Source organism: Ovis canadensis, chromosome 2 (genome assembly GCF_042477335.2).
Source record: "Ovis canadensis isolate MfBH-ARS-UI-01 breed Bighorn chromosome 2, ARS-UI_OviCan_v2, whole genome shotgun sequence".
In the NCBI taxonomy this organism is placed as follows: domain Eukaryota; kingdom Metazoa; phylum Chordata; class Mammalia; order Artiodactyla; family Bovidae; genus Ovis; species Ovis canadensis.
The window spans coordinates 45,915,483-46,059,661 of NC_091246.1; the positions used below are offsets into that span (position 1 = coordinate 45,915,483).

The 144,179-nt window shown below is 47.5% G+C and overlaps 1 protein-coding gene across 1 annotated transcript; it reads left to right on the forward strand.

Moving 5' to 3' along the window:
- The first annotated feature begins 51,820 nt into the window (after positions 1-51,820).
- On the forward strand, positions 51,821-120,263 carry LZTS1 (leucine zipper tumor suppressor 1). Its single transcript, XM_069574051.1, has 4 exons — positions 51,821-52,052; positions 110,511-110,988; positions 112,352-113,140; positions 116,519-120,263. The coding sequence occupies exons 2-4, from the start codon at positions 110,644-110,646 to the stop codon at positions 117,170-117,172; spliced, it is 1,788 nt and encodes a 595-aa protein (XP_069430152.1). The 5' UTR covers positions 51,821-52,052; positions 110,511-110,643; the 3' UTR covers positions 117,173-120,263.
- Positions 120,264-144,179: the final 23,916 nt, after the last annotated feature.

A 144,179-nucleotide genomic window follows, 5' to 3' on the forward strand; every position in this document is an offset into this window, starting at 1 on the left:
GGCCTTAGAAAGCCTCACTATGAACAAAGCTAGTGGATGTGATGGAATTCCAGTTGAGCTGTTTCAAATCCTGAAAGATGATGCTGTGAAAGTGCTGCACTCAATATGCCATCAACTTTGAAAAACTCAGCAGTGGCCACAGGACTGGAAAAGGTCAGTTTTCATTCCAATTCCAAAGAAAGGAAATGCAAAAGAATGCTCAAACTACCGCACAATTGCACTCATCTCACATGCTAGTAAAGTAATACTCAAAATTCTCCAAGCCAGGCTTCAGCAATATGTTGAACCATGAACTTCCTGATGTTCAAGCTGGTTTTAGAAAAGGCAGAGAAAGCAGAGATCAAATTGCCAACATCCATTGGATCATGGAAAAAGCAAGAGAGTTCCAGAAAAACATCTATTTCTGCTTTATTGACTATGCCAAAGCCTTGGACTGTGTGGGTCACAATAAACTGTGGAAAATTCTGAAAGAGATGGGAATGCCAGACCACCTAAACTGCCTCTTGAGGAATCTGTATGCAGGTCAGGAAGCAGCAGTTAGAACTGGACATGGAACAACAGACTGGTTCCAAATAGGAAAAGGAGTACGTCAAAGCTATATATTGTCACCCTGCTTATTTAACTTATATGCAGAGCACATCAAAAGAAACGCTGGACTGGAAGAAACACAAGCTGGAATCAAGATTGCCGGGAGAAATATCAATAACCTCAGATATGCAGATGATACCACCCTTATGGCAAAAAGTGAAGAGGAGCTAAAAAGCCTCTTGAGGAAAATGAAAGAGGAGAGTGGAAAAGTTGGCTTAAAGCTCAACATTCAGAAAATGAAGATCATGGCATCTGGTCCCATCACTTCATGGGAAATAGACGGGGAAACAGTAGAAACAGTGTCAGACTTTATTTTTGGGGGCTCCAAAATCACTGCAGATGGTGACTGCGGCCATGAAATTAAAAGACGCTTACTCCTTGAAATTAAACTCTGTTATATTGGGTGTTATATCTAGTCTAACTCTTTCAAATTTACAGACTGAGAGAGAGGGAGATTCAGAGAAGAACTGAAAGAGAGAGATCATTCACCGAAGGTTGAAGGGTTGTCTGTCTATTGTATCCTGGGGACCTAATTCAAACCTCCAGACTCCTCTTCACAAACTTCCAAGCCCAGCCCTAAACATTCAAATGCAAATATCCCCCAAGAAATCTCAATCCAAGTTGTTAGCACCTTAATACTAGGGATGTGAATTGGTCTTTAATTGCACTCTGGTTGGTCAGGGGTATAACAGGGGGTAGGGGAGGGACAAAATTTGTCTGTGATTTTGGCAGCCCCCTCCTCCTACTATAGTTTGCCTCAGGAAAGAAAAAAAAAAAGCCATCTGCTTCTTCTGCCATCATGGAACAAAGTTGAGGCTCAAATCCTAGGGCCTGACAGCCCAGTGAGAGTGCTGCTCCTACACGGCCTGCATTTGGGGTCTGACCGCCTCGGAGAAGGGCTTCTCTGGTGGCTCAGAGGTAACGAATCCACCTGCAGTGCAGGAGACAGAATAGACACAGGTGTGATCCCTGGGTTGAGAAGATCCCCTGGAGGAGGAACTGGCAAACCACTGCAGTATTCTTGCCTGTAGAATCCCATGGACAGAGGAGCCTGGCGGGCTACAGTCCACAACATCAAAAAGAGTTGAACATGACTGAGCAACTGAGCACACACTCGTTTGGGAGAAGGACACTCAGAACAACCCCTGATCCCAAACTAGACTCTAACATGGGCCTGGGTGACCACTTGGGCAGGAGAAAGAAGAGGGGACCACTTGGAAAACTGTAGCAGCCTCCCAGGCAAGACAAGGCACGGGCTGACCATTCAGTCCTTGGTTCATTTGTTCATCCATCAGCCTTGGGTACGAGCGTCTACTCTGAGCTGGAGATGAGTGAGTCCCAGATCTCAGGCAGGGGCACTCAGGTTGTCACTTATCACTGGCAGCCTCATGGGCTCCTGATGGTGGTGCATGTGTGCGTGTCAGGTCGCTTCAGTCGTGTCCAACTCTTTGTAACCCCATGGGCTGTAGCCAACCAGGCTGCCCTGTCCTTGGGATTTTCCAGACAAGAGTACTGAAGTGGGTTGCCACGTCCTCCTCCAGGGGATATTCCCCTCCCAATGATCGAACCCACTTCTCTGGTGGCTCCTGCTTTGCAGGTGGATTCATTATCACTCAGCCACCAGGAAAGCTCCCCTGATGGTAGGGAGGATGTTTAATCCAGGCCTTGAACCCCTACAACCAGCACTATCAACCAGACGACTGAGATGCAGCCAGAAAGCCCACTGAAAATTGTGCAGCTCCTTCCTTCAAGGAAACAAGGGCTAAATAATGGACTTCCTCCCCTTCCTCGCTTCTTAGAGAGAAAATAAACACCGTAGGTTGTTCTTCTTCTTAATTAAACTCTCTAAGTTTAGAGCTGCTTCTTTGAGCTCCTAATCTAGGGAACAGAGAACTAGCGAAAATATAAGAGAAGTATTCTGTCAAAGAGAGAATGCCATCTTTTTGTTATTCAACTCACACTTTCAAGGCTTTAGTATGGTTTTAAAATAGTCTTCCATTTGATCCTTATAAATTCTATAAAGGCTGAAGATTACAGCATATGTTTGTTTACTATCCAAGGCCAATATGAGGGTGAGGGAGGGGCAGAATTGGGATTTGAAGCCAGTCCTGGTTGAGCCTCTGGGCTCAGACTTTTCCCAGGGTGTGACTGCACAAGTCTGTTATCTATCACCCAGCCGCCACCCTCACCCCTCATCCAGGCCCTGGGTCCTTAGCCCCTCTCTCTTTGGGTGCATCTTCTCTCTCTCTTTTTATAATCTTATTTATTTATGGATGTGTTCAATCTTCACCGCTCCTTGGGCTTTTCTCTAGTTGCAGAGAGTGGGGTCTACTCTCTACTTGCTGTGCACGGCTTCTGCTGTTGCTGAGCATAGATTTTAGGGCTCGAAATCTGCAGTAGTTGCAGTATGTGAGCTCAATAGCTGCTGCTTCTGGGCTCTGGAGCACAGGCTTAATAGCTGTGACTCATGGGCTTAGTTGTTCCACAGCATGTGGGATCTTCCCAGACCAGGGATCAAACCCGTGTCTCCTGCTTTGGCAGGTGGATTCTTTACCACTGAGCCCCCAGGGAAGCCCCAGATGCATCTTCTCTTATCTCCATGAAGACACCTGCAACAGTGGTCCCCATCCATCCTTTATGTTTGTTTTTTCCCAGCCATCCTTTAGAGTTACCAAATCTTCCATTATCCCCACCAAATAGGCTCTCTCTTACTTAAGAACATTCATCAAACCAAAAGCCACCATGAGTTCCATGACGCTTTTAAATGAATCTATATTTTAATAATCACAACAGTAGTTATGCACATTGGAAAAACAGTTTTACAGGGAAACATTATTTATTCACACTGACTAAAATATTCCCTGTGCCTCTGAATTAGAAAATCCCTTGAAATAATTTACCTTGAAGTCCTCAGGGGTTTGGACTAGCTAAGGACCCTGATCTCCATCCCATAATCTCTCCTAACCTGCTGAACCAGCAGAGCAATCGGCATGTGTAAGGTATATTTTGCTTTTCATTTTTTCTTGTTTACTACAAGCTAGAATTGCACCCCCAGCATAGTCAGCACTGCCCCTTCTCCTGGTCCTCACATCCGAAGTTATTCTCACCATCTCTTCTTTACTTAGTAATAAATGATACAACACTAAAAAACAACATTTTTCCGGTATCTGACAGTCTACACAGCATATATATCTATACTGACTCATTTTGTCCTCAGATCTACCCAGTGAATATTATTACTGTCATTTTTTTTCTCAAAAAACTGAGACTCAGAGAGATTTAAGCAACTTGCTCAGGTTTCCTTAGCTCTGTGTGTATATGTGTGCTCAATCATGTCCAACTCTTTTCAACCCCTTATTTCCATACTGTAGCCTGCCAGGCTCCTCTGTCCATGGGATTCTCCAGAGAAAAATACTGGAGTTGGTTGCCATTTCCTCCTCCAGAGGGAAATGGACTGAGTCCGGGTCTCTTGCATCTCCTTCATTGACTGGCAAACTCTTTACCACCACACACCAGGTGGGAAAGAAAGACGCAAAACCCTCGATGTGCCTCATCATCTCCCTAGAGCGCACCCCCACCCGTGTCCATCACCTCCCTTACAGCCATGGCAATGGGCAATTACTGGCCAGCTCGGAGCGGGTGCCCAGGCTTGGTGGCACAGACTCTCTCCAGCCCTCCAGTTTCTAAGGCCCCATGCCAGCATGAAAGGACAACCTTCTTGGTGGTAGGGACAGTTCTGTCCCAAGAGCCTTCAGGAGACACAGGATCAGCCTCTGTGCAGAAAAAATAACGGCTTTAGGCAGCAAAACATCACAGCAGCAACCTTGGAGGAAAGTGACTGTCAAGGGCTTTCTAACCAACTAAGCCCAAAGTTCAACTCCCAGCACTTCCAGGGCTTTAATCTCAGCCCTAAACTAAGGCTCACAACTTATTTGCAGCTTCTGTGGTGGCTCAGACAGTAGAAAATCTGCCTGCAATACAGGACACCTTGGTTCCTTCACTAGGTTGGGAAAATCCCCTGGAGAAGTATCCCCACTCCAGCATTATTGCCTGGAGAATTCCATAGACAGAGGAGCCTGGTGGGCCACGGTCCATGGGTCTCAAACAGTTGAACATGACTGAGCAACTAATAAGCCCGAGAAATTTCTCTTGGACCATTTGCTTTGGAGGACTTGCTCCCCTGAAGCCTTGAGCCAGAACACAGAGTCTGGAAAAAAAAAAAAAAAGTGCTTCCTCATTCTCCCTGAGCACTGTCTTCCCCGCCAAAGCATCCCCTCCAAATGACCCTCCCACCTGCAACGGAAATCTCACTGGGCAGTGTCCAAGCACCTAGCATGGGCCAGCCAGCTTGTAAGGGCTCTTTACCGCCACCTCACCCCACTAAGATCTCAACGACAGAGCTAGCTGCTACACTCTGGTGTTAATTCTGAGTGCCCTCTAAGCCCCCAGGTTAATTGCCAAACAAACAGCTGCCTAACAATGAGGTGTTTCCCCTTCGCTCCTCAATAGGATGGAGATTGGGATAGAGTTTGCACCTTGAGGCCCAAAGCCTTTGGCCCATCTGGTCCTGCTCCCTCCTCCTTCTACACTAAACAGTTTCAGGCAGGAGCTAGCCAGCTGGCCAGAGGCCTCTGGAGACCCCTCCCCCTAGACTCACCAGAGTGAGAACCAGCCCCCATTCAAGGGCTGACAGCAGCCATCTGTGCCTGAGTGCTGGGAATTGAGCAGGCAGTGCCCCAGTCCCAGGGGCCTCCAAGCTGTGAGGAAATTCTGCCAGGCCCCCAGATCCCCTCCTCCCCAAATCCCCTGACATTGAATATAACCAGCAATTCTCTGCCTTCCCCCACCTGCCTGAACCAGAGAGCCAGGGTCAAGCCAATCTGATTTCCTGCACCTCACCCCGGGGAAATGCAACTGCACTTGGATAAGAAAGGCGTCTTTGGCTCCTGATTCTACAGCTCCTGGGGGATTCAGACAGTTCAGGCTGCTGATGCTAAGTCACTTCAGTCCTGTCTGACTCTGTGCAACCTCATGGACTGTAGCCTACCAGGCTTCTCTGTCCGTGGGCTTCTCCAGGCAAGAATACTGGAGTGGGTTGCTGTGCCCTCCTCCACAGTATCTTCGGGACCAAGGGATGGGACCCGCTTCTCTTGTACATTGACAGGCGCGTTGTTTACCACTAACACCACCCGGGAAGCCCTCAGGCTGCTGATAAGAGAGCTAGCAAAAAGGACAAGGAACAGAAACCAAGAGGAAGCCTCCAGTCCCCAACTTGAATGAAAGTGTTACCAGCCTATAGTGAGAGCATAAAGCAAAGAGGAATCCTGCAATTTCATTCACACAGCTTCACCAGCCTTAAAATGCTAGAGCAAAAAATAATAATATTAATAAGTCACATGCTCCATTAGTTCACACCTTTTATTTTAAAGGTGAGAAAACTGAACCTCATCAATGAAGGTGACATAGTCACAGCTCACGGCAGATCCAGGACAAGCAACCATCCTGATTCCCAGGCCTGTGCTTTCCGTCCTCATTTTTTCTTTTTTTAAAATTTAAATATTTATTTATTTGGCTGCACTGGGTCTTAATTGCAGCATGCAGGATCTTTAGTTGCGGGATGAGAGACATGTGGGATCTAGTTCCCTGATCAGGAATTGAACCTGGGTCCCCTACTTTGGGAGTGCAGAGTCTTGGCCACTGGACCACTAGGGAAGTTCCCCTCCCTCATTTTCTGCTGACATTCACTGCCAGACTTGTTCACCGTGAGTTGATTACCCCTGTAGTTCCCGGACCCAGGTTCTGGGAGCAAGAAACATTCTGCTGCAAAGAGGAGAAGGGCAGCTAAGAGGATAAGGGAAGTGTGGGAGGTGGTCTAGAGATGGCTGTTTGTGGACTCACCATTTGGGGGAGAGAGCAACCATAAAGGTCTGCTCACCTTTCTTTGCAGCAAGTCAGAGGCCTTGGATATTTAAGGCAGTGAGGTGCTGTAGGAAGAACACGCCAGCAGAGTCCTGGGTTCAAACCTCAGTTCTGCCATTCACCAGCTCTGCAGGCTGGATGTATTCCTTTGTCTCCTGATGCCCTCTGTAAAATACACATATACAGAAAAATCAACTTCAGCGTCACTGTGAAAGAGTATTACAGATGTCTACCTTAAAAGACTGTCCCGACAGCTTATACATTCTTCATACTATGTTTATAATCTGAGGATGTTAAGAGTTCTCTGTGAGAAATCCAGACTTCTGGTCTACCCCAAACTAAGAGGAAGGCCTGGAGAGGAATGTAAATGATGTGTATGCCTATAGTTTGGCACCATCCTTGGAAGGTAAAATTGCTTTCCTGGTTCTCTTCATGAATAAATATATGTTCATTCTTGACTTAGTGCCTGCTCTACCCCTGAAATGATCTCTCTTCTATCTGCTCAAATGTCTCCATCCTCATCCCTGATGTTTCCATGTCTGCCATGAAGACCTTCTCCCAGATGACTCTAATCCTCATAGATATTCATCTCTAAATCTCTCTGTGATTCAATAGCTAATTTTCTTTCATCTTATCCTTTAATAAGACTGTAAGTTCTTAGAGGGTAGAAATCTTATCTGTTTGTCTTCATTTTTTATAATTTTATTTATTTATGTCCATGCTAGGTTTTTGGGCTTTTCTCTAGTTGCAGTGAGCAGTGACTACTCTTCATTGCAGCATGTGGGCTTTTCATTGCTGTGGCTCTCTTGTTGTGGAGCACAGGCTCTAGAGTACGTGGGCTCAATATTTGTGGTTGCCAGGCTCTAGAGCACAGGCTCAGTAGTTGCAGCATATGGGCTTAGTTGCTTCATGGTGTGTGAGATCTTCCCAGACCAGGGATTGAACCCATGTCTCCTGCATTGGCAGGTGATTCTTTACCACTTGGCCACCAGGGATGCCCTTGGTTTGTTTTTAAATCTTCTCTATGGTGGCCTAGTCCAATGCCAAGTATAAATATTAACTGAAGGGTCTCATTTTGCACAAGACCACTATCCTGAGCTCTCCCTCACCCTGATTCTCCTCTTAAAGGCAAAATAAACCTGTAGCTCCAAGGAGAACTTATCCATTTGCTTGAAGATCTGAGGCTTTCCATGTTCTTTCATTTATCTTTTTGTTCATTAAGGAGAGGTGAGTACCTGTATCTGTGAGCATAGTTCCTGCTGGGGGAGCTCTGGCCAGAGATGAGCACAACCCTGGTGCCCCCAGACCTTGAGATGGAACCAACAAGTGCTGCGGAGTCATTTATATCAGTAAAAGAAGGCTCAGTGCTAATAAATTGATGCTTTCAAATTGTGGTGCTGGAGAAGACTCCTGAGAGTCCTTTGGACAGCAAGAATATCAAACCAGTCAATCCTAAAGGAAATTAACCTTGAATAGTTGTTGGAAGGACTGATACTGAAGCTCCAATACTTTGGCCACCTGATGGGAAGAGTCGATTCATTGGAAAAGACCCTTCTGATGCTTGAAGACAGAGGATAAGACAGTTGGATGGTATCACTGACTCAATGGACATGAGTTTGAGCAAACTGGAGATAGTGAAGGACAGGCAAGCCTGACATATTGCAGTTCATGGAGTCGCAAAGAGTCAGACATGATTAGGCGACTGAACAACAGCGAACAACAATAAGTACTGGATTCTTCCCATGAGTCAGTGATTCTGAGTTTTGCCTGTATTTACCAACATGAACTGTCTTTTGAAACAGGGGCTGTCATTATGCCCACTTTGTAGATAATACAACTGAGGCATAGAGGTAAGTCATTCCCCAAGGTCTCACGCTAGTAAGCTATAGAGTCAGATAGAAGCCAGGCCATCTGAGTGTTTAAGCGTTCCACTCTCTGCACTGCATCTCAGGTCAGAGTCACAGGGTACATGAGGGTGGAAGGACTGAGGGAAGGGCATGACGTCACTGAGAGACTGCAGAGCCCAGGTGAGGGGGAGTGGTTGAAGAGCGCCAGGCACTTCAATCAGAGCCACCCCTCCCACTCCTGGCATCCCTCTCCTTATAAGGACATCCCAAGCCCTTCCTGCGAGCTCTCAGAGTCAGCTGATATCGAACTTCTGAGAGGCAGTCCGGTTTTCCTGCCTTCCTGAGATTAGCCAAGCTTCCAAAACAGAAATCCCTAACAGCTCCAACCCCAATTCCCTGAACTTTACATTTCTGGGCAATTCCACTCTGCTCTGTTACTGTTAAATTCCCAAAGGCATCTCCCCCCTAACCTTCAAATCACCTGGTGACAACCACACAGTCTGTCTCTTCTGTCCTGTAAGTAAGTGATGGAAAAGCAAAGGGGGAAGTCTAGTGAGGATAGGAGAGATCTTCAGAAGGTGCTAGGAAAGGGTGGACCCTCTTAGCATTAATTGTTGAGGAGACTGGGGTTTCAGGCAAAGAACCACCACCCCTTGGGCAGTAGAGAACGAAGGCCCTGGTGGATCCCCTTAAAGAGAGGGAGGAGGGACTTCCCTGGTGGTCCAGTGGTTAGGAAAGAAAGTCAAAGTGTTAGTTGCATAGTCGTGTCCAACTCTTTGCAACCCCTTGGACTGGCCTGCCCACCAGGCTCCTCTGTCCATGGAATTTTCCAGGCAAGAATACTAGAGTGGGGTGCCATTTCCTTCTCCAGGGGATCTTTCCTACCAAGGGATTGAACCTGGGTATCCTGCATTGCAGGCAGATTCTTTACCATCTGAGCCACCAGGGAAGCCTCCGGGGAAGTGGTTAGGAATCTGCCTTCCAATGCAAGGGATGCGAGTTTGATCCCTGGTTGGGGAACTAAGATTTCACATGCCCTGGAGCAGCTAAACCCATGCAACCTTAACTACTGAGAGCCTGTGCTCTGGAGCCTGCATGCCACAGCTAGATGGTCTACAGGCTGCCATGAAAAATCCCACATGACAGAATGAAGATCCTGAGTGCTGCAACTACGACTCAGTGCAGTCAAATAAAAACAAATATGTTAAAAAACAGAGAGGGAGGTGGAGAGAAACTCAGAGGTCTGTCAAAAGTGCAGCTGTGGTTGTGCCCTGATGCAGAGCAAAGTCACGGCCATCGGTTACGGCTGAGCAAACAGTGAAGCATGAAGTGGACCAGATACGGGACCCCAGCCAGGTAGAGACTGCTGACACTGTCTAAACAGATTCCCAAAGCATAACTCCTGAGGAAACCTTCACCAGTTGTTGGTTCTGTAGTCACCTGCAGAAAATCAGCTCCCATCTCCTGTTGTCAAAGACGAGGAGAGGCCCAGAGATAGCATAAGCTCAAGTCAGCTTCCTGCCTGATGGTTTGAGACTTGCTGATGGTGTAAAAGAGCAAAAGAAATGAGACGTTCTGAGGAAGAGGTCACACAATGATGGGAAAATGCAGATAGGGTCGCCCTGGTGCATCCCATGGGCTATTTTCCTCAAGTGTGCTTTCCCACGGTCCATTAGGATCAACCCCTCCGCCCACCAAGCACCACCCTACTACTTCTCTGCCTTTCTCCCATCATTCAGCCCTGGCTCATTTTGCTTCAGCCACACCAGCCTCCTACCTGTTCCTTGAACCCACAAGCATGCTCCTGCCTCAGGGCCTTTGCATTTGTTGTTTCCACTGTCTAGAATAGACAAGTTATCCAAATAATCCAGATACAAGTCACCACCACATATACAAGTCACCTTCTTCTCACAGTGGCACTCTAGTATACCCGTAGAATGGCTTTAATTTCTTCAGACACGCGTGGCTTCCTTATATAAGTGTGTATGTGAGAGAGAAATCTATCTGATCCTGATAGAACACAAGCTCCAGGAAAACAGACTCATTTTGTTTGTGGCTGTATCCCTGTGCTTGGAACAGTATCTGACCCATAGTAGGCATGCAAAATACTTATAGAATTGAAGTGAATTCTCCTCCTTAGTCTCTGAATAACTTTCTTCTGAACTGGATCTAGCGATTTCCTTTTTTGTTGTGGATCTTTTTTATTTGTTTGTTTGCTTTCTGAACCCATAAATAAAATGTGCTCCATGAAAAGATACTCAACTTTGCTAATTATTAGAGAAATGCAAATCAGAACCACAATGAAGTATCACCTCACACTGCTCAGAATGACCACCATCAAAAAATCTATAAATAATAAATGCTGGAGAGAGTGTGGAGAAAAGGAATCAGTTAGTCAGTTCAGTTTAGTCGCTCAGTTGTGTTCAACTCTTTGCAACCCTATGGACCACAGCACGCCAAGCTTCCCTGTCCATCACCAACTCCCAGAGCTTACTCAAACTCTTGTCTATCGAGTTGGTGATGCCATCCAACCATCTCATCCTCTGCCGTCCCATTCTCCTCTTGCCTTCACTCTTTCCCAGCAGCAGGGTCTTTTCCAATGAGTCAGTTCTTCGCATCAGGTGGCCAATGTAAAGGGAATACTCCAGCACTATTGGTGGGAATGTCAACTGCTGCAGCCACTATGTAAAACAATATGAAGTTTCCTTAAAAAACTAAAAATTGAATTACCATATAATCCAGCAATCCAGTATGTCAGCATATACCTAGGAAAGCTGAAAACTCAAATTTGAAAAGAAACCTGTACCCCAGTGTTCCCAGCAGCACTATTTGGAATAACTAAGACATGGAAGCAACATAAGTGTCCATCAATAGACGAATGGATAAACAAGGTGTGATATATACCTGTGTGTATGTATATATATGTACGTACACATACACAATTTTTTAAGCCTTAAAAAATAATGAAATATTGCCATTTTTAGCAACATGGATGGACCGAGAGATTATCATGCTGTGTGAAGTCAGACAGAGAAAGACAAATATTATATCACTTATCAAATATCAAATATCACTTTTATGTGGAATCTTAAAAATAATACAAATGAACTTATTTACAAAACAGAAACAGATCCACAGATATAGAAAATAAACACGGTTAACAAAGGAGAAAGGGAGAGGGGATAAATTAGGAGTATGAGCACACATCAAGACATATAAAATAAACTACAAGGATTTACTGTAAAACATGGGGAACAATATTCAATATTTTGAAATAACCTATAATGGAAAATAATCTGAAATACATATGTATATGTATAACTGAATCACTTTGCTGTACACTGGAAACTAACATAATATTGTAAGTCAACTATACTTCAATTTAAAAAGAAAGAGGGGAGGGAAGGAGGAAGGGAGGAAAAGAAGAAAGAAAAAAAGAGAAAGAAGGAGAATAAAGGAAGGAAGGAAGGAAGGAATATATGTAAACTGTGTTTTTCCCCCAAATCATCGCGCGATCAAGGCACTTGAAAGCGCAGTACCGCATTCAATTGCGTCCGACTCTTTGCGGCCCCATGGACTGTAGCAAACCAGGCTCCTCTGTCCATGGGATTTCCCAAGCAAGAATACCGGAGACTTCACCTCTATCCCTGCCACCTTGCATTGTGGGTGGGCACCTCTGCCCCACAATTATGCAAACTGCATAATTTTCTGACTCATTCTTGCCTCTGGGGGTCACCCACCCCAGTTTGTGCTTCATTCCTCACCAAACACAATCTCCATTCTGCTGATCTAAGTGAAGTGAAGTTGCTCAGTCGTGTCCAACTCTTTGCAACCCCGTGAACTGTAACCTACCAGGCTCCTCCGTCCACAGAATTCTCCAGGCAAGAATACTGGAGTGGGTTGCCGTTTCCTTCTCCAGGAGATCTTCCTGAGCCAAGGATCGAACCCAGGTCTCCTGCATTGCAGGCAGATGCTTTATCCTCTGAGCCACCAAGGGAGCGTGTTCTGCTCCCTTGGTGATCTGAATCCTACTCAAACTTTCACATACTCTACTCTGACCTTTCCTCCATGCCTTTATCCATTCATTGATTTCTCCACTCTGAGTCTTTATGTCTTTTTTACATTGTTCAGCACCAAAAGTTTAAAATGTGCTAGTTTCGTCTCCCTAATGGGCTTCCTGGGTGGCTCAGCAGTGAAGAATCCACCTGTGAAGCAGGAGACACGGATTCAATCCCTGAGTAGGGAAGAGACCCTGGAGGAGGGCATGGCAACCTGCTCCAGTGTTCTTGCCTGGAGAGTCCCATGGACAGAGGAGCCTGGTGGGCGACAGTCCGTAGGGTAACAAAGAGTCAGACACGACTGACTGAGCATGCACACATCTCTCTAATTATTAGCTCTTTGGGGACAGACCACATGTCTCCCCCCTCTTCTGCACCCTCCTGGGATGAGCACCATGCAAGGAGACAGTGTCTCTGTGTTGAGTGATTTGCCAAAAAAAAAAAATTTTTTTTTAATATTGCAGGGCTTTGTGGTTCAGCAGTTCTCTTTCTTGCTGATGTGACTCCTGCTGCCCGCATGTGGGTATCATTTAGATCATTGAGTGAGATAGTGAAAAGCATGAGGAAGGGAAAGTCTATGGCTGAGCTCCTGTGCCCATTTGGTCCCTTGTTTAATACGCATTCACTAAGGGGCCAGCACTACATCTGCTGGTCTGAAGACAAGTTCTAGAATCACAGAACACTGAGCTGGAAAGAACCTTGGAGAGAACTTGACCCAAACCCAGGTGATCTAAGGTCCTCCATGCCTTACAGCCAAAACAAAGCAAAACATAAAACAGAAACAATACTGTAACAAATTCAATAAAGACTTTTAAAATGGTCCACATCAAAAAAAGAAAAAAAAATCCTTTGAAAAAGGACAATAAGGAGACAGTCTGTCTAAGTAATATGTATCTCCCAGGTCTGCACTCGCTTTTTGAGACAGACTGCATTCTGCCTATGGAATGTGTATCTCTCTCAATAAACCAGCTTTCACTTTACTATGGCTTGCTCTTGAATTTTTTCCTGCTCCAAGCCAAGGACCTTTCACTTGGTGGCTTGTCCCAGGAATTTGCCCAAGACCTAGAACATCAACATCTTCTGTATGGATGTGAGAGTTGGACTCTAAAGAAAGCTGAGCGCCGAAGAACTGATGCTTTTGAACTGTGGTGTTGGAGAAGACTCTTGAGAATACCTTGGAATGCAAGATCAAACCAGTCAGTCCTAAAGAAAATCAGTGCTGAATATTCTTTGGAAGGACTGATGCTGAAGCTGAAACTCCAATACTTTGGCCACCTGATGCAAAGAACTGACTCATTGGAAAAGACCCTGATACTGGGAAAGATTGAAGATAGGAGGAGAATGGGATGACAGAGGATGAGATGGTTGGATGGCATCACCGACTCAAGGGACATGAGTTTGAACAAGTTCCTGGAGCTGGTGATGGACAGGGAAGACTGGCATGCTACAGTCTATGAAGTGAAGTGAAGTCGCTCAGTCGTGTCTGACTCTTTGCGACCCCATGGACTGTAGTCTGCCAGGCTCCTCTGTCCATGGGATTTTCCAGGCAAGAAAACTGGAATGGGTTTCCATTTCCTTCTCCAGGGGATCTTCCCAACCCAGGGATCGAACCCAGGTCTCCTGCATTGTAGGCAGATGCAGTTACCGTCTGAGCCACCAGGGAAGTCGCAAAAGAAGCTACAGTCTGTGGGGTTGCAAAACGTCAGACACGACTGAGCGACTGAACTGACTGACTGATTTTGCTGCAACCTCTTTGAGAAGGATAGTAATAAATCTAGTTCTTACCTATCAAAAAATGGGTAGAAACTTCCCTAGTGGTTCAGTGGCTAAGACTCTGAGCTCCCAAAGCAAGGGTTCAATCCCAGGTCAGAGAACTAGATCCCACAGGCTGCGACTAACCCTATGGACTGTAGTCCACCAGGCTCATGTCTATGGGATTTTTCCAGGCAAGACACTGGAGTGGGTTGCCATCCCCTCCTCCAGGGGATCTTCCCGACCACGGGATTGAACTCAGGTTCTCTCTCGTCTTCTGTACCGGCAGGCAATTTCTTTACCACTAGGGCCACCTGGGAAGACCCAAAGACCCTGCACACTGCAACTAAAAGACCCTGAGTGCGGCAGCTAAGACCTGGCACAGCCTAATAAATAAATACTAAAAACAAGACAGAAAAAGACAGAGACTGAGAGAGCTGGAGACCCAGACCTGGACAAAAGCCCAACATCCGGATCAGATGAGAAAACCTCGACCACTCGCTGGGCCCAGAACTTCTCAGCTTTCACTGTGGCCGCTGTGACCAGGTGAAGCAGTCCTGTCTGTGAAACCACTGCTGCCAGGAGGATCCTCCTCTGTCCTCTATTTCTTTGGATCAGACTCTGACCAGTGCACCAGGAGAGACTTGGTCACCAGTCTCCACCCCGGCTGCAGAGGAGGACAGGAAACAAGTATACTTTTACTGTCATTAGTGAGATGTGGGCTTCCATTCTGACCAAGAGTCTTTGGGTGGGGGATTTCCCAACCAAGGAAGAAATTCAATGGCAACATCCATCACCGCCCCCTGCCCCCCACCCCCCTCTCTGTTTCACAGCAGAGGCAACTGTGATGCAGATGGACGGAGTGCATGCCCAGATCACATCATCACTTACTAGTAGCTGAGAATTCCATGTCTCATATTCTTCCTGCTCACCTATGTGTGAAAGAAGCAAGTAGTAAAACAGAAGCAGAGTAGAGCCAGTCTCCAGGAGCTAATGGTCAATGATCCGTGCCCCTGGCAGCTTTATTAGGTAATAACTGTCTCTTACATTTGATCACCGCTCTGTCTGTCAACACTTACTCCTCACAATAGGCTAAGCTCAGACATCTTCTCTGCTATGGAACCTCTCCTGAATCACAGAGCTCTCTCTCAGTTCCCTGATTTAACCCTCTGAAACCTCACTGTGTTGCAGTATTAACGTATACGTCTGCCTCCTCAGGTTGGAAGCAACTTGAGGTGCAGTCGTGTTTTTAGTATTTATTTTTTGTTTATTTATTTGGCCACACTCAGTCTTAGCTGTGGCATAACAATCTCCCATCTTTGTTGCGACAAGCAGGTTCTTTTAGTTGCAGCATGTGAACTCTTAGTTGTGGCTTGTGGGATCTGGACCCCCGGCAGCAGGGGCTCAGAGTCTTAGCCTGCAATGCATGGGACCCCAGCTCAATTCCTCTGTCGGGAAGATCCCCTGGAGAAGGGCTAGGCTACCCATTCCAGTATTCTTGGGCTTCCCTGGTGGCTCAGCTGGTAAAGAATCCACCTGAAACGCAGGAGACCTGGGTTCTATTCCTGGGTTGGGAAGATCCCCTGGAGAAGGGACATGCTACCCACTCCAGTATTCTGGCCTGGAGAATTCCATGGACTGTATAGTCCATGGGGTTGCAAAGAGTCAGACACAACTTAGCAATTTTCACTTTTCAAGATAGTCACATTTATACAGTCACACTAATACAGGGCTTCCCCCGGTAGCTCAGTGGTAAAGAATCCACCTGCCAATGCAGAAGAAACAAGAGATGCGAGTTCGATCTCTGGATTGGGAAGATCCCCGGAATAGGAAACGGCACCCCACTCCAGTATTCTTGCCTGGAAAATTCTGTGGACAGGGAAGCCTGGCAGGCTACAGTCCATGGGGTCACAAACAGCTGGACACAACAGAGCGACTGAGCACTTTTCTGGCCAATACTACACTTATCATTCATCTCTTATTTCCAATAGGGCATAAAATCACCTTCTTCAAGCATCTTGTCAAGGATCCCAGTGACACAGCATAAAGCATAAACCCCAGATGCTGGCACTTGAAGCAGCCTCACAAAGTCTTGGCCTGGTCTCTTCCTGGTGGGTGGTAGAAAACCAGAGCTGGCAGAGTTGACAAAGCAGGTGCATGAGGCCAGGAGCCATAGGCCAAAGCTGGGCCATCCCTGGGGAGACAGAAAGTGCAGGCTGGTGCCTCATGGCAGGCGTTAGCTCTTGGCATCGAGGCCCCTTGGAAACAACAGGGAAAGACCTGCAGAGATGCTGAGTCAGCAAGACAGATGTCCCGGGAATGCAGTCAGGCCTCCCTGGAGCACAAACTGGCCTTCCCGTCACCTTGGAATGAAAATATTCTAATATGTGTTTGAAAACTTGAGTCCCTCGTAGCACTCCTTACTCTTCAAGTTCACCCAGCTCCCAGGCAGACTCACACGTGGCATTTCCATTGACACCTCCAGCCTTCCTCGGGGCTGCTGCTGAGCTTGAAGTCTTCCTGGGACTTCCCTGGTGGTCCAGTGGCTAAGACTCTGAGCTACCGATGCAGGGAGCCCTGGTTCTATTCCTGGTCGGGGAACTAGATCCCACATGCTGCGCCTAAGAGTTCACATGGGTCAACACAGATCAAAGATCCTGCCTGCCACAACTAAGATCTGGTGCTAGGCCAAATCAATAAAAACATGTATTAAAATACACCTGATTAAAAAATAATAATAAAATAAATTAAAATACACCTGCTTAATCCCCAGAAGTCAGGTCATAGTTTTTTTTTAAAAAAAGGACTGCTTCTTTATACCCACATTTCTGAATTCTTACATGCTTTAAAACCCAGCTCAGGGGGTCTCTCCTCCAGTGGTCATAGCTAACATTTTTTTGCTGACAATTCAGGTTCAGGTACTTGCTTTTACCATTGGCTTGACACATTTTTCCTGCTATAGTCCATACTAGATTATTTTCTGAGTGTAGGACATATCTCCTAGGCTAGATTATAAATCTCCAATTTCCCACTGTGTCCTTTTCCTTCACACCATTTTGCACAATGCTGAGTATATAACAAATGTTATAAACAAAACAACTCATTGAAAGATATCACATTCTGTATTCTACATTATGTATTTGTCTCCATTTAAAATGACCATTTGATTTTTAGTAAACTCTTTAAAAGTTAATCTCTTTATCAAAGTAATACATACTAACAGACTTACATATCACATGAAAAATAGTACAAACACCAGAAGTTGGCTTAACCAGACATTCTTGAACTATTGCCTCTTGTCTGTAGTTACAAAGTTGGAGAAGCTAAAACACTGAATTTGCCAGCATCCCCTGATGCTGAGTGCCACCCTGGTAGCTCAGACAGTAAAGAAACTGCCTGCAATTAGAATCTGCCTACAATGCAGGAGACCTGGGTTTAATCCCTGGGTTGGGAAGATCTCCTAGAGAAGGGAACGGCTACCCACTCCAGCATTCTGGCCTAAAGAATTCCATGCACAGAGGAGCCTAGCGGGCTACAGTCCATGGGGTGGCAAAGAGTCAGACACAACTGAGCAACTTTCACTTTAAAGTGGAGCTGAGGAGGAGCAAAGGACACACGTTTCAATTCTGGCCAATATATCTGAAGTGATGATCTGTTGTGTAGCCACATTCCTCTTTTTCTTTCTTTCTGCCTGGAATGCAGGCATGACCACTGGAGCTTCAGCAGCCATTTTGTGGTTCAGATGGCAAATGTGAAGAAAAAGTCACAAGAATCTCAAAGATTGTCCTCTCCAGCTGTCAAGAACCTGGACTGGCAGCCATCCATTTCAGCCTTCTAATAAAAGAAAGGAGAATCTACTTAAGTAGGCCACTAAGGTCAGGTATCTATAATTTATAGGAATCCAAGAATATTCCTAACTGATGTACATACACGTACATTGTCCAAGACAGAGAAAAGCACAAAGGTGAAAAATCATCTGTTACCCAACTACTATGATGTTTTGTTGCACATGACAATTTTTTTCTGAATAAACTACATTCTTCAATTAAAGGTGAGATGTTTTATGGTTTTCCATGGTTATTTAATAATATGTTCTATGATCATTTTAAAACCTAGCCATCAAGAAGTATTCCATGGCATAATTTTGGATAATGCCTATCATAATTTATTTTATTAACCTTTTCCACTTGGTTTCCCCTATTTTCCACATCAGTTTCTTACTTTTTAGACTTTTTCTGGGGATGTGCTAGGTCTTCGTTTGAGACACATGGGCTTTTCTTGTGGCGGAGCACAGGCTCTGGAGCCCATGAGCTCAGTAGTTGCTGCACCAGGGCTTAGTTTTACGCTGAGGTATGTGAGATCTTATTTCCCCAACCAGGGATGGAAGGCAGATTCTTAACCACTGGCCTACCAGGAAGTCTCAGGGTTTTTTCTAATACCTTACTTTTTACAAACATTATCGTAGAAATATTCTTTTGGATAGTTTATTTGCACAACTTCATAATGATTTCATTTTTTTTTCTTGGAAAAGCATATTCTTAAGGTTTGGGATACACTATGCTAATTTTTATCTACAAATTTTATTCTTTTTTCTAATAGCACAAATGATAAAACTTCCAACAAAACATTTCTGAAAGTTCAAGAATAAAAAGGGAAAATAAATGCCTAAAATAACACTGAACTAAGTAACCAAGCTTTACAAGTATGTCAATTAAAAATGTTTGTGTGGGAATTCAAAAATTTATCCCACTATCAGCACCAACACCATGGGCTTCATCTTTTCCTCTATTTTAAGAGCAAGACATGGACAAAATCCAAACAATTTTCATTCCAAAAATAAAAAGTAGTCAAAAAGAAGATGAAATGCACTCCCGAGGGAGTTTTACATGGCAGAATAGAGGGATCAAGTATTTGAAGCACATATTTCTGTAGAACTTGGATAGATCAAGAAAGATGGTTGAAGAGAGCAATACTGTAAAGACAGGAAAGCCTGGAGAGTAAGATTATTTTCTAGGGTAGGCGGGTTAGAGGCTTCCCAGAGTTTCTAAATGCTAGCGAATAGGTGAGGTTAGAGGACGTTGCATAGCAGGAGACTCGACACACTGGGCTTCCCTGGTGGCTCAGCGGTAAAGAATCTACCTGTAGTCAGGAGATGCAGGTTCTTTCCCTGGGTCAGGAAGAGCCCCCTGGAGAAGGAAACGGCAGCCCACTCCAGTATTCTTGCCGGGAGAATCCCATGGACAGAGGGGCCTGCAGGCTACAGTTCATGGGGTCACAAAGAGTCAGACACAACTTAGTGACTAAACAAAACAGACTGTACTTACACTCCTTTGAACAACTGTGGGAGATTCCAGTAAGAAGTTGGTGTCCTCCTTGTTACTCTTTAAATGTAACATAGCTCCATGACTAGACTAAGTTAAGATTCCTGCAAGGGCTACCCAAAATAGAGCTAACACTTTCCCACTGTTGTCCCCTCTTTCTCCTCTCAATCTGCTTCTTCATGAGGGCAGATATTGTCTTGCCCATACATCAAACAAAGAAATATGCCCGTTTTGTCAGTGTCTGTAGTGATGTATTCTCTTTTGTTCCTGGTATTAATTGATATCTTCTTTTCATTTGAGATAAGTTTAAATAGAGATTAATACATTTTATTTGTCTTTTTAAAGAATAAGCTTTGTTCTGTACTTAAAAAAAAAATCTGCCTTATTTTTGCTGATTACGTATTTCACTTGTTTCTGTTCTTTGTTTTCCCTTCTAGGTACTTAGTTTGATTTGCTCATTTTTTCCCCCTATATTTTTTTAAGTAGAAGTCAGCTTATTTGACTAAGTTGCTATTGTTGTATCACTTCAGGTTCACTAATCTTTTCTTTTGCAATCTCTATTTTGTTGTTCAGTTGCCAAGTCATGTCTGACTCTTGGTGACGCCATGGACTGCAACGTGCCAGGCTTCCCTGCCCTGAGAATTTAAACTTCTGTCAATTCCATTGAGTGGATTTTTACATTCATGTTTTTGTTTTTTATTCCTAGAAATTCCTTTTGTTTCTTTTCTGATAGATTTCTTTCTTTCACTTATGTACTTCTTTGAATTCCTGAGCATATGTTAGTTGTTTGAAAAGTCCTTGTCAGCTAACCCCAATTTTTCCATCATTCCTGGGTCTTTCTATTGGTTGATTCTTCTCCTGATTATGGGTTATATATTTCTGCATCTTCACATATCTAGTAATCTCTAACTGGATGCTAGAAATCATGTTTTATATTTTATGTGTTGGATTTTTTAAAGGTATTGGGAGTATGGGTTATATATTTCTGCATCTTCACATATCTAGTAATCTCTAACTGGATGCTAGAAATCATGTTTTATATTTTATGTGTTGGATTTTTTAAAGGTATTGGGAGTATTGGACTTTATTCTGACTGACAGTTAAGTTCACTGCGGGTTAGTTTGATTCTTTCAAAGCTTGTTTTTAAACTTTATTAGAGCAGGTTTAGAGAAACCCTTACATTATCATTAGTTTAGCCTCACTGTTAAGGCAGGACATCGCTGGAGTTTCCACAGGAAGCCCTGAGTGCTCAGTGAGGACTCTCCTCTCCACAAGGTCAAACTCTAGCACCTCCAGACTGTTACGGTCAGCGATTTTCTGAATTATCCTTTGACAAGCCTGTCTTTGTTTCAACCTATGCATGTGTAGTCTAACACTAAGATATAGCTTTAAGGGGACTAGTATACAGACTTCCGGGTCTATTTTGCCAAGCAGCTTTCTCATTTCTGGCACATAGTTCCAGAAATTCTGACTTACTTAGCTTTCCCAAATTGTGTTCTCTGTTTGCTCCACTCAGAAAGACTACTGTGTTCTGTTTGGGATTATTTCCCTGTGATGATATCCAGAAAGTGCCTTTAGTCGGGAAGCTAGAACAATCTTAAAACTCACTTTTTTTTTTCCTTTCTCTTGGACTGCAGTCCTGTACTACCTATTGTGCAATGTAAAAATACTATGGTCTCAGATTTTTTTTTCTAGTTTTCTAATTGCCTATAGCCACCAAACCTTCCTTGGTTTGAGCAACAGAGAGCTCCAGAACAGTATCCAAACATCCAGTGTGGCTCTGCCAACAGGCTACATGTGGGAGACCTCCAAGAAGATGAAGTACAGGAGGAGCATTCAGAGCTATTTTCATTGTTACCCTGTTTCACCTGGAGAGCTTCTCTTGGCTATAACTTCAGAATTCTTTGTACATTGGTTTTCATAGCTCTGGGAAACGCTGGATTGCAATTGCCTAAGAGCAAATAAAAGAAATGAATTGAGGCCTCACTAGTGAGTTCACCCCTAGAGAAGGAAATAGCAACCCACTCCAGTATTCTTGCCTGCAGAATCCCATGGACTGAGGAGACTGACAGGCTCCGGGGCACAGGGTCGAAAAGAATCGGACACAACTGAAACAACTGAGCACACAGCACCCTGTGAGTTCAAACTTTTTATTTTATAGATATAAAAAAGTATATATGCATATTTAAATACGTATTTAAAGTTATAATACATGAGCTCCAAATTGGTATTTTTTTCTTGTTTAACACAAGTCCTTTTGACTGTCAGCTTACTTCAGGTTAATGCAAGAAGGCTGTTGGAGGCAAGTCCCTTCTCTGAGAATCTCATAGATTGGAGGCCATATGACTGATCTTCATTTCTGAAGCATCAAAGAGAATCAACACTGTGCATGGTCCCTTTGGTCTAGTTAGACCAGGCAAAGTCTCAAGAGTCTATCTTAGAGCTGTGGCCTTAGCTCTCCCCCATCATCTTGCTCCTGGACTATTGTCAAGGGTCACCTCCACTCCAATGCAACCTCCTCATGCTTTTTGGTAATATTTCCTATAAAGTAAGTCCCCATATATGAATCTTCAAGTTGTGAACTTTCAGAATGCAAGCATGTGTTCCATCAATGTCAGGTGTGAGTGAAATTGCAGCTTGCCCTCCATCTCCTATTGCTGACAATCCTTCACACTACCATCTCCCATCTCCTCTCCCTCCTCCAGTCAGTAACTCTTCCCTGTTCACCTGAGACCAGCCCCTACATGCCAGCTGTTGTACTGTACTACTGTACTTTTCAAGGTACTGTAGTGTAAAATTAAAAATGTTTTCTCTATCTTTTGTGTTTGTTTCACATGTATTATTTGTGTGGAAAGTATTCTAAGCCTATTACAGTAGAGTACTTCACAGCTGATTATGTTAGTTGGGCTAGTTAGTTTAGGCTAACTTTGTTGAACTTAACTTGGACTTACAAATTAATGTACTCTCAGAAAGAAATTTGCTTGTATGTAGCTAAGAGTCAGACACGACTGAGCGAGTTCACTTTTTTCACTTTCCTGCATTGGAGAAGGAAATGGCAACCCACTCCAGTGTTCTTGCCTGGAGAATCCCAGGGACAGGGGAGCCTGGTGAGCTGCCGTCTATGGAGTCGCACAGAGTCGGACACGACTGAAGCAACTTAGCAGCAGCAGCAGCAGCAGGGAATGTACTGTAATTCGACTTTAATTACAGCATGCTGTCGTTGAAAAACCTTTATAATTCCTCATTGCTACAAAGTTCTCCGTGATTTGGCTACAATCTTCTCTTTTGATGTTTTGCACCATGATTTTCCTTTCCTGTGTTCTATCCAAGACATTTATTTCTGGCTCTTGGGTACAAACCATAATTTCACAGTTTTCTTCTTTCTTTCCCAGCTCATACTTTCTTTCCTGTCTCTGGAATACTTTTCTTATCCAAAATATTTAAATGTAAAAGCATTACCTGGGCTTTCCTAGTGGCTCAGATGGTAAAGAATCTGCTTGGAATGGGGGAGACCCGGGTCTGATCCCTGTGTTGGGAAGATCCCCTGGAGAAGGGAATGGCAACCCACTCCAATATTCTTGCCTGGAGAATCCCAGGCAAGCCTGGTGGAGGGCTACAGTCTGTGGGGTCACAAAAAATCAGACAAAACTGAGCAACCAACACTTTCACTTTCAGAAGTATTACCTATCTTTAAAAGCCCAATTTTAACAAAATCACATTCATGAAAACTTCAATATTCTTCAAAAAATCCTCCTCTCCTCTCTCAAGTACTCAATCTAAACCTCATTTATCATATACATCACTGTCTACCTTATATAAACACCTTGAGTGTAGAGTCCATATATCATTCCTTTTGGTGATTCTTAAGCTTCTAATGGACTGAACTGCATAGAAGGATGCTCAGCGAATGTTTATTGAAAGGATGAATGACTGTTTGGATGCTTTCATACATCCCTTGTTATTCTTTCCAGTTAATTTAATATATTAGTTTTAACTACTTGGAATTGCTAGAGATTCAAAAATACTCACATATCAGCAATTTAATATGATTCGGTCCGATATACTTTCTCTTCTATTTATTTGTGAACTGCTCTTTAGCAAAATGTGTTACACTAGTAAAAATCATAGGATATCTAAATCAGGGGCAAAGGATTTCATTAATTAAATTAAAATGTCAGAAATAATTGTCTGTGAGAACAGAACTGAGTATAAAACAGACATATATTTGTTAAAGAGCTTATACTTGCGAGTGAGCAGATGTCCACTCAAATCAAACTAGCTTAAGAACAAAAGGTAAGTATTGATAGGATATTGGAGAATCTCATTGTCTGAACGCTGTGGCACTGGTAAGGGTAGGAGCCAGGGCAAATATGAAAACCTCAGCAGCAGAAGTCCTTCTAGACTCCTGGTCTGTCTTGGTTTAAATTCTAAATTCCCCAATAGACTGAATCTGAATACCCTGGCTTGGACAAGGGGTCTGCCAATGCATTAGTTAAGTGAAAATTTTGCTTGGAGGCTTCTCTGCTAGTTCAGTAGGTAAAGAATCCGCCTGCAATGCAGGAGACCCCGATTCGATTCCTGGGTCGGCAAGATCCGTTGGCAAAGGGATAGGCTACACACTCCAGTATTCTTAAGCTTCCCTTGAGGTTCAGCTGCTAAAGAATCCACCTGCAATGCAAGAGACCTGGGTTCATCTTCGCTGGGTTGGGAAGATCTCCTGGAGAAGGGAAAGGCTGCCCACTCCAGCATTCTGGCCTGGAGAATTCCATGGACTGTATAGTCTATGGGGACTCAAAAGAGTCAGACATGACTGAGCGACTTTCACTCACTTTGCTTGGAGGTGGGCCTTATAGCCCAGAAGGTGCAGAAAGTCAGCAGGCATAGATACATGATTTTTAAAATAAAAAGCACATCAATTCAAAGAAACGTGTGTGTACCATTCTTGGGGAGATGTTTATTCTGCTTTGGCATCAGAAGAAAAATAATGAGGCACTTCAAGCTAGTTCACCCCTATGGTGTCTTCATACCTTTAACATCTTCTCAGTTATTAAATCTCCATATGCAGTCAAAAACTTTCTTTTTTCTCCTCCAACCTAGTTCATGGTTTCTAAAGTTGATCTGTAAGTGGCTAGTCTACTGTTTGCAATGTCTGAGGAGGTGAGAGATTAAGGAAGCAGAAGCACTGGCACAAATTGATAGTGGACCCAGGAGAGCTCATCTCAGCTCTGTTTATAATCCCATTTAATTCATGTTTGTTCAGCATCCACTCTACAACACACTCTGCTTGTGTGCTCAGTCGCTCAGACTCTTTGCAACACTATGGACTGTAGTTTGCCAGGCTCCTCTGAGCCTGGGATTCTCCATGTAATTCTGCAAGCAAGAATACTGGAGTGGGTTGCCATGCCCTCCTCCAAGGGATCTTCCCAGCCCAGGGATCAAACCCACATTTCTTACATCTCCTGCATTGGCAGGTGGATTCTTTACCACTCACTTATGCCACCTGGGAAGACTGCAACATACTCTAGCACTTAACAACATGACGATCATAACATTCAGCACTGCTAGATATTGTGAAATTATGAAGGAATCGAAGGAATAGTCCTTACTGTTAAGAAAGTTATGATCTGATTGGGAAACCAAAATCAACATACAGATAATATTAACCATACCAGGTTAGTGACTAACTACAAACATATCTCTCATCAGATGCAAGTGTTCACGTATATGTTACTTCACTGTAAAATGTTACATAGACATGGGCCGAGAGAATCGTTTATTGCATGGGATTATTTGTTATAGAAACTTGGCAGTAGCCAGATCAACAGAACCCTGCATTTCTGAGCCATTTGCCACAATTTGTGTTTTTCAAAGCTGACCTTGGCAGGAGATTTAAACTCTTCTCTTTTATGTTCCCCTTAAACCCAGTTAGCTGAGCCTAAGGTTTGAAGGAGAGGCCAGCAAGCATTCCAAGTCTCTGCTCACAGTCTTTGAAGGGGAAATGAGGCTCAGACTTCAGGAGCAACCAGCTTGATGAGTTGAAAAGAGTCACAAACTGGGAACCAGAAAATGTTGGTCCTGGTCTTACTACTGACACTAATTTATTGCAATTCCCTGTTGGCACTAGTGGTAAAAAAAAAAAAAAAAAAAAACCAACTTGCCCGCAAGTGCAGGAGACATAAGAGACGTGGGTTCAATCCCTGGGTTAGGAAGATGCCCTGGAGAAGGAAATCACAACCCACTCCAGTATTCTTGTCTGGAAAATCCCATGGACAGAGGAGCCTGGTGGGCTATGGTCCACAGTGTCACCAAGAGTTGGACATGATGGAAGCAACTTAGCTTCATCACATCACAACTTATTGTAGTGTTTTGAGCAAGTCACTTAAATGCTTCTAACTCTAGCTGACAGGCATCTGTAAACCAAAAAGGGTAAGAAAAGATTTCAATTCAAGAAAAGCTTTCAGTTCAACAACATTTATTACAAGTCCCCAAGGAAATGGTCCTAAAATGCCTCCATTAAACGCCTATGGACAAAACTGAAAGCCTAACTTTGAATCATGAACCCCTAGCCAATGAGGAACAATTAATGGTGAAGCATCTGTTCCCCCTTCCCAAGTCCTGGCCACATACCTGACTAGACAGAGCACATAACTCCCTCTCTAATGCAGTGAAACTCTTTGAAAAGGAGAAAGTCATTGGAGGGACTTGATCATAGGCTCTGGGCATCCCAGATGGCGCTAGTGGTAAAGAACTTGCCAGCCATCACAGGAGATGAAAGAGACACAAGTTCGATCCCTGGGTCAGGAAGACCCCCTGGAGAAATACCCACTCCAGTATTCTTGCATGGAGAATCCCATGGACAGAGGAGCCTGGCAGGCTACAGTCCATAGAGTTGCAAAGAGTCATACACAGCTGAATCAATTTAGCACAAAACACAATCATGCCTCTGACTGAATTATTGTCCAAAACTGCCCCTTGCTAAGGCATTATGAAGATTTCATGGGATGCTGTGTACAAAAGCTCACTGGCCAACTGGTCTGGCCTAAAAAGCATTTCTCCTAGAAGTTTATTGTTGAAAGCTGTGGGGTTTGATAGAGTGTTACCCAGGGACGAATCCCCCTGTTCTGAAACCCTCCTCCTCTTCTGCCTGTTTATGCTCTCAGTTCTGGTGACTCAGTAGATGAAAAAGAAGGGTCAGCTCTGACTCACAGCAGCACTGTGAATATCCTGACCCCAGTGGGCTGCAGGGCCTGAGATGTTTATTTCATTTCCCTTTCATTCCATACTCAGCTGGGCTCTCAGAGGAGGAAAGGGAAGGAAAGTAGCCCACGCTGACTAATCAGTCCAGAAATATTTACTGAGCACAGCCCAAGGACTGTGTAGTAGGAGGAAACAAGAAGGAATATCTCAAGTCCAGGGCTTCAGAGCTGCTCGGGGACTTTGCAATGACCCCATTATCCCTGGGAAAGAACACCTTTGGCCAAATTGGAGGGTGTGGGGCTGGAGAGAGGCTTGGGATGGGAAGTTGCTAGAAAGTGCCTAGGACCAAAGGGTCTCAGTGCATGAATGCATTTTCTGAAAATATTTATTTATTTGATTGTGCCGGGTCTTAGTTGCCACACTCAGGATCTCCAATCTTCATTGCAGCACGCAAGAGCTTTAGTTGCGGCATGCAAAGTCTTAGCTGTGGAGTGGGATCTAGTTCCCTGACCAAGGATTGAACTCAGGCCCCCTCCATTGGGAGCATAGTCTTAGCCCTGGACCACCAGAGAAGCCCCTGCACATGCAAACATGTCCCAAGAACAGCTGGCTTTTCTCCAACTTAGATGAGTGTCCTGAGGCAGGGCAGTGGAAATATGGGGTGACAGCTGTGAGACCTTTCTGCTCTCTTCCAGCTCCCATCCCAGGAATAACCTAGAAATGCCAAACATGGGAAAGCATTGTTTTGTATGTGGGGGTTGGGCCAGCTGCCTCTCCTTCTCAAAGCACTGCAGGGGCGAGGGGGTGCTAATTCATAAAGAAAGGGAAGGAAGGGATTTCACTGGTGGTCCAGTGGTTAAGATTCCAGACTCCCAATGCAGGAGGCCTGGGTTTGATCCGTGGTCAGGGACCGAGATCCCACATGCCACAACTAAGAGTTCGCATGCTGCAACTGAAGATCCTGTATGCCTCAGCCAAATAAATAAGCAGTAAAAGAAAAAGAAAGGGAAGGAAGATCCTCCAAGCCCAGTCCCCTGGAAACAACACAAAGAGGCTTGTGGGGCTGAGCACCCTAGGGTGCCTCCACACCCACTATCTGGAGTGAGTTTCCAGCCCAAGTCCAAGGCAGAAATAATAACAGCTGGTACCAATTTGGACCACCTCCCAGGGGCCAGACACTATGCTAAATGCCTTAGTTACATTATCTCATTTAATCATCACACCATCATCACTCAGTGCCCCCTACCCCAGGAAGCTATAACTATCACTGCTTAATAATAATGAAAATAAAGGCTCAGAGGGGTTAAGTAACTTTACTGAGTTTACACAGATAACAGGAGGAGGGCAGGTGTTGATTAAGGTTTTTCTGACTTCAAGTTCTATGTCACTCCATACCTGATCCCATTCGGAAAAAAAGAAGCCGGAAACTCTAGGAAGAGGGTAGAGACGGGAAGAGGATGACGGTGGAAGTAGGCAGAAGGAGAAGGAACTGATGCTCTGGGTTCAACATGGTAAGAGCCTCGGGCTTGGTTTTCTGGAGGTGGCATTAGGGTCAGTGCTCAGTACAGGTGATAGGGGAATGTCTGGGGACGAGTCTTAGGGCAGAAGTTCTCCAGGAATGGAGGGCCAACAGCAGACCCTGTGAGAGCTCGTGCTTCGGGCTGCATGGAGGGTCCCTCACTTGTCTAGACAGAATTGAGGCACTGATCATGCACCCCTGTACCGTGAATGATAGTGACCAGCAGGGTCAGGGCTAGGCCCAATTCGACTGCAATGGACTGTGCAACAGCCATGGGCACGCACAGGAGGGGGCTGGCCTTCCAGTGCTTGTTCCTGGTATTTCTGGACCCAGCCTCCCTCAAACTCCTTAATGAAACTCCTAAAAGCAGGTTTCCCTTGTGGTCTAGTAGTTAGGACTTTGCCTTCCAATTCCGGAGGATGCAGTTTCGATCCCTGGCCTAGGAGCTAAGATCCCAAATGCCTTGGGGCCAAAAATCCAGAACAGAAACAACAGAAGCAATACTATAATAAATTCAGTAAAGACTTTAAAAATGATCCACATCAAAAAAATCTTTATTAAAAAATCTGCAAAAGAAAGATGAGGCTGTGAGGGAGGACTACTACTTCGATATGCAGTCTTCAGAACTGTCATTAAGAAATGAAACCTTTTGGGGGACTTCTCTGGCAGTCCAGTAGTTAAGACTCCCTGCTTCAAGTGCAGGGAGCATGGGTTTGATCCCTGGCTGGGAAACTAAAATCCCACATGCTGAATGGTAAGGCAGAACATTGCAGGTGTATTACCTGCAATGCAGGAGACGCAGAAGACTGGAGCTCAGTCCCTGGGTTTGGAAGATCCCCTGGAGGAGGAAATGACAACCCACTCCAGTATTCTTCCCTGGAAAATCCCATGGACAAAGGAGCCAGGCAGGCTTCAGTCCATGGGGTCACAAAGGGTCAGACATGACTGAAGTGACGGAGCAAGGCCAAGAAAAAAAAAAGAAAAAAGAAATGGAATCTTTTCACTGTTTTCAACGCTATCAAGCCTTGTCAGGTGGGAGTGCAACCGAAGGCAAAATCAAGGACACCCACTCCTTCGTTCATACTCACTGTACAAAGAAGCATGAGCCTCGGCTTTCATGAAGCACACAAGTTTGCACTTTAACAGCTTTATTGAGATTCATGCCCAGGTGGCTCAACGGGTAAACAATCAGCCTGCAGTGTAGAAGACATACGAGATCATAGTTCCCTAACCAGGGATTGAACTCTTCTGCAGTGAAGCATGGAGTCTTAACCACTGGACTGCCGGGGAAGTCCCTGGACTGGTTTTCTTAATTGGAGACATTAAAGACAAAAATATTCACATTGGTTGTTAAAGAATGGTAAGGCAGACTTTGTTTGGAGGAACTATCACAATAGGGTATAGGAATTACTGTAGTAAGGGAGAGACTGGGCTCAACTCTGAATACAAGAGGGAAAAGTGGTAATTTATAGCCAAAGAGCAGGACTAGGGGTAGAGGGTTGGGGTGTCAGTGAATGGGAAATTACGAAGATGAAACATGGGGAGGAAGGGGAGATTTTCATTAAATCATCCTAAGAGGATTCTTGCTGAAGGCTGGCTAGGGTGATCATATATTAAGGATAGGGGATTCCGGCTAAACTGACTCAGCAAATTCATGCTAAAATTGGGCTCTTGAGAACATGGCCAAGGACCAGGACTAGTTGAGAAAGAGCTCAGAGGAGACTGATTAAAGTCTGGTCAAGAAGTGAATCTTTGAGGATTTCCCTGGTGGTCCAATGGTTAAGAATATGTCTTGTGATGCAGGGAACACTGGTTTGATCCCTGATTAGGATGTCCCACATGCCTTGTAGCATCTAAGCCTGCATGTAGTAACTGCTGAACCCTGTTGGTGATGACACAACAAAGGTTCCACGGGCCACAACTAAGACCCGAGGCAGCCAAATAAGAAACCAATTAAAAAAAAAAAAAAACAGGAGACAACCTTTGTCAGTGGTGTGGGGATACATGGAGCTTCCACTGTGATAACCTATATGCTTTATTAAGCAAACAAGCTTTTTAAAAGCGAGATCATTGTGGCTTGGCATTGGATTAATAAAACTCCTGAGGCTCTGAAGGAATTCCACCATCCAGGGAGAGTCCAGGGTGCAGCCGCTGAAAGAATTCCTCATTTACACAACCATCCTCTGGCTGAGTCTAGGCAGAGCAAGAGCTAGAAGAGGATGAGTCTAATTTCTGTGAACTGTAACTTATAAAAGCAAGATAATTTGATTATGGAGATCAGTTTCTTTGAACTTTGACTTGGCGAGGAAATTTAGTTTTTGAACTTTAAATTCTCCCTGGGAATTCGATAAAGAGGGGTATTTATATTCAAATCTGGGGCAGTCCTAAATTGTTGACATTTTATTATTGAATTGTCTTTACAAAACTTATAATTGGAAGGTCTTAGTGGGTCATTTAATTTTATTAAAGAACCTCTGATATGCTTTGTTAGAAAATACAGTCAGACATAATTTAGGATGGGAAAGGGAGTTGTCTGTCAACCAGAGGTACAGAGGAGTCTTGTGCTTATACAACAAGGGGATTGTTCTGATCCATTTCAGAGCTTTCAAGGATAAATTTTAAACTGCCCAGAAGTCCCAGCAAGGTTCTCAAAAAAGCCATAGCTGGTCCCTGGGAAGTAGAGACTGAAGTGAGGAAGCACCACTGACCTAATTTAGTGCTGATTCCCAGCCTTGATGGGGAGGACCATATTCTTGGTTGACTCTTGGCTTAATGGTTAAGCTCCACGGTTAAATATCTAGGGTTACTGGAGAGAAATACTTGTCCCCATTCTTTTTATTGCAATATAGGGCTGTTCATTTTATTTTTATTGGAATAGATGAATTCCTTATGGCCAAATTCAAACTTAAATTGAAGAACGTAGGGAAAACCACTAGACCATTCAGGTATGACCTAAATCAAATCCCTTATGATTATACAGTGGAAGTAACAAATAGATTCAAAGGATTGGATCTGATAGACAGAGTGCCTGAAGAACTATGGATAGAGGTTCATGACATTGTATAGGAGACAGGGATCAAGACCATCCCCAAGGGAAAAAAAAATATGAAAAGGCAAAATGGTTATCTGAGGAGGCCTTACAAATAGCTGAGACAAGATGAGAAGCTAAAGGCAAAGGGAAAAAGGAAAGATATGCCTATTTGAATGCAGAGTTCCAAAGAATAGCAAGGAGAGATAAGAAAGCCTTCCTCAGTGATCAGTGCAAAGAAATAGAGGAAAACAATAGAATAGGAAAGACTAAGAACTCTTCAAGAAAATTAGAGATACCCAGGGAACATTTCATGCAAAGATGGGCTCAATAAAGGACAGAAATGGTAGGGACCTAATAGAAGCAGAAGATATTAAGAAGAGGTAGTAAGAATACACAGAAGAACTATACAAAAAAGATCTTCATGACCCAGATAATCATGATGGTGTGATCACTCACCTAGACCCAGACATCCTAGAGTGCAAAGTCAAGAGGGCCTTAGGAAGAATCACTATGAACAAAGCTAGTGGAGGTGATGGAATTCCAGTTGAGTTATTTCAAATCCCAAAAGATGATGTTGTGAAAGTGCTGCACTCAATATGCCAACAAATTTGGAAAACTCAGCAGTGGTCACAGGACTGGAAAAGGTCAGTTTTCATTCCAATCCCAAAGAAAGGCAATGCCAAAGAATGTTCAAACTACCACACAGTTGCACTCATCTCACACACTACTAGTAAAGTAATGCTCAAAATTCTCCAAGCCAGGCCTCAGCAATACGTGAACCGTGAACTTCCAGATGTTCAAGCTGGTTTTAGAAAAGGCAGAGGAACCAGAGATCAAATTGCTAACATCCGCTGGATCATGGAAAAAGCAAGAGAGTTCCAGAAAAACATCTCTTTCTGCTTTATTGACTATGCCAAAGCCTTTGACTGTGTGGTTCATGATAAACTGTGGAAAATTCTGAAAGAGATGGGAATACCAGACCACCTGACCTGCCTCTTGAGAAACCTATATGCAGGTCAGGAAGCAACAGTTAGAACTGGACATGGAACAACAGACTGGTTCCAAATAGGGAAAGGAGACTGTACATTGTCACCGTGCTTATTTAACTTCTATGCAGAGTACATCATGAGAAACATGGGGTTGGATGAAGCACAAGCCGGAATCAAGACTGCTGGAAGAAATATCGATAACCTCAGATATGCAGATGACACCACCATTATGGCAAAAAGTGAAGAAGAACTAAAGAGCCTCTGATGAAAGTGAAAGAGGAGAGGGAAAAAGTTGGCTTAAAGCTCAACATTCAGAAAACGAAGATCATGGCATCTGGTTCCATCACTTCATGGCAAGTAGATGTGTAACAGTGGAAACAGTGACAGACTTTATTTTTTTTGGCTCCAAAATCACTGCAGATGGCTACTGCAGCCATGAAATTAAAAGACGCTTGCTCCTTGGAAGAAAAGCTACGACCAACCTAGACAGCATATTAAAAAGCAGAGACATTACTTTGCCAACAAAGGTCCATCTAGTCAAAGCTATGGTTTTTCCAGTAGTCATGTATGGATATGAGAGTTGGACTATAAAGAAAGCTGAGCACTGAAGAACTGATGCTTTTGAACTGTGGTGTTGGAGAAGACTCTTGAGAGTCCCTTGGACTGCAAGGAGATCCAATCAGTCTGTCCTAAAGGAAATCAGTCCTGAAGCTGAAACTCCAATGCTTTGGCCACCTGATGCAAAGAACTGACTCACTGGAAAAGATCCTGAAGCTGGGAAAGATTGAAGGCGAGAGGAGAATGTGACAACAGAGAATGGTAGGATGGCATAACTGACTTGATGGACATGAGTTTGATTCCAACTCTGGGAGCTAGAGATGGACAGGAAGGCCTGGCGTGTTAAAAAGGTCCACACTATGTTTTTCCTTAGCTTAGCAGGGCATGACAACCCCAGCTGAGCAACCTGATGTAGGCTACAGTCCATGGGATCACAAAGAGTCAGACATGATACAGCAACTGCACTGAACTGAACTGATAGTTGCCTCAGTGGTTAAGAATTCACCTGCCAATGCAGGAGACACAGATTTGATCCCTGGGTGGGGCAGATCTCTTAGAGACGGAAATGGCAAACCACTCCAGGATTCTCACCTGGAGAATTCCATGGACAGAAGAGTCTGGCGGGCTACAGTCAATGCGGTCGCAAAAAGACACAGCGACTCAACATAAACAAACAACAAATTGTTTATTTACAATGTTTTGTTAGTTTCTGCTATATAGCAAAGTGAATAGGTTGTTATATATATATATACAAATCTACTCTTTTTTAGATTATTTTCCCATATGGGTTATTACAGAGTATTGAATAGAGTTTCCTGTGCTATTCAGAAAGTCCTTATTAGTTCTCTATTGTATATATAGTAGTGCAGGGGTTAATAGTCAGTCACCTTGCTCTGGCTAAGCCATGAGAAAATCACCATGGGAAAAGAATAAAAACAAAATATAGCAATACAGCATAACCCAAATAAAAGTACATCAGGTTGCTCAGTTGGGGTTGTCATGCCCTGCTAAGCTAAGGAAAAACATAGTGTGGACCTTTTAACACCAGGTAAGTGCAAATGGTGGCTCAGACGGTGAAGCATCTGTCTACAATGCGAGAGACCTGAGTTCGATCCCTGGGTCGGGAAGATCCCCTGGAGAAGGCAATGGCAACCCACTCCAGTACGCTTGCCTGGAAAATCCCATGGACGGAGGAGCCTGGTAGGCTGCTGTCCATGGGGTCGCTACGAGTCGGACACAACTGAGTGACTTCACTTTCAAGCGCAAGTGTAGAACACTGCTTGTGCACACACTAAGATGTTTTCCCAAAGCATATACTGGTCTATGATCTCCAGCTAGGTGACAGCCCTTGTACAAGAAAATAAGAAAGATAGTTTAAAGTAATCAAGAAAATGGGAGATGTGACCAGGGACACAGGAGGCTGACTTCATCATAACACAACAGATACTTTCTGCTTGCCAAAACACTAAATAAAAGTGATGGGACTCTGAGGAACAAGGCTCTTGACCCAAGAGGTCTTGAGTCCCCTGGTCCCACCTTTAAAACTTTAATTCTGTCTCTAGTTTCTTTTTCCCAAACTGTGTGTCGACCACTTTCGATCCCTACCTGCTGTGCTGGCCACAGCCTAGTATGCATATGTAATCCCAGTCTCAACAATTGATCCTTCCCTATTTGTCCCCATTCTTGATATTTCCTTAAACGTGAAATATTCTATCTCTACACAGGAAGGTTTCTTGGTATATTAAGAGGTTCTTTGCCCACTGACTCAATCACCATTTTCCAATCTATTCTTTGTTAGGCATAGAGGTAGTACATCGATTCCTCAACCACAGTCACTTTCTTTTTGTCCTATTGAAAACTGGTTGTAAGTGTGAAGTAAAAAAGAATGATGCTATTCAAATCCCCAAAAGAACACCATCTTCAAATTGCATAGCAGTTTACAAGGCTTATTTCGTATTTGTATTCACACACATATATATGTGTACTATACAATATGAATTTTATAAATATTATCAATAAAATATATTTTATATTTTTCATATAGTTCCATACATTATGCAAAATAATTTCATAAAATATGAAAGTAAATATTGGCATACATGAAATATACCTAAGAAATACAAATGATGTACTCAGCTGCTAAGTCGTGCTCAATTCTTTGGGACCCCCATGGAGTGCAGTTCTCTAGGCTGTCCGTGAGATTTCCCATGCAAGAATACTGGGGTAGGTTGCCATTTCCTTCTCCAACATATGATATATAAATATAATATGTAACATATTTTTAAAATATATATACACTATAATACATACACACACGCACACATACAGCTTCATTATTCACCATTATAAATGTTTATAATGTCCATCTATTTTGATTCTTACCTTGGTTAGTATTATTTGCAAAAGTAAAAATGACTCCAGTTCTTAGACTGAAAGCAGTGGTTCTCATACTTGAGTGTGAATCAAAACCACTTGTTAAACACAAGTTAGTGGCCTCCACCCCCAGAGTTTGTGATCCAATAGATGAGGGTGGTGCCTAATAATCTGCATCTTGAATGAGGTCCCACACTTAGAAAATGACAGGACAAAAGATGAGCATATTGATCCCACAGATACATCTATCCTTGGATAACACTTTGATTTCATACTTAAAGGATCTCTCTTGCCCTATCAATCTTTAACATATACTGTAAAGTCTTATAACCAACCTCAGCATTTAAGAAGGCCAGACTCCGGTCTACTTCACCTTCATTCAGCTGAAGGAGGAATCATATCCCATGTTTGAGGTAGGCAACAGCCAATGAATACTTGGTCAGGTACCATTTTGAATGGCAGCTTCAAGTTCTACAGACAGTGTTGGCCACAGATGCATTCATCCCTTCAGAAAATCAGCCTCTGAGTCTCATTTCCCTATTGTCCTTCAAAGGCTGGATATAATGACAAGAAGAGAAATGGAATGGCTGCCAATTCCACCGCAAGTTTGGATAATATCTTTGTTGATGCCTAAGACATTCCTGTTATAACAGGCATCATTTAGAAGAAGAAAACAAATCTCTTGTTCAAGTGACAAATGGCTGGGATCATGTCTGGCTGTCAGCGCACACATGAGGAGGCAAAGTGAATGTGTTCATTAAAAAAAATATATTTTATTTGTGTTTTTTTATTTGGCTGCGCCAGATCTTAGTTGCCACACACAGGATCTTTGCTTATCGCTGCAGCACGTGAACTCTTAGTTGCAGCATGCGGGATCTAGTTCCCTGACCAAAGATTGAACCCGGGCCCCTTGCAATGGGAACTCAGAATCTTAGCCACTAGACCACCAGGGAAGTCCCTAACCCAGGCCCGTGTGGGCACTTGATTCTGGAGAGACAGGGCTGATCTATCTTCTGGATGTTCAAAGGCAGCCAGTGCAGCTGACATTGTAGAAGTAGAAAGGCACAGAGAAAAGGCAACAAGAAACAAACAAGAATCAAAAGAAACCACGGGCAGAAATAGGAAAAGAATAGGAAGCAGAGAAGGAAGAAGAGGTGGAGGAGTGAGGATGCATAAGTGGCCGGCAGGCCCCAGGGTTGTCCACCTTATTCAGCTGCTGTGGCCTCTCCCTCTCCTCCTCTGAGAACCCTGACCGAGGTCTGCAGAAGCTTTTCTTGTCTTTACAGTAAGCTCCCATAAGTTGACGTAACCTGAGCAGGTTTCTAGTTTTTTTCAAAGATATCTTTGTTAACAGAAACAGAGACAAGAAGAAATTGTTACAGACTAGAATCTTGGGCCCAAACCAAAAATATGTGGGAAAACTGTAAACGGTTTAATTTCCATTTAAAAATTAATCAGGTCTGGGGACTTCCCTGGTGGTCCAGTTGCTAAGACTCTGTGCTCCCAATGCAAGTGGCCAGGGTTTGATCCTTAGTCAAGGACCTGATCCCACATGCTGCAACTGGTAAATAAAATAAAAAATAAAAATATATCAGTTCTGATAAGTGGTTAATATCTATCATATACAAACAGCTCATAGAATTCAACAATCAAAAAAAGACCCAATTTAAAAATGGGCAGAAAAACTGAACGGACGTTTTTTCAAAGGGAGAATGCAGATAGCCAATAAGTACATGAAAAGATGCTCAACATCGCTGATCATCAGGAAGATGCAAATCAAAGCCACAGTAAGGTATCATTTCACACCTGTCAGAATGGCTATCATCAAAAAGAACACAAGTAAGAAGTGTTGGCAAGGATGTGGAGAAAAGGAAACACTTGTACACTGTTGGTGGAAATGTAAATTGGTACAACCACTATGGAAAACAGTAAGGAGGTTTCTCAAAAAACTGAAACTCGAACTACCATAAAACCCAGCAATTTCATCCCTAGGTATATATCTGAAAAAATAAAATAAAATACAGAAACAGCAATATGCACCATAACGTTCACAGCAGCATTACTTACAATTACCAAAATACGGAAGCAACCTAAGTGTCCATCAAAGATGAATGGATAAAGAAGATGTGATACATATACAAAATGGATTATTACTCAGTGATAAAAAAGGAGCAATACTGGGTCATTTGTAGAGACATGAATGGACCTAGAGTCTGTCATACACAGTAAAGTAACTCAGAAAGAGTAACACATATATGTGTAAATCTAGAAAAATGGTACCTATAAACCTATTTGCAGGGAGGAATAGAGTCACAGACATATAGAACAGATACGTGGTCATGGAGAGGGGGGTAGACTGGAAAGTTGGGATTGATGATGTGCACTGCCATGTGTAAGAGAGCCTACTGTATAGCAGGGAGCTCAGCTCAGGGCTCTGTGATGACCTAGAGGGGTGGGATGAGAAGGGGGTGGGAGGGAGATCCAAGAGGGAGGGAGTGTGTGTGTGCATACAGCAGACTCACTTCGTTGTATAGCAGAAACTAGCACAACACTGTAGAGCAATTATACTCCAATAAAAAATATTTGAATTAATGTGACCTCTTCAGGGCCTCACACTCTATGGTGACCCTAATTAGACAGGTGTGGCACACAGATATAAGGAAGATTAGTGGGCATAGATTAGGCAGCGTCCTCAACATAGTTCCTGGATTCCCTGTACCTCCTACAGCATCGCATTTACTCTTTTACTTACTCAATGACCGTATTCCCTTACCAAGGCTGTAAGTTTCATGAAGACAAGGACGTGTCTGTTTTGTTCACTGCCCTGTTCCTAGCACAGTGAAAAGCATGACTGGTTCTCTTGAAATATTTGTTGAATAAATAAGAAAATCATATTACATGAGTAAAATGGTGGTGAAAAAAAATGGGAATGTTAAATTTGGAAATGAGTAGTTCAAAATGGACCAGATTCTGATTTTTAAAAATCTGCAAGATTTTCAAGTGGAAGAGGGAATTTGTTTACTTGGGTTGCTCAATGAGCAGAATTCGCATGGCAGGAACTAGAGTATTGGACTGGTAGTCAGAACCCTGAGTTCTGAACACTGGGATTGAAAAAATAAGTAAAAGGATAGAGAACGGTAGAAGCTAAATTTCTCATAGTTGGAGTAGGAGGTTACAGGTAAGGGGAAAAGAATAAATGAACCATGTAGTTCTGAACTAGAGTCTGTGACATCAATGGAAATTCTTATTTAGCTTAACTTAGGAACTGGTGAGTAATAGTAGAAATAATATAGACTTGTATGGAGACAAAGTTGAATATATTAATACATACCTTTACTCTCTAGCTCAGACAGTAAAGAATCTGCCTGCAATGCTGGAGACCTGGATTTGATCCCTGAGTGGAGAAGATCACCTAGAGAAGGCAATGGTTACCCACCCCTGTTTTCTTGCCTGGAGAATTCCATGGACAGAGGAGCCCGGTGGGCTACAGTCCATGGCGTGACAAAGAGCTGGACACAACTGAATGACTTAATTTTTTTTTTCTTTTTTACTTTCTAGCACTGACAGGGCCTAAAGGCAATGATATTCCAATTTCAAAACAATGAGCAGATTAGAGCAAATGCTGGTTTACCACTCTCCAATAAAAGGATTCAGGGATCCTTGTTGAAATGACTGACTTGACATAAAAAAAAAAAAACAATGAAATAATGCCATGTGAAGCAACATGGATGGATGCAGAGATTATCATACTAAGTGAAGTAAGTCAGAAAGAGAAAGACAAATATTATATGATATCACTTCTATGTGGGATCTAAAATACAACACAAATGAACATACTATGAAACAGAAACAGACTCCCAAACGCAAGAGGACAGACTTATGGTTGCCAAGAAGGGTGGAGGTGGGAGAGGGATGAATTGAGAGTTGAGATTAGCAAATGCAAACTCATATGTATAAGATGGATAAACAACAAAGTTTTACTATATAGCACAGGAAACTATATTTGATATCCTGTGACAAACCATAACGGAAAAGAATATGAATGGAAGAGAATATGAAAAGAATATGTATATATATATATATATATATATATATATATTATATATATATATATAATATATATGTATATATGTACAAGTGAATTACTATGCTGTATAGCAGAAGGAGTGACGCTGAAGTTGAAACTCCAGTATTTTGGTCACCTGATGCGAACAACTGACTCATTGGGGAAAGTCCCTGCTGCTGGGAAAAGTCCCTGATTGAGGGCAGAAGGAGAAAGGGGCATCAAGAGGATGAGATGGTTGGATAGCATCCCCAATACAATATACATGAACTTGGGCAAACTTTGGGAGATGGTGAAGGAAAAGGGAAGCCTGGCGTGCTGCAGTCCATAGGGTCGAAAAGAGTCGGACACAACTGGGTGACTGAGCAACAACCGCAGCAGCAGAAATTAACATGAGACTGTAAGTCAGCTCTACTTCAGTATGTTTTTAAAAATAATACTTATCCTTCCTACGTTACAAGGTTGGCAAAGATCAAACAAAAGAATGTTTGAAGTTCAAAAGTATGAAGTGCTCTACAAATAGATTAAGTCTCTGCTCTGTTGAGAAAAAGGAAATCTTAAAGTCCCACATCTGATGCCTGGGCCAAGATTCTGTCAATCTAAAACAAGGGTGTTTTTCCTCAAATCCCCCTAGACATCTCAGAGATAGTTTGCACTTCTCTCTGTCTCCCTGCCTGGTGATAACAGGGCTGTTAATTTGTTTTTTTAGTTGTGGTGATTTCACTTGCTACATAAATGTCAAGTTCCACTTGGGTAGAAGTTAATACATAGTGTCTTCCCTTCCCTCATGAGCACAATCCTGTTACATTATCCCTCTATGCGCACATTGATTTTTTTTTTTTTTTGCTTTTCAGTTTTAAGTGCTAAAAATAACATATTCTACCCCACCGCTTTACTGCGTTCAAGGCAATGAGAATGGTGCCTGCCATGGTGGGAGTTTAACAAATCATCGTGAAGTTGACTGTTCTTCAAGACAGCAACAGCACCGCCAAATGGGTGTTTATCAAGGGCAGCCTGACAATCCCAAATAACCATACATTTGCAGCCTTTCATTCACAATTCCCTGTAACCTTCATGCAAGCTAAATGGGAACACAAAATAGGTTTTATTATCCCTATTAAATTGAGAGGGAAAACTAAGTTACAAAACAATTAAATGCTTTTGTAAAGTGCCTTGGGCTTCCCTGGTGGCTCAGTGGTAAAGAATCCACCTGTAATGCAGGAGACCTGGGTTTGGTCCCTAGGCCGAGAAGATCCCCTGGAGAAGGAAATGGCAACCCATTCCAGTCTTTTTGCCTGGAGAATACCATGGACAGAGGAGCCTGGTGGGCTACAGCCCATGGAGTTGCAAAAGAGTTGAACCTGACTTAGAGACCAAACAACAACAATACAGTACATTGATCCTAGCAAGGCTGGACCTAAACCTACAAATCTGGCTTCCTATTGGCCCAGTACTCTTACATCTTCAGACACACTTCGATGACTCTGCCTTTCCCATTGGTTGACTGTACTCCCGATCCACTCTTGGGATCATGGCATGCAGACTTTTCAATCCTGACCAGTCTTGGTAGCAAAGGCTCTGACCTTTTTCATGGCACCTTCTCAGACAACCCAAGAGAGGCCCAAGCAAAGAAAGTGTCTCAGAACAAGAGGAAGTAACCAGGAGAGCAGGCTTGTCTCTGTTGTGAAATTTCAGTGTTGGTTCTTACAGCTGAGCGGAATACTGGGCAACAAGCACCAGCAAGGTTAAAGTCTGCCTGAGACTGGAGGAAACTCTGAGTTAAAAAGATACGCCCTTCAAGTGTAGACAGTGACTTTCAATTCAAAAGCACTTTCGCACTGTCACCTGATTTGGTCTTGGTAATAACTCAGTGAGATATTTGTCAGATGGGGGTGAGGGGTGGGGCTGGCTGGGAGGAGGGGGAATCTCTCCACTTTACAGCTAATCAGCTGAGGTTAAATGGTATTCATGGTCATGCAGCTAGATAGAGCTACTCGTGAACTCTGGCCTTTGGAAAACAACACTAGAAGATGCTGTTTTGTTCATAAATAAATCTCAAGGATTGACTCACATTTACAGGGATTTATTTGGAAAGGCTTTTTTGGTCTCCCAGGAATAATACCAATGAGGTAAACACTGTCCATTATTCTCTCTCTCTGCAAAAGGCTGACTCTGCACTTTTTTATTTTTAACTTTTTGTTTTATATTGGAGGATAGCTGATTAACAATATTGTGACTGGGCAGGAGCAAAGGGACTTAGTCATACGTATACATGTATCTGGGGCTTCCCTGGTGGCTCAGACAGTAAAGAATGTACTTGCAATATAGATCTGGGTTCGATCCCTGGGTTGGGAAGATCCCCTGAAGAAGGGAATGGCTACTCACTCCAGTATTCTTGCCTGGAGAATTCCGTGGACAGAGGAGCCTGGTGGACTGTAGTCCATGGGGTCTTAAAGAGTCAGACATGACTGAGTGACTGAGCACAGCACAGCATATGTGTATCTATTCTGCCCCAAACTCCCTTCCCATCCAGGCTGCCACTGATCCTGCATTATAAATGGTAGGTTCACTCACACTTTTCCTTTCGAGGCCAGGGAGGCCCCCTTTCCCTACACCTGACTTTTCCATGAGAATCTCGAAGAGACAAGCTGGGAATGTTTGTTCTTAGCTTTTAAACCATTGAGAGACTTCCCCATGTCAGAGGGAGCAGGACTTTCCCAGAAATCCCTCTTGTATAAGAACCCCCATTTTTTTGTCCCTCCCTCTGCACCTCACCTTCTCCAGCACCCCTTCATCACCAGCGCGGCAGCCTGCCAGTCCACACCTCCCGCCTTCTTAGCAAGCAGCTGCTCCCTCCACACAGATCAGGTCCTGGGGCAGACCAATAAAATGCAGGTCTCGGGGGAGGGGAAGCTGGAGACGCTCTTCTGAGAGGCTGTGAGAGCCAGCAGGGTGGCCCCATTGAACCCCTTTCCCCTCCCACTGCGGGGCGGTGGAGGGGTGGGGTGGTGGTGAGGGGGTGGCGGGGAATCTCAGCACTGCTAGTTGAAACAGGATTCCCCCCTCCCTTCTCAGCAGCCAGGCTTTAAATAGGATTAATGAGAGAGAACATTTTAAACACTGCTCTGCGAGGTTCCAGAATTTCCTCCCAAGCTGCCATTTTGGACTTATTCCCCGGCTGCCCTCCTAACTTCCAGCTACTTCTTTCCCACTGGGCATTACAGCTCTCTGCTCAGAACCTCGCTACACAGGGCTCAAGGACAGATGAGTGTCGTCCACCCACTGCTTGTGCCAGGAAGTGCCCTCTGCTGCATTCACTGAGACTGATTATCTTCTGTGATAAAATTCAGACCTTAGGGCAGGGGGTGGGCACGAAGTGGAGCAGAAAGGGAGCAGCCCTAAGCTGTGGAGGACGAGTCATATTCACTCTGGTGTGAAGGGCTCTTTCATATCATGGGGGACTTCCCTAGTGGTCCAGTGGTTGAGAATCCACCTTGCAATGCAGGGGATATGGGTTTCATCCCTGGTCGGGGAGCTAAAATCCCACATGAAGCAGAACTGAGCCTGCAGGCTCTGGAGCCCAGATTTGGCAACTAGAAAGGCCATGTGCCACAAGGAAAGATCCTACATGACATGGGGAAGATCTTGTGTGCTTGCTGTGTGCTCAGTCACTTCTGTCCTGTCCTAGTCTTTGTGACCCACATGGACTGTAGCCCGCCAGTCTCCTCTGTCCATGGGATTCTCCAGGCAAGAATACTGGAGTGTGTTGCTATGCCCTCCTCCAGAGGATCTTCCTGACCCAGGGACCAAACCCTCCTCTCTTACATTTTCTACATTGGCAGGTGGGTTCTTTACCACTAGTGCCAAGCCGGGAAGCCCCTTGTGTGCTTCAACTAAGACCAAACAAATAAATTAAAAAAAAAAAAAACAATCACAGTACCCACAGAAATGTAGCTGTTTGTTTTGGCCGCACCTTGAGGTGTATGGAACTTCCCTGACCAAGAATCGAACCCGTCCCACCCCAAAGCAGATATTAATCATTGGCCCACCAGGGAAGTTCTATAGATATTATTTTAATCACCTGTAATTTTTTCTTGCATTCCTCTCTGTGAGATTATAGTGTTAAAATCATTCAAAAGTGCCAGAAGCAGAGGATATGGGAGCAAGAAATTTGGCTGAGATCACATAGGGACTGAGGACAGAATCGGATTCAAACTCAAGGCTTCAGCTGCAATCGATAGACTCAAAATGCTGTTCTCAGAACTTCCCTGATGGTGCAATGGATAAGAATCCACCGGCCAATGCAGGGGACACAGGTTCAATCCCTGAACCAGGAAGATCCCAAATGCCTCAGAGCAGCTAAGCCTGTGCACCAGAGCTACTGAAGCCCACTTACCCTGGAGCCTCTGCTCTGCAACAAGAGAAGCCACTGCAGTGAGAAGCCCATGCCCACCATGAGGAGTAGCCCTGGGTCCCCACAATTAGAGAAAGCCAGCGTGCAGCAACAAAGATCCAGCACAGCCAAAAACAATAAATAAATAATGAAAATTTAAAAATGTTGTTCGCTTTTCCACTTCACCATGCTGAATGGGTTTTGGGCCAAATCATGAGAATGTTTTTAATTGGAAGAAACAGGGCAGAAAAGGCCCTGGGTTTCTGATGGGGGGAGGAGAGGTCGCACAGAGAAGAAGAGCAGATGAAGGGTTTTCCTATAGGTTGGATGCTGGGCTCAGCTTGTCACAAGTGTTGATGCATTAAACACTCAAGGCGACTCTGCAAGGCAGGTGTAATAGGGAACTTCAAGCAAACTGAGGCTTTTTTACAGGAAAAATTAGTTCAAGATCACCAAGAGCCTCTTCTTGCCAAAGTGCTCAAGTGGCACCTGCAGCTGTCCTTTTTTGCTGCTCCCAACGACTGAAGCGACTTAGCAGCAGCAGCAGCAGCAGCCACCTTAGGTAAAAAGAGTTAGAAAATGCCAGAAGCGACCTCAGAGATCACCTGGTACAGCCACCCACTGCCTTTCCTTCTCTGCCCCCTTTCTGGCCTCTATTTTTGGAGCTGGTGAGATGGAGGCCTTCTCAATCATTCTGGGAATGAAAGCAAAAGAAATGGTCAGCATGGAGCAAATACAGTGAGTCGGAGAATAAAGACAAAATACAGGGTGAACACCTAGAGAATTCAATACACAAAGTGAAGGCAGTGAAGTTAGTTCCAGAAGATGGGAGAGAAGAATGGCAATGCTACTTGAGGAGTGGAGTGACCTAGAGGATTCAGTTAGAAAACCAGGCAGGGGACTTCCCTGGTAGTCCAGTGGCTAAAACTCCATCTTCCAGTGCAGGGGCCTGAGTTTGATCCCTGGTTGAGGAACTAAGATCCCACGTGCCACAGTGCAGCTAAGTGCCACAACTAGAGACCCCACATGCCCCAAGGAAAAACCCACAGACAGCAATAAATGAAGATCCAGCACGCACATCCCGCAGCCCTAAAAAAAAAAAAAAAAAAAAGAAAGCCAAGCAGGCCAGCAGGAGCTCAAGTCCAGGGCAGGTCCCAGGCGACCGGTCTTGATGTCACCAACTCTTAGGGGACAGCACCAGCCTTTCAGTCTAGGGCTGGCTCCCTGAACTGCTTCTTCAGAAAGAACTGAGTAAATGTGTAAATTCTATTTCAGCACAAAGGGTCTCAAAAGCCTCTCTGCTATTTTTCTTTTTTTCTCCCCCCTAGGCATAGGAAATGAGCCTGCTAACATGCTCCATAGGGGAACTAAATGATTTCCCAGAAGTCACGGTCTCATATGCTCTATTTGCTTAAATGAGTTGAGGGCTACAAGCAAATGTGGGCTTGATGGGGCCCATTTACCCAAGGCCTCTCTCAGTACTGACAAAGGTCATGCCAGCTTCTTTGTCTGCCTGTCGTTCCTCAGCCCTGGGGAGGAACCAGCCCAAAGCCAATTAGTCCATTAGTCACCACCCAGGGGCAGCAGCAGACTGAGGTTTACGAGAGAGCTAGAGAAGTAAGAGGTGGTCGCTGCCCTCGCTTAGTCATTAAATAGTTGTGGAAAGCCCTCTCATGGACTAAGCATGGAGCTGGCCACTGAAAAATCTAGTGGGAAAATAAGGCGCATTCACCTAAAACAAGAAAGCACAAGTCACAAAGTGTGCAAGAAGGAAAGAAGAGAAGGACACGGACATGACACATTTGATAGGACTTCCAATCATGGAGTGGGAGTAGGACATGCAGGAGGGCAGGGTCAGGGCTTGGGGAGGACCTTGAAAGACACTTCCATTCTGCCCTGAAGGAAGGCAAGAGCATGGTAGTGGCCTTGATGGAGGTGGGGAAGTTGTGTGGAAGTAAAAAGACATATCTCTTGGGAGGAGGGAGGAAAAGGAATGCACAGGTGAGAAAGAGGCACACTGTAGAGATGCTAAGAAAGAAGTTTAAGCCTGGTGGTGGAGGGCTTCCTTGGTGGCTCAGTGGTAAATAATTCACCTGCAATGCAAGAGACCCAGATTCAATCCCTGGGTTGGGAAGATCCCCTGGAGAAGGAAATGGCTACCCACTCCAGGATTCTTGCCTGGAAAATTCCATGGACAGAGGAGCCTGGTGGGCTACAGTCCATAAGGTCGCAAAGAGTTGGACACTACTGAGTGACTAACACCTTCACTTTCACTTACTTATACTTTGGGACAAATTACTTAGCCACTCTAAGCTTCAGTTTCTTCACTTGGAAAATAGAAATAATAATGATTTCTGTAACTAAGTAAGATAATGTAGATAAAATGCCCAGCAAAGTACAGGGATGAAATAGACAAGCAATGATTGTCAGTTCTCGCCACAGTTTCCCCCTTCTCCTTTGAAAACAACAGATACAGGTATGTCCCAATGTCTATTCCACTTCCAATCCCTTGGTAAAAGCCAATCAAAATAATCTCATTGGATTTGTCAATGCCTGCTTGCTGATGTGGCTAAGCTTGTTCAGTGTCAGCAGGAAAGATTTTTCTCACCTTTCAGGAAAGGTTTTCTTGATCCTAGGAAAGAGATGCAGAAACAAAGGTACTTTAATCCTCAAACTATTGTTGGACTTTGGGTGTACCAATGGGACTGAAAGATCCAGCCTGTATTCCTAAACAATCATTCTGGGGCAAAGCACTTACTCTGAAAATACCAAACCAGGAAATGGAGACCTGATCTCTGATGATATTGTGAATCCATGGTATGCACTAACCTGGGAGCTGATCTCTTCACTTATTCATTCATGACAGTTTTTTTTTTCCCTTTTGTTTAACCCAGTTTAAGTCAAGCTTTCCTAATACTGTAAGTAGAGACAAAGTGGAAACATCTGCCTGCTTCAGGCTTTCAGACAAACTAGTCCAAACCCTGGAAGAGACAGATTCCCTAACAGGTGCTATAGCCCAGAACCTTTCAAAGCGAGGATGCTGAATGAGAAATAACCAACCACCTCCTATTGAAAATGGTGCTGGGATAGGAGGAATCAAGTCACAATATTTTCTTCTCAGTTTTTCCATAATCTAGTTTAATCTTGCATTTACACTGAAGCATTTGCTAAACAGTTATCTTGTGAGTTTTGCTGGCTGGTGGCTGGACAAAACCTCTTCACACTGAAGCTAGTTAGTGTCATTTGAACGGGCTTCCCCGGTGGCTCAGCAGTAGAGAATCCTCCTGCAATGCTAGAGCTGTGGGTTTGAACCCTGGGTCAGTAAGATCCCCTGTAGGAGGGCATGGCAACCCACTTCAGTATTCTTTCTTGAAAAATCCTGTGGACAGAGGAGACTTGCAGGCTACAGTCATAGGGTCACAAAAAGTTGGACACGACTGAAGCAACTTAAAATGCATGAATGCCATTTGAACCCTTTGCTTTAGCTAAGGTGACTGCTTTACTAGTCTCTGCTCAGGGGAAGGCTGCCTGCCTGTGGTCTCCACTGCCCAAACCAAAGCACATCAGGCACTGGATCAGTCACACGGTTGCTGAGGTAGGCACAGGAGCCATGCCTTAAGACCCTGGCATCCCAGTGAAGCTGGGCCAATTTCTTATCTTGTTCTTTGACTCAGTTTTCCTTTAGATGAAAGGATGGTGAACATATTTCCTAAGGTGACTTGAACATCTTAATGGAGATGAGTCATCCCAGGATAGGAATTCTGAGGTCAGCACGTTCTCCCCAGGGCCTGGAGGAGTGTTTGTTCCCTCCACAACTTCCCTGGTCTCCTGAATGGGAATATAGGTTAAGAATACAGAATAATAATATAATAATGTCAGATAATAATGTCACAATGATAATGATGGTGATAACAATAATGCTAAACAATTTCTGGAAGTTGTGTAATACTTTCTAGGAAAGGAGAAACACTATTTGCATTTTATCTAACTTGTTTTCTTAACAGGTAGAGAAATCAAGGAAGAGATGGCCCTCTCAAAACACAGGAGTTTAGTGATATCCAGAGATAAGAGATGTAAAGCGCCCAGAGATGTACAAGTAAGAAATGTAAATTCTGGGTCTAAAAGCTTCACATCCTAGAGGGAGACAGGACATTGGTTGGGCATCTTCTAAGATCAGGAGGCACTGGCTTTGCCTGAAGGAAAATCAACCTACCCCTACTTCCCTAGGCTAGCTGGAAGATAGATGGAGTAGAGGAAGCCTGTTGATCCGTTAAATCTTTTTCTCAATGCTCTGCTGCGTGCTCACTCACTTCAGTCATGTCCAACTCTTTGCAACCTCATGGACTGTAGCCTGCCAGGCTCCTCTGTCCATGGACTTCTCCGGGCAAGAATACTAGAGAGGGTTGCCATGCCTTTCTCTAGGGGATCTTCCCAATCCAGAGACTGAACCCATGTCTCTTATGTCTCCTGCACTGACAGGTGAGTTCTTTACCACTAGCACCACATGCTCTAGCATAATAATATTTTCTCACCTGCTTTCAGAGATTATCCAGCCTCAGTTAAATACAGTCATCCTTTCTTGCCTCCCAACAAAAAGCCCTGAATTTTTAGACTCAAAATAACATTAAACTGGTATTTAACATTTTTTACTTTTCTTACCACTTTGATTTCAGTAACCCTTTTCATATTTGCATCAGTGCCACAGACAGGGCAAATATTACTAGGCCCATTTTACTGATGAGCAAACTGAGTCTCAATACGGTGACGACAAGGTTACAAGTTTGAAAAAGCAGGAATAGATGTGAATCTTTTGTATATGAGTTCATTCCACTCTCTGCAACATCAACCTGCCTTCCACTACAGAATTTATTTAAGTACTTTTTGAGTGCTTGTTACATACAAAAAATGTGCTGGGGATTCAATGTCGAATAAGAAAGATGTTGGGCTTTGAATAAGAAACACACAGGAGAGTTGAAGACAAACAAGAAATCAGGCGGTTATTTAAATTGTGATAGGAGAAAGTACTTTGAAAAAAGCAGAGGTGCTTCTAGCTCAGACCAGCTGTCAGGTTACTGGGCCATGGGCTTGGTCCTCTGTGGCCAATCTGAGGTCCTAGAGCTGAGTAACAGAATACTAAGCTAGAACAGTAAGCCATTTGAACCTCAGATAACGAGTTGATGAGGATGGCAGGGAATATTTTGTAAGAGCGTAATTCGTGACCCAGTTTTTCAGACTCACCTCAAGCAAGGGAGAGCCTGAGAGAAGCAGAGGGCCAAATGGGATAGCCAGGACCTAGAAGGATAACACGCCATCACTAGACAATGGGAGAGGAGCCACAGTGAGAACCCCATCAGAGGTTTCAGAGGCAGACACACCCAGGCATTGCATTTCCATACCCAACAGCTGAATCAGGAAGCTAATTATGGCCTCGTACTTCAGGAGACCACATTCCTGAGGCTTTTATGACCACACACATGCACACACACTGTACCATCATGGCTCTCCTCTCTCATTCTTCATCCTTACTCTGCCCCCATTCTCCATACACCGCACTTTATCTCTGAAGCTTCCCTGCACAGGGTGTTGCTATTCTTCCCTACTGTTTCTGGATTTCACCTCTCACACACATCACTGCTCTGCCCAGACCCTTTGCCTAACTCAGTCCTTCTAAGTGAGCTGTACATCAAACCCTGGAATGCATTTTAGGTCTTAAATTTTGACAAATAGAGAATGACTTTCCCAATGAGGGATGAGTACATACAAAGGTGGGTAGGAAGTATTGCCTGAGAAAGCTGAGTAACCAGTCTTGGGGCTGACACAAAGAAATTGTAGTATTACTTATAATAGCTGTTATGTATATGTATTTTCATGGCAGCTATTATAAACAGTGCTACAATTTCCTTGTGTCAACCCCAAGATTTATAATTGCTGCCATGTATATGCACTTTCAGGGCTTCCCAGATGGCGCTAGTGGTAAGGAACCCCTTGCCAATGCAGGAGACATAAGAGATGTGGGTTCAATCCCTGGGTCAGGAAGATCCCCTGGAGAAGAGAATGGCAACCTGTTCAAGTATCCTTGCCTGGAGAATTCCACGGACAGAGGAGCCTGGTAGGCTACAGTCCATAGGGTCGCAAAGAGTCAGACACAACTGAAGCAACTTAGCATGCACACATATGTACTTTCCACATGCTTGCATGCGTGCTAAGTGACCCTATAGACTGTAGCCCACCAGGCCCCCCTGTCCGTGAAATTCTTCAGGCAAGAATACTTGAACAAGACCCAGTTTCCCCCAAGGTCAGTCTCTCTCATCAGGAAGCTTCCATAACCCTTTTATCCTTATCAGAGGGCTGCTGCTACTGCTAAGTCGCTTCACTCATGTCTGACTCTGTGCGACCCCATAGATGGCAGCCCACGAGGCTCCTCCGTCCCTGGGATTCTCCAGGCAAGAACAATGGAGTGGGTTGCCATTTCCTTCTCCAACGCATGAAAGTGAAGAGTGAAAGTGAGTCGCTCAGTCGTGTCTGACTCTTAGTGACTCCATGGACTGCAGCCTACCAGGCTCCTCTGCCCATGGCATTTTCCAGGCAAGAGTACTGAAGTGGGTCGCTATTGCCAGACAGAATGAAAACCACAATCACAGAAAACTAATCAAACTGAGCACATGGACCACAGCCTTGTCTAACCCAGTGAAACTATGAGCCATGCCGTGTAGGGCCACCCAAGACGGATGGGTCATAATGGAGAGTTCTGACAAAACGTGGTCCACTGGAGAAGGCAATGGCAAACCACTTCAGTATTCTTGCCTTGAGAACCTCATGAACAGTATGAGAAGAATACTGGGGTGGGTTGCCATTTCCTCCTCGAGGGGATCTTCCCAACCCAGAGATCAAACCCACGTCTCTTTGTCTCCTGCATTGGCAGGTGTGTTCTTTACCACTAGTACCACCTGGGAAGCCCATACTTACCATATACTGGGATTCTTATTTAATCCTCACAACAAATCCATAAATAAGAAATTCATTCATTCAACAATTATTTATTGAGTGCCTACTATGTATCAAGTTCTGAGTGTTGGGGTTATATGTGAACAAAAGGAATCAAGTTGTTCAATCATGAATAAAAAAAGAAAGTCCCCGCTCTCAGGGAGTTTACATTCTGGGAATTGTTATCCCAATTTTATAAAGGAAGGAACTAGGATATAAAGAATTTAAAGCAGTGACTCAGGGTCATAGAGTTGATAAGTAGCAGAGCTTGTCTGACTGACCCCTTAAACCCCATGAAGCCAAGAATTGAAAGATGGAGTCTTTAGGGTCAAGAACTGGGGATAATGAGGATCCTCTACAGGATTTCAAGTGGAGAAACAGCAGAAACAATATGGTGTGGTTCCTTTCAGGCCATCTTCTTTCATCATTCTACTTATAATCAGAAGCCAGGCACTTCAATCTCCCCACACCCCACCTCAATACTACCTGGGCATGCATCCTCAGGACCCCAGCCTCATGCAACCCCTGGAAACCCAATAAACTGGCCCTTGTCCAACCAAATCTTGTAAACTTGGGTCCTCTCCTACCTCAGATGCTAGAAGTTGAAAGTGGGTGGTAGAGAAAATGATAGTGTTAGAAAGGTACTGGGTAAGATTACTAGCTATAAACAGTCTTCAGCTTTCACCTGAAACTTTTCGGAGTGGGAGTGCCAGTGGTCTAGGCTCCAACCTGCAATCCTGGCGAGCCAATGCCTCTTACCAGACTGCTGGTGCCTTCTTTGAACCTAGAAATCCAGGGGACTGAAGTGGGGAGATGGTGCTGGGGGAAATGGAGCATGTAAGAAGAAGGGGGTGAAAAGAAGGGGAAAGAAGAAAAAGACAAAAAAGAAGGAATGGGGGAAGAGAAGGAGGGGGGAGAAAAAGATCGAGCAGACGGGGCTACCCGGAGGGATCTGCTGAAAGTGAGACCGGAGAGTTGGGGGAGTCGGGACCCCGCGCGGGAGGCGGATGCAGGCGAGCGGGAGGTGGAGGGTAAACCCAGCTGTCAGCTGGGAACAAAGGCCGCCGAGCCGCTGGGAAGAGCCGCCGGCAGCCCTAACCAACGAGCGGCGTCGGCGCCGGCCCCGCCCCGCCCCGCCCCGCCCCGCCCTGGCCAATGAGCGGCGCCAACCCCGCCCCGGTCCGCCCGCCCCGCCCTGCCCTCCCGCCCGCCCGAGGCTCCCGGACCCGCGCTGGGGCCGGCGCTCAGGGAGCCACCGAGCGGGCGGGCGGCCGGGCGGCGCCGGGCGGGAGGCGAGGTAGAAAGTTTCTCTGCTCGCCTCATCTAGCAAGCCAGAGCTGAGAGCAGTCTCGGGACCCGCCCGGCCAGCTCGAGAGGAGAGACGGGAGCACATCGCCAAACACACTGGAAAAGAAAAGAAAAAAACCCTGAAGTCAGCCCCAGGCGCAGGGACAGATAAGGTGAGGTGGACAGGGGTCTCGCTCAGTCCGCAAGGAGGGAGCCGGGCTCCCGGGAAACTGGGCTCCCCGCGGCGTGCCTGCGCGTCAGTCGGTCTTTGTCTGTCTGTGCCGGCGTCTGTCCAGGTGTCTTTGTCTCCGCATGTAACTGTCAGGGTCTCCCCTCTGCCCGGGCGCGTGCGGCGAGTCTGGTCCCCGCCTGGAAGAAAGGAGGGTGCGCCCGTCCTTCCGGCTTTGTCTCCTACAGACCGGGTTTAACTACTCCCCGTCCCGAGTCTGATCTGCGGGGGCAGAGGTGTTGGGTGACACCGAAGTCCAGAAATGAGGAAGCGGGAGATGTACAGGCAGGGTCTGACAGCCGCGGCCGGGCCACTGAACTTTGCTGTCTGGAACTTTGGAGATGGGCTGTGTGTGTCCGCACTGGTGGCGGGGACACGGGTGCAGTTGGAGGTATAGATTGTTCCACCGAAGGGATAGGCCACAGGGGCTGAGATCGATAGAGAAGGTGGGTGATGAGCCTGGGTATTTAGGTGGCCCCCTGCCTGCTGGGGGATTCCCAGGTGGCGCTGGTGGTAAAGAACCTGCCTGCCAATGCAGGTTAGAGGTAAGAGACACTGGTTCGATCCTTGGTTTAGGAAGATCCCCTGGAGGAGGGCATGGCAACCCACTCGAGTGTCCTTGCCTGGAGAATCCTATGGATAGAGGAGCCTGGAGGGCTGTCCATGGGGTCTCACAGAGTTGGACAGGAGTGAAGCAAATTAGCACTGCCTGTACTCATTCAGCCAAAGCAACACACACACAGTCTCACACCTACACACATATCACATTCATTTCTTTCTCTCACCCATCACAGGCAGCCAGCCCCTCACTCTCTCCCCACTCCCCTACACACACACACTCTCACACACACACACACACAAGCACCCTTCCACATGCTTAACTCCAGCCTTTAGAGCATAGAGCTCAGCAGCAACAGGCACCAACCACTACAGGCTTTCTGGTTGCTGCTCCAAGTGGAAAGGACTAAACTGGGGAGGACCTGAGCGGTTTGCTTGCCCACGATTGTGTCATGCCTAGGAAAGTGCTCCTGATTCGTTGACTTCGGGGCCCTAACTTCCCAGGAATGAGGAGTACTTAGGGCGCTGAGCATCTGAAGTGTCTGGGTCCTTGCTCTGGCCTTCCAGCCACATCCTCTTGCTGCCATCGGCCCCTCTGTTCTGGTCTTGGGTGCTGGCAAACTAGCAAGGAGTCACCTCATCCTGGAAAGCCCTTGCAGGAGCTGTGGCAGGTAAGGATCTCCTGCAGCCTCATGGTGGGAGCTGAAATGCCCTGCTTGAGAGATAGGCTGCTTGGCTCTTGTTCCTGCGTCCTGAAAAAGAGCCTCTGTGTAGGGGCAAGGGAGCATTTGTAACCTGAGCTTCCTCTGAGTTGAAAAACAATTTTCCCTGGGCATGTTGGGGGAAATAAAGGTGCTGAAAGTCTGTGGGTATATGTACGCACGTGAAGATGTGTAGCAGAGACAATGATTACAGGCAGGAAGGGTGTTTATGTTCAGGGGTGGAGGAAAGTGGAATCTATGGTTGAAGTCTGTGGACAGAGACATACATGCTAATCAGGTGTGGTTTTAACACCTTGTGTTTATCCAGAGCCTTTCTTCTTGAGGTGTTTTCTGTGCATCATAGACGTTATCTCATTTGTTATCTCCTTTACCCTTGAGACATAACTACCAGGTGAGCATGGAGCATCGCTGACTCTCTGTGTTCTGACAGTGAAAAAAGTGAGGCCACAGAGCGGCAGGACTTAACTGAGGTCCACAGTTCATGGGAGCAAAGTCAGGCATAACGAGTGGGAGTCCACGCAGAAGGGATCAGGGCTGGGTGGATGTGAGCCAGGGACACTCATCTGTTGGTGATGAGAAGAAACTCAGGTTGGAAAAGAAGGGTGTCTCTTTGAAGGTTCCAGCATGTGAGCAAGAGGGAGGATGGGACATTTGAGATGGTGGGGTTTTTGAATGTTGATGGCAGCCTCTGTGCTTCACAAGGTAGAACCTGTTTTAATACTTCAGCTTCTGCTCCTGTCTGTCTATAGGAAGAGCCCCTTGTCTGCCCGTGTGTCCCGGTGGATATGTGTCAGGATAGTTGCCATTGAAGGGGTACGGCTGGGGTAGTATGGCTTGGGGAGAGCCAGTGCATTGGGACCATGAGAGGGAAAAATTTGCTGAGCTATTTTGAGAAACCATGCATCTGCCTATATGGCCACAGAGATACATGGGCTCTAGCTATGGAAAAATGGCTTTCTGATCCCGAAAACATAGGTATACGCCTTTGCACTTTTTCAACATTCATTTTAAAAATATTCATTCGGTGCCTACAAAAGGCAAGGCTCTGGGCCTGAAAGTGAGTCTACAAGGATGAATAAACCGATGATGGCAAGCCAGTGGTTATGCAGCTTACAGGCTAGTGTAGTGGGAAATATTTAGCAACATTTAATACCCTTCACTAAGTACCCTGTGTGCCCAGTACTTTTGGCTCATTATCTCCTTTAATTCTCAGCACAGCCCCACAGGGTATGTATGATTATTAGAGGAGGAGACTTCAATCCCATTGCCAGGATAGGAAGTGGAGGAGCAAGGGTCTCAGCTCAGCTTAGTGCTGAGCCTGGCTCTTTGCACATTCTTCTGCTACTTTTGAACATGTTTCTTCTGTGCAAAAGATTCTTGCCCTCTTCCTCTACCTCCACCCAACTAGCCCCCATTTACACTTCAGGTTTTAACCATACAGGATCAACTCCTCCAACAACTTGTCCCTTCTCTCTTTAAGTCTGGGTCACCTGCCTTCCCGTCATTCCTTGCTCTCCTGGCATTTACCCACAGGCTCCTGAAGAGCCTCCAAAGTTCCTAGAGGCAGAGATTGTGTCATCAATTCCCAGGTCAGAGTAGTAGTTGGCTTTTAGGGGGAAGTCCTTAGGAAATGCGTGTTTAATAAAATAACTGGACAGAAAAGAGGTATCAGAGACTTGGTGGGAGCACTTTTCCCAGCAGCAGATTTCTGCTGAAGGACGCTTGACTGGCATGACCTCTGATTTTCCTGTCTGTATTATTGGGCCAGCTGTTTCAGGGCTTCTGCCTAACTGGGGCTCCTATATCCTGATTCCTGCCTCCAGTAGTTTGGGATCCTAAAGAAAACCCAGCCTCCACCCACCCTGCCAGCCTACGCACTATATCTCCAGGTCCTTCAACCGAGAAGTATAATTATACAAGTAGGAGGTGATAGGTGTGATCTAGATTTGAGGTTTCAAAATCCTACAGTTGGAACCCCCAGGGGGCAGTGGTTCCAGGGTAGTGATGAGGTGTTTCTGGGGTCTGGCCAACAAACCTGGGAAATCTTTCCAACTGCCTGGGAAATCTTTAGACGATTTACATGGTGGGTCACTGAGCTGGCTTTTGAATAGATTTTTGTGCTGCTGCAGTTTAAAAAACACTGTTCTGGAGTGGACACTCTCATGGTTCTGCTGGGAGTGTGAGTTGCTCCCATGTTTGGAGAGGTCATCAGGCTGTGATTTGCCCAAGGTCACATGGTTCAGAGTCTGGTGACTCCTTTCCCATGCCCTTTGTACCACCCCGTTATTCCTCATGTCAGGATTTCACATGCTCTCTCAGGGGTCCTCAGTGATTTTCATTTTCCTTTCAAAGATCATCACCCAAGTTTGAAAATCTCATGTGTTGCGTTCTTTCATGCATGTGCTCAGTCGTGTCTGCCTGTTTTGTGACCCCATGGATTGTAACCCACCAGGCTCCTCTGTCCATGGAATTTTCCAGGCAAGAATACTGTAATGGGTTGCCATTTTCTTTTCCAGAGAATCTTCCCAACTCAGGGATCAAACTCGCATCTCCTGTGTTACCAGGCAGATTGTTTACCACTGTGCCACCAGGGAAGCCCAGTTTATCCCTCATCTCCCTGGCACCTTATATGTATGTGCATGCATCCTAAGTTGCTTCATTATTAAAGGTCTTATCCATGCAAGGTGCCAGGGTGATGGGGGATAAACAAAATGACTAAATAATGGTCTGGCTAAATAAAACTTGTGATGAGGATTGAAGAGGAGCCAGCCCCCATGAGTCAGTGACAAGTACGTTGAAAACTAGATCGGGACAACTTTGAACATGGCAGCTGTTCCCCAGGAGGGAGGTAAGCTAGAAGACTCTAGGGTGGAGGTGGCTGTGAACGAGACTTTGTGTTTTTTTTTTTTTTTTTTAAAAACATTTTTTTTAAATTTTTATTTATTTATTTGGCTGCTCTGGGTCTTAGTTGTAGCATGTGGGATCTAGCTCCCTGACCAGGGATCGAACCTGGGCCCCCTGCACTGGGAGCTCAGAGTCTTAGCCACTGGACCACCAGGGAATTCCCTGAACGAGACTTTGAAGTTGAACCTAAGGAAGGAATTTATACCTTCCCTATAGAGAGGAAGCATAGCAGCAACAAGGTCATAGCTCCCAGATGCAAGTTCAGAGTCCAGGAGATGAGTCTGTCTCTCCAAGGGGAGCCCCTGGAGGGAGCCTGTTACCTCCTTTTAACTGGTTTGACCAGCCATGCAGACCAGACAAAACTGGGCAATGCCGGGTGGGAGGTAACTCTGCTCTTTACAACTGCCTCCAGCAGAGCGAGTGTATAGCTTAGCCACGGATGGGCTCTTCCAGGGGTCTGGAAAATTCGGCCCGCTGACTCTGTCAGCCAGAGTCAGGTGGGGTGAGTTGGGCTTCTAGCTGCTGCTGTTTTGCATAGTTGCCTCTGTATCTGCAATCTCCATCCTACGTCTCTTTCTTACTTCCTGTCAGATGACAGGCTCCCACCAGACAGCCTGACCATCCCTGGCTTTCCTATTGTAGTGATTTTAATAGCACTTTTGAACTTCAAAAGGATTATTATTATTATTTACAACTCTGAGATTTCTTCTGCAATTTGACAGAGGAGAAAATTAAACGAGAAGTAAAGGAGTTTTACCCAAGACTTTAAGTGGAATGCTGTGGGTTGAACTGGGCCATCTTGACTCCCAATCCAAGCAGTAACCACACAGCCAAATTAAGTAAAGAGATTTAGGTTCAGTGAATTGGTGTCAAGTGTTTAACATACAGAAAGAGGAAAGATTTTTAAAATTATAAGAACTCGTTTACTTCCATATTTATTATAATTCAAGCTTGATGAAAGTCTTAGACTTTTCTCCCCTTTTTCTGTTCACCCTCTTCTTATCCCCAAGCACTTGTTATGCATATAGCTTAAGCTCAATAAACAAGAAATAAGAAGTATCTGGCATAATGGCATCTCTACTTGAGATGCACTTTAAGGAATGAAATGTATTTTATGTCGGTTCTTTCTCTTTATAGCTAGTCAACTCATAAGGTTTAGTCCATGCTGCGTTGAAATTATGCAGAATTTGTCTTCACAGAGTCTGAATTAACGATGTTTCATTGGAATACCAAGTTTTCATCTATAATCTAATTCAGTGTTCCCACCTTATCCATATGCAACAAAGTCCTAAACTAAAATGGGATTAGCGGTCTCTTCTTTGGTAATGTGAGCAGCGTGTGGAAACCAGACTTCAGGGGTGGTCACATACGGAGGCTGCCTCCCAGATGACAGAACTGGATGGAGGATTGGTGGCAAGACAGTGCAGTGGGGCTCCAAGTAGGGGAGGCAGGGGAGTTGGTGGAACGGGGAGAGGGTGAAAGAGACAGAGGAGAGAGTGAGTGAGTGAGTGTGTGTGTGTTTACGTGTGGGTGCATACGTGCCCTAACAGCCAAAACTAATTGTCCTAATCAGTCCAGCAGAGAGGTGATTTTTCTTCGTAAGTGACAGGCCAAATTGGTGTCTGAACAGATGTGATGTGGGTTTCGTCCAGCGTCTGGAACAAAGGCAGGAAAGAGCCACCCTCCCCAGATCACCCACAGATTTGCTTCCATGTCAGCTAATCACTGTGGAAGAAGAGAACTGCCTTTAAGACGACAGTGGGCAGACATGTGCACACACACACATACGCGCACACACACATCCCATGCATTCTCATCATCTCTTCATCTCAGGTAAGCTCTCCTCTGATACCTACCATACTCGCAGTCACGTGCCATAATACCAGTCCTCAAGACTCCTGGTTGGCCCACCCTGCAAGCCCCACACCAGTATCCACCTGGGTTGGCATCTCTCCGGGGCCTGGTCCACAGCATGCTGGGGGCAGCCCCCTCCCCCAAAACTACAGGACCTCTGTTTCTGCCATGCCCAGAGCAGTCTGTCCAGTTCCCATCAGCCCCTCAGGGCTGTAGATCCTCTGAGGCCCCAGCATCCATTAGAAGAAGGACCTAACTAGTGAAATTGCCAGCCCCAGGGATGTACAGGAACATGGGCCCCTCAAAGATGTCCAAAATAGAACTGAGATCGGGGGTAGGCATGACTCTGAAAATGAGTTGGCATTTCAGGACAAGTCCTGCCCCTCACATGACCTAACCTCCCTGCACAGGCTGCCAGGCAGCTGAGGCAGTCCCTGCCCTAGGCACCTGGGCAGGGCTGTGCACTTGGCTCACTGGTCTGTTGGCTTTGGGGGCATCTTCACTCTCCTTGCTGTTTGCAAAGCTATTTGCTGCTAAATCACCCTCCTCCTGGCACCCCGGACTGCTAAATTGGTCTCAACTTGCTGTACTTCCACCCACCACCTTAGTCATTATTCGCTGGCAGCATTCAGAGAGTGGGTGGAAAGCAGCCGAACATTATATTCCTGCTGAAGAGAGAGAGATTTGAGCATAGGCATGCAAGGAAAGGGGAGAGGGAAGGAGGTAAGAGAAAGCAAAGGAGGCAGGAGAACAAAGCTCAGGCTTGCCGGCACCTGTCCCTGTGACCCCAGCCACCCTGGGTGGTGGGGCAATGGGCCATAGGTGAGTGAGTGAGTGCTGGACTATTAGGAGACCCAGGCCTTCTAGGGTGAGAGCAGTACACTCACTACTGGGGCTGCCCTGCCCAGTCTGGTCCTTTATTTCTCCCTTGAACATCTGTTCCCGTGAATTAAAATGTAACTTATATCCTTCTTCCCTGCCTAGTTGATAAACTTTTAAAATTTTATTTTTAGCAACATCGCAAGGGTGGGATCTTAGTTTCCCATCCAGGGATTGAATCCAGACCCTCAGCAGTGAGAGCTTAGAGTCCTAACCACTGAACTTCCCAGGAATTCTCAGTGATAAACTTGAAAAGGAAAATATGTCATGCCCCCTGTGCCTAGCACCAGGCCCTGGACACACACGGGGCTGAGCCCCACACAATCAAGATCGAGGGTAGTGAGGGCTACGGTGGTCCTTCCTACCCAGCCATTTCATGTCTCCCTCCCTGGTGGCTCAGACAGTAAAGAATCCACCTGCAATTCTGGAGATCCAGATTTGATCCCTGGGTGGGGAAGATCCCCTGGAGAAGGGAATGACTACCCATTCCAGTATTCTTACCTGAAGAATTCCATGGACAGAGGAGTATGGGGGGCTACTGAGAGACTAACACTTCCCGACCTGCTGCCCTAGGACCATAGCGTCTGGGATCCCAGGCACATGAGAAGAGGAGGAATCCCAAGGGAGCTTTCAGGGCTTGGTCTCCTATCTGGGTGAGGAAGCTTCAGGGAGGGAAAGGGTTAATACCACAAAAGAACAGATCAGCTAAGGAAGCAGAAACCTGGAGGCCCTCCATCCTGGCATGGAAGGCCCCGTGATCTCCAGCCAGGGGTCAAGACTGTCATGGAGAGGGGTCAAGACTGTCATGGAGAGAGGTCACCTAGTGCCTGGGCAGTGCACTGGAGCTGGTGGGCAGTGGACAGCAGAGTCAGTTCTCATGTCAAACAGCAGAGACAGCATCAGGCAGAGCAGAGTGACCTTGACAGGAGGCTCTCTGAGTCACTGATAACATTTGTTTGGTCTCTCAGGGGAGGTTGGAAGAACTCAGTGCCAACCCCAGCTGGCTTGAAACCTGGTGGGCCCGTGACCCGGCCTCCTCTCCCTCCCACCCTTTTCTCAAGGAAGATAATGGGAAAACCCTGTGAACAGAAGCCTCTGCACAGCTAGGGAGGTAGGGACACCAGGGAACCATGCTGAGAATATCAAAGGGCATAAGTCTGGGTGAAGGAGCCCTGAACCTGCCCTTGACCTTCCACCAATTGCTCAGAGACAGCGCCTGGAGGATGCCTGGGCCACATCTGCCTCAGCACCTTAGCGGTCAAGAGGTCAGGTCAGCAGAGGTTCAGAAGGACAGTTAGGCACCCAGGGCACCTCTTGACCCATGGCAACCTTCAGCTACTTCAGCCTCAGCTCTTGTCTGCTCCCCCGCCTGCTCAGCATCTCAGCAGTAAGCCTGCCTGCCCTGAAGGAGGGAGGGAGGGATTAGACTGTGCTCATATCTCAGGGAGACAACCTCCCCCTCCTTGCTGATCAAATTCCCCCAGCCCCTACGCCTCGTTGGCGCCGGCAGGCAAACCGCACTGCAGGCAGGTGGGGAAAACAAGACCCAGTGGGCAGAGCCCCCACCCCTCCACCTGCACAGAGAAGGGAGGGCCCCAGCCCAGGGACCCAGGAAGGCACCCCAGCTGCTGGTGCCCCTCCCGTCAAAGGGCCTGCAGCTGCCCTGCTCAAAGGCTCCGGGCCGGCTGCGGTCAGGCAAGGAGAGGATGCTTGGCTTTTCCCGAGCGAATGTCTCATCTACAAGGATAACCAGGAGTGCAGGGCTGTCAGTGTCCCCAGGCCTCCCAGCAGTGCCTCAGCCATCTGCTGACTTAGAACCTTCTCTAGATGATAGACTCACTTCTATGCTAGAGCTGTCACAGGACCATCAAGGCCAGTGTTCCAAGATTTATTAGGAAACTAGAGAGCCTTCTTTGAAGCAGTGCAACCTACTTTGCATAAAACACAAAGTCTCTGGGTGGAAAGGACCCTTACATATTTTTTTTTTTTTTGACCACACCACAGGGCTTACAGGGATCTTAGTTCCCTGACCAGGGATCAAACCTGTGCCCTTGGCAGTGAAAGCACAGAGTTCTAACCAATAGACCACTAGCGAATCTCCTTAAATCCCAATCTATCCACATCAAAACCTTCCTCCAGTCGTTTTTCTACAGGAGTAGAACAGGAGTCTGCTGTTTCAGACTCCAGAAACACAATTCATTCTCTATTAGTTTCATTCTTTTAAAGTCACAGAGTGCTAGGTTTGTGTTAAATACTCTGCTGACTCCTGGAGCATCCTGTATTGGGACAGGAGACAGACACATTTTACAAAATCACAGTACAAAGCCCAGCTGGTCTAAAAATGTCTTCTTGGAAGATACAGATTTGAGAAGGACCCTGTGGGTTGGATGTGATTCAAAGAGATGGGGGAGTGGGTGGCACAGATAGGGACCCGAAGTGGCAGGGAGACAAAGGCAAGTTGAGTTAGATCGAGGATGGTCTTGTGTATCTGGCTCAGAGTTTGGCAGGTAGCATGGAGCCACTGAAGTCCCAGGGAGAAGAGTGGCGTTGAACAGACCTTGGTTTTGAGAAGTTCATCTAGCAGCGGAGTGTAGGATGGATTTGAGGCAGAGCGGCTTCTTTCTAGAAATAACATTATTTATTAGAATGCCTTTCTAGGCTCCTCTCATGTCCCAGTTGATGGCACATGTTCCCAGAGATCCCACACAGTCTGGAAACAGTGTGGCTGAGGCTTCAAGGAGAGAGGAGTTCCTAGTCCAGGCTCAAAGGTTAGAGGTCCATGTGCAGGGTCTAGGCCTTATTTATGACAGAAGACATAGGGAACATCTCATAGCTTTGGACCTGGAAGAAATCGAGGATGAGGGAGTGGGTGGGGGAGGGGAGGGATTTTTTGGCTGTGATGGGTCTTCATTGCTACATGAGGGCTTTCTCTAGTTGGACGAGCAGTGACTGCTCTTCATTGCAGTGTGCGAACTTCTCATTTCAGTGGCTTCTCTTTCAGTGCACAGGCTCTGTGCATAGGCTTCAGTAGTTGCGACCCTTAGGCTTGGTTGCTCCTCAGTACGTGGTATCTTCCCAGACCAGGAATCGAACCAGTGTCCCTTGCATTGCAAGATGAATTCTTAACCACCAGGGAAGCTCAGGGCTTTTTGTTGTGTTGTTTTTTAATGGATGGAGACAGAGGCTTAGGCAGGAGAAGGGACTTATTTTGTCAGGGTCCCACAGCTAGTTTGTGTAGAACCAGGACTGGTGCTCCCACTTCAGACTCCTTTCATTCACCCACTGCTAATTGTAGACAAGGACTGGGGCCCAGTAGGATGCATCAGGTCCTCCAACCTGGGGTGTCAGGAAGGTTTGCCCAAGGGCACGTCTGAGAGCTTGTCAGTAGTGGGATGCTCTCAGCCTTTGAGGCTTTCTCCTTGTATGCCAGAGACAGCTGATACCCACAGTCTCCATTTTTCTCTCTTGTCTTTTTCTCTGAATGCTTCGGATGCTTTATTTCCTTCTCTTTCTCTGATGGTTCCTATGTCCTAAAAGTTCTGAGGGGCTCCTAGCTAACATGAGAGTGAGGTTTATGAGGCCGTTGGCCATAGTTACCAGTTGCCGTCTTTCAAAAATGAGAAATGAGGTCTCTGCCTGTCTCACATGTGCTCAGTTTCAATGAGAAGATTTGTTGTTGCTATTCAGTTGCTAAGTCGTGTCTGACTCTGCAACCCCATGGACTGCAGCACGCCAGGCTCCTATGTCCTTTACTATCTCCAGAATTTCCTCAGACTCATGTGCATTGAGTTGGTGATGCCATCCAACCATCTCATTCTCTGTTGCCTCCTTCTCCTTTTGCCTTCAGTCTTCCCCAGCATCAGGGTCTTTTCTAATGAGTCAGCTCTTCGAATTAGGTGTCCAAAGGATTGGAGCTCAGTTTCAGCTTGGGACGTTTAAATGGGAAGATTGCAGGTGCCACCAGTCACTGTAGCCACCCAGCATGTTTGATGCCACATCAGGAGAGATTCCTGGATAGGAGGCAGGTGTGCATTCCAGGGCCTGGAGAGGCCGGTCTCATCAATCAGGGACCTCCTTCAGTTTCAGAAGGACAGGGTGCCAGGGGTCCCCTGCCCTTATTTCTGAAGCTCTTGGATCACCATTCCCCATCTTCTTCTGGAAGGTTCCTCAAGCAAGATACCTACCCAAGAGCTACCTCTTACCTGCTAAAACCTGGCTAGCCTAGGGAGGGGCAAGGCTGTGGCAGTGTCCTGTGAAGTCTCCAGTGAGCTGTCACCTGGAGACAGATTCTTTCTCCTCATACACTCCAGCCCACGCCACGTGCTCTTAGGCTCCCAGAGCAGTTCTCTCACCTGGATGGCAACCTTCAGCTCTAGTAGAGAGAGTAGGTAAATCCTAATAGAGGTAAAGCATAGATTTTTTTTCATGCTTGCCAGTACTATGGATGAGTCTGGGAGGGGACAGCAGAAAGAATGTATCTTTGGGAATCAGACCAGTGTTCACATCTCAGCTCTGCTACATAAGAGTTGTGTGTGATATTGGGCAAGTCACTTAGCCTCTCTGAGCCTCAGTTGTCTCATCTATAAAATGTTTTGTGTCCCACATAGAATTTTTATGAAAATTGCAAGAGCAAGTATAAGTCAAAGCATGTGAAACATAGTAGCAGCTCAATTTATGTCAGTCTTATCCCCTTTCCATCAGCTCCAAGGGCAGGAAACCCAGCAAGAGGCTGAGTTGTCTATGCAGAAGGGTCATGAGCCCTTGGTCCAGGTACATGGCCAAGGGGTCAGGCAATGATGCCTATGATAGCTTCCCTCTTGTCTGCTCACTCTGGCAAAGGAGGGTAATTGTAACTGAAAACAGATGGGAGGGAATCCCTACCACCTCTGTCACTCTGGATCTCCATCGCTGTTGTCAAATTGACTAAATTAAAATTGACTTATAAAATTATGTAGAACAGATGAGCAGGACATCTTTGACTGCTCCGACATCAAGGCTCAGCACTGAAACTGAATCTCTTGCTCACATTGTGCTAAATCGCTTTAATAGCATCTGGCTCTTTGAGACCCCATGGACTATAGCCCTCAGGCACCTCTGTCCATGAGATTTCCCAGGCAAGAATACTGGAGTGAGTTGCCATGCCCTTCTCCAGGGGATCTTCCCCACCCAGGGATCAAACCCAGTTCTTCTGCATTGCAAGCAGATTCTTTTCCTTGTGAGCCATCAGGTAAGCCCTGGTGCTCACGTTGGCTTGTGCCAAATGTGTGTGCAGAGGAGGATGAACGGAGAGGGGGGTACTCAGAGACCTTATGGTTTTCTCCTGTCTCAGGAAGACCCCAAAAAGCCATCTTGTGCACGTGTGAGGGGCAGAGTTTAGGAGAGGAAGATTTCTCCCCAGGGTGAATGGCTGGAGAGAAGCAGTTTAGGCTGCATCCCTTTCTTTCTCCTGCCTCTGGCTTCAAAGGCAATGTCTTTACGATCTGGATGTTTTCTGAATTAGGTAGCACGTATGGTTAGGAAAGGGGGAAGAAAGAAAAACAAATAAAATGAAACTCTGTCTCTGCACTCTGTCCGTGGGAGATGCACAGCTGCAAGACGGCCCAGGTCTGGCAGAGACTCCCGTAAGAGGATGCAAAAGGCTGAGGGGGTTGAATTCCACATTGGAGAATCTGCTGCTGCTGCTGCTAAGTCACTTCAGTCGTGTCCGACTCTGTGCGACCCCATAGACAGCAGCCCCCACCAAGCTCCTCCGTCCCTGGGATTCTCCAGGCAAGAATATTTAAATGGGTTGCCATTTCTGAGGGATATTTTTTCTCCTTCAGCGGCACTTAGGGCTTCCCAGGTGGCTCAGAGGTAAAGAAACTGCCTGCCAATGCAGGAAACACAGTTCCAATCCCCGGGTCGAGAAGATCCCCTGGAGAAGGGCATGGCGACCCACTTCAATATTCTTACCTGGAGAATTCATGGATAGAGAAGCCTAGTGGGCTACAGTCCATGCAGTTGCAGAGTCCGACATGACTGAAGTGACCGAACATGCACGCACGCAAATGGCACTTAAGATGGGATCAGGCAGCCTGGGGGGACCCAGGAGAAACGGCTCCTTTTTGGGACAGAGTCAGTTCCAGGATCCCATACCTGAGTCCTCTCTAGGGAAACAAGCACACTGGTGTTTCATGCTCCTTCCAGGAGAGCTCAATATTGCCTTCTTTCTCCTCCTCCTCTGTGGTTGTGTGTATGTGTTTGTGTGTAAATATTCATTTTTTTAGCTGCATTGGGTCTTAGTTTTGTCATGAAGATTTTTCTGTGTCCTGTGGATCTTCCCTTGTAGTGCCCGGGCTCTCTAGTTGTGGTGCACGCTTAGTTGCTCTGAGGCTTGTAGGATCGTAGTTCCCCGACCAGGGATCAAACCCTGGTCCCCTGCATTGAAAGGCAGATTCTTAACCACTGGACCACCAGGAAAGTCCCTGTGTGTGTGTTTAGTAAAGAAAACTTTCCCGTGGTAATGGCGTGACCCAGAAAATTGAGGTAACTTCCTCTACCTGATCTGACATTAGGTCTTCTCTTCAGAGTCCAGCAATTCCTCCATTCTAGCATGTTGGGATCTGTTGAGGACAGAGCACCTGGCTTTTAGGAACTTTTGGGAGAGGGGATGCTAACTCAGCTGAGGGGCCAGCAAGGGCTAAGATTTGGAGAATGTGAAGAGACCTCAGTGAGCCTCCCAGAACAAAGGAAGCCATGGGACTTGCCTCCAGGCTGTCTCTGCCTCCTCCTTTAAATTAAGGGATGGTGGGAGTCTCCCTTGAACCTTGGAGACACAGTTCAAAGGACTGCCCTCTGCACCATCCCGGGTCGGCAGCTATTAAACTCCCACTTGACCTTGCTTCTTGGATTCAGAAGCTGAGATGTAGAGCTTGTGAAAGCCACATGAGGCAACCCAAAATTAGGTCTTGTCTCATTGGCATGATGTGATTTTAGGGAAGTCTGCCAAGAGTCGGATATAGTGGTGTATGTTAAGATTCTCCACCCAGCAGGGCCGCAGGGAGATGTGTCCTAAGACAGGAAGTTAAGATGAAGAGATGACAACACTAGCCCAGAACCCTTCTCCCCTCACTCCCTTCCCTGCCATCCTTTCCACCAGCAACAAGGACCGTGCTCTATTGCCTGGCCCAGGAAAGGCCAAATGACAGGGACAAGGAGGCCATGGGGGTTTCTGGAAGCAACAGCACTATCTCCCTGCCTTGCACAGGCCTGTCTGGGCTGCTCAGTGTTTTTGAGGCCACAGGAGCAAAGGGACCCCGGTGATCAGCTGCTTCTGAGGACCAGAAAGGCCTTTTAGGATCTCAATCTTTGCAGACAAATGTGTTGCCACCATGAGGGAGAGTCTGGTTTCTAAGAGTGGTAACTGTAAAGGTTTCTTTGGCCAGAAAATCTCATCTCAGAGTGTTCAGCATGTACCAGATCCCTTGGGAAACTGAGTATTGCTGCTGGGTACATACCAGCCTTGGCACTGCTCCATGTCACTCTCCCTGCCCTCAGCCACTAAATGGAGGTGGTACCCTGGATTCCTCAACTCTGTCCTCTCTCCCCTCCCTGGACTCAGGTGAAAAGGAAACCCATAAGGGTTCTTGTTAGCAAGGAGATCAAACCAGTCAATCCTAAAGGAAATCAACCCTGAATATTTATTGGAAGAACTGATGCTGAAACTGAAACTCCAATACTTTGGCCACCTGATAGGAAGAACTGACTCATTGGAACAGACCCTGATGCTGGGAAAGATTGAGGGCAAAAGGACAAGGGGAGATCAGTTCAGTTCAATTCAGTTCAGTCGCTCAGTCGTGTCCGACTCTTTGCGACCCCATGAATCGCAGCACACCGGGCCTCCCTGTCCATCACCAGCTCCCGGAGTTCACTCAGACTTACATCCATCGAGTCCGTGATGCCATCCAGCCATCTCATCCTTGGTCGTCCCCTTCTCCTCCTGCCCACAATCCCTCCCAGCATCAGAGTCTTTTCCAATGAGTCAACTCTTCGCATGAAGTGGCCAAAGTACTGGAGTTTCAGCTTTAGCATCATTCCTTCCAAAGAAATCTCAGGGTTGATCTCCTTCAGAATGGACTGGTTGGGTCTCCTTGCAGTCCAAGGGACTCTCAAGACTCTTCTCCAACACCACACTTCAAAAGCATCAATTCTTTGGCACTCAGCCTTCTTCACAGTCCAACTCTCACATCCATACATGACCACTGGAAAAACCATAGCCTTGACTAGACGGACCTTAGTCAGCAAAGTAATGTCTCTGCTTTTGAATATGCTATTTAGGTTAGTCATAACTTTTCTTCCAAGGAGTAAGCGTCTTTTAATTTCATGGCTGCAGTCACCATCTGCAGTGATTCTGGAGCCCAAAAAAATAAAGTCTGACACTGTTTCCACTGTTTCCCCATCTATTTCCCATGAAGTGATAGAACCGAATGCCATGATCTTCGTTTTCTGAATGTTGAGCTTTAGGCCAACTTTTTCACTCTCCTCTTTCACTTTCATCAAGAGGCTTTTTAACTCCTCTTCACTTTCTGCCATAAAGATGGTGTCATCTGCATGTCTGAGGTTATTGATATTTCTCCCAGCAATCTTGATTCCAGCTTGTGTTTCTTCCAGTCCAGCATTTCTCATGATGTACTCTGCATATAAGTTAAATAAGCAGGGTGACAATATACAGCCTTGACGTACTCCTTTTCCTATTTGGAACCAGTCTGTTGTTCCATGTCCAGTTCTAACTGTTGCTTCCTGACCTGCATACAGATTTCTCAAGAGGCAGGTCAGGTGGTCTGGTATTCCCATCTCTTTCAGAATTTTCCACAGTTTATTGTGATCCACACAGTCCAAGGCTTTGGCATAGTCAATAAAGCAGAAATAGATGTTTTTCTGGAACTCTCTTGCTTTTTCCATGATCCAGCGGATGTTGGCAATTTGATCTCTGGTTCCTCTGCCTTTTCTAAAACCAGCTTAAACATCTGAAAGTTCACGGTTCACGTATTGCTAAAGCCTGGCTTGGAGAATTTTGAGCATGACTTTACTAGCATGTGAGATGAGTGCAATTGTGCGGTAGTTTGAACAATCTTTGGCATTGCCTTTCTTTGGAATTGGAAGGGGAGATAGAGGATGAGATAGTTGGATGGCATTACTGACTCAATGGACATGAGTTTGAGCAAGCTCCAGGAGGTGGTGAAGGACAGGGAAGCCTGGTGTGTTGCAGTCCATGGGGTCACAAAGAGTCAGACACAACTTAGTGCTAAACAGCAACAAGGAGGTCGTGATTAAAATAATCTGAGCTGAACATGGAGGCAAAAGATAAGGGGTGGCCCAAAGGAACATTAAAGCCAGAGACCCACAGAAATGCCTCCAGGGGAGACAGACAAGTCTCATCTCATCCATACCTGGGCCTGAGCAGGTGTTAGCTGGCTGGGAGTTGGGGGGCTTACAGGGGGCACAAGGGGGTGGCTCCAGCTACACCCTAACCTCTGACCTTCTGTATCACCCTAACAAGAAGCTGGACATACTGAACCATGTTTTGACTCTCACCTCCTCTCCTTGAATATGCTGAGTTCTTCCTGCCTTGCAGACTCTAAGGCAGTCCCCAGGGATATCAGTGTCCTTGGGGAGTTTACTAGCTATTGGTCAGATTCGTGATTTCTAAGCACTTTAAGAACAATATTGACTAACAATGGATGCTGATTACTCACCTTTAAAAAAAAAAATCTAATGGCTCAGAGGTGAAGTATCTGCCTGCAATGCAGAAGACACAGGATATGTGGGTTGGATCGCTAGGTCAGGAACATCCCCTGGAGGAGGAAATGGCAACTCACTCCAGTATTCTTACCTAAAGAATCCCATGGACAAAGGAGCCTGGTGGGCTACAGTCTATGGGGTTGCAAAGAGTCAGACGCAACTGAACACAGCACACAAGTCTCTAAAGGTCCAGAATGGAAGTGTCCCCAGTTCCTTAGACAATGAAGGAAAAGAAATAGAGCCCAGGGAAAGTTGGAGAAAAACATATTAAGAGTTTGAGCCTAGGGTTAGACCCCAATAGTATCTTGATTTACCAAATCTTGTATGTTGAATAAACAAAAACAAAAACTAGCTGCCATTTCCTAAGCTTTTAATCATATCCTGACTAATTTGCAAATAAAACATCACAAAAGAGAGAAAGAGACATATTACATTAATTAGGCTTATCTGGTACTTTTTATTACCTGGAAAAAGTCTTAGGTTATATTGTGTGGGTGAATGTTATTAATATAAGTATTTTAGAAATTACATGAAATTTAAGAAAATATGATATGTCCTGGTATAATGTTACTGTAATTCTTATTATCCTATAATGTTGTATGACGCAGAAGTAACCAAATTTTCTTGTCAACTGCATTGTAACAAACTCTCATTTGATCTTTAAAAAAAAAAGTCACTCAGTACGTACAGAAACCTTATGGAGTAGGTACTAAGGTCAGCCCCAGTTTACAAGCAAGGAACAGAAGCTTAAAGCTAGGTCCCAAGACTAGGGATGAAAGGGGTTAAAGGGGATTACAGACCAACCCGGGGTACAGGGGTTGGTGGAAGAGCAAACATAGTCAAGGTGAGGTCTAGAGGAGCCTGCAGGCCTGGGTGGGAGCTGGCTTCCCTGACTGGCGGTGAGGTCTGCCCTGAGCCAGGCCCTGCATGCCCGACCCTGACGCCATTGGAGATAAAGAATTAGTGCACTGTTGGCCTCAGCCAGGTTCAAAGTCAGGCATGGCCACTTGCTAGGTATAAAACCCAAGGCCTCATTTTCTGCCTCTGTCAGATGGGGATAATAATAGTCCCCTCTCAGGGCACCTTGGAGTGCAGCTTGCCTCCCGTCCTGTATGTATAGTGCTTAGCCTAAGACCTGAGGAGACAGCAGTGGGAGCTTGAGAGGAAACCAGTCCTCCGGCTTGACATCCTCAGACTCTGCAGATCAGCTGAGCGTTCTCCTCTGGCCAGAAGAAATGGAAGGCGAAGGCGGCTATCCCCCACCCCCAGCCTTTCCTGGCAGCGACCCCCTTCCTAAGCTGTGGGAGGCTGGTGATCAGCCTGTTCAGAGGAGGCTCCTGACTGTATCCAGGTCCTGATTCTTCAGCGAGGCAGAGACTCAAACATCCCCCAACTGTGTAGGGGAGGGAGGGAGCTGGAGGGAAGGAAGCCTTGCTCTGGTGATCTGCCATCACTGACAGCGGCTTCACTCCCTCTTCTCTCTGGGCAGAAGAGGAAAGCTGACTTGGAGGTGGAGGGGGCAGAGCCATGCCCTGGAGGCCCAGAGAGGGGAGCTGAGCAGGCCAGTCCAGCCCCCTCCCCTCGCCCTGAGGACCTCACCAGGAGCAGCTGAGTGGAAAAGACCCTACCCTGCCTGGTGGTGGCTCAGGTGCAGGTGGCCTGAGGGAGAGGCTGGCAGCCAGGACAGCATTCCTCCTCCCCCTTGTCCCCCACCACTCCAACTCTGGAGCTCTGCTGAGGTCACCCTGCCTCCCATGTCCTAAAGGTGACATCGCTCTGCCAAATAGGGAGGCCAAGTCAAGAACCAGGCAAGGCTCGGGAGCACTTTGGGGAACCAGGAAGGAAAGGAGAGTACAAGGGAGGGAGAGAAAAAGAGTAGGTGTCCAGGTTTATAGATTTAGCTTCTGGCCTTCCTCTCTTTCTCACTGAGTGCCTCAGTCAGCTGGGGCTGCTATAACAAAATACTATAGTGTAGATGGCTTAAAAAATGACCTTTCATTTCTCATAGTTCTGGCGGCCAGGAAGTCAAAGATCAAGTAGCCTATAGATCTGGTGTCTGGTGAGGGCTCACTTCCTGGTTTGCAGATGGTTACCTTCTTGCTGTGTCCTCGAGTGGTAGAGGGAGAAGAAGCTCTAATATCTTTCTATTCTTTATTAGGGCACTAATCCCATCATGGGGGCCCCACCATCACAAGCTCATCTAAATCTGATCACCTCCAAAGGCCCACCTCCAAGTACACTGCATGTGAGGTTATGGCTTCAACGCATGAATTTGGGGGACAGAACAGTCCATAGCACTGGGCGTATATTGGGCTGTAGTGTCCAGCCTTTGGAGCACAAGACCAGTAGAAATGAGGGTTCCTGGCTCTGAGGGCACAAAGCCCCAGGGAGGAACACTTGGGAGAGAACAGCACTGCCTGTAAAGTCAGGACACAGTGTTTAGGGATGCACACAGGGTGGATGTGAATCCTCATCTGCCTCTCATCCCCATGTGACATTGGACCAGTTCTTTGTTTTCTCCGAGTCACATTTCCTCATTGGTGAGTTAGAAAGAAAGAACCACCTTGGAGAAGTTATTTTGAGAATAATTTTAAGTGAAAATTTTATTGAAGTATAATTTATATACAGAAGTGTACACAAACCATGGATGAACAACCAGGTGAACTTCAAAAACTTCATACAAATATAAGCCAAGTTAAAAGATAGAGCATTAGAAGTATTCTAGAAACTCCTCTGGTCCCCCTACCAGTCACTCACCATGGCACCATAATTGGTACCTCTTTTTAAACTTCTTATGAATAGAATCAAATCCTATGCATTCATTTCTGAGAGACAGGTCCAGTTAGCAGTAATTCCATCATTCTCATTGCTCCATAACATTCTACTGTAAGAATAGGTCGTGGCTCATTTATTCTACTTTGGATAGAATGTAGGTTTCCAGATATTTCCAGTTTGGGACTCTTACAATGCTGCTAGGACTTTTTAGGAAACACGTGTGAGCACGTCTACTGGGTGTGCAACTAGAAGTGAGATTTCTGGGTCATTAGGTGTGCATATGTCCAACTTGAATAGACCTTGCCAAGTATTTTTCAAGTGTGGCTAAACATATCTGCACTTTTCCAGCGGTATAGGAGATGTCACTTGCTTCCCTGGTGGCTCAGACGGTAAAGTGTCTGTCTACAATGCAGGAGATCCGGGTTCGATCCCTTGCTTGGGAAGATACCCTGGAGAAGGAAATGGCAATCCACTCCAGGACTACTGCCTGGAAAATCCCATGGACAGAGGAGCCTGGTAGGCTACAGTCCATGGGGTCGCAAAGAGCTGGACACGACTGAGCGACTTCACTTCAGTTCACTTACATCATCACTAATGCTTGATATTGTCGGGAGGACTTTTTCACTTGCCTTTATAGGCTTCCCTGGTGGCTCAGATGGTAAAGAGTCTGCCTGCAATGCAGGAGATCCAGGTTCGATCCCTGGGTCAGGGAGATCCCCTGGAGAAGGAAATGGCAACCCACTCCAGTACTCTTGCCTGGAAAATTCCATGGATGGAGGAGCTTGGTGAGCTATAGTCCATGGGGTCGCAAAGAGTAGGACATGACTGAGCGACTTCACTTCACTTATAATGCATGGGTAAAGAATCCATGTGCAGAGCAGAAGACACCAGGAGAGGTGTCGGTCCCTGGATTCGGAAGTTCCCCTGAAGGAGAAAATGGCAACCCATTCCAGTATTCTTGCCTGGAGATTTCCATGGGCAGAAAAGCCTTGTGGGCTAGTCTTAAGGGTCACAAAGAGTCAGACACAACTGAGTGACTAAGCACACACAATTATGGTTTTAATTTGCATTTTCCTGAACCAGTCATGGTGGGCACCTGTGTATACATTTTGGCCATTTCCATATCTTATTTTATCACGTGCCTAATTCAAATTTGGTGTTAATTTTTAATTTGGTTTCTGTTTTTTATTTTTTGGTGGGGCTGAGTCTTCTTTGCAGTGTGGGCTCCTGGTCTGCAGTGCCAAGCTTCTCTCCAGTTGCGGGGTGCAGGCTCTGTAGTGTGTGGGCTCAGGAGTTGCAGTGTGTGGGCTTTGTTGCTCCACACCAGGTGGGTTCTTAGCTCCCTGACCAGGGATTGAAACTGTGTCCCCTACATTGGAAGGCACAGTCTTAACCACTGGACCACCAGGCAAGCCCCTGGCTTCTGTTTTTTTATTAGAGATTTATGTAAGAGTTCTTTGCTGTGTTTTGATAGGAGTTCTTCGTCAGTTAAGTGTATTATAAATACCTTCTTCCACTCTCTGGTTGGCCATTTCACTGTCAAGGGAGACCTTTGATGAAGATGGATTCTTCATTTTTCAGTAATTTTCCTTTACGGTTCGCTTTTTCTGTCCTGGTAAAGAAATGTTTGCCTATCCAAAGCCAAGAAATTATTCTTCTGCTTCCTTCTAGGTGCTTTAGTGTGTGGTATTTTGCATTTATATCTACCGTTCATCTGAAATTATTTGTGTGCAGTATGAGGTAGGAATTAAGATTCACTTTTTAAATAGATGGATACAAGCAGATCCAGCAGCAAGTTTAAAAATGAGCTTTATTTTTCAGTTGCTTTGCGTTGTCCTCTTTGTCATAAATCGAGCAATCGTACATGTGCAGGAATGTTTCCACTCTATTCTATTTACTGATTTACCTGCCTTTATGTCAATTACATTGTCTTAATTACTGTTATTTCATAAATCTTGAATCTGGCTGCATGCACCCTCCAGCTTTGTTCTTTTTCAGGATAGTGTTGGTCATTTTTGGTCTTTTGCATTCTGATATATAACTGCTGGGTTTAGACTGGGATCACATCAGTCAGTTTGGAAAGAATTCGGATCTTTGGGATATTGACTCTTCTAATCCATGAATTTGACATATATCTGCACTCATTCAGATTTTCTTTAATTTATCACAATAATACTTTACAGTTTATGTTGTGGAGGTCATGTATACCTTCTGTTGTTTCCAGGCATACACATTTTTTAAAATGTTTAAATTTTTTCTTTCTTTCTTTCTTGTTAGTAGACAGAAGTCAGTTGTTTTTTATATACTGGCCTTGTATCCAGAGACTTCTAAATTTATTGCAAGGGTTGAATGAGATAATGGGTAAACCACCAGCACATTGTCAGAGCTTGCCAGCTCCTATCTGTGTGCCAAAGATGAGGCAGGTAAGGGACTCGCTACTAAGGGTACGTTTAGTAAGGGGATGAGGCCATCAGGTTGGGAAAGGCAGTGAGCTCTCGAGGGCAGTATTTGCTGGGCCAACTGAAGGAAGGTGAATCCATATGGAGAGAAACAACACAAGAACCATAAGAAAACTACCTTGTAATTTTTTTTGATTATTTATTGGCTATTCTGGGTCTTTGTTACTGCACGCAAGCTTTTCTCTAGTTATGGTGAACTGAGGCTATTCTCTAGGAGCGGTGCTCAGGCCTTGCACTGGGATGGCTCTTCTTGTTGCAGAGTGCAGGTTTTAACACGTTCAGGCTTCAGTAGTTGTGGCATGCGGGTTCAGTAGCTGAGGCTCCCAGTCTCTAGAGGTAGTTGTGGTGCATGGGCTTAGTTGCTCTGCAGCTTGTGGGATCTTCCCAGATCAGGGATCAAAACTGAGTCCCCTGCATTGCTAGGTGGATTCGTTGCCACTGAGACATGAGAAGAGCCCCGAACACCACCTTGAATCGACCTTGAGAGAGGTCCCAGAGACCTGAGTAGGATGTAATGTTGGTACTGCACTTTACAGTTTTTATCCACTGTGTAACTGATCCTCACTGCATAGCTCTGTTGTTGTTCAGTTGCTAAGTTGTGTCCAACTCTTTGTGACCCCACAGACTGCAGCATGCTGGACTTCCCGGTTCTTCACAATCTCCTGGAGTTTGCGCAAACTCATGTCCATTGAGTCAGTGATGCCATCCAACCATTTCACCCTTTGTCGCCCCCTTCTCCTCCTGCCTTCACTCTTTCCCAGTATCAGGGTCTTTTCCGGTGAGACAGCTCTTCTGATCAGGTAGCCAAAGTATTGGAGCTTGAGCTTCAGCTCCAGCCCTTCCAATTAATATTCAAAATTGATTTCCTTTAGGATTGACTGGTTTGATCTACTTGCAGTCTAAGGGACTCTCAAGAGTCTTCTTCAACACTACAGTTCAAAAGCATCAGTCCTACAATGCTCAAACTTCTTTATGGTCCAACTCTCATATCCATACACGACTTAAACTAGAAAAACTAGAGATTTGATTATATGGACCTCTGTTGGCAAAGTGATGACTCGGCTTTTTAATATGCTGTCAAGGTTTGTCAAAGCTTTTCTTCCAAGGAGCAAGTGTCTTTTAATTTCATGGATGTAAGATCCTTTTAATTTCATGGATGTAAGATCTGACGGAGTACCTGATGAACTATGGATGGAGGTTCATGACATTGTACAGGAGACAGGGATCAAGACCATCCCCATGGAAAAGAAATGCAAAAAGCCAAAATGGCTACCTGGGGAGGCTTTACAAATAGCTGTGAAAAGAAGAGAAGCGAAAAGCAAAGGAGAAAAGGAAAGATATAAGCATCTGAATGCAGAGTTCCAAAGAATAGCAAGGAGAGATAAGAAAGCCTTCCTCACTGACCAATGCAAAGAAATAGAGGAAAACAATGGAATGGGAAAGACTAGAGATCTCTTCAAGAAAATTAGAGCTACCAAGTGAACATTTCATGCAAAGGTGGGCTCAATAAAGGACAGAAATGCTATGGACCTAACAGAAGCAGAAGATATTAAGAAGAGGTGGCAAGCATATGCAGAAGAACTATACGAAAAAGATCTTCACGACCAAGATAATCACGATGGTGTGATCACTCACCTAGAGCCAGACATCCTGGAATGTGAAGTCAAGTGGGCCTTAGAAAGCATCACTATGAACAAAGCTAGTGGAGGTGATGGAATTCAAGTTGAGTTGATATTTCAAATCCTGAAAGATGATGCTGTGAAAGTGCTGCACTCAACATGTCAGCAAATTTGGAAGACTCAGCAGTGGCCACAGGACTTGGAAAAGGTCAATTTTCATTCCAATCGCAAAGAAAGGCAATGCCAAAGAATGCTCAAACTACCACACAATTGCATTCATCTCACACACTAGTAAATGCTCAAAGTTCTCCAAGCCAGGCTTTAGCAATACGTGAACCATGAACTTCCTGATGTTCAAGCTGGTTTTAGAAAAGGCAGAGGAATGAGAAATCAAATTGCCAACATATGCTGGATCATCAAAAAAGCAAAAGAGTTCCAGAAAAACATCTATTTCTGCTTTATTGACTATGCCAAAGCCTTTGACTGTATGGATCACAATAAACTGGGAAAATTCTGAAAGAGATGGGAATACCAGACCACCTGACCTGCCTCTTGAGAAACCTATATGCAGGTCATGAAGCAACAGTTGGAACCGGACATGGAACAACAGACTGGTTCCAAATAGGAAAAGGAGTACGTCAAGGCTGTATATTGTCACCCTGCTTATTTAACTTATATGCAGAGTACATCATGAGAAATGCTGGACTGGAAGAAACACAAGCTGGAATCAAGATTGCCAGGAGAAATATCAATAACCTCAGATATGCAGATGGCACCACCCTTATGGAAGAAAGTGAAGAGGAACTAAAAAGCCTCCTGATGAAAGTGAAAGAGGAGAGTGAAAAAGTTGGCTTAAAGCTCAACATTCAGAAAATGAAGATCATGGCATCTGGTCCCATCACTTCATGGGAAATAGATGGGGAAACAGTGGAAACAGTGTCAGACTTTATTTTGGGAGGGCTCCAAAATCACTGCAGATGGTGATTGCAACCGTGAAATTAAAAGCCGCTTACTCCTTGGAAGGAAAGTTATGACCAACCTAGATAGCATATTAAAAAGCAGAGACATTATTTTGCCAACAAAGGTCCATCTAGTCAAGGCTATGGTTTTTCTAGTGGTCAGGTATGGATGTGAGAGTTAGACTGTGAAGAAAGCTGAGCACTGAAGAATTTATGCTTTTGATCTGTGGTGTTGGAGAAGACTCTTGCGAGTCCCTTGGACTGCAAGGAGATCCAACCAGTCTATCCTAAAGGAGATCAGTCCTGGGTGTTCATTGGAAGGACTGATGCTGAAGCTTAAACTCCAATACTTAGGCCACCTCATGCAGAGTTGACCCATTGGAAAAGATCCTGATGCTGGGAGGGATTGGGGGCAGGAGGAGAAGTGGATGACAGAGGATGAGATGGCTGGATGGCATCACTGACTCGATGGACATGAGTTTGAATGAACTCCGGGAGTTGGTGATGGACAGGGATGCCTGGTGTGCTGCGATTCATAGGGTCGCAAAGAGTCAGACAAGACTGAGGGACTGAACTGAACCAACTAAGATCTTTCTGTCCTTCTCAAAGATAAGAAAGGGGCTCAGAGAGTTAAGACTCTTGGCCAAGCTGGGTCCATGAGGAAGTCAGTGGGAAGACAGGCATCAAGTGCAAATCTTGATTTCCCCTCTTAAGGCAGAAGTTTGCTGATACTATCAGATGGTGCTGTGGGTCTTGATGAGATAAGCCCTTGGAGCAGGAAAAGGTTATCAGGAAGATAAGATGTGAGTGTTGAAATCTGTGTTTAGAAGACCTTTGTTCAGAAGGGTTAATGGAAAGAAACATAGGTTCTCTTCCCACCCGCCCCCCACTGCCCCGACCACACCACACGGCATACAGAACATGCCCAACCAGGGATTGAACCGACACCCTCTGCAGTGGAAGTGTGGAGTCTTAACTACTGAGCCACCAGGGAAGTCCTTTTAACAATTATTATTATTATTATTTATTTATTTTGGCCTTTCCATGTGGCATGTGGAATCTTAGTTCCCCAACCAGAAATCTAACCTGACTGGAAGCCCTTGACTTCCAGTTAAGATCTTCCCCTTGACTGGAAGCATGAGATCTTAACCGCTGGACCTCCAGGGAAGTCCCAGAGCAGGCCCTCTTAAAGGTCACACCAGGTGCCAGGGAGAGACGATGCAGGTGCTCAGGGAGGGCGGAGTGGGTACAGAGAGAGGATGAGTCAGTTACCCACCCAGGCAGGTCCACAACTCCATCCACGTGAAGAAAATACCTTTGGGGCTTCGGAAGCTCAATGTCCCATTTTAAGAAACCTGTGAAATGTCCATTTCTTTTACCCTTTCTCTTGTTGTTGCTGTGTTTTGTGCTCAGTCGTGTCTGACTCTTTGCAGCCCCATGAACTGTAGCCCACCAGGCTCCTCTGTCCATGGGATTCTCCAGGCAAGAATACTGGAGTGGGTTCTCATTTTTCCCTCCAAGGGATCTTCCTAACCCAGGGATCAAACCCACATCTCATGTATCTCCTGCACTGGCAGGCAGATTCTTTACCATTGTACCACCTGGAAAGCCCTTCTCATGATTAAAGCCAAACCAAACACAATAAATTCTCCCCACCTTGCCCATTGCTCTGCTGGACCCCTTTCCCAGCAGAAGGCTGTGGGCTCCCACCTCTGAACACACTGACCTCATTAATCTTCCTAGGACAGTCTGCTCTGGTCTCTCAGAGATGGCCAGCTGTGGTCTGTGCTCACTCTTTTAACTTGGTTCTTTCATCCCAGGACTCTCTTTAAATGGCTCTGCTGCAGGCTGTGCTCTCTCAGCATGCAGCTGAACTTGGCAGTGGGTATACACCAACAATCCTGTCTTTCCACTCAAAGCCTCTTTGGTTTCTGATGTCATCAGATTCTCTTAAAGTATCTGTATCAGAGAGACTATTGACCTTGATGCCCAAGAGCAGAGGATGGAGAGGAGACTTGGAGAGAATTACTCACTCAGAACCACTCAAGGCTGCACTAGTCAACAGCCCAGGGGAGCAAGTTTAAGCCTCTAGGCCATTGTCATTACTTGCTGTTGTTGTCCAGTTGCTAAGTCATGTCTGACTCTTTGCAACCCCATGGACTGCAGCATGCCAGGCTTCCCTGACTTCACTATCTCCAGGAATTTGCTCAAACTCATCTCCATTGAGTCAATGATGCCATCCAACCATCTCATCCTTTGTCACCCCCTGCTCCTCCTGCCCTCAATCTTTCCTAGCATCAGGGACTTTTTCAGTGAGTCACTCTTTGCATCAGATGGCCAAAGTATTGGAGCTTCAGCTTCAGTCCCTCTGATGAATATTTACTACTTCACCATTAAATAGCAACATCAACAAAAGATCCAAAAAACTCTCACAGGAGTTGAGGGGAAGCGGGTAGTAGGGGTGTGTATAACCAGCAACTCTGAGATTCCCTATATTGGGTCAGTGTTGCCTGCCATGGGAACCCAACTGTGAACTTGAAAGATTTCCATGGATTCTGGCCCAGAAGGAAGTGAAGCCTCTAGAGAGTTCTCTCCTTCCTCTGTCTTCCTGCCTCCACGGAAAGGCCTGGAGCCGGGCAGGCAGGACTTCGTAGCTGCACTGGCCAGATGCACTGAGGCCAAGGCGGGCTGGCACTCTGTCCTCTGGTGTCTGCAGTACAGCCAGGAGGCTCTGAGTCCTTCCTTCCTGTGCCCCACCCAATGTAGCATCTCAGCAGTACTTCCGCAGTCCTTCCTGCTATGAACTGCTTCTTTGTGAGCTGTGGTCCTTTGTCTAGAATTGACCGTGTGTCTCCCCAGAACAACCAGGTAGGGAGGAGAAATTGAAGCTGAAACAGGCTATCTCCTTGGAAAAGTCTTCTAGAGGAAACTGTTGAACCCACATCCATCTCTGGACCTCTGGGTCCACCGCCCCTTTCCCATCAGATACTTCCAGATACACCTGAGCATGCACGAAAGGTCTCCTCTGAGACCTAGGAAGCTTCTGGGGGAGGTCCCTGGGCTCAAACATCCTCTACCAAGCTGAGCCATCCCCACTCCACCCACTTCTGACGCCCCAAAGGTTGGAAGGGAAATGCCAAATTCTACTTACAATGGCAAATGGAACTAAAGTTTATTGAGCACCTATTCTATGCAGACACTTTATTTTACATTCACTATCACATCACTAATCTTCAGAACCAGGAAGATGCCCTAGGGAAGGGAATGACAGCCCACTCCAGTATTCTTGCCTGGAGAATCCATTGACAGAGCAGCCTGGTGGGCTACAGTCCATGGAGTGGAAAAGAGCTGGGCACGACTGAGCAATTAAGCACAAACTTAAGAACAACCCTAGGCTGTATATAGCAGTGCTTTTCTCCTGGGATCCGTTTTCCTCCCATGAGAAATATTTAGCAGTCTCTAAGCCTTTTTAAAATTTTTTCCTGTACTAGGTCTCTGTTGTGACACACAGTCTTCTCTAGTTGCAGCAGGCAGGTTTAATTACCCCGAAGCATGTGGGATCTTAGTTCCCCAGCCAGGGGTCGAACCCTACTCCCCTGTATTGGAAGGTGGATTCTCGACCACTGGATCATCAGGAAAGTCCCTAAGACATTTTTCATTGTCATGCCAGGGGAGGTGGGGCAGAGAGCAAGTACAACTGGCATCTGGTAAATAGAGGCCAGGGATGTTGCTAAACTTCCTGCAATACATGGGACTGCAGCTTATAATAAAGAATTCTCTAGCCCAAGAAATTCAACTGCAATTTTCAAAAGCAAAAAGACGGGGTTCAAAGCAGTTAAGTAGCTTCCCTAAGGCCTTACAGCTAGTAGTCCATGGCCAGGGACAGTACAGTCCACATCAGTGTGATCTGAAAGCCTGTGATCTTTTGACTACAAAATGCCCCTATTCAGAAGCAGTGACCCACCAGGTCCTATCTCCTGGCAGAACAAACGTCATCATTTCTCTAGGCAAGCAAACACGGATCTGCGCCGCCAGCTGGGGAGCCGGGGAGCAGCTGCTGTGTTGCAGACTTTTCCCACAGGGTGCTCTAGGGAATCACAGAGCTATGAACCCCTGCTTCTTCCCTCCAGGCTTCAGGGCTGTCATCTGAATAGCTATGTATGCACATGTGTTAACACAAGTTCATGTACCTGACGCACAGAGAAGCCAAACAACCTGAGACGTTGGAGTCTGGAGCAGAGAAAGGTTTATTGCAAGGCCATACAGGGAGACAGGCTTCCCTGGTGGCTCAGCATTAAAGAATCTGAGTGCAATACAGGAGATAAAGGGTTTGATTCAGAACCAGGAAGATGCCCTAGGGAAGGGAATGACAGCCCACTCCAGTATTCTTGCCAGATTCAGCCCTTTGTGAGCTGTGGTCCTTTGTCTAGAATTGACCGTGTGTCTCCCCAGAACAACCAGGTAGGGAGGAGAAATTGAAGCTGAAACAGGCTGTCTCCTTGGAAAAGTCTTCTAGAGGAAACTGTTGAACCCACATCCATCTCTGGACCTCCTGGGTTCGATCCCTGGGTCGGGAAGATCCCCTGGAGAAGGAAATGGCAACCCACTCCAGTAATCTTGCCTGGAGAAACCTATGGACCTCTGTGCTTGGTGGGCTACAGTCCATGGGGTGGCAAAGAGTTGGATATGACTGAAGCATTTGTATATGCTCACACGCATGCATGCAAGGAGATGGATGGCTCATGCGCTAAAAAGCCTCGGGCTTCCAGAAGGTTTCAGCAAATCATTTTTAAAAGCCAGGTGGAGGTGGGGTGGGGAGTCACAGGGTGCTCAATCAGCTTGTGCACACTTCTCTGATTGGCTGATTGCGAGGGTGATGTCACGGGGCTTAGCATTTTCTGTCCTTAGGCTCCAGGAGGCCTGGGGCTATGTGCTCATGGTTATCAAGCAGTTCCTCTGTTTGGGGGGAGGGCAGCAGGTCACATCTGCAAAACAACTCAGGAAATGTGCATCAAATACTATTATCTAGGTATTTCCCAGAGGAGCTAAAGCCTAGGATAAGGGGGAAGGTCTGTCTGGGGCAGGCCCCATAGGGTCCGACTCAGCTCAAGCAGGACCCTTCTGAGTGCTGCGTGAGGGCACTGCCATGAAGCCCACAGTCATCAGAAGGACTGCAGGCCCTGGTGGGAACAGAGTGTGTCTCTTTCATGGAAGGGCAGGCCTAGAGTAGGTCCTGGAAGGCCTGGTGGTGGGATTTCAGTACTCAGGAGAGTATTGCTGTCCTAATTAGGGAGAAACAAGCTTGATTCTGGGTTCAGGTCAGGAGGGGCTGGGCCTGTAGTTTGATGGGCAGGTGACAGAGTTAGATCATAAGGAAAGCCCTTCCGGTCCACTAATTATTTTCTCTTTTTTCTCCTATATAAGAGACTTACTTTTGCTCTGCTTCCTCTAATGACTTTCTCCACAGTCCTAACAACCATCTTGTTAACCATTACCTTAAAAACTGTTGAAAGACTGTTTTTGCTGAGTTACTGAGAACAGCCATTCTGCCATCACAGCCACCCGGTCCCTAAGCAGTGGTTGGAGAGAATGCATAAGCCAAGTATGAGCCACAGATCCTAGAAGCAGACTTGACTGGTTGGAATGGAATTCAGTGTAGGGAGGAAACAGAGGAAAAGCCTGGAAGGCACTTGAGAGCTGTCTTCTGGAGCCTTGAATGCCAGGCTGACAGCCAAGAGGGAGGTGAAGATTGAGTCTCTGGAACTGTTGCAGGAAGGGGGACTCCTTCCAAGGTCCAAGAGTGGGCTCTTGTCTAACACTAAGAAATGAATTATCCAGGGAGACACATGTGCTGACAAAGCAAAAGATTTTATTGGGAAAGGGCGCCCGGGCAGAGAGCAGCAGAGTAAGTGAACCCAGAACTGCTCTGCCACGTGGCTCACAGTCTCAGATTTTATAGTGATGGGGTTAGTTTCCAGGTCATCTCTGGTCAATCACTCTGACTCAGGGTCCTTCCTGGTGGTGCGTGCATCTCTCAGGCAAGATGGATCCCAGCTAGGAGGATTCTGGGAGGTTGGAAGGACATAGGGACTGGCATCTCCTCTCTCCTTTTTTGGCTGAATTCTTCTAGTTGGTGGTAGCTTTTAGTTCCATGTTCCTTACCTGAACCTCCTGTTGTAAGATAACTCGGGCGAGAAGTTACTATGATGCCTGGCCCAGGTGGACGGCTTCAGTGTTTCCCCTAACAGAACTAGCTGGTTCTGGGAGGAATGGGAGGGTGCAAAGCTATCTGTCTAGAGTGATGCAGCTGACAGTGTTTGAGATTAGGAGCCTGCCTCCCCCTTCCTCCCAGCCTGCTCTGCAGAGGATACCAGTCCTCCTGATACTTCTTGAAATCACATGAGCACAGTGGACTCCTCAGCTATTAGAGGGGGAGGGCTGTTCCCCATTCAGGCAGCGCTATCCTTTGCGTCAAGTGTCCCCGCTGCTAATAGGACCAGGGATCTGAACACATGTACACGTGCCTCCCTGCCTGTGGCAGCAGGGAGGAGGAATTATCCCGAAGAATGTCAATGAATGGATGTGGACAATGAGGTTCAGTAAATGAGCGGGCTGGAAAGGGCCTTTCATGAGGCCCAAGTGACAATGGAACTCCCAAGGAAGAGTGCCAGCGGGAACAGTGTCCACAACCAGAAAATTAGAGAGGACTTTAATGCCTGACAAAACAGGACTGGAGAAAGAGCCCAAGTCCTGGCAATTAGCGTTATTACTGGGTAGATTAAAGCAAGAAGAAGGGCACAGGCCGGCTGTAGGATGCTCTCAGATCACAACCAATTCTTCCAAAGAAAGAACTGAGAACAGGAGGGAAATCCACCCTCATCTTTTCTCTGATGAAACTCAGAATGGAGGTGGGATGCCTAAAGGAATGAGAGCATCTTCACTCCTGCCTTGATAGGAGGGTGGTCCATGCCTACTCTGGCTCCCCTCAGTAGTAATTGTACATCTTGGGATGGAACCTGTGTCAGGAGAAGGAAGTTCAGGGCCTATGACAGCAATTTCTGAGGCAAAAAGCTAGAGAATTAGCCATTTTAAAAAATATTTATATATTTTAGAGGTGAATAAGTACCTGGGTTGTTTTTTTTTTTTTTTTTTTTTTGCAGCATGCAGGATCTTTAGGTGTGGCATGTCAACTCTTAGTTGCTGCCTGTGGTGTCTAGTTCCCTAACCAGGGATCAGACCCAGCCCCCTGCATTGCAAAGGGAGAGTCTTAGCTACTGGACCACCTGGGAAGTCCCTAAAACAAAATATTTATTTCCTTATTTGGCTGCACCAGGTCTTGGTGGCACGTGGCATCTTTGATCTTTGTTACGGCATGCGGAATCTTTAGTTGTAGCATGTGGGATCTAGTTCCCTGACCAAGGATCAAACCCGGGGCCCTGCATTGGGAATGCAGAGTCTTATCGTTCTCTGGACCGCCAGAGAAGTCTGGGAAATCTGCCATTTTATACACCAACCCATTAACATCTCTTCTTCCAACCTCTTTGAGCCTCTTTGGCTCCCTCCCTCCTTCCCTGTTGGCTCAGATGGTAAAGAATCTGCCTACAATGCAGGAGCCCCATGTGTGATCCCTGGGTCTGGAAGATCCCTTGAAGAAGGGAATGGCAACTCAACTCAAGTATTCTTGCTGGGAGAATTCCATGGACAGAGGAGCCTGGTGGGCTACAGTCTATGGGGTAACAAATAGTTGGACATGACTAAGCAACTGACACTTTCACTTTCCCTCTTTTCTTTAAGAGTCATATAGCTGAGTCTATGGAGACAAAGACAACAGTGTTAGTCTTCAAGAAGCCCAAAGATTAGGGCACAATTTAAGTAAAGAATAAAGGACTTAAAGAGAAAGAAGGAAAACCATGCAGAGCTTCCTCCAGGCCCCCCATTGTGAAATGACCCACAAAGGAGCAAGGGAGACACAGGAGCACTTCCCGGAGGAGGTAATATTTGAGAGGGACCTTGAAGAGGGGGTTAGCACAGGCTGAAGGCTGGGGTCACAGGGGCAAGTGGTGAAAGAGTTTCTAGGCTGAACCAATAGCCTGAGCAAAGCCCTGGGTGTAGGATGTCCTGAGAGGTGTCTGGAGGAAATGGTGAGCAGTCAGTGGAGGGTGAAGGGCGGAACGGAGCTGGAAAGGCAGGGGCTGGGAATAGGTCGTGTAGAATCACGAGTGTCCTGGCAGTGCAAGTCTCTGAGGGAGGAAATTAGGACAGTTGTTGCCAAGGGGGAGAGGCTGTAAAGAATCTCAACCTGAAGCATTCAGGTCTGTTTTAGAAATGAAACTTACGCTGCTAGAATGGGAAAGATACATTTGCACTAAGAGAGTTCTAAGGTAGGAAGCTCATTCATTCATTCATTGAACTTTTTGAAAACATGTTATTATAAATTTTTTTTTAATGTATTGAAGTATATTTGATTTATAAGGCTGTGTCAGTTTCAGGTACACAATAAAGCGATTCAATCATGTCATATGTGTATATACTCTTTTTTCAGACTATTTTCCCTTATAGGTTATTACAAAATACTGAGTATAGTTCCCTGTGCTCTACAGTAGGTATTTGTTGCTTATCTGTTTTATGTATATATTCACTGAACATTTATTGAGCTCCACCTGTGTGCCAGGCACTGTGCTCAATGATACAGTGATGACACATTCCAAGAGACTCACAGTCAGTGGGGCTGTTTCTACCCGTCTTTGCTAAGGCAGCAGAACCCTCCTGGTTGATGGAGGGGCTCTCTTACTGCTCTCTTCCCTCCAGCCCCAGAATCTCCAAACTCTGTGCGAAACCAGGATTAGCAGTAGACACAGATGGCCCTGACACATCCTGTTGCTTGGGACCTTGCGTGAGATTCTTGGCCCTTCAGTGGGGAGAAGTGAAGTGAAGTGAAGTTGCTCAGTCGTGTCCAACTCTTTGCGACCCCATGGGCTGTAGCCTACCAGGCTCCTCTGTCCATGGGATTTTCCAGGCAAGAGTACTGGAGTGGGGTGCCATTTCCTTCTCCAGGGGATCTTCCCAGCCCAGGGATCAAACCCAGGTCTCCTGCATTGTAGGCAGACGCTTTACCCTCTGAGCCACCACGAAAGCCCAAGAGGAAAATGATGCTTTTAGGAGTTTGCCATTCCAAGGTTCCTGGGGTTTTTTTAGTGCTCTTCCCTCTTCCCTTTGACCCAATGACTTTCAAGAATAAAACCCCTGGGTAAAAGCCTTGTTCTTAAACCATTCTTTTCTTGGTTTTGTCCTGTTGAAACACCACTTTGGTATACTTACCTTCACTTCTGATGGCCAGTATTGGAAGTACCTTTACTGAAGTTATCCACTCTTCAGGTCATTGCATTTTTTTTTCTGTTTGGTCACACCACTTGAGGCATGTGGGGTCTTGCTTTCCTGACCAAGGAGCAAACCTGCACCCCCCGCACTGGAAGCATGAAGTCTTAACCACTGGACTTCCAGGGAAGTCCAAGTCATTTTGTGTTTTAAAACAAATAAAACAAGTATTTTCAAGGATTCTATAATTTATTTTATCTTTTAATTTAAAAATTGTTTTCATTTGGGGGGTTTTAAAGATTCATTTGACTTTATTCTTTATTTTTTACTCTTAAATGTTTTGGGTTTTGGCAGTGGGGGAGAGAGTAGTAGCTGCTAGCTCTTCAGATGTCTGTTGCTATTGAAGTGTGCCCCTGTCCCTGAAAGCTTCATTTCTGCAGGCTACATGGTTTCTCCTGCCATGCTAAGATACACTCAGCCACACGCCTCCTTTCTGCTAAGCCCTGACTTCTTTTAGTTAATAACAGTTCACCCGGCCTGTGACAGCTGCACAAAAGAAATCAGATCTCCATAAGCAGCAGCTCTGATATAATCTCTGCATTCATCTCCACTGCTGTTTCTGCAGTGGACCCTCCTTCCTCAGCTCCCTCCCCCTCCCCATCACTGCATTTACATCACAATGAGGCCCCACCTTCACCCAGCATCTTTGTCTGGTCCTCCCTCTGCTGCTGCACCCTGGACCAACTGGCATTCCCAGTCTTACTCCTGCCCTCTCCATCGTCTCCTTTCCACGCTCTTCCCCCTTCTGAGAGTTCCCCTCAGCCTTTTGGACCCTCCCCCTCTCAGATCCTCTGGACCTCCTCCTCATCTCCCTTTCTTCCTCCCTCAGGTCCCTCCTCCACTTGCTGCTTCTCTGTCTCTCTGAGGTCTGTTGGAATGTTGGGCATGAGGGCTAACCCATATGCTTGATTCTCCCCTTTCTTTCTCCCTCAAATGTAACAATTCACCCATCCCGTCCACATACATTTTTTTTTGCCAATCCCCACCCCAGTTCATGACTCAGCCCTCCCTGTAGACGCTTCCCTCCAGGAGCCCAAGATCACAGCCCTGAGAGGCACTGAGGCAGCTATCCCTCCTTGGTTTCCTGTCACATTACCCCATACAGCAGCCACCCAGTGGGAGGCCAAGTGGCAGGTCAGGGTGTGGCCGGGACTAATCCCACCCTCCAGACTAGATGAGAACACCAACTCATCTCAGTTCTACTGGGACTTTCCGGCTTCCCTGGTGGCTCAGAGGTTGAAGCGTCTGCCTGCACTGTGGGAGACCTGGGTTCAATCCCTGGGTCGGGAAGATCCCCTGGAGAAGGAAATGGCAACCCACTCCAGTATTCTTGCCTGGAGAATCCCATGGATGGAGGAGCCTGGCGGGCTACAGTCCACGGGGTCGCAAAGAGTCGGACACGACTGAGCGACTTCACTTTCCAGGTTTTAGTGCCGCAGTCTGACCTCCCAGGGAAGTTCCAAGCACAACAGGATGGGTGGTCACTCTGTGAGTCCCACAGTCTTCACAAATGGAGTTCAGAGTGCAGGTGACTTAGAGAAACATGATGCCAACAGGAACACTGAATATAACGCACACACTTAGGCCTAGCTGGTCAAGACACTCCGATGCACCCACCAGACACTCAAGACATGGTGCCACTGAGATGCTAGTGCCACCCAAAAGAGCCTTCTCTGGAGTGTGGCCAAGCGAGGATGGGCCCAGCTGTGTTCCAGACTGCCCTAGTGTGTTCCAGGGAGCCCCTCAGGGTCGGGCTTAGGATGAAAATGTTTATAAACACCACTGTGAAATGTTTTGTGGTGTTGCAGCTGACAGAATCCATGCACTGAAATAGAATATGGTTTTTATTTTATTTATGTATTTGTCTGCACCACGTCTCAGTTGTGGCATGAAGGCTCCTAGCTGAGGCATGCAGGATCTAGTTCCATAACCAGGGATCGTACCCTGGCCCCTGCTTTGGGAGCACAGTGTCTTACCACTGGACCACCAGGGAAGTCCCTAGAATGGAGGACCATTCAGAAAATGTTTATAAAGCTCTGGATCAGGCACAATGCTAGGAGTTAAGAATATATCATTGAACGAAACATAAAGTCTGTTAAGAAAGAGACATGAATGAAGAGGACCTGCATTGTGGGGTGATTGAAGCCATGCTAGGAATATGGACACATTGAGGACACGCAGGAAGGCCTCAGACCGGAAGTCCTATCTCAGCAAAGTCCTGGGTACTTGGGTATAGGGAGCAGTGAGGGAAAACTTGGATGAAGGTCATTGGACAATACTATACGTTTCCAAAACTCAAATCCATAGAAAATGGATGGAGGGGAGGGAAGGAAGGGCCTGGTGCTATATAATATGAAGATGCAAGATAAGTAGTTCTGATCACAAAGGTCTTCTCTACTACTTTGGACTTTATTTAAACTTTGGGCAATAGGGAATCCTGGGGAAAGCTTGGAAAAGTGCAAAATATAGGCCTACCAATATCCCAAGGGAAATATAATGGAAACAGACTAAGATAATGCTGTGGATTTGGAGGGAAATGATGGTTTTGAGGAAAATCAATAATAAAAATAAGATTGGGATGTCCCTGGTGGTCCAGTGGCTAAGACCCTGAGCTCCCAATGCAGGGGGCCCGGGTTCAGTCCCTGGTCAGGGAGCTAGATCCAACATGCCACAACTAAAAGTTTGCATGCCGCAGCTAAAGATCCCACCTGGATGTTTTTAAGTTTAAAAAAAAATAAGGTAACACATGGTGACTGCTCAGATACAAGATGAAAGGAGAAGAAGGGATCAAGGGTTCCTGTCTTGGTCAGATTTCTCAGAATTAGAGGTCTGGCTGGGTTGTACCATTTTTCGAGCCTAGCAACTCAGAAGGAGGGACCTGTTGTGGGGAGGCGGGTAACGGCAGGGAGGAGAGAGTGGCGAGTTCCATTTTGGACACGTTAGTTTCAGATGCATTGGCCCATCCCAGTGAAGGTGAGCAGTTGGATGTTCCAAGTAAGGAGCTTGGGAGAGATGTTTGGGCTGCAGACCTGAATCCAAAAATCATGGTGTGGGTGCAGCTGAAACCATGTAAAAGACAGGCCAACCAGGAGCAGAGAACAGGGTCCACTGCGGACCCCTGAAGAGCCATCAGCTTTTCAGGATGAAAGGAACAAAAGTGACAGACAGAGGGAGTAGCCAAAGGTGATAGAAAAGTCAAGAGATACAATATCATCTGAGTGACTGAGCACAGCAAGTAAAGGAAATAGTGCTCCCAAAAGGATGGAGTTAAAAAACAATATGGAGTGACTGGGAGGTCAAGTCTGATAACTATTGAAAAGTATCAGCTGGATGAGCAACCTCCCTGGAGAGAAATTCTAGTGGATTGGGAGGGACAGAAGCCAAGCTTTTGTGGACTAAACCCGAGTGGGAAGGAGCAAGTGGAAAAAGTGAGGATAACCTTCTTTCTCAAAAAGCTTGGCTGGGGACCTCCTTCATGGTCCAGTGGCTAAGACTCAACACTCCCAATGCAAGGGGCCTGGGTTCAATCCCTGGTCAGGGAACTAGATCCCATGTGCTGCAGCTAAAGAATCCACGTGCCACAGCTAAAAGATCTCACATGTTGCATAGAAGATGGAAGATGCTGTGTGCTACAAATACGACCTGGTGCAACCATAGAAATAAATGTTTTCACAAAAGAAGCAGCAGCAGCTGGTTGTGCACAGGAGGAAAGATGATGATTTGGGAAGGGAAAAATGGAGTTCAGATGTTGCTTTGGAGTTGGCAGACTTCTGCATGTTTAAGTGCTCTTTGTTAAGAATAACAGAAAGCAAGAATGTGAAGAAATAGAAGAAAAGGACATGGTTCTTAGAGGCGGACCTCTGAGATGGTTGGAGTTGGTGGAATCATAGCAGGGCTGGAAGGATTAGCCTGATGTAAGTTCACTGACAGGCACAGATAGGCAAGAATCACGTCAATTGCATGTAAGTTTAGGAGTTGAAGAACTTGATGGAGTTTCCTCCCAGTGCTTGTAGAGATGAACCTGCCTGCAGGGAGTAAAATGCAGAAGTGGGTACAGGGCTTGGAGTAGAGAAGCTTTAATAAATTTGACTTGAGAAGCTCTAAAGGCAGTAGTCACAGAACAGGCTTGCTAGGAGATCTTGATTCTTTGGTGTGTCCCTGAGAATCTGGGCTCAAAAGGCATCTACTATCTGGTTGACAAAAGTACTGCCCAAAAGTACAAAGTCTGCTGAGCAGGAGAAACCAGGGAGGAGTGGACCTGAGAGAGAGAGAGAGTGTGTGTATGTGTGTATCTGAACTTCAGATAGGAAGAAGCCCCATGAGCAAAGGCATGGAGGCTGCAAAATTTTGAGGGCATCGGGGATGCTGGCGAGGAGGTCACTCTCAATGTCAGATGCACCCCTGAGTGTCAATGACCCTGAGCCCCGATCAGTTGGGAAGCGCTATAACGGGAGGTAAAGAGAGAAGGGAGACTGTACAGGGCCTTGAAGGCAAACTACATTTGTCACTTCCTGACACAATTCTCCATGTCAGTAAAGGCAGACTGTCTGCTCATCACTGTATCTACAGGGTCCTGATGATGACTGCACATAAGTGCTCGCCAAACACTTGGGAATGTGGAACAAAGACGCGGGTGCTCCCAGCAGTTCACCCCTGTCACAGCATCTGCTGACACAAGTGCCGGGAAGTGTCATGCACCCACCGGGTGGATCCATCCTGCCTTCACCTTGCCTGCCCCATGACAAGGCTGTCCGAGGCAGTCGATGAGCTCTGGCCCATGACCGGCAGTCCTGGCTTCTCGAATCAGTTCTTCTAGCTGAGACCAAGGAGTGTTTTAGTCACTCAGTTATGTCCGACTCTCTGGTCCTCATGGACTGTTGCCCGCCAGGCTTCCCTGTCCATGGGATTCTCCAGGCAAGAACACTGGAGTGGGTTCCCATTCCCTTCTCCAGGAAATCTTCCCAACCCAGGGATCGAACCCAGGTCTCCCACGTTGCGGCCAGATTCTTTGCCATCTGAGCCACCAAGATTGTTGTAAGGACAGATGAGATCAGGACCCAATTCAAAGGAGCTTGAAGTATCAGGGGCCATAGCTCCCTACAGACCACTGTATGCAAAGCACCTGGTAAGTGGTCCATTTAGCTGGGACTCTGCTTCCTAGCTGCTTCCCTTTCCTTGTCCCTTATGTAGTCAACAAAATTTCAAGTGACTAAGAGAAGGGGACGGGAGGTCAAGAGATGTCAGACTTCCTGCTTGACATCCTTACCCCTGGTCTGGCCCTCATGAGAATAAATAATGGTTGATACGTAAACACATCCTAGTTTATGTCGGTTGTCGTAGTATATTTAATACTAGTGATCCCATTAACTTTTTTTGTCGTTGTTATCTGTTTTATTTGTTCATTTATTTTTAAAATTTTTAATTGGAGGATGATTGCTTTAGAATGCTGTGTTGGTTTCCGCTGTACAACAATGAGTTATAAGTATAGATATAGCCCCTCCCTCTTGAGCCTCTTGAAGCAGGTAGGAAGCAGAGTCCCAGCTAAATGGACCACTTACCAGGTGCTTTGCCCCCCACTTAGGGGGCGGCCAAGGGCCAGCCTTGTGGGATCCCTGGGCTTTGAAGAGAGGTTAACTATCTCCCTGTCAGGGCCAGTGTGGGCCAGGGGCTCCAAAAAGATAGGGGGGGTGCTTGATGCTCACCAAAGGCTGCTATTCTGGCTCCTAGTTCACTGCCAGGAACGTGCCCTGGAGGAGGAAGAAGCAGAAGGTTGAGAGATCAGGACAGAGCTGATGCAGAAGTCAAAACTCTCCAGCCAGAGACAGCAGATGCTCTGAAGAAAGGATTAACTCAGGACCTGTAGAGACTCATCAGAAATGTCAGAAATGATCAGGGTTTGGGGAGGTTCCCCTGCTATGCACAGAGATCTCAACAGACAGGCCATTCCTTTGAGCCCACAAAGAACACTCAGATGCCCACAGACAACTCCAAATACTGAGGGGTACATTCCCTAAAGGAGCAGGTTAAGCTCTTCAAGCTCCTCTAGGTCATTTCCAGCATCCAGAACAAGGGTTTCCTCAATTCCAATTCCTTTCTGAGTTCTGAAACTTACCAGATGCCCACCCCTACTCCCACTCCATGCATAAACTCACACATACTGAATATACTCAGTGCTGTGTGTGCTAAGTCACTTCAGTCATGTCTGACTGTTTGCAACCCCATGGACTGTAACCCACCAGGCTCCTCTGTCCATGGGATTCTCCAGGCAAGAATGCTAGAGTGGGTGGCCATGCCTCCTCTAGGGGATCTTCCCAACCCAGGGATCGAACCTGGGTGTCTTACATCTCCTGCATTGGCAAGTGGGTTCTTTGCCACTAGTGGCACCTGGGGAAGCCCGTGTACTGAATATACTCAGTGGGTATAAAAGCCAGTCAGTGGTGGGGATGAGGGGAGAGGTGAGGAGGGAAGGATGGCTTCTTTAGAACAAACGCTCCTCTCCTGCATCGACCCTCCATCCTCCTCTCACACCTGCCAGCCTTCTGGAAGACTCAGCGTCTTTTGTTGTAAGATCTCCCTCTTTTATTCCTGAGGCAGAGCTCTCCGAGGGTGTCGTGGGTGGTCAAGAGCTTTCTGCTCTGTATGTGCATGATCGACTGTGTCTGACTCTTTTGCAGTTCCATGGACTGTAGCCCACCAGACTCCTCTGTCTATGGATTTTCCCAGTGGGATACTGGAGTGGATTGTCTTTTCCTCCTCCAGGGGATCTTCCCAACCCAGGAATTAAACCCACATCTCCTGCATTGGCAGGGCAGATTCTTTGCCACTGAGCCCCCAGAGAAGTCCTTGTCACAGCGCTGCACCAGCCAAATTTACAAGTTCCAGTTTGCCATTGATTTTTCTCGGAGAGATACCACTTATTACCTGCCCTCAGCCCCTATTTATGGCTGATGGTGACACATCGCAGATTGCTGGGATGTGGGGTGGGGAACTTCATCTCATCTTGAGTTTGGATCCTTTGATCTGAGTTTTTTGTTTTTTGTTTTGTGCTGGGTCTTCATTGTAACACCACAGGCTTTCTCTAGTTGCGGGAGGTGGGCTTAGTTGCCCTGCAACATGTGGGATTCTAGTTCCCCGACCAGGGATTGAACCTGTATCCCTTGCATTGGAAGGTGGCTTCTTAACCACAGGACTACCAGGGAAGTCCCTAATCTGAATATTTTTAAATCAGTACCTCTCAGTACAGAATGATATTTTCATTCTTGCCCTTCCTTCTCTTGATAGAGAAAGCTGGAAGTGAGAAGCAAGCCATCTGGGGAGTTAAGAGGCCAGGCTTTTAGCCCCAGCTCTGCACTTGCATTGCTGTATTTCCTTGGACAAGTCACCCCACCACTCTGGCCTCTTATTGTGAAGCATTGAAGCAATACCTCTAGTCTCTAAAAGCTTTTCTTCATTCTGTGATCTGGTACCAACTTGTTTCTTGTCCTACCAATTTCCCTGGGGCTTCCACTGTCTTAGGATAGACCTCATGCACAGGTGGAGTGGTTAGGTAGGTATATCTGTGATGCCCCGGAAGGGGCCTCAAGCCCTTTTCCTGCTCAAATGGCGCCTCTAGTGAGAGGCTCCCTGCATTTCCCTCTCCCTGGCTCCTGGGATGAAATGGAATGTGAGGTCACTCCCTTGCTGATTTCCTCAGAACCCAGGAACCTGGTCTGGAGAGTGAAGGAGGACCACAGTGTGGAGCTGGGCCAGGGGAAGGAAGGGTCATGATTCCAGAGAGGTGGAGCCACAAAGGCATTCCACAGTGTCAGAGATCCTGAGGGAACTCGAGACATCTCCTACTCAACTTAAGATGCTGGGTCATCTGATTTGCCAAAGACTAACCAGGTTCCAGGGCTTCCCAGGTGGCTCAGTGGTAAAGAATCCACCTGTAATGCAGGAGACTACGTGCAATGAGGAAGACTCAGTTTTGATCCCTGAGTCGGGAAGATACCCAGGAGAAGGAAATGGCAACCTACTCCAGCATTCTTGCCTGGCAAGTCCCATGGAAAAAGGAGCCTGGAAAGCTATAATCCATGGGGTTGCAAAAGCACTGAACAGAACTTAGCAAGTAACGAGCAGCAACCAGGTACCAACTTTGGCACATGGACCAGGGGTGTCACGTAGCTAACAGTGTGTCCCCACTGCCCTTTCCCAAGCCCATGATCCAAGTGGCTAATTTAACACAGATTTGTCCATACTGAACCTGAAGGATACTGACCTCAGTATCCTTTAGACAGTCACCAAGATGGGAGATAGGGCTTCCCTGGTGGCTCAGACGGTAAAGAATCTGCCTGCAATGCAGGAGACGTAAGAGACTCAGGTTTGATCCCCGAGTCGGGAACATCCCCTGGAGGAGGGCATGTCACTCCAATATTCATTCCTGGAGAATCCCATGGTCAGAGGACCCTGGCAGGCTACAGTCCATGGGGTCCCAAAGAGTCAGACACAACTAACACTTTGGAGATGATAAATAGGTCAAACCTAAGTTTGAATGCCTGTCCAAGACCCTGTTGGTTCTGACACAGACCTAGTACCTTCAAATTTACCCTTCTAGGAGGTACCCACTTGGTCTGTACTCTAGGCTGGCAAGGGTTTGGCAGACAGGGGGACCCATCTGTTCCTTGCGTTCAGGCCTCCAAAGCCCAACTGGTCCTGGGTTTTTAATCTCTGACCAGAGAGGATGGGAAGGAGTCTAGCCAGATTCCCAGCCCTCCTGGATGTCTCATGTCTCCTCTACTTAAGATCTGGTTCTTTACATGCCGCCCCCTTGACCAAGAGGAAAAGCGGCTCCCCTCAACCACACTGCCCAGCTCATGGGGCCCTGGGGCTCGGTGGGACCCGGGTCATGGATGTGTCTGAGGCTCGCCTTCTGCTCCCTCACGTGGGAGCAGCCACTGCACGAGCAGCTGTGGGGTTAAATTTGCATGAGCTTTGCATGTAACTGTGGCTTTATTTTTGGAAGGGAGAAGGGCAGGTTGGGATTGGTGGGTAATCTGGTTCCTGGGGAGAACCGTCAATCAGCACTGCTAAGACACAAGCTGCCCACCGGGGACGGAGGAAGGCTCAGCTGCAGCGCCCCAGCCTGCACACAAAAGGCGGCAGGCAGAATGGCTTTTGATTCCTCCCCGGCAGTGGGAAGGAGAATTGCTTCCGATTGTTCACCCCGATGGTGTGACTCAGCCTGCCAGCGATTTTTCTTTCACTCTTTGCCTTTCCACAGAACCCGAGTACACTTAATTGAGAGCTGCGTGGGCCCCTGCTCCCCCTCAACCTCTCGTCTCTCTGCCCACGCTCGCCACCCCCTCCCTCCTTCATCCTCGCCTCTCTTTCATTCATCCATTCACTCAAAAAAAAAAAAATGTAGTGTGCTTTGCACATGGAGCCCTCCAGGCAAGAATAAACCAAGTGAGTGCTGGGAGGTTTGCAGATTGGGCTGAGATGATTAACCGGCTCCCTGGCTCACCCCTGCCCCAGCCCTGGCCCCAGCCTCTGCCCGACCTTCCTTTAGGAGTGACAAATGGGAGGAGAGGTCAAGGACAGGAATACTAGCACTGGAATTCCAGATAAGGAAAGCTGAATCAGGCAACATGCTGTGGGGAGGGGCAGAGGGGCCAGGGGGAGAGGCATCTTAAAAGGGGAGTCAATTAATCTTGGGCACGTGCCCCATTTAGCCCCTAGAGACCTCTGCTGGGGAGCTGGCTGGGAGCCCTCCCACCAGCCTGGTGCAGCCAGCAACTGCCGCCCCCCTCCCCCCCGCCCCCCTCCCCCCCCCCCCCCCCCCCCCCCCGCCACCTCCCAGCCCCAGCTGGCAGATGCCACGAGACTGCTCTCACATCCTTGCAAGCCCCAGCTGCCCTTCTGGAGGCTGAGAGGAAGGTCTGGTGGCTGCCAGTTCCCCAGGACAGCAGCCCGTCGCCACAGGGAGATAGCAGGAGATGGGGGTGGGGGTGGGAGGTGGAAGGAGGGGGGGTGCTGTAGTCCTTCCCTACAAATTTGCCCTTTGAACTTAAAGATTCAGGAGGATGTAGTTCCAGCATCTTTCCATACTGCTTTATAATTCCACAAACACTCGGTTTAGATTCATCCTGTGTGTACTGTTTTTACTGCGGTCAAGCATTTTCATAAATGTGGTTTCATTTAATCCTGACGGTTGCTCTGTGAGGTGTGGGAATCAGCTGTGCTTATCTAACAGGGAAATAGAGATGCTGAAAGGTTCACTCTTCTGCCAGAAGACAAAACAGACCCATCACTCTGTGATTCTCTGTTGAGGGCCTAACACAATAATGCAAGTAGAACAGGCTCCACGGATGGGATCTGATAAATGTGTATTTATCATATATGAGGTTCTCTCCTGTGGACCCACAACCCGAAGGAGCAGGCAAGTCATAGCAGATGGGGCCAGACAGTGACCTGGTTGCTGGTGTCTGAGAGCTGGGGATGGGGTGGAGGGGTGTGGAGTGCAGAACCAGGATTAGCGCTCCGAGTACCTGACTTCTCAGCAAGTGTCTGTCCATTATGGAGCTCCCCACAGAGCGTGGCATGTCTGCAGCCTGTGAGGCTGCCAGCACCACGCGAAGCAGGGGGTAAGAATATAAGGAAAGGACAATGCCAGAAACGGGGTGACCTGACAGCTCAGACAGCATCTTCTGCCAGGGTGTCTGGAGGGTAGGGAGGGGGACAGTAGCTCAGCTTGTGCATGGATGCTAAGTCACTTCAGTTCTGTCTGACTTTTTGTGACTATAGTCCTCCAGGCTCCTCTGTCTATGGGATTCTCCAGGCAAAACTACCGGAGTGGACTGCCTTGTCCTCTTCCAGGGGATCTTTGCCACAAAGGGATTGAACCCACATCTCTTATGTCTCCCGCATTGGCAAGTGGGTTCTTTACCACTAGTGCCACCCGGGAAGCCCGTCTTAGCTCAGACTGCTAGAACACAGTAGCCACAGCCTGGGGGAGTTAAACAATGGACATTTACTTCTCATAGTTCTGGAGGCTGGAATGTCCCAGATGAAGGCATTGGCAGATCCTGTCTCTGGTGAGACCTCTCTGCTTAGCTTATAGAGGGCTTTTTTTTTTCTTTAGATGGCTGACTTTTTACTGTGTCCTCACGTTGGGTGTGGTGGAGGACAAGGGGATGGGAAAGAGACAAAAAACAGGTACTCTCTCATCTTTTCTTATAAGGGCACTAATCCCATCATAAAGACCCCACCCACATGTTCATCTAAAACTAATTACCTCCCAACGCCATCACTTTTGGCTTCAACATGAATTTTAGTGGGATTCAGACATTCATAAGAGCTTCCCAGGTGGCTTTAGTGGTAAAGAACCCACCTGCCAATGCAAGAGATGCAAGAGACCCATGTTTGATCCTTGGGTCAGGAAGATCCCCTGGAGAAGGAAATGGCAACCCACTCCTGTATTCTTGCCTGGACAATCCCATGGACAGAGGAGCCTGGTGGGCTGCAGTCTATGGGATCACAAAGAATTGGACATGGCTGAAGCAACTTAGCATACATGCACGTAAGCATTCACAGCAGACAATTATCTCACTCCTATATAAGAGAAAAAATTTAAAATTTATCATATGCTGGAGTCAGAGGGCTGGCTTTAATCCAGTAAACTCCTGCTGGTTTGTCTTGCATCTTTAGTTAAACTAGTGCTACCTTTTAAATTCTCTTTAAGTGTCTCTGTCTTTCTTTCAACTCAACCATTGAAAACAGATACTCTGCTTTTTCTTGAGTTGGTCAAAAAGTTCATATTGCAGAAGAACCTGGATGAACTTTTTGGGCAACCCAGTATTTCTTTGTTTTGGCCCTAGGTTTGAACAGGACTGGGAGGTCAAAGAGAGAGTAAATTTCCTTCTTCCCAAGGTGACCAGTTGACTCCAGTGAAGTCCAAAATATGGAAGTTTGGGTTGAAACCAGACTTGGATTCTAGTTTTATAGACTTGGCTTCCAGTCTGCATATGTGGGAACCCAGCTGAAGTCACCTATCCTCCCCACTGAGCTTGGCCAGTAAAGCCTGAGCTCTCTGTGAGCCCTCTGTGAGATTTCATTGAAAATATGTATTGTGTTCTCAGCACTGTTCACCATACCATGTGAGATACAAGGAAGCTTTGGGGTGCCATCCCAGCCTTTAAAGAAGTTTAAAGACCCTTCGCTTCTGAAAAACTCAGTAATGCAAGAGCTGTCTGCAGGCTGTGTAGGCTGAGTGCCAAGTGAGCTGAGCAGCAGCTCTGGGCCCAGAGTTGGGGGCTTCCTGTGGTCAGTGGGGCCTCTCACAGTAGAGAGAAAAGAGCCAGGTCTGGAAACCAAGTCTTCCTTTCAAAGGAAGCTGAGGTTGGGACTTCCCTGGTGGTTCAGGGCTGAAGACTCCATGCTCCTAATGCAGAGTACATGGGTTTGATCCTTGGGTAGGGAACTAAGATCCTGCATGCTGCATGTTGCAGCCTTAAAAAAAAATTAAAGGAAAAAGAAAAGGAAGCTGAGGTTTCACAACCACATTCAAGTTCTTTGTGAGAGGACTTGTCCCCTCCTTTTCAGCACCCAATGCTTGCACGTGGTGTACCCTGAGGACCATGTGGATGAATAATAGTGAGTGTGAAGTTTGCTAAGTCCCACAGATGGAAGTGAACATAAGAACGCAAAGGTGTGGTTCCCAAGATTAGCAATTGTCCTGGGCTGGTGATGCAGGCAGAGCTCCAGTCCCAGCCCAGCAGCCACCAGCTATTCCAGCTATTCCTGGAGGCCAGCCAGCCCTGCCACCCACGGCTGGGGCCCACGCAGAGCCTGCAGCAGCTTCCTCTGCCTTCTCCGGCACTGAACCCACGAGCTGGGCATCTCTGAATGAAGCATGCCACCCTCCCACAGGACAGAATCTCATTTGTATCAGGCAGTCTTACATGCGCGCGCGCACACACACACACACACACACACACACACACACACACACACACACTCCATACCTCCTCCTTACACATGCAGCCCACATAAAGCAGGAACTGCCCACCCTTCATCTGGAAAATGGATTCCAATTGGTCCTGTGCTCTGGATAGAATGGAAAGGATATTAGTTTCAGGTCCGGAAGTTGTGACGTGACCTGGGCGAGTCCCTTCCCTGCTCTGGGACTTCCATGTCACCTTTGGGCGGTGAAGGAATTGGGGTAAATGTCCCATGTGGCTCCAGAGTCTGGGATTTGATCAGGGAAGATGCTACCCTTGGCATCCAGGCTGCCTCTGAGCGAGGAAGAGCAGCGGAGGACCTGTGTATTTGGCCAAGGCTCCTCCAGGTCCCTCTCTCCCTCCTCTGCTGTGTTGGTGACACTCTCTTGTTAATAACAGGGGGTGTGCCCCTCCCCCACCCCAGGGTAACACTCCAAGTGTGATTTGGAGGCGCTCCTCCCAGCTCCTCCCACTCTTGGCGCCCTCCTCTGATGTTTTGGCCCATAAGGGTCTCAGATGCTTCCTCTCCTCCAGGATTTCAACTTAAGGGGGTGGGGAGTGGCTTTAAAAACTAAATAGCTTCCAAGACTCAGAGAAAAATGAACCTTAGAAAAATTCCCACACATATGGAGAAGTAATCACCTAACAGAGGGTTCTTGTAATGAAATGCGAATATCTGAGCACTGGTGAAGGACATGTGAGGATCACCGCCCCCACAGGCAAGGTGAGAGCAGGTTGCCATGCCCTTCTCCAGGGGATCTTCCTGACCCAGAGATCGAACCCGGGTCTCCTGCATTGCAGGCAGATTCTTTACCATCTGAGCCACCTAGAAACCCAAAGGAAAGATACAAATGGATCCCGAGTGTAAAGCATTGAATAAAGCAACCAAGGTTACAGAGTGCTTGCTACACACAACAGGATATGATTTCTTTTAGCTTCACTAGGCACTTGGGCTTCAGTAGTCGTGGCGCACTGGTTTAATTGCTCCGTGACATGTGGGATCTTCGTTCCACCACCAGGGATTGAACTGTCACTCCCTGCATTGGAAGGCAGATTCTTAACCACTGGGCCACCAGCTAAGTCCCAGGATAACATTTCTATAAAGTAAAAATCAAAGCAGTACATAGACATATTCTCATATGTGAAGAATGCATTTGATGATAAACAAATGTACCCACAAAAGTCATGATAAGGATTCCCCCTGGGGAGGGAGAGATGGTGCAGGAAAAAGGAGCAGGGAAAGGGGATTTCCACTTGGAGCTGTTTTATTTCCGAAACAGATAGGACAACATTTTTACGGTTGTCAGTTCTGCATGAGTTACTTACGTGATTTTTATAGGATTTCAGTATTTTAAAAATCAATTAGAATTGAATAGAAAAAAGCTTTAATAATGGCCCATCAGGAACTAGAGTAAGCTTTGGTGAAAATCTTGCCTGAGGGAGCATTATTCATCCCCTGGTAGGTAGGTAGGTTGCTGCCCACTACAAATAGCCTTTTACCTTATGACCTCCTTTGAAGTAGGTCTGAGCTATGTCCAAGTCACGGGATCCTGAGTGTAGGAGGTGGGGGGCTGCACTGAGGTGACACACAGTCCTTTTAGTTCACTTCCTCCCCTGTTTCCACAGAGAAGCAGGGAGTCATTAGTTAAGTCAGTGATCCAAGGCAAAGTATTCATTCTGGCTTCCCTGGTGGCTCAGATGGTAAAGAATCTGCCTGCAATGCCGGAGACCTGAGTTCAGTCCCTGGGTCAGGAAGATCCCCTGGAGAAGGGCATGGCAACCCCCTCCAGTATTTTTGCCTGGAGAATTCCATGGACAGAGGAGCCTGAAGAGCTATAGTCCACAGGGTCACAAAGAGTTAGCCATGACTCAGCGACTACCCCTTTACCTGGAACTCCAAAGCTCGTGTTTGATCCCCCAGAGCAGGATGTATTCATGTTTTTAAACTAGGTCCATCGAGGGGTGTTTGGGGTCAAGGAATTCCAAGACATGATAGTCAAAATGTTGGAGTGCGGGGGATTGGGGGTAGGAGGTGACATTTTTGTGAGGAGGGTGTGGATAGCTCTCAGGAGATCTTAGGAGATTAAATTCTCAGATCTCAGAGAAGAGCTGAACTGAATCCAGCCCCTCGTGTTCTGGTTGGAAACTGAGCCCAGCTTTGCACCAGCTAAGGGGAGGATTGTTACGTCTTGCAGCCCAGTCTCTGTCTACACCCCAGTTCATGGGTGCTGTGCGAGACAAGCCATCATGCTGAGACTTCTGTGTCCAGGCCAGGGTCTGTACTGGGGGTGCAGCTCCATGGTGCTTCTCAAATAAACCCTATTGTATAATAGAATATCTTAGAGAACTGTCCTGGATGACAGTGAGAAATCATACAATAACCAGTGTTGGTGATTTTTCTGGTGTATTCTAAGCTCTCACTTCCTTTCATGATAAAGCCCTGTGACAGGGCAAATGTGGTTACTTCCATTTTACAAGTGAGAAAATGGAGGCACAGAGCTTAAACCACTTAACTCAAAGTCACACCACAAAAGTAGCAGACTTGAGGCTCTCAATCTGTTTTCTTTCTGTTCCTCTAAATCCAGGTTTCTCAACCTTGGTACTATTGAGGGTTCAGGTCAGATAATTCTTTGTTCCAAGAGTTCTGTGCTCTGGCCACCGGATGCCCATGGCACCCCTGGTTATGGCAGTCGAAGAAGTCTTGCCTTCAGATCTTGCCAGGCCGCCACCCTGGAGACCCCTCTGCTCTAAACCCCTAAGCCCACTCCTGCGTCAGAGCCTAGGGGCCATTCTACCGAAACCTTCATCAGCCCGGCTCTTCCTGAATCCCGTCTTCTCCAAGATCTTCCCTGGACGCTGCAACTAAAGTAGAGAACACACACACACACACACATGCACACACACACGTGCACACACACGCACATGCACACACACACGTGCACACACGTGCACACTCACACACACACAACTGACTTTTGTCTCTGGCTTTTCTTCTTTTCCTTCTATACATTTTCTCCTCTCCTTCCTTCCTCACCCTCTTCCACCTGCACTTTGCATAGTACTTGGCCTTTGTCAGATGAGGAAGAAATATTTGTTGAATTAGTGACCCAGTGAACCCTACACAGGAACCCCATCAGGTCAGCCCACAGGTGAGATTACTTGGTGCTCACTGAGGACACACCCCATGGAGTGTGTTCTGGTGTGGGTGCCCTCCCCTTCTCCATGGGTGCTGGAGAATTCCTCAGGGTTCAGTGAGGGCTCCCCCTGCTCCATCAGCAGCAGCACTGCCCAGTGGATGCCCCGGATGGAGGCAGACAAAGAGGGCAGGCAAGAGGGCAGCTGTGTATCCTCACTTTCCCTAGGCAGGAAGTCTGGGTTTGGTGTGGACAAAGATCCATATAGTCAAGGCTATGGTTTTTCCTGAGTCATTTATGGATGTGGGTGTTGGAGCATAAAGAAGGTTGATAGCCAAAGAATCGATGCTTTTGAACTATGGTCCTGGAGAAGACTTGAGAGTTCCTTGGATAGCAAGGAGATGAAAGCAGTCAATCCTAAAGAAAATCAATCCTGAATATTTATCAGAAGGACTGAAGCTCTAATACTTTGGCCACCTGATGTGAAGAATAGACTCTTTGGAAAAGACCCTGATGCAGAGAAAGATTGAAGGCAGGAGAAGGGGTGACAGGGAACGAGGTGGTTGGATGGCATCACTGACTCAGTGGACATGAGTTTGAGCAGGCTCTGGGACACAGTGAAGGACAGGGAAGTCTGGCAAGCTGTAGTCCGTGGGATCGCAGAGTCCACACAACATAGTAACTGAACAACAACAAAAGGCCATAGCTGCTTCTCCCCTTGGTGTGAGATGAGGGGGGGATGCAGTAATATTTCTCACCTTCCTGAGTCCTGACAGACTCCTTTTCATGTTTGTGTCTCTAGCTCCATATTCCAGAAAGGGAGGAATGTGTCACCCTGGCGTGAGCCCTGGTTAAAAGAGTACAAGATGGATGGGGAGGGAGCAGCTGCCGTGGGAGTAGCAGCAGCTCAGAGTCCAGGGCTTCCAGGTCCTTGCCGCTCCTGGTGTAGCAGCCATCCTCGGTGGGGAAGGTCACGTAGCAGGGTGGGGGTGGTGGTGCTGGCACTTCTAGAGGCAAGTCCCGTCAGTTCCCTGGGGCCAGATTCTGAGACATGTATCCTAGGGGCTCCTTTACCGCCACCTATTCTTGGCTGTCCTTCTCTTTCCTCGTCAAGTCTAATGCTTGCTGGATCTCTTTTGTAACGTCCATGCAGGTCACAGAGCTCACGTAATTGAGCCCAGCCTGAGGAGCCGTGGCTCCTTTCCCTTTCCAGTCCTTCTTGCCTCTTCCTTTCCCCTTCTGCAGTCTCCAAGATCTGTGTGGTTGCTCACTTTCATCCCATACACACACTCTCGGCCAGTGAGGATTTCTTTCCCAGGAAGAAAAATGTGCCCTTCCCCTTGCCTGCCTGAGGGCAGAGACAATGAGTCTGGTAGGGGGTGGGTGGGAAGACCCAAGATTTGGGAACTAGGGTGGATCACGGCCAGGTTTTCTGTGATGCCCTCTCCAAGTTGAAAACTGAACAAGTCTAGACATTTAAAGATAATTAGGTTAGCTTCAAATATATCTGGGGGAGAATCTCAAACTTCAAAGCTCTTCTGTGTGTTAAGACCTGGGGAATGGAGAGCAGAGGCTCCAGGGCTAAGGGACAGAAATGCTTTCAGGATCAGAGCCAGCATCCTTCACCCACTCCATGCCTTTGCTCCCCGGCATCATTTAGCCTTGTCCCTCTTCTCCCCTGGGGCCCAGCACAGTTCTTGCCCTTTGCACATCTTCCAGGCTGCCCTTCAGGTCAGTGAAGGAGCTCACCTATACCTAGAACCTTGTTTTCTGCCCAGTTGGGAAATGAAGCCATGGCTGGAGGCCGTGAGCTTAATTTCCCCTCCTGACTTTCTTTCTGTCAACCCTTGAAACTGACCTACCTTCCAGGATAGGGGCTCCCCAGGTGGCACAGTGGTAAAGAATCCACAGGCAGTGCAGGAGCTGCTGGAGATGCAGGTTCGATCCCTTGGTTGGGAAGATCTCTGGAATAGGAAATGGCAACCCACTCCAGTATTCTTGCCTACAAAATCCCATGGACAGAGAAGCCAGGCAGTTTACAGTCCATGGGGTCACAAAGAGTCAGCCATGACTGAGCGACTAGGCACCCTATCTCTGAGCCTCTACCTATAGTCCTCAGCAATCTGCTCTCATGTGGAGATCATGGAATTTGGGTCTGGGTTCAAATGCCACCTTGGTCACTGGCCAGTTGAATGGCAAAGGCCAAGTCATCTAACCCCTCTGAGTTTTACTTCATTTTCACCCTAGGAGTCTAGAGACAAAGTCTCTGCTCTCATAGAGCTGAAATTCTGGTGGTTATTATTATAAGTTAGCAGCAGATTATTATAGGTTAGCAGCAGTGACTTACTGTATGACACAGGGAACTCTACTCAATATTATATAACAACCTAAATGGGGAAAGAATTTGAAAAAAAATAGACACATGTATATGTATAACTGAATCACTTTGCTGTACACTTGAAACTAACACATTGTTAATCAATTATACTCCAATATATAATAAAAAGTTTTGTTTTAAAAGATTTTGTTGTTGTTCAGTGTCCAGTTCTTTGACACCCCACAGACTTCGGCATGCCAGGCTCCTCTGTGTTTCACCATCTCCCAGAGTTTACTCAAATCCATGTCCATTGATTCAGGGATGCCATCCAACCATCTCATCCTCTGCCACCTCCTTCTCCTGTCCTCAGTCTTTCCAAGCATCAGGGTCTTTTACAATGATTCAGTTCTTTACATCAGGTGGCAAAAATACTGCCACTTCAGCTTCAGCATCGGTCTTTCCAATGAATACTCAAGGTTGATTTTTCTTTAGAATTGACTGATTAAATCAAGTGTTGTGAAGGAAAGAAACAGATTGGTTCTAACAGAGAGGAATGGGAGAAATGGATTTTTCTATGAGTAACTAGGAAATCCGTGGAGGTGATATCTGAATGGAAAACTAAAGCATGAGAAAGGGAAATTTGTGTGAAGAGGAAGAGCTAAGGGAAGAGAGTTGTCACAGAGGCAACAGCAGGCACGAAAGCTCCTCGATGAGAAGAGGTTTGGTGTGTTCCACCAGCAGAAAAAAACCAATGTGGGCGTCATTGAGGTGAGGAGACTGGAGTGGTGGGCCAATCAGCCAAACCCGCTGAACTCATGAGGAGCCTGCTTCACTCTAAGAGCAATGGGAAGCCTTGAAAGGTTTTCACCTGTGAGCAGGAGGACTTTGACACTCCAGATGCTTAGGATGAGCAGATGGGGAAAGATAAATTTGGAGGCTGTCTCAGGGTCCAAGTGAAAAGAGATGGCGGTGCAACAGGAGAGCTGCAAACAGATTCTTCTTCTTCTTTTTTTTTTTAACTTTATTGAAGTATATTTGATTCACAATGTTAATTTCTGCTGTAAAGCAAAATGATTCAGTTAACTGTATTTATTTTCTTTTTGATTTCCATCATGGTTTATCACAGGATATTGAATATAGTTCCCTATGCTATACAGTAGGAACTTGTTGTTTATCCATCCTACACATACTAGTTTGATCCCAAACTCCCAATCTATCCTTCCCTCACCCTCTCTTGGCAACCACAAGTCTGTTCTGTATGTCTGCGAGTCTGCTTCTGTTTGTAGATACGTTTATTTGTGTCATATTTTAGACTCCACACATAAGTGGTATTCATATGGCATTTGTCTTTCTCTGTCTGACTTACTTCATTTAGGATGGTAGTCTCTAGGTTCATCCATGTTACTGCAAATGACATTATTTCATTCCTTTTCATGGCTGAGTAATAGCCTATTATATATATGTACCGCCTCTTCTTTAACCATTCCTATCTGTTGATGGGCATCTAGGTTGCTTCCATGCCCTGGCTATTGTAAATAGTGCCGCAGCGAACACCGGGGTGCGTGTATCCTTTTGAATTACGGTTTTCTTCAGATAGATATCCTGTAGCAGGATTGCTGGATCATATGGCAACTCTCTTTTTCGTTTTTTTGAGGAACCTCCATGCTGTTTTCCATAGAGGCTGCACCAGTTTACATTCCCGTCAGCAGTATAAGATTCCCTTTTCTCCATACCCGCTACAGCATTTGTTATTTGTAGGCTTTTTACTGATGGTCCTTTTGAGCAGTGTGAGGTGGTACCTCATTATAATTTTGATTTGCATTTCTCTGATTATTAGCGATGAGCATCATTTTGTGTGCCTGTTGGCCATCTATATGTCTTCTTTGGAAAAATGTCTATTTAGATCTTCTGCCCATTCTTCAATTAAGTTTGTTCTTTTTTTGTTATTGAATTATATGAGCTGCAAACAGATTCATTTCACACGTCTTCTTGGTATTATAGTTCTGTTCCAGCTATTACACATTTCTAGAAGGCACCCTAATCCTGTTGATCATGGACTCCTTGGACAGCACCTACCATGTGTGAGGCATCGCACTTGACTTCTGTGAGTTTGCTTCATCCCCATACTGAGCCTGTGAAATCCTGATTATTTCCATTTGGTGGCAAAGAAACCCCAGAGAGGTTAATTTTCAAATCCCAGTCTCTCTGATGCCATAGCCTACAGTCTTATCTCTACAACACTGTCCATGCAGATGTTCACAAATGTGTAACTGGATGAGCAAAAAGTAAGTCACCAGTTGTCCAACTGGTAGATCATGCAGAGTGCACAAGAGTCTTTAGGCCAAAAATAGCTTCCCAGTATATGGACAGCAGTAAAATATTGCCTCATAACCCCCTGGGGCCTCAGCTAAGCAAGAGATGATGACCTGGAGCATGAGAAACACATTTTGTCATTGTCGACGGTTAACGTAGCAGAGGAACTTCATGCGCCTACGTAGCGCTGTCAGGGAATGGGATGCAGGAAACTTGCATTTGGAGAGGAGAGAACTAGTTCTGGAAAATGAGATGTGGCCATTGACGATAACACAGGGCTGATGAATGCCTGGAGAGAACAATAATGATAATATAAATCATAGATACCAGTGAAAATACCTCCTATTCATTGAGTGCCTACTATACACTAGGCTTTAAATAAATGTATCAGACCTATTAGCTTCTGGTAAGATCCAATAAACTGCTTGTAATGGCCCCATGAGGTATCATCATGTTTCCCTGATTCTAAGAGATCATCAGTTTAATAAAAGCTTTTCATAGAAAAGCATACATTACACTTATGGAACGCTGTTTTGTTGTGTGGTGCTCTTATGATTGGAATATAGGATGTATTTATTCATGTCATAGCTACTTTAGCCTTCAAGATGAAACTGCATGTTTGAATCTGAGCCTTCATCTTCAGAGTCTGAAGAGTCTTCTGGCTCCCTCAGCTGTGCCCATAATACCCCCTTCTCACCCACCTGGGATGTCTTCTGCCCCTTTCAGTTGACAGGGTAATTTAGAGCAGAATAAAGAATGCGGGGTTCCTTCTGCATTTCCTATTTTATTAAACTCGCCGTGTCCCTCCCTTCCCCCCACTTCTTAATTGAATCATCTGTCTTTTGACTGACTGAGATACTCCTTCTCAATGCATGGCAATCACACAGCATTTCCAAGCTCTGAAAATCAGGTGACCCGGGCTTGAGCGATTCGCCTACATCCGCGAGGGTGTCCGCACCGCCTTCTGGTGCATTCCTCTGTCTGGTGACTGGCAAGGCCGTTGTTATCGTTTTCAGCGTTGATGATAAGATGCGGTGCTATTACTTAAAAAAAAAAAAACTCTAAGTGTATCTCAGAATTGGTTTGTGACACTGAAGGTAAAGATGTAAGAGAGTTTGCCTTCCACATCATAGCTGGCAGGAGGCATAACTGGGAATCCAAACCAAGTCGCCCATGTTACTATTCATTGTTCAAGAGTACAGTTGTTTCTCTCTTCTTCTTGTGAGCCCTCTCAGTCAGGCCTTTGCTCGCACCATTCCACCAAAACCACTCTTGTCAAGGTCACTGGTGCCTCCGCACAGCCAAATCCATTGACCAATTCTTAGTTGCCATCTTAGTTCAGCATCACTTGACACCATCTTCATCCTTACATTTCACGGGTCTCCTGCATATCTGTCAAAGATCCGTTAGTGTCTCTTCCTCATTCCCACTCATCTTCCTGGCCTCTGTGAACCAGTCCTCATATTTCTCTTGCCTTCTTGCCCTTGCTTTTTCATCTAGTCTCAGACCTAGCTCCGAGACTGTGCACAAACAACTCACACAGGGAAATCTGCAGCCTGCCCTGCTCCACACCCATCCTACTCCACATCACTGCTTGGATCTCTAATGGGCTTTGCAATCTTAATGTCTTAAACCAAAGTACTATTTCCACCCCCTCTTCATCCTAAACTGGTTCCTTTTGTGGTCTTTTGCATCTCAATAAATGGCAACTTACTTCTTCTGGATACTTGGATAAAAAACATTGAAGTCATCCTAGATTCCACTCTTTCCCTCCCTGCATTCAATCTTTTAACTAGTACCATCAGCTCAACCTTAAAATTACATCTGAAATTGAATCCAGGGCTGCCCTGCTTGCTCAGTGGTAAAGAATCCACTTACCAGTGCAGGAGACATGGGTTCAATTCCTGGTCTGGGAAGATTCCACATGCGGCAGAGCAACTAAGCCTGTGTGGCACAAATATTGAGCCTGTGTCCTAGAGCCCAGGAGCCGCAACTACTGAGCCCAGTTGCCACAGCTACTGAAGCCCGTGCAACCCAGAGCCCGTGCCCTGCAACGAGAGAAGCCACCGCAGTGAGAAGCCCGTGCACCACAACTAGAGAAAAGCCCGCAAAGTCGCGAAGAGCCAGCACAGTCAAGACTAAGTAAAAATAAAATTGAAGAGAAATCGAATCCACAGCCAGCACCCTAGCCTAGCCGTGTTAGTCACTCAGCTGCTGTAACAGGCCCAGCACCTCCAACTCAAGCTCTTCAGTGGCTCTTTTCTGTACAGCAGCCAGAGTGACCCTCCACAACCCAAGTCAGACCAAGTTGTCAGCTGCTTAAACCCATCTGGGGGCTTCTTATCTCAGACTAAAGCCAAAACCTTTATGGCCAGTCAGGCTCTCTTTTGCCTGGCACCTACAAGCTCTCTGACGTCTGTGTCCTCCAAACCCCCACTGCTAACTACCTTCCAGCCAGACTGGCCTCCTTGCTGGTCTCACAAATGCCCAACACATTCCACTCAGGGACTCAGGGCTTTGCACTTGGGGCTACCCCTGAGCTTCCTCTTTCTCCCCACAGATCTCCTTACATAGCTTTCTCCTTCATTTTCTTGGGGTCTCTTCAAATGACACCAAACAGAGAGGTTTCCTCTGTTTTCCCTGCATAAAAGAACCACTTCCCCTTCCTGGTGGCTCAGACGGTAAAGAGTCTGCCTGCGGTGTGGGAGACCTGGGTTCGATTCCTCGGTCGGGAAGATCCCCTGGAGAAGGGAATGGCTACCCATTCCAGTATTCTTGCCTGGAAAAGTCTACGGACAGAGAAGCCTTACGGGCTATAGTCCGTGGGGTCACAAGAAGTCTGAGTGAGCGACTAATACAACAACAACAGAATTCCATCCCATTCACTTGGCTTTATTTCCCCTGAAGCACACAGATCACTTGAGGTCACACACATTGATCTGTTTATGGCCTGTCCACCCTTCACCACACACAAGCCCCGTGAGTGCAGGGACTGGAACTGTTCACCCCTGCATCCCAGTGCTGAGAAGCGAGCCGTCTCAAAAAAGACGTGGGACATACATACAATGGGACATTACTCATTAAAAAGAATGAAATAAGGCCATTTGCAGCAACATGAATGAACCTAGAGAGTATCATACTGAGTGAAGTAAGTCAGACAGAGAAGGAGAAATATATGACATCCCTTTTATGTGGAATCTAAAAAGAAATGATACAAACGAGCTGGCTTACGAAACAGGAAAAAACTAACAGACTTAGAAAACAAACTCACAGTTGCTGGGGGGGAAGGGATAGTTACGGACTTTTGGAAGGTCATGTACCCACTGCTATATTTAAAGCAAATAACCAACAAAAACCTTTGTATACCACATGGAACTCTATTCAGTGTTATGTGCCAGCCTGGATGGGAGGTGGGTTTGAGGGGAGAATGGGTACATGCATATGTATGGCTGAGTCCCTTTGTTATTCACCTGAAACTATCACAACGTTGTTAATCAGCTATACCCTAATACAAAATGTTTTTGGTGTTAAAAAAAAGAATAAAAATTAAAAAAAAAAAAGAAGAGAGTCATCCCATTGGAGGCTTCCAGCAGATGTTTGCTGAATTAGAGGACAAAGGAAGAATGAGAGGGGAGCCCATTGAGACAGAGACAGGGCTGAGCCTCTGTTAGGGGAAAACACGCATTTTGCTGCTGCCCAGATCTCGGGGTTGGTCACCAGTGGGGATGTGCCATGGCCAGCCCATCCAGGCTGACTTCTGCTTATGTCTCCTTCCAGGTCTCAGCTCTCCCAGGCTCTGTGAGGCTTCTGCTATGACTGCAGTCTCTTCTCGGAGCCAGGACTGCCCCTCACCGCCCCTGCCACGCCAGGTCCCCACTCTGCCCCAGCTGTCCTCGGCCCCCGTGTTGCCATGGGCAGCGTCAGCAGCCTCATCTCCGGCCACGGCTTCCACAGCAAGCACTGCCGGGCCTCGCAGTACAAGCTGCGCAAGTCTTCCCACCTCAAGAAGCTCAACCGCTATTCAGACGGGCTGCTGAGGTTCGGCTTCTCCCAAGACTCAGGGCATGGCAAGTCCAGCTCCAAAATGGGCAAGAGCGAAGACTTCTTCTACATCAAGGTCAGCCAGAAGGCCCGGGGCTCCCACCGCCCTGATTACACGGCACTGTCCAGTGGGGACCTAGGGGGCCAGGCAGGGGTGGACTTCGACCCGTCCACCCCCCCGAAGCTCTTGCCCTTCTCCAATCAGCTAGAGATGGTAAGTGGGGGGGTCTCTGGTGTGGGTGGCTGGATTGGAAAGTCAGGAAAGAGGCCTGGGGCTGAGAGCGGCGGTGGTGAAGGTCTTAAATGCTTACATCACTGAGAACGCTTACATTACTGAATGATGCAGAGAGGGCAGGAGTGCTCAGCCACACCAGAGAGCAAGACTGGACAAAGGAATAGACACATTGATCAGTCTCATAATGCAAAAGTCCTGGGTGAGCTTTTTAGCACAGAGCAATCGGAGAATGCAAGCCTTTCTGAACTATGCTGGGCTGTAACTCAGGATTGCCAAGGCAGGACTGATAGCAGTGTTTTCAAGTGCATGGGAGGGGAGAGGGGCTCGCTTACCATCTGGAAAAGCAGGTGGAGAGCCCACCTGAAGGATCTGGCAGGCTCTCTTGTTAGAGGACTCACAGAGGTGGGCTTTCTCCTCCTTTGCTGATCTGGTAGGAGAGCAGCTCGCACTCAAACCAGCCCCAAAGCATCTTTGGTGGGATAAGAGCTGTGAGTTTGGTAGTTAGTTTTTCGCCATGCTGCGTGGCTTTCGGGATCTTAGTTCCCTGACCAGGAATGGAACTCGCACCCCCTGAAGTGGATGCACGGAGTCTTAAACACTGGACCACCAGAAAAGTCCCTCAGGTTTGTTATCATCACCAATCTAGCAAGGATGAGGGCAGAGAGTCCCAGGTGCTCAGAAATCCATCCCTCGTCCCAGTTTAAGTTCTCATGGGTCCTGCCAGTCGGTGCTAGAAGCATTGTTCCTATTCAGTACCCTGGCCTCACCTGGGAGGATGAATCTATGCATTGATATGCTAGGAAATGGCCCACATGTTGGATAGAGTTTTAAGCTTTTCAAAGTAAACAGCTTGTAAACTTTGAAGTCCTCTAATAATGAAAATGATGGCTTTAGGGAAAAGACTTATTTCAAGCAGTTCTCCCAACCACTGGGGGAGGCCACGGCCAGAGTTCCAGCTGCTGGCCAACTGGAAGTAATGGGGAAGAAGCAGGGATGAACTTCCCTGAGGACAGTGTGTCCAGCATCCTTACCTGCAGCACACGGAGCCCCAGAACCCTGGCATGGGGGTCTCAGCCAGTGAACCTAAAAGGCTGTCATCTTGGAGAAACTGGTGACAAACTGGTTAGCAGTTCACAAAACAAAGGGCCTGATGATCTTTAAGGACAGGCATGGAGGAATTCCTCCTCCCTGAGGGAGGTTCACCACCTTTGGCCCCTTCAGAGTAACAGGTGAGGTCACCTGCAGCCCCCGACCAGTAAGGTGCCATGTGGCTGGCATGCATACCTGACTCAGGGCTCATCGCAGGGAGACACAGGGTCAGTATGGCTGTTTTCCTCCCCAGGGTTCTGAGAAGGGTGCTGTGAGACCCACGGCCTTCAAGCCAGTGCTGCCACGGTCAGGCGCCATCCTCCACTCATCCCCTGAGAGCGCCAGCCACCAGCTGCATCCCGCACCTCTGGACAAGCCCAAGGAGCAGGAGCTGAAGCCCAGCCTGTGCTCCGGGGCATTGTCCGACTCTGGCCGGAACTCCATGTCCAGCCTGCCCACCCACAGTACCAGCAGCAGCTACCAGCTGGACCCACTGGTCACTCCAGTGGGGCCTGCCAGCCGGTTTGGGGGCTCAGCCCACAACATCACACAGGGCATTGTCCTCCAAGACAGCAACATGATGAGCCTGAAGGCCCTGTCTTTCTCCGACGGGGGCAGCAAGCTGGCCCACGCAAGCAAGGACAAGGGCTCTGTGCGCTCCCCCATCTCCACGGACCAGTGCACCATCCAGGAGCTGGAGAAGCAGCTGTTGGAGAGGGAGGGTGAGCTGCAGAGACTGCACCGCAGCTTCGAGGAGAAGGAGCTGGCTGCCAGCCAACCTTATGAGGAGCGGCCGCGGCGCTGCAAGGATGAGCTGGAGGGGCTGGAAGCCAAGGGCAAGATGAAGGTGGCCGCACAGAAGAGCCAGCGTGCCCAGCAGGTCCTGCATCTCCAGGTGCTCCAGCTCCAGCAGGAGAAACGGCAGCTCCGGCAGGAACTCGAGAGCCTCATGAAGGAGCAGGACCTGCTGGAGACCAAACTCAGGTCTTACGAGAAGGAGAAGACCAGTTTTGCCCCTGCGCTGGAGGAGACGCAGTGGGAGGTGAGGATGAGGGCCTGGGCAGGGGGCGGGCAGGGGTTCAGTGCCTGCATTCCCCACCACTTTCTCCAGGTCTCCTTCAGGCTCTAGGCAACAGGGAGAAGTGTAAAGTCGCTCAGTCGTGTCTGACTCTTTGCAATCCCATGGACTGTAGCCTGCCAGGCTTCTCCAGGCAAGAATACTGGAGCAGGCTACCACGCTCTCCTCCAGGGGATCTTCCAACCCAGGGATCGAACCCAGGTCTCCTGCATTGCAGGCAGATTCTTTACCATCTGAGCCATCAGAGAAACCCAAGAATACTAGAGTGGGTAATCTATCCTTTCTCCAGGGAATCTTCCCAACCCAGGAATCAAACTGGGGTCTTGTGCATTGCAGGCAGATTCTTCACCAGCTGAACTACCGGAGCAACAGGGGTGGGAACACAATTGCCCCAGAAAACTGGGCTGGAGTGCTGGCTTCCTGACCCAAGGAAAGGGCTCCCCAGTAAACCATGTTGGAGATTTTCTTAGTCTGGGCTTCTTCATCTCCTCAACCAGATGCCTCATGGCCAGAACTGAATTTACTAATTGAGTCGTTGGCTGAGAAACTAGAACAAGAGAACCAAGTCCCAGCCAGGCTGTCTGAGGGCCACCTCAGTGCATCTGCTCACAGAGGCTCTACAGGACCACAAACCATCTCTGGTTCATGATGGTCCCAAAGCCACAAAAGACCATAGCACTATTTGTGATGTTTTTTCTTTATCTTTTTGTTTTTGTTTTTGTTGCACTCTGAAAACATCACAGTTCCAAAGCTACGGGATTTTTTTTTTTTTAACTTTTTGGCTACAACACAGCATGTGGGGTCTTAGTTCCCTGACCAAGGATCGAACCCAAGCTCCCCGCGTTGGGAGCATGGAGTCTCAACCAGTAGACCACCAGGGAAGTCCCTCATCTGTGACTTTTGAGGAAAGGGACCTCACCCACTGGTGGGAGTGGTCACATCTGTGCAGGTCTCGGGGACAGAGTTGGCCAGTCCTCATAGAAGTGCAGGTGGAGCTTGTTTGGTGGGCTGAGATGGAAGCATAGAGCAGGAAGAAAGAGGACTCATATACACATGCACACCCTCAGGCACACCTGGAAATTAGGTGGCTGCCCCTGGTCTCACTGGAGAACAGCCTAATTCCCATCTTGTGCTCACTTTTCTCACCTGACGGGCCTCTAAAGGTGGTGCAGGGACCAGAAGAGGCGTGTGCATGGCATTCACCCCAGAGACTCCTGCCCTGGGAGGGAAGGGGTTGAGGGCTCACTGGGTCTGGTTAGACCAGCATCACCCCTAGGTGGGGGCGTCACACCATCAGCCACGCAGCCATCTGTCTGAACTGATCTCCTGTGCTTATTCTGGAAATTAGAATGACAGGTGTCATCAAGGGTAAAGGAAAAAGATCCTTTCTGAGGAAGTGATGGATAGAGGCACTAGACAGGTGGGCAGGGAGTGTCACTGTCTGTTTGCCAGGTTTCCCAAAGAGGAAAGGACCCCAGCCGTGGGACCAGTGCCTTTCTTTTTCTCATCACTGTTGGTTCAGGAGACCCTTTCCCAGCCATGGTTTCTCAGCCAGGACTTGGGAACACTTTGGCCCATCTCAGAACATAAGGCAGCGCTGGCATTATGTATCTGTTCTTGCTTGTCTAATCCAGAACTAAGCTGGATATGGCTGTGACCTCATTCCCAGGTTGTCCAGTCAGACTATTAGTAAAACAATAAATGGAGTAAATTTTCACAAAAATATAGAGATATATTACAAACATGTTTATAATAACAATAATTCATAGGGTGTTTATTAATGCCAGGTCCCAGGTCCTTTTATTTAACCTTTACAACAGCCCTATGAAACTCAATTTAGAGTTAAGGACACTGAAGCACGGAGAACAATTATAATAGCAAAGAGCTTGTTAGATGACTTGCCAAAGTCACCACATAACAGATATCAGAGCCAGGATCTGATCCCAGGTCCCAGAGTTCAGAGTTTTATGTTCATAATGCTACTATGCTAATGGATGCAGAATTGGCCGGGTCACTCTGGATTCAAAGCGAGGCCCCATCCTCAGCCACGGCTATGCTGCCCCCTGCATGACGCAAATCCAGGCTCACCCTCGGAAGGCCGTTTCAGTCCCAGCCAAGCATGGTGGTGGGGCTGTGCACACTTCAGAGGTGGTGCATGAGAAAAAGGGGTGGTTCTACCTGAAGAAGCAAAGAGGAACTATTAATACTTCCAGTCTTGCTCAAAGACTCTATTCTTTGAAGGCCCTGGCCTTCATTCTGGCCATCTTGCCTGCAGGCTGGCAGAAAATGCTCTTGTGACACAGCCAGCCAGACTGACCTTGGACTCGTGACCCCCAGTGGCCAGGATTCCATAGACACATGGTCTGAGCTAGTGTCATTAGTGCCATTAGTTTTGTTTGCTGCTCTTAGCCAACTTTTGATGGAGACTGAAGTAGAAATGGTGGAGGGCGCTGGGGAGAACAGTGGCTCATCATTTGGCAGATGCCAGCTGGGCACTGTCTCTGAGCCCAACTGGTTGCTGGGGTGCAGCCATGATTGTGTGAATATTGTCTTTATCTCAAGAGGAAGGAGAGAGTATGTGCAGGGGTGAGGCCAGAGGGTGTGAGCATATACACAAATGATAGAAGTTAGGCAGACCCCAAATTGACATCATTGATGTTAAAGTAGATAGTGGAGCTACCAGCTGTGGGCAGATTAAACCACTGGCCCTTAATTTATACAAAGCTATAAGTTTGGGTGGACTCCCCCAGTGGTTAAAAAAACAAACAAACAAAAAAAAAACAACTACCTGCCAAAGTAATAGACATAAGAGACACAGATTTGATCCCTGGGTCGGGAAGATCCCCTGGAAAAGGAAATGGCACTCCCAGTATTCTTGCCTGGAGAATCCCATGGACAGAGGAGCCTGGTGGGCTATAGTCCATGAGGTCTCAAAGCCAGGGCTTAGCGACTAAACAACAGGGACATGAGTTTGGGTATGGACTGAGATTTAGACTCTGAATTAGGGGTGAGGCAGGCTTGTGGACAGACCCAGCCAGATTCAGAATGAAAGGAGCCTCACAGAGGGGCTTGGCCTTCGTGGGTCGCCCAGACCACCATGCTGGGGACTCTTTCCAGGCACTGTGTGAGGACTAGCTTAGTTCTTTTTATTTTTGGCCGCGCTGGGTGGCTTTCAGGAGCTTAGTTCCCCGATCAGGGACAAAACCCGCATCCTCGGCAGTGAAAACCACGAGTCCCAATCACTGGATCGCGTAGAATTAAGTGCTTTAAGCAGTCAGGTGCCCCGTACGTGCGGACTCTCACCCCTTGGCTCTCTCTTGTCCTTGCCCTGCCCCGTGGCAGGTGTGCCAGAAGTCCGGAGAGATCTCCCTCCTGAAGCAGCAGCTGAAGGAGTCCCAAACAGAGATCAACGCCAAGGCCAGCGAGATCCTCAACCTGAAGGCTCAGCTGAAGGACACGCGGGGCCGCCTGGAGAGTTTGGAGCTGAAGACGCAGGACTTGGAGAGCGCGCTGCGCACCAAGGGCCTGGAGCTGGAGGTGTGCGAAAACGAGCTGCAGCGCAAGAAGAACGAGGCGGAGCTCCTGCGGGAGAAGGTGAACCTGCTGGAGCAGGAGCTGCTGGAGCTGCGGGCCCAGGCCGCCCTGCAGCGGAGCAGGGACGCGGCCGCCCTGGGTCCCGCCTCCGCGGACGACGTGCCCGCCCTTCAGCGCGAGCTGGAGAGGCTGCGCGCAGAGCTCAAGGAGGAGCGGCAGGGGCACGACCAGATGTCCTCCGGGTTCCAGCACGAGCGGCTGGTGTGGAAGGAGGAGAAGGAGAAAGTGATCCAGTACCAGAAGCAGCTGCAGCAGAGTTACCTGGCCATGTACCAGCGGAACCAGCGCCTGGAGAAGGCACTGCAGCAGCTGGCCCGCGGGGACGGGGTGGGGGAGCCCTTTGAGATCGACCTTGAAGGGGCTGACATCCCCTACGAGGACATCATTGCCACCGAGATCTGAGGGGCCTCCTGGGAGAGGGCCCGGGACCTGGCATTGGGAGGCAGGGGTGCTGAGTCCGTCGATGGGGGCTCCCTTGCCCTGCTACCCTGCTCAGGCCTCAGAGAGAAGAAGCACAGACTTCAAGGCGAGATTGGTTGCGGGGTGGGAGTGGGGGACGGTTGTTGCTACAGGGCGTCTCCTGGCCTTTCCCAAGATCCAGCGCTTAGCAACCCTGCAGCTAGCCAGACCTCCAGCTTTGCCAAGAGAGGAGTCCTGGGATCATCAAGATTTGGTTAAGGGCTTCCTAAAACTTCGTCTTTGTTCAAAATGCTTAGAGATTTTGAACTCTCTAAGCATTTAGAGAGTTCCCTAAATGCTCTCCCAGAGAGGGTGATGACTGACGGAAGCTCCCTTCCACCTCTTTCCCTACAACTTTTCTTGCCCCCCATTCCCCTCCTGACACACTGGGATGCCCCTTGGGAACAGAACACGAGCATTTATGACCAGAAGCTTTGGAATCTGACCTGGTCATACCTGAGCTATTTCCCCCGACCATGGAGGGACAGGGCTTGGAGTGGGATGTGGAGAACCTGGCTGAACAGCAATCAGAGCTTCCCAACACTGTTGGTCTCAGAAAGGAGGGAAGAGCTGGGGCCACCCAGGGGGTGTCAAGACTCAGCCAGACCAGAGAGGGTCTGAAGGAGAAGCTAGGTGGTGACAGCCAGACCATCTAGCTCTGCTGACTGGACGTGAGCAGCCTCGGGGTGACTGGTGGCCTTTGATCTCTTGTTAAAGCCATAGCCCCAAGGCCCTGGGGTGGGTGCTGAGGAGGAAAGATGATGCAGGGAGTGTGTAACTCCATGCTGTCCCCAGGGGAGCCCCCAGATCTTTTCATCATGAGACCAGAGATAGGGATTTCCCCTCCTGTTCAAGTTGCTCAGCAGTTACCTTGCATTGGTTTTAATTCCTAAGAACCAAGTCTTTGCTTGAACTCAGAATAACCTGTGTCCAATGAGATGGCACAGGGTCATCTGGGCTAGGCCTTCCCCCTTCCCCTTCAGCTCCATCCTGCTGCCGGGCATGTCCCTTGTCACCTCCAGGGCTAAGCCCCAAAGTGCCAGTGTCCAAAGACAGTAAGAGGCTCAAACACAGCCTCTGAAAGGCCCTGGGGCCCCCAGCTGCACCACCCCCCCTCCGCTTGCATTAGCCCCACCAGAGCCCCGTAGTCAAGGACCTCTGGCCTGCAGAAGGCTGGCCTTCCCTTTCAAAGATGTGCAGAGAAAAGATTGTTTCTCAGTTGCTTGGTTCAGGGAATTTTCTTTTTCCTTTCTTGTCTTTTCAGACACAAGCCAGATCTCGCAGGCAGCCAGGCTGTTCCATGTTCTATTTTTGCCTCGAGCTGCAGCTGCTGTTCCTGGGACAGCCAGCCCCGGCTGGATTCCTGGGCTCACGCCCGCATGCCGAGGGGGGTTAACCAAATGTCTGAGTATGCAGCAGCCCCAGGCCACTGCTCCCCAGTTCTGTCCCTGACTGTGGACCCCTTCAGGCCCCAGGTGGTAGTGGGGAGCTGCTTCTTCTCCAGCCTCCCATCCTACCAGGGTTCCCGCAGTCCCTCCTTGAGCCTGGACTGAGAGCAGGGCCGCCTTCCCGGATGCTGGCTCTGCCTTCCATTCCCCAAGTTAGGCTGTGCCTGTCCTGCCCTCACGTGACAGAGGAGCCTGTCTGGAATTTCAAGCCATTACTCTTAGTCATAGGCTAGACTTAAACCCGGAATCCACAGGCCCAGAGCCCCCTCTCTGCCTAGAGGCCAGTCCCATCCACAGGACACAGGCAGATCACCCCTGCTCCCCAAGTCAAAGACTTCCCTTGTCTCTTGGTTTCTCCGTCTCTACCAGCCTGTGCCTTGTCTGAGTCCTTTCCTCCCAGAGGCTGTCCTGACGGATAGAAAAAGAGGCTGCTGCCCCCTCCTCAGGCTGGAGACCCCCCTCCCAAAGGGCAGCCAAAAGCCCATTGCTCTACCCTCAAGACCTCGTTGCAAAGAGGTGGGTGCTAAGCCCCAGGGGAGGGCACTGAGGGGCACAGCAGCTCCACCTCAGTGTGACAGTGCCCTGCACCCCTGTCCCCATCTCTGCACCAGGCCAACCCATGGAGCCCTCCCTGGGTTGCCACCAGCCCGAGACTCCAGGGTGGCCCAGTTGCACCAGAATGAAAGTGTCCTATAACATAGCGACCTCGCTGCAGTGTGGTTTCCCTTCCCTTCCCTGTGCTAAAACCTCTGCGCTATTCCTGGACCTTGCCAAACCCAGCCTGTCTCCGGAAGGAGCCTCTGAGCAGCAGAGGCTGAGCAGGACTGCAGAAGTCGGCCACGCAGGCCTCGGAACAGGCAGCCTGGCCCAGGGCCAGCGGGAGATCACCGCCCCTTCCCCGAGAGCGACTGCTGGGACGCATGCTCACTGGATCAGAGCTGCGGCTCTGCTAGCGGAAGGATGGTGAAGCTCTCTGCTGTGAGCAAGGAGGCAGCCACGCCGAGGGAGGCTCTGCCTCTGGGCTTTAGAGTGACCAGACTCTCATGTGGGGCCCACCCTGGATTTATTCTCTGGTCTCTGCATTCGGGTTAACCCCTGCTGGACACAGTCGGTCCCCACGAACACCGAGTTCCATGGGGACTGCTTGGGGGGGTACCTCTCCCCTGAGAAGCACCCGCCGAGCCTCTGCTCCTGCTCGACTCCCGGCCTGGCCTGGGCCACTTCTTAGGAGAGAGATCCTAGGGGTCAGGCAGGCTGAGCGGTCGGAGCCGCAGCGGTCCCTGCCAGGAGGGCACGCATCTCTGTATGCTCCTGTGTGCTTTCATGCTCCGCCTTCCTCATTTATCTGTGGTCGCCCTTGCACTTCCTTTGCAGGCAAAGAGGGAACTCCGGCCCAGGCTCGCTATGGATGGACTAGCATTTGGAAGACCATGTACAGAGTTATTTTTCTCTTGGTTGTGTCTTGTTTGGTTTGCTCTGCTTTTGACAGCTTTGATTTATTTTTGATGCCCCCTTTTGGCCATGTAAACTATATCTGGTAATTTTATGTTTTTATTTATGAATAAAGAATGCCATTTCTCATGCTCTCCCAAGCTACCTTCCTTCCCCTGGTTGTGGCATGGCAGCTCCCTGGAGCTCCTGCATTTGGAGTAAGAAAGGTGATGTCCCTTCCCACCAGTGGTGGGGGGGGGGGGTGGTTTGCGGCAGGGGGTGGGGGTGCGGGGGAAGGGGGACAGCTTTGATATCGGCTGTATTGGCTGGTAGGAAAGCAGGGGCCATGGCATCAGACAGATCTTCAGCTGGTCCCTGCCCCTCACCAACCCTGTGACCTTATCTATGTGACTAGGTCTTGGGGAGAACCTGAGGAGGTAGAAAGGAAACCAAGGGCTGTGGTCCCCTGCCAAGGCAGAGGGTTCTCCGAAAGAGAGCCCCCTTCCCCCAGCCCCAACTTCAGACCTCCCTGCCTCTTCCCTCCAGCCGCTCCCCTCTCCAGCCAGCTCCTTGGCCTACTACATATGGCCTCATTGGCTGGAGACCAGGGTGGCTATTGTCACCACCCCCGGCCTCCCAGCTAGGAAGGTGGAGTCACCACAATGACCATCTGTCCAGCCTTCTCCGTGCCAGCCTGCCTTGTTCACTGGCAAGCAATCCCTACCGCTCTGGGCCCAGATTTGAAACTCAAAGGGCTTTTCTACTCAGGTGGCAGGAGACAGAAGGGACTTGTAAAGAGGGAATTAAAAATACGAGGCAGCCTGTGGAGCACGTGTTGGGTAGATGTCAGTGCCTCTGGGTGGGAAAGATCAGGGTCTCCGGGAAGGTGATGGGCAGGAGGGGGCTTTCGTGGCATGAGTGGAACTTTAGAGGAGTGGAGAGGAGAGGGAAGACAAGAAATGCACCCCAGGGTGGCCTTCCCATAGCTGTGATCTCCCTGCCTGTCTGCACAGGTGACAGGCCAGCGAGGCCAGAGAGGCGCACAGGAGGCCAGTGAGGCAGATGGGGATGTGCAGGGGAGAGGCGGGGAGAGGCGGTCACACCCTCCCAAGTAAGCCACCCTCCTTCCCCTGGCTGTGTCACGGCAGCTCCCTGGAGCTCTTGCATTTGAAGTAAGAAAGGTGATATCCCTTCCCACCAGTGGGTGGAGGGGGAGGGGCGGCGGTTGTAGGGGGTGAGCTATCAAAGTGCAAAGGTCAGGCAACTGGCCAAGCCTGGGCAGTAGCCCACATCTAAATCCAGAACCCCAGTATTGGGGCAAAGATATCAGGCCTGGGTGACCCCTCCCCTTCTCCCAGACCTGGCCCAAGGCTGGCAGGCCACTGCATTGGTGACACCCATGGGAATATGCCCCCACTGATGACCCTGTGTAGCCCTCTCCCCTCTAGTCCAGGCAGACCCTGGGACTCACTTAAATTAATCCAAGTCAGCAGAAGTGATGCTCCACTAGTTCCAGCCTAGCTTGGCAGCTTCCACTTTCACATATACTGTTGGGGCCCCCGAGCTGCCATGTGAGAAACCCTTCAAGTCTGCTGGGAGACCCTCTGGAGCAAGAGAGGTCCTGTTGTCCTGCAAGTGACCAGGACCCAGCTAACCCTCATGAAGCAGAGGTTCACTTCCCATTCGGCCCTTCTAGAATCTTAACCAGAGCGCCTGGAATGGCACTGTTTTTAAGCCTCTTAGTAAACCCGGGGTGATTTACCATGTGGTGCAGAAAAGGCTGGGCTTCCCTAGTGGTTCAGACGGTAAAGAATTCACCTGAAGTACAGGAGATCCCTGGGTTGGGAAGATCCCTGGAGGAGGGCATGGCTACCCACTCCAGTGTTCTTGCCTGGGAAATCCCATGGACAGAGGAGCCTGGTGGGCTATAGTCCATGGGGTCACAAAGAGTCGGACACGACTAAGAAAATTATACTTTCACTTCACAGAAAAGGGTAACCCAAACACCTTGTGGCAACCCCTTTACTTACCACCCCAGCAAGCCTCTTTCCGTCCACAGGGCTTGTGTGTGTGCTCAGTCGTATCTGACTCTCACCCTTTGGACTGCAGCTTGCCAGACTCCTTTGTCCATGGGATTTTCCAGGCAGGAATACTGGAGTGAGTTGCCATACCCTCCTATAGGAGATCTTCCCAACCCAGGGATTGAACCTGTATCTCCTGCATCTCTTATATATAATGCAGGTGGATTCTTTACCACTGAGCCATCTGGGAAGCCCAAAAGGCTAACAGAAAAGCCGAGTGTCTGGAAAGGGACAGGGCCATGGGAAACCACTTCAGCTGCAGGTGGGCAGCCAAGTGAGGGCTGGGGGGCACAGGCTTTCCCCACTCCACTTGCTCTGGAGTGCTGTCAAGGCTGTAAGCCTTCCTTGATCACCCCCCCACACACCTCAAACCTCCTTATTATTTTAGGAAAAAAATAGAACAAAAGGGGAGCTATATATATAGCTTCTCAGAGTTTCTCACAGAGCTATAGACAGACTGTGTGTGCTGTGCCCATCAGGAGGGAGGCAGACCAGCGAAGGCCCCCAGCAGCCCACGCAGCAGGTGCTTTCTGAGTTATATGAGGAAGGTCATGCTGCCCTAAATTTCTCCCAGCCCAGGCTTCTCGAGGCCTGAAATATCACCACTGCGTTTATTCACGTGTGTGTGCCTGTATCTGCTGTGCTGTGCTCAGTTGCTTCAGTTGTGTCCAACTGTTTGTGATCCCATGGACCGTAGCCCGTGAGGTTCCTATGTTCACAGGATTCTCCAGGCAAGAATGCTAGAGAGATCTAGCCCTCCTCCAGGGGATCTTCCAGACCCAGGTATCGAACCCACGTCCTTATGTCTCCTACATTGACAGGTGGGTTCTTTACCACTAGCGCCACCTGGAAAGCCTGCATGCATGTATCTATTTAACACATATTGACCGAACTCCAACTCTATGCCCAGCCCTGTTCTAAAGGCCAAGAATTATACAGCCGCAAACAAACATAGTCAAGGTTCTTCCTCCTGATGGAGTTCACACTCTGGAACTAAACGAATAAATCAAGTGATTTTTCTGAGAAATGAGATGAAGGAAGTAAACAGGATGATTGAGCCAGCGGGACCCAGGTGGTACTGTGTCTGGAAGGGTGGGGGGAATTGGTTCAGGAAAAGAAGATCAGAAAACCAAATTATCCCCTCATTTCAACAATTGGGGAGACTGTGCCAACCATTGTCCTTTCCTAATGTGGACTCCTCTTTACCCCAATTTCTCTCCCTGGAAACTTCACCTTCTCACAGGGTCTCAGCAGACCTTTTCCTGATAGGTGGCTTACCATGCTCCCATAACCTTAGCATCCACTTGTTACTGGCCCCCAAAATCCCCAGTCCTGAGAAGCCTTGAAACCTGGATTTAATGGACCAGAGTTGGAAGGGAGAAACCAGTGGGGATGTGAGAGTCATCAAGGTGACTAAGTTCTGTCATTCACTAGCTGTGTGACCTTGAGAAAGTCCTCTCCCCTATCTGGCTGGTCTGTCTTGCACATTTGTAAAAGTGAGGTGGTTGGAACTAGAAGATGTCTAAGATGGCTTGGGCATTCTGTGATTCTTTGGATGACCTCTGCTGGGTCAGATGTTGGAGGAAAAGAGGACAGGAGGAGGGGTTTAAAGAGGGGGCTCTGGAGGATGTGGGATCTGACTGGATAGACAGGATGATGGAAAAGTCATCCTGTCTTTTCACTCAAAAACAACTCCACCCAGCACATTCCATGAAGACCCTTGAGAAATCTGAAGCATTAAATGCTGTTCTTCCACATGTGAAAGTTAAAAACCAAATTTTGTGAAATAGCATAATCCTTACTTGAATGCTAAAAGAGCATCTTTCCAAGTAACTTGATAGAGAAATGTTCAATTTTAACTAACGTAGCCATTTTAATTAACTTAGCCATCTCTTTCTCTATGTATTTATGTATTTTTTGGCCTGTTTGTTTTGGTGGGAGGGGTCTGCCTTACTGGGTGTGCAAGCAGAAGCTTATCAGCCTATTGTATAATTCAAACTGCTTTCCCACAATGTCCCTATTCCATCAATACATCCTTGCAGGTTGGAGCCATCACTGATCCGCACCCCCCACCCCCCCACCACCACTTTTCCATCATCCTGTCTATCCAGTCAGGTCCCACATCCTCTAGGGCCTCCTCTTGAAAGCCCTCCTCCTGTCCTCTTTTCTTCCAACATCTACTGACCCAGCAGAGGTCATCCAAAGAATCACAGAATGCTCAAGACATCTTAGACATCTTCTAGTTCCAACCACCTCACTTTTACAAATGTGCAAAAGAGGCCAGCCAGACAGGGAAGAGGGCTTTCTCAAGGTCACACAGCTAGTGAATGACAGATCGTAGTCACCTTGATGACTCTCACATCCCCACTGGTTTCTCCCTCCCAACTCTGGTCCATTAAATCCAGGGACACACAACACTCAGGTTTATACCCCGAGTGCTTCTCCCACCAGGTTCCCCACTTGCTCAGAACCTTCAGGGGCTCCCCTCAAACCTCAGGATAAGGTTGAGTTCCCCTTAGCTGGCTTTAAGTCTCTACCTTTTATGGTTCCAACATCTATCTCAGCAAACCTGACTCTAACCACAGGTCAAAGCGCAGAACCCTAAAACATCACAACTACCATCAACATAAGCTCAACAAGCATGAAGACATTTCTTGTCAGACACAAGAAATCTTTACGAAAAGTAAAAAACCCATTCGGACTTCCCTGGTGGTCCAGTGGTTGAAAATCTGCCTGCCAACGATGCCTGGTCAGGGAACTAAGATCCCATGTGCCTCAGGGCAACTAAGCCCACGTGCCACAACTACCGAACCCCACATGCCCTACGGCCCAAGTTCCACAACAAGAGAAACCACTGCAACCTGAAGCCTGTGCACCACAATTAGACAGCAGGCCCTGCTCACTGCAACTAGACAGAGTCCATGCAGCAACAAAAGACCCAGCACAGCCGTAAATAAGTATATAAGTAAAACACACTTTGCTGCCCAGTCCTGTGCTCTACCCTGAGACCCCGCCAAGGAGCCTCAATGGGAGGTAGCATGGCAAGGGTCAAAGGCAGACTCAGAGCTAGCTGAGTTCACCTCCAGACTCTGCTGCTACTGAGCTGTGTGATGTTGGATAAGTGACTTAACCTCCTTGTGCTTTGGAGGGTGGTTTTGACAATGCAGTGAGATGATGTCCAATAAAAGTTAGCTCGAGCATTGCTATTATTTTTATACTTCTATCATACTTTATTGTTACCATAATTATTGCATGCTTGTGTGTGCATGAAAGTCGTTTCAGTCATATCCGACTCTGTGCAACCTTATGGACTGTAGTCCACCAGGCTCCTCTGTCCATGGGATTCTCCAAGCAAGAATATTGGAGTGGGTTGTCATTTCCTTCTCCAGGGGATCTACCCAACCCAACCCAACTCATCTCCTGGATTGGCAGGCAGGTTCTTTACTACTGGCGCCACCTGGGAAGCCCACCATAATTATTATTATTTGTTAATATAATGTCACTGCTTCAAGCTGTGATAAACTGCAGTGGTGGCCCAGGCTCCTGCAGCCCCAGCAAAGCTCCCTGCCTTGGAGAACAGCTGACTTTACTCTGGTCAGCTGTCTCCCCACCACCCCGCAGCTTTGTCTCCCTACCACCCCGCAGCTTTATCTCACCAGCTCTAAACTCCAGAAGGCTGACCTGTGGGGAGAAGCTCCTGGGACAGAGGGCGCAGCTGAGGGAAGAAAGGGACAAAGAAGGATTTGCTGAGGTGGCCTGGGGGTTGGGGTGGAGATAACGGGGGAGGGGTGATGATGCAGCAGGCCTGAGCCCGGCCAGACTGTGACAAAGGCCAAACCCCATGCCTGGAGGGATGCAGTTAGAAGGCAGTTCACCACCTTCCCCAGTGCAGCCCCTCTGCTCTCACAGCCCCTCCCGTCTTTCCACCCTGCACACACTGATGCACATGTGCCCCCATGCACACACACACAGTCCCCATCGTATTCTCCCTTCCACTCTCCCCATGCCCCCAACTCCACTGCCTTAATTATAGCTAATTGAGCGGTAAGCAGGCTCACGACAGCTTTTGTAACCAGTGACAGGTGAGGCAAATTAAATTCCTTGCACCAAAAATAACAGGACAATTTGCCTGCCAGCATCCGTCACCCGGTGGCACCCTCCTGGGCTGTGGGGCCAAGTGCAAGGCAGTATGTAGCCGGAGGGTTCAAGGCCCAGGGTTCCCTTGGCTTAATTGGTTTTTCCAGGCTGAACGATGAGAACAATGGAGCAAGCAGACGGTGGGGTGGGGACCAGTGGGTGTAGTCCACTCCCAGAAGGGAAGTTATCAGTTCCTGGGCCGGGGCTGGATGACTTCCCAAATCCACATGAGGTCTGCCCCTCACTGGAGGCTGCCTTTTATACATGAAGAAGCTGTGTTTGGGCTTCCCAGGTGGCACAGTGGTAAAGAATCTGCCTGCCAACGCAGGAGTCATAGGAGACACGGGTCCAATCCCTGGGTCGGGAAGATCCCCTGGAGAAGGAAATGACAACCCGCTCCAGTGTTCTTGCCTGGAGAATCCCATGGACAGAGGAGCCTGGCGGGCTACAGTCCATGGGATTGCAAAGAGTTGAGTATGACGGAGCATACACACACAAGCTGAGTTTCAGAGAAGCCAGCCCCCTACCTTCTGCCCCAATGCACGAGGCCTGACTGTGGCCACTGCCCAGTCCCTCGCTCTGGCACGAGCCTGCCTCTTCCTTTCACCCTTCTTTCCACCAGCAGGCAGATCCGGAAGTGCCATAAAAGGCTGTGTTCTGAGCTACTCTTCCCCACCTCCCCTCAATCAGGCTTGTCCTTTACAGAGTCCTGAAATTCCACTGTTAGCTGAGCTTTCAGAAGTATCAATATCCCAGGAGAGGAACCCAGAGGAAGTGAACTGGTTTCTGAAGTATTTTCCAAACTGGAGATGAGTGAGGTCATGTGAGATTGCTGGGCTTCAGAGTTGGGATGGGGGCAGATGGGACAGGGGTTCAGCTGCTCAAGGCTACCTTGCCTTTCTCTCCCACTCCCATCTGAGTGGCTCAGGTTCCCTTGGGGGCCACCTGAGCCCCAGCCGCTGCAAATGCCTGTCTGAGCAGCACAGAGCGTGATCATTCCTGGCCTCTGCTTTGGTCACCATCAGATGGGAGAAGGGGCTTCCCGGGTGGCACTCGTGGTAAAGAACCCCCCTGCCAATGCAGAAGACATGAGACACGAGTTCCGTCCCTGGATCAGAAAGACCCCTTGGAGGAGGGCAGACCCACTCCAGTATTCTTGCCTGGAGAATCCCGTGGACAGAGCAGTGGTCATATGGTCACAAAGAGTTGAATGCAACTGAAGTGACTTGGTAAGCATGCAGATGGGAGGAGAGGGCTGCCCACCCAGAGGTCCAGCCTGGAAGGAGCCCCAGGACCATCCCTCCAAGCCTTTCTTGGACAGACAGGGGGCCCAAGGAAATCAGGCCCACCCAAGAAAACAAGAAACAGGAGGAGTCTGAGCACCTGTGCCAGCCATCCAGACCCCCAGCCTCCTGCACCAGCTTCCCCTACCCATGCCCGTGAAAGCAAATGCTTTCCAGGGAAATTCTGGCTCTGCCTCCCAGCTGGCTGGGCCTCAAAGACTATACTTAGAAAGCGGGAGGGGCCACGGTGATGCCAACTGGCCAGCTCCAAACGAGAGCTGGCACTGCAAAGAGACACAGCTCCGGGAAAACTGAAGTAAACCAACCCCCACCCGCAACCCAGCCCAAAGCCTGTCTTTCTCAATCTGGTTACCCCTTCTCTCCTCCTTCTTCCTGAACCCGAGAAAAGCAGACGTTCTCAGGCTCAATTTCACACTGCCATCTTCTTTCAAATATCTTTGTTTCATAGGGAATTCTACAGATTCCCAAAGGGCATACCTCTATGAGAAAAGAAAAAGCCATAGGTATACCTATGGCTGATTCATGTTGATGTATGGCAGAAACCAACACAATATTGTAGAGCAATTACCTTCAATTAGAAATAAATAAATTTAATTATAACTGCCCCCCCCAAAAAGAAAAGGAAATGCCTACTAAGCTAATTTACGTTTCTTACACACACAAATACACACATGCAGGTCAAAGCAGCAAAAAAATAGTGTTACTTTTCTCTGGTTTCTAGATGGTTTTAAAGTTGATGTTGAAAATTGGGACCCCACAGGCTTCCCTGCTGGTCCAGGGGTTAAGAATCCACCCTGCAACGCAACGGACGCTGGTTTGATCCCTCGTCCAGGAAGATCCCACGTGTGGCCCGTGTGCCACAACTACAGAGTCCAAGCTATAGAGCCCAAGAGCTGCGACTACTGAAGCCTGTGTGCCTAGAGGCAACGAAAGAAGCCAACGCATGAGAAGCCGACACACCACAGTGAGAAACCACGTGAAGAGCAGCCCCCGCTCGCCACGACTAGAGAAAGCCCGAGCACAGCAACAAAGACCCGCTACAGCCAATCAACAAATAAATATTTTTAAAAGGCGAGTTAAGACCCAGGACTTCCCTGGTGGTCCAGTGGCCCTGCAGCTCTCCCCTCTCACCCCTACTCCTCATCTGGGCACAAATTAACCTCCAAAAAGTGCCTTTGACAGAGAGTTTCCCCTGGAGGTCTTCCTGGAGGAGGAATATCTCCCGGCTGCATGGCAGCGAAGGAAGCCAGCAGGATGGCATGAAGGGAGACTTCACTGTGAGTCTCCACTAATCTTAGTGTGTAGTGGAGCAGGAGGACTGGGCCTTTACTCCTGTTCCCACTCCTGGGCTGAACTGCAGCTGTGGACACAGGCAAGACTCAAAGAAGGACTTGGCTGAGTGTGGCAGCCACTGCACCCTGGACAGGACAGGGGTGAGTCTCCTCCTGCGGTGGGGGGGTGGGGGGAGGGGTCTGGGCTACCAGATCACCACATCCCCCTCCTCTCTCTCCTCCATCCCCTTCTGCATCTTCACTGCCCACCCTCACCTCAGAACCCTGCGTTAGAGAAAGCACTGACTGAGACAGCCCTCCCTGGCCGGGCACCACAGTAACCATGGATGTGTTACTTTACTACAGGAGGTCCTGGTAAGGAACACAGAACTAACAAGCCACCACCAACCAGAAGAGTTCAGGGAAGATCAAAAGGAGATGCCACCTTTCCTACTAACCTCCCAGAATCCTCCTCGCTGGGATCCACCTTGGCTGAGCAATGTGTGCACACCACCAGGAAGGACCCTGGGTCACAGTGATTAGCCAGAGACAACCCCAAAACTAATCCCATCACCATAAGACCTGAGACTGTGGGCCACGTGGTAGAGCATTTTTCCTGGGTTTTCTTACCCTCCTGCTCGCCCCCTGGTGCCGCTTCCCAATAAAGTCTCTTGTTTTTTCAGCATGTGTGTCTCCTCGGACAATTCATTTCCAAGTGTCAGGCAAGAGGCCACTTTTGGGTCCTAGAAGGGGTCCCCCTTTCTGCAACACCAGTACTACCAACTAAAGCTTCATGGATAGGGGCCTCCATTCCAGCTTATTCCACCACAGCCTCCAAGCCCTCATGGATGCCACCAAGATCAAGCCAACAGTCCTGAGCTGGCAAAGCTCAAGTGCAGGTTTCACCCACAGCTCTGCTCTTTCCACATCCAAAATACAACTCCGTAGATGCTCAGCAACACTTACTGCTGAGAACCATGCGTGTGTGCTAAGTCTTTTCAGTCGTGTCTGGCTCTTTGCAACCCCATGGAGTGTAGCCCACCAGGCTTCTCTGTCCATGGGATTCTCTAGGCAAGAACACTGGAGTGGGTTGAGATACCCTCTTGCAGGGGATCTTCCCAACCCAGGGATAGAACCTGTATCTCTTTTACTCTCCTACATTGGCAGATGGGTTCTTTACCACTAGCACCACCTGGAAGCCTGCCAAGAACCATACTCATTTACAGATTTGGGTCCATTACAGAGAAGAAAAGGAAAACTGGTTGGATATGTCTGACATACCTGATGGTGGGCACTTTTAAGGACCCCTGGGATGCACCAGTCAAATCTCCAGGGTTGGGACTTTCGGAATGGGGAGGAATTGGGGCTGGCAAGGGAGGGGCTTGGGGTGTGCTATGTGGTGTGTTTTGAGGGTTGCCCACCAGGTTAGCTGTAGGTGGCTTCTGAGCAGGGGCCCCTGAAACTGGCTGGGCACTTCTCTGGCCACAGCAAGGGCTCAGAGGGAGGCTCTGGATGGGGGTCAGACTTTCCACAGGTCTCAATTGCCTGTTCCCCTAAATGACCTTGTTGTTGTTCAGTCACTGAGCTGGTCTGATTCTTTTCAACCCTGTGGACTACAGCACACCAGTTTCCCCTCTTCTTCACTGTCTCCCAGAATTTGCTCAGATCATGTCTGTTGGGTAGGTGATATATCTAACCATCTCATCCTCTGTTGCCCCCTTCTCCTCCTTCCCTCAGTTTTTCCCAGCATCAGGGTCTTTTCCAGTGAGTTGGCTCTTCACATCAGCTTCAGCATCAGTCCTTCCAATAAATATTCAGGTTTGATTTCCTTTAGGATCAACTAGCTTGATCTCCTTGCTGTCCAAGGAACTCTTAAAAGTCTTCTCCAGCACCACAATTCAAAATGACCTTGATCAAACCCCTTAACCTCCAAGGGTCTGGGTCCGCCACCCCCTTGGCCATGGTGATCTGGAGGGTACTTGGCGAAGCTCTCATCCTCAGACTGCCTGGTGAGGCTGCCCCAGGCAGTAAATGACAGAGGAAGTGGCCATTTCCAGGCTATTGTACTGTTCATAGAGGAAAGGGAAAAGGCCAGGGGACAAATGGCCAGACAATGGGGAGGCCAGCCTGGGGAGGGCAGCGAATGTCCATTCAGCAGCCTAATGAGGCGGAGATCATTAAGGCTGCCGCAGCATCCTGCAAAAAAGCTGGCGCGGGGTCCTCCTGCTCTGTGTCCCCATGAAGGCAAGCACAATAACTGGCCTTCCTTTCTCTTGGTGGGGAGAGGCGGATGACTGCAGACTCTGCTGGGCAAGTATGCTGGTGGTACAGCTGCAGGTCCACAGCCCCCAGGATGCACAGTGACCCTGCACTGTGAGGAATGCTGTCCCCACTTCATAGGTGCCCTGGATGAGGGTTAGTCACCCAGGCGGCGAGTGACTGTTGGAACAATACTTTCCTTTGGTTCCCGCTTGTCTGCCGGTCCCCCTCACCTCTCCTTCTGCACCTTCTGAGGCCAGCAGAGACACTTTGAGAAATATTAGCTCTAGAGCCTCTCCCCCTACCCTGCCAAGATGCTAACAGTGGGATTTTCCTGGTAGTCCAGTGGTTAAGAGTCCACCCTCCTATTCAGAAGACACGGGTTCAATCCCTGGTCCAAGAACTAAGATCCCACATGCCACAGGCAAGCCTGGGAACCACAATGAGAAGCCCATGTGTTGCAATGAAGATCCTACATGCTGTAAGAGATGCAGCCAAATAATTACAAATATATATATATATATATATATATAAAATGTTAGCAACCTCTGCAGGTTGTGTGCTGGACTAGCCCTGCCCTGGAAAGCTGATGGCCATCATCTCCGGAAGCGGGGGACCAGGAAGGGGGAGGACCAGGAGGAGGGCGCTTCTGCCATGGCTGGCGGGGCCTGGGTTGTGGGTAGGGACACAACCCCACCTGTTAGGTTACCCACTCCTGGGCGTAGGTTGGGGTCTCACAGGACACAGTGTTACCTGAAAATGGGGTTTGCCTCTTGTTGGGTGTGGAGCCCAAAGTCAACCAAGGCAAGGAGCAGGAGAAGGAAGGCCCCATTTCTAACTGCAAGTCAGGAGAACACTTGGCATGTTTCTCAAAGCAGCACCTCCCTGAACAGCAAAATTGGGGAAATTTTGCTTCCCTTCTGGGTGGCTCAGAAGGTAAAGAATCAAATCTCCTGCAATACAGGAGACCCAGTTTTGATCCCTGGGTCAGGAAGATCCCCCAGAGAAGGGAATGGCTACCCACTCCAGTATTCTGGCCTAGAGAATCCCATGGACAGAGGAGCCTGGTGGGCTACAGTCCATGGGATCACAAAGAGTCAGGAACAACTGAGTGACTAACACTTAAGCTAAAGATACATGCATTCTCACTAAGGGGCTTAAGCAGAAGAGAATTCAGCATAGACCTGGGGCAAAGATGAACAGAGTCCAGGCTTTAGCTGATGGAAGTCTGGAGGGTCAGCATCATCATTCCATCCTCTACCTGGGTATGGGTCTCTTAGTCCCTGCAGAACTCAAAAATACATATGTTCTTTGAGGAGGAACTAGGACTCTGCTTTATCACTGGACTGTTGCTTTTTGATGACTTTCCCTTTGTTCTGCCATTCCCTTACTTCCCTTAAAATCACTAATTACTGAGACCTAATGGCACCCCACTCCAGTACTCTTGCCTGGAAAATCCCATGGGCAGAGGAGCCTGGTGGGCTGCAGTCTATGGGGTCGCACGGAGTCGGACACGACTGAAGCGACTTAGCAGCAGCAGCAGCAAGGGTTTCCGAGGTAGCACTAGTGGTGAAGAACCCAGGATATGTAAGAGATGCGGGTTCAATCCCTGGGTTGGAAAGATCCCCCGGAGAAGGAAGTAGCAACCCACTCCAGATTCCTTGCCTGGGAAATCCCATGGACAGAGGAGACTGATGGGCTACAGTCCACGGGATTACAAAGAGTCAGACACGACTGAAACGGTTCAACATTCACTGTGGCCAGGCTTGGATCACAAAATTACTCAACCCCAAAATGGCCTTTCTTATGTCAAGAGAGACATGTCTGATTCTCTTTCTCTAGGGACCCCCTCCCCACATCCTTATCTGCTTACAACAGCATTTACAGCATGCAAAGACCCTCACACCTGAGCTTGGCATGGTTGTTATAGCCCCATTGCCCAGAGGCTAACCAAGACAGTGGCTTTTTAGCAGTGGGGGACAGAATTGGGCAAGTTCATGTCTTGTCTGGCTCTAGAAGCTAGAAGTCTGAGACTGAGGTGTTGGCAAGACCATACTCCCTCTGAAGGCACTAGGGGACCTGCTCTCCACCTCTCCCAGCTTCTGCCTCCCAGGTGTCCCCTGGCTGGTGGCAGCATCACCCCCATCTCTGCCTGCATCTCCCCCTGGCCGTGTTCTCCCTGCGCCTCTCTGTCTTTGCCTGCCATTCCCATCTGTGTCTCGCTCCTCTTCTTGTAAGGACTCCAGACATCTAGGATTAGAGGTCTGTCTCATCTTAACTAATTATATCTGCTGTGATCTTATTTCCAAATAAATTCATGTTCCCAGGTACTGAGGGTTAGGATGTCAACATTGCAGGGGTGGGGTGGGGGTTGGGTAGGGGGCTCCTGATTTATCCCCTAAGGAGGCATGTTGGGAGGACTGAGATGAGAGGCCGTTCAAACGGTGGGAGCTAAACGCCAGAGTCCTTCAGCCTGGAACAGACCGCACTAGAAGGAGAGCTGACAGACAGAGGGTCCCTGGGAGGGCCCAGTGAGTGGGCTGTAACTCCCTGGGTTGTTTAAACCCTCCCTCCTGTTAAGAAGGGGGTGGACCCGGGTGGGGAACTTACTCAAAGCAACTGGATTTTCCCCAGAATAGACCTGGCTCCCTAGAAGGGGGGCACTGGGGCCTGACCCCCTTTGAAGTGCAAATGCGGCCCCTCCGGGGATAATAGGGGCCTGGCATCTGCCGCTGCCACTCTCCCTGCCGCCGGAAATGCGCCCCGCCAGCTGCTCCAGTGCTCCCACAGCCCCTCTGGCTGAAGTCAGGTGGCTGGAAGGATCAGGCCCCAGGCTGTCTCGTAATCACCACTTAGCGGGAAAGGGAATTAAGAAAGCTGAGTGTTGCCTGGGCTCGGCAGCAGCTGCGGTCCTGTTATCCATTTGCTTTGATACCTGCTGTCTCCGCGGGGCTGTGTGTGTGACGGGGGAGGGGAGGAAGGGCACGGGGCAGCCCTTTGTTTCAAGGCAGCTGACTTCCAGGCGGCCCTGGGCAAGCTTGGGGATAAGGAGGTTCAGAGCACCGGGATGGCAGAAGGGGGTGCCACCTGGCTGTCCAGTGACACTGTGTGACTCCACCTCAAGTCCCAGGGCCACAGGGCTTCCCTGGTGGCTCAGTGGTAAAGAATCTGCCTGCCAATGCAGGAGACACCAGTTTGATCCCCAGTCCCAGATGATCTCCCATGCTGTGGATTGACTAAGCCTGTGCACCACAGCTGCTGAGCCTGTGCTTTAGAGACTGGGAACCACAGCTACTGAGTCCAAGCGCCTCCACAACTAAAGCCCAAGTGACCTAGAGCCCAGGAGTAGCAACTCCTGAACCTGCTTGCTGCAATTGCTTGAAGCCCAAGGGCCTAGGGTGCCTAGAACCTGTGCTCCACATCAAGAGAAGCCACCGCAATGAGAGGCCTGAGCACTGCGACTAGTAGAAGCCCGCTGCAGCAATGAAAACTCAGTGCAGCTAAAAAGAAGAAAAATCAAGGCCATAGCCTGCAGCCAACATGCGGAGAGAGAGGGTTCTGCTCCAAAATCCAGGGCTTGGGAGTCATAGAACAGACAGGGTGATAGTGTCAACCCAGTCCCCATGAGACTGTGGTCAAGTTAAGGAATGCAAGTCTCAGTTTTCTCATCTGTAAAATGGGAATCACAGAACCCCCCTGGATCAGTCATTAGGGCCGGGCATAGAATGTGTATGTAGATCTGAAATAAATAATACTTAACAGGGAGTTTCCTTGGTGGTCCAATGGTAAAGAATCTGCCTTGCAATGCAGGTGACATGGTTTTGATCCCTGGTCTGGGAAGAGTCCACATGCTGTGGGGCAACTAAGCCTGAGCACGGCAACTATTGAACCTGTGTGCCTTAGAGCCCATACTCTGAAACAAGAGAAGCCACTGCAATGAGAAGCCCATGCACTGCAATGACGCATAGCCCCCATTCTCTGCATCTAGAGAAAGTCCATGCTCAGCAACAAAGACTCAGAGCAGCCAAAAATAAATAAATAAAATTTTAAAATAAATAAATATTCAGTTCAGTTGCTCAGTTGTATCCGACTCTTTGAGACCCCATGGACTGCAGTATGCCAGGCTTCCCTGTCCATCCCTAACTCCCGGAGCTTACTCAAACTCATGTCCAAGTCAGTGATGCCATCCAACCATCTCATCTTCTGTCATCCCCTTCTACTGCCTTCAGTCTTTCCCAGCATCAGGGTCTTTTCCAGTAAGTCAGTTCTTCGTATCAGGTGGCCAAAGTATTGGAGTTTCAGCTTCAGCATCAGTCCTTCCGATGAACATTCAGGGTTAATTTCCTTTAGGATGGACTGGTTGGATCTCCTTGTAGTTCAAGAGACTCTCAAGAGTCTTCTCCAACACAATTCAAAAGCATCAATTCTTTGGCGCTCAACTTTCTTTATAGAAATATTAAGTGTTTTCTTTTTTAAAAAAATAAATACTAAGTGTCTTTTTTTTAAAAAAAAAAAAACAAGGTCTGTCCCCACTAGGACCGAAGGGGCCTCAGAAAGGTTAAGTCACAGCACTGTCCCTGGGGAAGGCAGGCCAGTGTGGAACTTGGAACTGCAGACCCAGCAGCCTCAGGGCCATCCTTGGTGCTGAGACCAAGTGAAATCTGACCATTCCCTTCCTTTTTATTTTTTTTTCATTTTTATCGCTTTTAAAATTTTTATTTATTTTTAATTGGAAGATAATTGTTTTACAAGGTTGTGTTGGTTTCTGACCTATCAACGTGAATCAACCCAGATGTCCATCAAAGGATGAATGGATAAAGAAGTTTTGGTACAAATATACAATGAAATATTACTCAGCCATAAAAAAGAACATATTTGAGTCGGTTCTAATGAGGTGGATGAACCTAGAACCTATTATACAGAGAGAAGTAAGTCAGAGAGAAAAACAAGTATCATATATTCATGCATATAGATGGAATCCCTTCCTTCCTCCTCCTATCCCATTGATCTGCCCTTCTCAGCCCCAGGCACTTCCCAGGGTCCCCTGCTTCATTCAGGTTCCCAATTTGGATCTACCTGGGCTGAGGTTAACAGGACACTGTCCTTGCACAGTGCTCAGCCCGAGGGTAGACAGGCCCTCGGACACTCGACATCACTGGTGACCAAGCCATGAGCTGGCCTGTGGTCTAAAAACTCAGCCCGAGCCAGGATGTGGGGTTCCCCCTCAAGGGCATGCCCAGCTGTGACCTGGGGGTGATTCCCAGGCTGCTAAGGCCACTCCTTGGAGGGCACCTTTCTGGGAGGGCACAGGGCTGGGCCACTGAGACTCTGGCGCCTGGAGATTAAAGGCTTCCTACAGCTGATAACTGCCTCTTGCCTTCGGGCCCCCAAGGAGGACAGTCCCAATCCGCAGCAGGGGACATGCCTGCAGGCTCTGAAGAGGAAGTATTGGAATCTTGTACTCTTTCCCGAGGCTGTCATAACAAAGAACCACAAGCTGTGCATCTGAACAGATGTGTACAGCCTCACATTTCTGAGGGTCCGAAATTCAACATGTTAAAGTCACGCCTCAAATCAAGGCATTTGCAGGGTAGGGTCTTCTGAAGGTTGTAAGGAGCATCTGTTTAGTATATTTCTCCCAGATCCTGGGGGCTTGATGACCATCTCACTGTCCCTTGGCTTGTAGCTACATCATCATAATCATTACAAGACATTCTCTTTACATCACTGCTTTTACACAGCCTTCATTTTGTAAGAGGGGTTTCCCAGATAGCTCAAATGGTAAAAAAAAAAAAAAAAAAAAAAATCTACTTGCAATGCAGGAGACCTGGGATAGATCCCTGGGTCAGGAAGATCCCCTGGAGAAGGACACGGTAGCCCACTCCAGTAGTCTTGCCTGGAGAATCCCATGGACAGCAGGGCCTGGCAGGCTACAGTCCACTAGGTTGCAGAGAGTGGGACACGACTAAGGGACTAACACTTTCACTTTCTTTTTGTAAGAACCAGTCATATCAGATTAGGGCCAGCCTCCCTGACCCCCATCCCATTCCACTATGACCTCATCTAACTGATTACATCTGCAATGAACCTATTTCCCAAATAAGGTCACACTCTGAGGCTCAGGAGGTCAGAATTTTAATATATGAATTCTTGAGAGGCCATTGTTCATCCCATGATAGGAGTTGAGGGTAGAATAGGATTTCGACCAGATAAAGATCTGAGCCTGGAGGATCCTACTTGGGAAAAGGCAGGGAAACAAAGCACACTTGAGGCCCCAGGGCCTAGGAGGTGGGAAGGAGCTGCCTCCAGAAAATTCACTGCCTCAAGTCCACCATCTGCCGCCCGGGGAGGGATGGAAGGCCAGCCTGTGTTGGGGTTTCTTACATGGTAACTGGATTCCTGGGAGGGTTTTGTTTTGTTTTATTCATTTTTATTGGAGTATAGTTGTTTTGCAGCTTCCCAGGTGGCACGTGAGGTAAGGAACCTGCCTGCCAATGCAGGAGACATAAGAAATGTGGGTTTGGTCCCTGGGTCAGGGAGATCCCCTGGAGGAGGGCATGGCAACCCAGTCCAGTATCTTTGGCTGGAGAATCCCATGGTCAGAGGAGTCTTGTAGGTTATGGTCCGTGGGGTAGCACAGAGCCGGACAAGACTGAAACGACTTAGCACGCATGCATGCATACAGTTGCCTTACAATGTTGTGTTAGTCCCCTGGGAGTTTTGCTGTGAGAGACTTAAGAGCTTGTGAAAGAAGGTGTGGATTACTCTGTGGCTGGGGCTCCACCTCTGGGGAAACAGCTTCTGGTAAAGCCTGGGTTCAGGGCTTTTTACAAAATATGTATTTATTTGACTGCTCCAGGGTTTAGTTGTGGCATGAAGATCATCAATTTTAGCCGCAGTATGCAGAATCTTTCGTTGCAACATGTAGGATCTAGTTCCCTGACTGGGGATCGATCCCCCTGCATTGGGAGCATGGAGTCTTAGCCACTGGACGACCAGGGAAATCACCCAGGGCTTTTAATCCATGTGATCAAGAAAGCCGCTCTTGATCTCCATTCACCCACTTCATCTAACAGGGTGACTCATGCCAGCATCACACTGTTGTTGTGATCATTAAATGAACTGGGTAAATGTTTAGATCTCTGCCTGGCACAGAGTAAATATACAAATTCCAGCCATTGCTACCCAGTCCTAGGGGAGGGGATGAATTCCCCCCCCCCCCTCCAAAAAAAAAAAAACAAAAACACACACAGAAGGGAGCTTGGGGTGTAGGATTGTTGGGACTATGGTGAGACCCAGGGGTCGAATGAGGGTCAGGAAAGGAGGTGCCTAGGATGACTCCCACATGAGGGGAGGGGAGCAGGATATGAGTGCCCAGTAGGGCTCTTCAATAACATCCAGACTAATAGGCTCAGAGCATACCTGCCCTTAAAGTGAAAGTGAAAGTTGCCCAGACGTGTCCGCCTCTTTGCAACCCCCTGAGCTATACAGTCCATGGAATTCTCCAGGCCAGAGTACTGGAGTGGGTAGCCTTTCCCTTCTCCAGGGGATCTTCCCAACCCAGTGATCAAACCCAGGTCTCTTGCATTGCAGCCGGATTCTTTACCAGCTGAGCCACAAGGGAAGCACATCTGCCCTTAAGAGCCCCTTATTTTCCTGTAGCCCACTGCCACCCTGTGGTGGATACTGGAAACGCACCAAGAATCACTAGGGTTTTGTTTTTGTTTTTTTTTTCCCAGTTTGCTTTTCTTTCTGTAACAGGATTTAGAGGAAATTTACCGCTTCACAGACACCTCTTCTAATAGCATATGGCTAATCTGTTTTCCCAACTAACTCGCTGAGTGACCCACATGGACTTCAAAGTGCAGAGGAGTTTAAGTCCTGGTTCTTGATAGGTTTGCTGCTGAGAAGCCTTTCCCCACTATCCCAGGCCAGGCCAGGCCCAGAACAGGCTTCAGAAAAGAGTCAGTGCTTCCTGGGATTTCTGTGGTAGTCCAGTGGTTAAGACTCCTTGCTTCCACTGCAGAGCATGCAGCTTTAATCCCTGGCTGGGGAACTAAGACACCACATGCCAAGGAACATGGCCAAACTAAGATTAAGAAATAATAATACTGTATATATTTGAAAAAAAGAATCAGTGCTTTCTGGAGAGTTTTCTAAAGTAGAAGTTTCAGTTGCCTGCCTGATAGGAAATTTACTTGCCTCATGCCCTCTAACTAGCATAAGAAACCCTGGCTGAACGGGCACTCCCAAGCCTGCAGTGTGGGTCACAGCTGCTAATTTTGTTACTGAGTCCAAGCTTGCTTTGCTCGCCTCACACAACGGACCAATGAATCTGAGAGACCAGGTGTTGCTGCAAGGAATATGACCTTATTCAGAAAGCAGGATGACTGAGAAGACTGCAGCGCAGTCTTTTTGAGCAGATGTCTCAAAATAACCATCCTGTCAAGGTCTGGACGCCAAGTTGTTTTATAGATCAGAGATGGGAGGAGGTGAGGAAACAAAGTAAAAAGACCATTTAATTCTTGCAAATATCTCCTAGAATGACAAGCCTCAGGCCAGGAGATGTGTTAATTTCTTTCTTCCTGCCATGTGCATACAGGTGGACAGGGTTCTGAACAAAGGCACGTTAACAGTCAGGCAGAGGGGCAGGATTCTCTGAGGCAGGCCATTATGTATGATTGCAGCAACAAAAGCAACGGAAAGCAAGTCAAAGAAGCAGTTCCAATGTGGAGTCAGAACTGACATCTCACTGCAACTGTTTGAGGACATGAGTGTGAGATTAGGGAGGAGACAGGAGGGGAGGAGAGAGCAGGAGAAAAGAGACCAGCTTGAGAAGGATATATCTGACCCTTTCTAGAAAACCTGTGAAGGAATTGGTGTTCCCTGGGGTGCTATGGGCTTCCCAAGTGGCACCAGTGGTAAAGAACCCGCCCGCCAGTGCAGGAGACATAAGAGATGCCAGTTTGATCCCTGGGTCAGGAAGATGCCCAGGAGGAGGGCTTAACAACCCATTCCCATATTCCTGCCTGGAGAATTCCATGGAAGGAAGGGCCTGGCAGGCTACCATCCATGGGGTCGCAATGAGTCAGACACAACTGAAGCAACCTAGCATGCACATGGACGGGGATGCTATGATGTTGTCAGACAACTATCTCAGAATTAAATTCCAGGCCCTTTTGGAAACAATGCAGATGGACTTGAAGGGCATTATGCTAAGTGAAATAAGAAAGACAAATACTGTGTGACCGTTGTAGCCACTCGCTCTGGGAAACACACTCACTCAGAAGGACAATGCAGATGGTGGAGTGCAATTTACTACACTGGCGGGCCCAGGGCAGAGTCTCCTCTTAGCCAAGGACCCTGACCAGTTTTTCTGAAAACCTTATATACCCTAAGTGTACGGGCCCAAACGCACCTCCCCAAAGTCCCTGAAACTAGTCTGAACAAAGGAAAAGAAAGATACAATCAAAGTTAACCTGTGATTCATATGCCTTAAGCTTAGGTAGTTAACAGTGGACAATTACCAATAGGCCTGTGGTCATACCCCAGGAAGCATAATAGAATTTATGATTCTATTCGGTTACACAGATAATTAAGGTATTCTTTTAGGCAACAGCGAGTCTAGGTACGAGCCCCGGGGTTCTTCCATCCAGGGGTCCTGGTTTTCCAGTTGGTATGTCATTTCCATAGATACTGGGCATATAGCTCCAGGTCCACAGTCCGGCAGGAGATGGAGTCCTGCTTTCAAGAAGGAGCCTGTTCTGTTTCCTCCTTCATAATCTCACTTATAAGTGAATTAAAAAACAAACAAACAAACAAAACTGAACTCTTACAAACAAGAGACTAGAAGGTTGTTGCCAAAAGCGGGGGGGGGGGGGGGGGGCGGTGGCGGGGGGAGGGAGAATCGGGGGAAGGCGATCCAAGGGTCTGAGCTCCCATTCAGGGTAAGTCCTGGGGATGCAACGAGTACCATAATGACTGTAGTCAACAGCAGCATATTTGAAAGTTGCTTAAAAAACAAAAAGTTGCTAAAAGAGTAACTCTCAAAACTCTCTCACAAGGAAGAAAAGTTATAACCCTGTGAGGTGAAGGATCTCTTATTGTGGCAATGGTTTTACAATAGATACATAAATTCTTACTTTGTTATAACTTAAATGTATACAATGTTATATGTCAATTGTTGTTCAGTTGCAAAGTTGTGTCTCTTTTGCCACCCCATGAAACTGTAGCTAGCCAGGCTCCTTTGTCCACCGGATTCTCCAGGCAAGAATACTGGATTGGGTTACCATTCCCTTATCCAGGGCATCCTCCTGATGCAGGGATGAAACCTACATCTTCTATACTGGCAGGTGGATTCCTTACCACTGAGCCACCAGGGAAGCCCTGTATGTCAATCACATCTCAACACACTGGTCAGGCTGGGGTGAGGAGAGGCAAGCCCTCCCCTCTTTCCGGGCACTGAGCTCAGGAGTGCTTCGGCTCTCAGATGTGCCTGTCTCAGGACGCCTCTCTCCATTCAGCTGCTGCCAGGGTGATGCCAGGGCTGTCTTCCTGAGCTTCGCCTTGGGCAAGAGAACTTCTCTTGGAGAGGACAGGGATGTGCCACTGAGACTCCGCAGACTGCAGGGTTATGCTTTCTTGGAAGCACGGGGGCCTGTCTTGTCCTGAGGCTTCAAGGGTTCCCTCATCACGGCCACCCTGTCCTCTGAGATCCACTCCTGGGTGGATACCACACAGCAGAAATGAGACATACTCCCAGTGGGTGAGAAGGATGGGACCCTACAGATGCCAGGTGACCAGCCTCGCACCAGGACTCTGGAGGCTTCTCTCCTGATCCATTTGGGGGCAGTGATGGTGGATAAGGAGAGAAGGCAGTACAGGGTCAGTAGGCTTTGCTATTTTGTTTTGCTTTTCTGGAAAAGGTGTCAATCCTGAGCCCATCATCTCTCAGATTTGCTTATGGATATGTGAGAGTTGGACCATGAAGAAGACTGAGCACAGAAGAAATCGACGCTTTTGGACTGTGGTGTTGGAAAGGAGACCAAACCAGTCAATCCTAAAGGAACTCAACCATGAATATTCATTGGAAGGACTGATGCTGAAGCTGAAGCTCCAGTACTGGCTACCTGAGGCGAAGGGCTGACTCACTGAAAAAGACCCTGATGCTGGGCAAGATTGAGGGCAGGAGGAGAAGGGGATGTCAGAGGGTAAGATAGCTGGATGGCATCACTGACTCAATAGACATGAGTTTGAGTAAGCTCCGGGAGACAGTGAAGGACAGGGATGCCTGGCATGCTGCAGTCCATGGGGTCACAAAGAACTGGACATGACTGAGCAACTGAACAACAAATATTTCCAGTAGCCCTATGAGGCTCTTCCAAGTCTCTGTGTGACCCATTTTTATGGCTAGAGGTCTCATTTCTATAACAAGACTTAACGGCCTGGACATGACCTTTATATTCTGGAAAAAACAGTCTTTGAAGAACAAGCTGTGAGTCAAAGCCAAGTCAATCATACCATCTCTGTGACCTCGGGCAAGTTACTTAGTATCTTGCCTCAGTATTGACCGTAACAAAATGGAAAGTATCTCAACATACACATAATAGACACAGTACAGTGTAACTTCCCCTGGATACACAAAGTATTTTTTTTAAGACTTTTTTGATAGTTTTTTTTTAACTTTGCCCCGGGTTTTAGTTGCAGCATACAGGATCTTAGTTCTTCATCAGGGCTTGTAGGCTCTTTACTTTCTGCATGTGTGATCTACTTCCCTGACCAGGGATTGAATCCAGATCTGCATTGGGATTGCAGTCTTAACCACTGGACCTTAAAGAGATGGGAATACCAGACCACCTGACCTACCTCTTGAGAAATCTGTATGCATGTCAAGAAGCAACAGTTAGAACTAGACATGGAACAACAGACTGGTTCCAAATCGGGAAAGGAGTACATCAAGGCTGTGTATTGTCACCCTGCTTATTTAACTTATGTGCAGAGTACATCATGAGAAACGCTGGACTGAATGAAGCACAAGCTGGAATCAAGACTGCCCAGAGGAATATCAATAACTACAGATAAGCAGATGACTCCACACTTATGGCAGAAAGTGAAGAACTAAAGAGGCTCTTGATGAAAGTGAAAGACAAGAGTTGAAAAGTTGGCTTAAAACTTAATATTCAGAAAATTAAGATCACGGCACCTTGTCCCATCACTTCATGGGAAATAGATGGAGAAACAGTGGAGACAGTGACAGACTTTATTTTGGGGGCTCCAAAATCACTGCAGATGGTGACTGCTGTCATGAAATTAAAAGACGGTTGCTCCTTGGAGGAAAAGTTATGACCAATCTAGACAGCATATTAAAAAGCAGAGACATTACTTTGCCAACAAATGTCTAGTCAAAGCTATGGTTTTTCCAGTAGTCATGTATGCATGTGAGAGTTGGACTATAAAGAAGGGTGAGCATTGAAGAATTGATGCTTTTGAAGCGTAGCATTGGAGAAGACTTTTGAGAGTCCCTTGGACTGCAAGGAGATCCAACCAGTCCATCCTAAAGGAAATCAGTCTTGAATTGTCATTGGAAGGACTGATGCTGAAGCTGAAACTCCAATATTTTGGCCACCTGATATGAAGAGCTGACTCATTTGAAAAGACTCTGATGCTGGGAAAGATTGAAGGCAGGAGGAGAAGGGGACGACAGAGGATGAGATGGCTTGATGGCATCACTGACTCAATGGATATGAGTTTGAGTAAGCTCCAGGAGTTGGTGATGGACAGGGAGGCCTGGTATGCTGCAGTCCATGGGGTTGCAAAGAGTCGGACATGACTGAGCGACTGAACTGAACTGAACCACTGGACCACCAGGGAAGTCCCTTAAAGCATCTTAAGATCAGAAATTCTTTCAAGAAACATGGAGCCTTAACATTCCTCCTTGTTTTGAGATCATGAGTTTTTAGATGGTTCTTAATGACTGTTTTTTTTGGGGGGGACCGTGCTGGGTTTTTGTTGCTGCAAGT

Bases quoted from the DNA above. Each gene is read 5' to 3' on its own strand.
- LZTS1 (XM_069574051.1), top strand. From the start codon at position 110,644: ATGGGCAGCGTCAGCAGCCTCATCTCCGGCCACGGCTTCCACAGCAAG. The intron at 110,989-112,351 runs GTAAGTGGGGGG...TTTCCTCCCCAG, and splicing joins TCTCCAATCAGCTAGAGATG to GGTTCTGAGAAGGGTGCTGT. The intron at 113,141-116,518 runs GTGAGGATGAGG...GCCCCGTGGCAG, and splicing joins TGGAGGAGACGCAGTGGGAG to GTGTGCCAGAAGTCCGGAGA.